This window comes from Oncorhynchus kisutch, linkage group LG22 (assembly GCF_002021735.2).
Source record: "Oncorhynchus kisutch isolate 150728-3 linkage group LG22, Okis_V2, whole genome shotgun sequence".
NCBI lineage: Eukaryota > Metazoa > Chordata > Actinopteri > Salmoniformes > Salmonidae > Oncorhynchus > Oncorhynchus kisutch.
Window position 1 is genome coordinate 41575454 of NC_034195.2, and position 144179 is coordinate 41719632.

General features: G+C 43.1%; 5 protein-coding genes across 14 annotated transcripts in view; 2 read left to right on the plus strand and 3 right to left on the minus strand.

Moving 5' to 3' along the window:
- Positions 1–6278: 6278 nt before the first annotated feature.
- LOC109866841 (BTB/POZ domain-containing protein 10-like) lies at positions 6279–18877 on the plus strand. 2 transcript variants are annotated; one of them, XM_020455703.2, is made up of 8 exons: positions 6279–6359; positions 14103–14314; positions 14714–15029; positions 15115–15217; positions 16411–16531; positions 16933–17130; positions 17497–17607; positions 18074–18877. In XM_020455703.2, the coding sequence occupies exons 2-8, from the start codon at positions 14155–14157 to the stop codon at positions 18376–18378; spliced, it is 1314 nt and encodes a 437-aa protein (XP_020311292.1). In that variant the 5' UTR covers positions 6279–6359; positions 14103–14154; the 3' UTR covers positions 18379–18877. The 2 variants fall into 2 exon arrangements, with proteins under 2 accessions (XP_020311292.1, XP_020311291.1); XM_020455702.2 differs by lacking the exon at positions 6279–6359 and adding an exon at positions 11528–11848.
- An 887-nt stretch (positions 18878–19764) lies between these two features.
- Positions 19765–43356, minus strand: LOC109866840 (aryl hydrocarbon receptor nuclear translocator-like protein 1). 6 transcript variants are annotated; one of them, XM_031801351.1, is made up of 21 exons: positions 43210–43356; positions 42740–42924; positions 35251–35339; positions 27174–27225; positions 26887–27034; positions 26552–26572; positions 26349–26384; positions 25288–25326; positions 24850–25007; positions 24665–24744; positions 24491–24583; positions 24259–24376; positions 23681–23830; positions 22758–23004; positions 22215–22321; positions 21953–22103; positions 21685–21770; positions 21315–21423; positions 20935–21022; positions 20644–20740; positions 19765–20470 (listed from the first exon to the last, which is right to left on the minus strand). In XM_031801351.1, the coding sequence occupies exons 4-21, from the start codon at positions 27208–27210 to the stop codon at positions 20313–20315; spliced, it is 1923 nt and encodes a 640-aa protein (XP_031657211.1). In that variant the 5' UTR covers positions 27211–27225; positions 35251–35339; positions 42740–42924; positions 43210–43356; the 3' UTR covers positions 19765–20312. The 6 variants fall into 6 exon arrangements, with proteins under 6 accessions (XP_031657211.1, XP_031657210.1, XP_020311288.1 ...); XM_031801350.1 differs by having other exon boundaries at positions 42740–42946; XM_020455699.2 differs by lacking the exon at positions 42740–42924.
- Positions 43357–48562: 5206 nt separating this feature from the next.
- si:ch211-266k8.4 (carabin) lies at positions 48563–98634 on the plus strand. Of its 3 annotated transcripts, XM_031801967.1 has the most exons (15): positions 48563–48872; positions 55438–55525; positions 55782–55889; positions 56061–56253; positions 56365–56490; positions 56940–57063; positions 57175–57244; positions 58115–58229; positions 60334–60451; positions 63743–63852; positions 77124–77228; positions 78095–78273; positions 79184–79296; positions 82080–82274; positions 98053–98634. In XM_031801967.1, the coding sequence occupies exons 1-15, from the start codon at positions 48742–48744 to the stop codon at positions 98129–98131; spliced, it is 1854 nt and encodes a 617-aa protein (XP_031657827.1). In that variant the 5' UTR covers positions 48563–48741; the 3' UTR covers positions 98132–98634. The 3 variants fall into 3 exon arrangements, with proteins under 3 accessions (XP_031657827.1, XP_031657829.1, XP_031657828.1); XM_031801968.1 differs by lacking the exon at positions 77124–77228 and having other exon boundaries at positions 48617–48872; XM_031801969.1 differs by lacking the exons at positions 60334–60451; positions 63743–63852 and having other exon boundaries at positions 48616–48872.
- Positions 98635–113580: 14946 nt separating this feature from the next.
- Positions 113581–115773, minus strand: rassf10a (Ras association domain family member 10a). Its single transcript, XM_020456687.2, has one exon. It carries the CDS (start codon positions 115558–115560, stop codon positions 114070–114072), a length of 1491 nt encoding a protein of 496 aa, XP_020312276.1. The 5' UTR covers positions 115561–115773; the 3' UTR covers positions 113581–114069.
- Positions 115774–120241: 4468 nt separating this feature from the next.
- Positions 120242–144179, minus strand: part of tead1a (TEA domain family member 1a) — a 100387-nt gene continuing 76449 nt past the window's right edge. For both annotated transcript variants that reach the window (XM_031801990.1, XM_031801989.1), the window contains 8 exons: positions 143883–144008; positions 143742–143788; positions 143148–143209; positions 138964–139079; positions 133012–133185; positions 122136–122276; positions 120846–120998; positions 120242–120761 (listed from right to left, as the gene is read on the minus strand). In XM_031801990.1, coding sequence (XP_031657850.1) covers positions 120648–120761; positions 120846–120998; positions 122136–122276; positions 133012–133185; positions 138964–139079; positions 143148–143209; positions 143742–143788; positions 143883–144008 — 933 coding nt within the window. In that variant the 3' untranslated portion in view covers positions 120242–120647. The remainder of the gene's footprint in view (positions 120762–120845; positions 120999–122135; positions 122277–133011; positions 133186–138963; positions 139080–143147; positions 143210–143741; positions 143789–143882; positions 144009–144179) is intronic.

Sequence of the window (144179 nt, forward strand, 5' to 3'; positions counted from 1 at the left end):
TCCAGGAAAGCTCGAGCCTTCCGCTCCTGCAACTCCCTGAGCTGCGCCTTTAGGGTAGCGGATCTCTCCCAGTCAAACGACCCGCCGAGGTTGCCTGCCTCATACTCGAGTTCAATTAACCTTTGGATACGATCCACCTCCCTCCTCTCCTCCCTTTTTTTCCTCTTGCAATACCCTATTATAAAAGCCCTAATCCTCACCTTAACTAATTCCCACCACTCTAACACCCCCTCGCACATGGACCGGAGGCCTTCAAGCCTCCAAAAGAAATCATAAAACCTGTCAACAAAAGCCTGCTCCTCCAGCACATCCCGATCTAACTTCCAGTACCCCCTACCAAAGAGGCAGACTGGAGACCCCACCTGCAGGAGCACCCCGTCGTGATCCGAAAAGAAAACAGGCAACAGCCGCCCAGACAACTTACCCAAAGACCTGGGTACAAAAATATAGTCGAGCCTCCGCTCAACCCCCCTGGAGTTGCGCCATGTAGGACCGGCCATTTTCGGAGTAGTGTGCAGACCACCATCAACCAGACCATGGCAAGCCATTAGCCTGGTAATGGCGCCTGCACTGCTATCCCCCCCTATTCCTAAATCTGTATTAAAATCCCCCCCTATCACTAATTTCCTATTTGTGACACACAGGGGCGTCAGACAGTCCACCATCTCCCTCCTGTCTGCCACCACCTGTGGCCCATACACCACCACTAATCTAAATTTACAATCCCTTATCGTGACATCCACCCCTATAACCCTCCCCTGCATTACCACAAAAGAATCCTCCACTTTTACCTCACTGTGCCCACACAAAATCCCTACCCCCGATGAGTGCACCCCCCCAATACCCCAAACCGACTCCCCCTTGTCCCACTCCCTCTTAAACCTACTAACATCCCCTCTATCCCTCAGGTGAACCTCCTGTAAAAAACAAAAATCAAACCCCACACCCTCCAAATAACTAAAAACCGCCCTCCTCTTAACAAAATCCCTTAAACCCCTTACATTTAAAGTAACAAAAGTAAAATTAGACCCCATGAAAGAATCAAATAAAAACATGTAATACACTCAAATTCTAAACCCAGACAGAAAAAAACAAAAACAGGAGACTCACCCGATGCTCCCCTGCTCCATATCTACCGGTGAAAACACCATCCGTACTCCCGACATCCCCCCCACTTCCTCCATCTCACCAACCCAGGATGCAGGAATAGTGTTTGGCTCCGGGGTGCCCTGCACCATGGGTCTACCCTCACACTCCTCCCCCTCCCCAGTGCTGCAGCTGGTTTGGAAAAAAATCGGGGAGGCTGAGTCCCCAAACAAAAAACTCCCCACCTCCTCCTGTACCCAGTCCTGAGTCTTGTTAGGTGTGTCCCCACCCAACAGAAGTTGAGGGCCTGGGGAAACCAGCAGCAACCCAGAGGTTTCTCCCACCCCCATCACTCTCTTGGCCATCCCCTCCCTCTCACTGTCGGCCAATCGCACCCTCCTCTTCATTCTCTTCTTTGGTGATGGCGGTAGTGGAGAGATACCACCCTCCCCCCCCACCAGCTCCTCCACCATACCCCTCATCTCTTCCACCAGGGCACTTTCCCCCCAGTCCACTTGCTCTTCCACCGTCTCCTTCTCCAACACTCCTCCCTCGCTTTCTTCTCTCTCATGCTCCTCCACTCGGTTGCCTTCTTCCGCCGCTTTTCCTGGTTCTCCTACTCCCGTGCCTTCCGTTTCCTTCTCTCTTCCATCCGCCGCTTCTTGCTCCTCCTCCTTCCTTGCGGCCTTCCCCTCTGGACCTGTACTCTGGTCATGAGGCTTGCTTCCTTCCCCCCCTCTTCTTCCCCCATCCCCCGCTCCTGCTCCCCCCCCAGCCGCAGACGCATATGACCTCTGACGAGCCGGGCACCCCCGCCACAGGTGTGCTGACGAGCCACACCCGTGGCACGCCTTAGGCTTGTCACAATCCTTCGCCTCGTGTTCCTCAGATCCACAAAATCTGCATTTTCTTGTGCTGCACGAGGCGAATATGTGGCCGTAGGCCATACAGCGCCTGCAAAATGGGGGCTGACGTGTATAAAACAACGTCCCCCTGTCAGCCCCTAGGGAGAACATAGCAGGAGGATGGAGGTAGCCACCATGTCCCTTTGGGTCCTCTCTGAGGAGGGCCTGGAAGCCTCTCCTCCCATTCCAAAACCCAAGGGAGTCTTTGAGGTGCCTTGCTGAGGAGACGTTATCCATGTATCTCCCCAGAAAGGCCCTCACCTCTTCATCCTTAACGTATGGGTTGTAAATGTTGACCGTTACAACCCTAAAGTTATTCTTCGCCAGGCTTGTTATTTCATAGTGGCTCATCGGCCTCTCGCCTCCCACTGCTCTTGCCCTTCTCAGGATATCATCGTGTTTCTCCTCTGTATATAGTGCCACGTCGTATGCTCCCTCCAACGAGTTGCCTTGGAAACAAAACACGTCCTTCACCGTCAGCTTTAGAATCCCCATCAATATTATCCTTCCAAAAGTTTCCCGTCCTAAAGGCTCCAACTCCTTTTCCTTCCAAGCAAACCGAATCGTGTTGGCCAGCCCAATCCCAGGGACCGACCGTGTTGATGGATTTAGCACCATCTCCGCAAGGAGAATGGCGCTCGTTCTCTTCTCTTCCAAAACAATGAAAAAAGAAAAACCAAAGTGACTGAGCCTATTCTGGTGACAACTAACACAGAGACAGGAACAATCACCCACGAAACACTCAAAGAATATGGCTGCCTAAATATGGTTCCCAATCAGAGACAACGATAATCACCTGCCTCTGATTGAGAACCAATTCAGGCAACCATAGACTATACTAGATAACCCTACTAAGCCACAATCCCAATAACTACTAAAACCCCAAGACAAAACACACCACATAATAAACCCATGTCACACCCTGGCCTGACAAAAATAATAAAGAAAACACAAAATACTAAGACCAGGGCGTGACACATATGACAGGCAGTTACGGCAATTCCAAGGTAATGGAATTATGCTGAGACTCAGATTTTTCACTTTAAAATGTAGCCTATGCCAAACAAAAAACATTGATTTCAAAGTTTAACAAACCATAGAACTATATGCACAATAACTACTTTTAATAATTTCCACTGACAATTATACAATACACATTTACAGGAAAAACTGTGCTGATGCAGTCTGGTAACAGAATTACTGTAAAATCTCCCTTAGTTTTATTCTAATTCTGTTACCAAACTGCATCTGCACAGTTTGAAGAAAATGTTTGTTTTTATTTACTGTGTAAATTGTTCAAAGTAGACATTGTGCGTAGAGTTGCATGGTTTGTTAAACTTTGAAATCAAAAGGTTTTAGTTTGGCATACATTTAAAAGTGAAAAATTGGAGTCTCTGCATAATTCCGTTGCCGTGGAATTGCCCTGACCTAGAAATGTAACAATGTGTTTGTTTCTTTGTTCAAGATTGACAACAAACGGTTGAATCATTTGTGCTGGTTCAATTCCATGTTTTTGCCCGAGTTTAGGCCTAAAGGTTGATGATTGGTTGAGAGAGATCCATGACTCACATATCGTGTGCCAATAGCTTAGGGCCTCATTTTCAAAAGGTGTTTGGACTTTCTCCTGCATTGTGTGTTCTTATAAAACCAGGCATAAAGAAAGGATGGGTGTGCACACAGGTTTGACATTTGCAGCGGATATATTTTCTGCACTGGAGAACAGTATTTTCAATACAATGGCAATTACAGTTGTAGAACAATATTGTGGAGTATGGTATGAGTGATTTATTTGACAAAATCATACAAGATGCGTACCTGTAGACTTTCAGTCATTACGCTAACGCTTATTAGTATTGGCTCATGAAATAACTGCTAACTTCTTTCATACTGTATTAGGAGACATAAAAATGATTTCCACAACTTTTTCTCACTCTGGGTAAGTTGCTAGAATCTCGCAGTATCCCTTTTAAGTGGAAGGTGTGATAACTGAGGTGTGTGTGGGGCACTGGGCAGAGACCGGAAGGTGAGACCCAGACACAGGAGGCAGATGATTAGAGTCCAAGATGTTTATTAACAATCCGAAAGGGATAGGCAAGAGAATGGTCGTGGACAGGCAAAAGGTCAAAACCAGTTCAGAGTTCCAGAGGTACAGAATGGTCAGGCAGGCTCAAGGTCAGGCAGGTGGGAATGGAGTCCAGAAAAACAGGCACAGGTCAAAACCGTGTGGACTAGTAACAGAGAATAGAAAACAGGCGCACCGGAAAAACTCGCTGGTTGACTTGAACATACAAGACGAACTGGCACAGAGAGACAGGAAACACAGGGATGAAAACACTAGGGAAAATAAGAGACACCCGGAGTCGGTGGAGACAATCACAAGGACATGTAGAACAGATCAGGGCATGACAGAATTAGCCTATCATTGAATCTGTTGACTTGCTCTTTCAACTACTGTGTTACGTGTGTGTGCTTGATGAATAGTGTTGCACATCTCACAGAAAGCAATGCATGTTATTGGATTGTCCTTTGGATATCCGGAGACCTCTGATTTAGCCTTTTGGCCTACAAAAAAACAAACATTTGTTATACTTTTTTTGAGGTTCATGGTTATTTTCCATAATTGTTGATTTTATAGGATTTATTGTGCCAGCCCTAGACGATGACAACAACAACCTAAAAATGTGTCTACGGCAGGCGTCGGCAACCGGCACCTGTGGGCCAAAACCGTCCCCGGAATCAGTTTTTGAGCCCCCAATTTTTTTGTGAAGAAATATGATTTTAGTTTTTGATTAAAAAAAATACACAAATCACCCGGAATTGAGCAAAAAATGGGTTACAAAGTGGGATTGAAATAGATTGAAATAGATTTTTTTAGTCATTGATCTACACAATAAAATGAAATATTATTTTTTTATACATTGAATTTGTAAGATATAGTCATTGCTTAAGTATTCTCCGCCTTTGTTTAGGCAAGCCTAATTTATACTGAACAAAAATATAAACGCAACATGCAACAATTTCAAATATTTTACTGAATTAGAGTTCATAGAAGGAAATCAGTCAATTGATCACAGGCCCTAATCTATGGATTTCACATGACTGGGCAGGGGCGTAGTCATGGCTGGGTCTGTGAGGGCATAGGCCTACCCACTGGGAAGCCAGGCCCAGCCAGTCAGAATGAGTTTTTTCCCCACAAATGGGCTTTATTACAGAAATAAATACTACTCAATAAGCTTTTTGTGCGTATTTCTGGGATCTTTTATTTCAGCTCATGAAAAAATGGGACTGACTCTTTAAAGGTTGCGTTCATATTTTTGTTCTGTATAGTTCAGAAGTAAGATTTGGCTTAGCTAAACATTTTTGTTACAGTGCATTCGGAAAGTATTCAGACCCCTTAACTTTTTCCACATTTTTATTATTCTAAAATGGATTACAATTCTAAATTGATTAGATTGATTATATTAAATGTTTTCCTCAAATCTACACACACACCCCATACAAACAAAAACAGGTTTTTAGAAATGTTTGCTGGCCTGAATGCCAAGCGTCACATCTGGAGGAAACCAGCATCTTGCCGTGGGGATGTTTTTCAGCCGCAGGGACTGGGAGACTAGTCTGAATTGAGGAAGAAATGAATGGCAAAAAGTATAGATAGATCTTGATTAAATCCAGAGCGCTCAGGATCTCCAACTGGGGCAAAGGTTCACAAAGGAGTGACTTCGGGACAAGTCTCAATGTCCTTGAGTGGCCCAGCCAGAGCCTGGACTTGAACCCGGTCGAACATCTCTGGAGAGACTTGAAAACAGCTGTGCAGGGCCTCCTGGGTGGCGCAGTGGTTAAGGGCACTGTACTGCAGTGCCAGCTGCGCCACCAGACACAGGGTTCGCGCCCAGGCTCTGTCGCAACCGGCCGAGAAGAATGGGAGACACTCCCCAAATACAGGTGTACCAAGCTTGCAGCACATACCCAAGGACACTTAAGGCTGTAATTGCTGCGAAAGGTGCTTCAACAAAGTACTGAGTAAAGGGTCTGAATATTTATGTAAATGTGATTTAATATTTTTTTTGCATTGTCATTATGGAGTATTTTGTGTAGTTTGAGGGGGGGAAACAATAAACGATATTAGAATAAGGGGTTCCTTGTATGGATCTGAAGACAAGTGGGTACTCCACCTCTACCACCAGTCCAATTAGCCAACGTGCAAATCATTGGTTAATAAAATGGATGAGCTCCAATCGAGACTATCCTACCAACGGGACATTAACTGTAATATCTTATTTTTCACAGAGTCGTGGCTGAACGACGACATGGATAACATACAGCTGGCTGGGTTTTCGGTGCATCGGCAAGATAGAACAGCTATCTCCGGTAAGACAAGGGGTGGTGGTCTGTGTATTTGTAAATATCTGCTGGTGCACAAAATCTAATATTAAGGAAGTCTCTAGGTTTTGCTCGCCTGAGGTAGAGTATATCATGATAAGCTGTAGACCACACTATTTACCAAGAGTTTTCATCTATATTTTTCGTAGCTGTCTATTTACCACCACAAAACGATGCTGGCACTAAGACCGCACTCAATGAGCTGTATAAGGCCATAAGCAAAAAAGAAAATGCTCATCCAGAGAAACTTAAATCCGTTTTCCTAATTTCTACCAGCATGTTACATGTGCAACCAGAGGGGAAAAAACTCTAGACCGCCTTTAATCCACACACAGAGATGTGTACAAAGCTCTCCCTCGCCCTCCATTTGGCAAATATGACCATAATTCCATCCTCCTGATTCCTGCAAAAACTAAAGCAGGAAGTACCAGTGACTCTCTCAATACGGAAGTGGTCAGGTGACGCAGATGCAAAGCTACAGGACTGTTTTGCTAGCACAGACTGGAATATGTTCCAGGATTCTTCCGATGGCATTGAGGAGTACACCACATCAGTCACTGGCTTCATCAATAAGTGCATCGATGACATTGTCCCCACAGTGACCGTACGTACATACCCCAACCAGAAGCCATGGATTACAGGCAACATCCGCACTGAGCTAAAGGGTAGAGCTGCCGATTTCAAGGAGCCGGACTTTAACCCGGACGCTTACAAGAAATCCCGCTATGCCCTCCAACGAATCATCAAACAGGCAAGGCGTCAATACAGGACTAAGATTGAATCGTACGACCCCGGCTCTGACGCTCGTCGGATGTAGCAGGGCTTGCAAACTATTACGGACTACAAAGGGAAGCATAGCCGCGAGCTGACCAGTGACACAAGCCTACCGGATGAGCTAAATGACTTCTATGCTCACTTCGAGGCAAGCGACACTGAAGCATGCATGAGAGCATCAGCTGTTCCGGACGACTGTGTGATCACGCTCTCCGTAGCCAATGTGAGTAAGATCTTTAAAAAGGTCAACATTCACAAGGCTGCAGGGCCAACAGATTACCAGGACGTGTACTCCGACAATGCACTGACCAACTGGCAAGTGTCTTCACTGACATTTTCAACCTGTCCCTGACCAAGTTTATAATACCAACATGTTTCAAGCAGACCACCATAGTCCCTGTGCCCAAGAACATCAAGGTAACCTGCCTAAATGACTACTGACCTGTAGCACTCATGTCTGTAACCATGAGCTACTTTGAAAGGCAGGTCATGGCTCACATCAACACCATTATCCCAGAAACCCTAGACCCACGCCAATTTGCATACCACCCCAACAGACAAACAGATGATGCAATCGCTTGCACTCAACACTGCCCTTTCCCACCTGGACAAAAGAAACACCTATGTGAGAATGCTGTTCATTGACTACTCATCACTAAGCTAAGTACTCTGGGACTGAATCCTGGACTTCCTGACGGGCCGCCCCTAGGTGGTAAGGATAGGTAACAATACATCTGCCATGCTATACCCTCAACATGGGGGCCTCTCAGGTGTACCCGCTCAGTTCAAATCCAATTGTATTTGTCACATACACATGGTTAGCAGATGTTAATGCGAGTGTAGCGAAATGCTTGTGCTTCTAGTTCCGACAATGCAGTAATAACCAACGAGTAATCTAACCTAACAATTCCACAACTACTACCTTATACACAAAACTGTAAAGGGATAAAGAATATGTACTGTTTAACAGTCTGATGGCCTTGAGATAGAAGCTGTTTTTCAGTCTCTCGGTGCCTGCTTTGATGCACCTGTACTGACCTCGCCTTCTGGATGATAGCGGGGTGAACAGGCAGTGGCTCGGGTGGTTGTTGTCCTTCCTGTGACATCGGGTGGTGTGGGTGTCCTGGAGGGCAGGTAGTTTGCCCCCAGTGGTGCGTTGTGCAGACCTCACTACCCTCTGGAGGGCCTTACGGTTGTGGGCGGAGCAGTTGCCGTACCAGGCGGTGATACAGCCCGACAGGATGCTCTCGATTGTGCATCTGTAGAAGTTTGTGAGTGCTTTTGGTGACAAGCCAAATTTCTTCAACCTCCTGAGGTTGAAGAGGGCCTGCTGCGCCTTCTTCACAACGCTGTCTGTGTGGGTGGACCAATTCAGTTTGTCCGTGATGTGTACGCAAGAGGAACTTAAAACGTACTACAATCTCCACTACTGTCCCGTCGATGTGGATAGGGGGGTGCTCCCTCTGCTGTTTCCTGAAGTCCACAATCTTCTCCTTTGTTTTGTTGACGTTGAGTGTGAGGTTATTTTCCTGACACCACACTCCGAGGGCCCTCACCTCCTCCCTGTAGGCCTTCTCGTCGTTGTTGGTAATCAAGCCTACCACTGTAGTGTCGTCCACAAACTTGATGATTGAGTTGGAGGCGGTCATGACCACGCAGTCGTGGGTGAACAGGGAGTACAGGAGAGGGCTCAGAGCTAACCCTTGTGGGGCCCCGGTGTTGAGGATCAGCGGTGTGGAGATGTTGTTACCTACCCTCACCACCTGGGGGTGGCCCGTCAGGAAGTCCAGCACCCAGTTGCACAGGGCGGGGTCGAGACCTAGGGTGCTATGGTGTTAAATGAGCTGTTAGTTGTAGTCGATGAACAGCATTCTCACATACAGTGGGGCAAAAAAGAATTTAGTCAGCCACCAATTGTGCAAGTTCTCCCACTTAAAAAGATGAGAGAGGCCTGTAATTTTCATCATAGGTACACTTCAACTATGACAGACAAAATGAGAAAAAGAAATCCAGAAAATCACATTGTAGGATTTGTAATGAATTTATTTGCAAATTATGGTGGATATACCATGGCTGTCAGCCAATCAGCATTCAGGGCTTGACCCACCAAGTTTATAACAGTGTTTATTTCATACACATGGGCTCCCGAGTGGTGCAGCGGTCTAAGGCACTGCATCTCAGTGCAAGAGTCGTCATTACAGTCCCTGGTTTGATTCCAGACTGTACCACATCCGGCCGTGATTGGGAGTCCCATAGGGCGGTACACAATTGGCCCAGCGTCGTCTGAGTTTGGCCCCCCGACCAGCCACCAGCCATTTTCGTTGTCTACCCCTGGTGTACGGCTATGGCTCATGTGGAAGAGATGCACAAAGGTCCACCAGTTAAGCCCAATGACGACAACCATATTGATATGTTTCTTCTTCCACCTAAACACTCACTGAAAATCTAGCTTACACTTTGCATTGCAAATTGCAATCATTGTAAACATGTACAGATTTAATCAATATTATATAATATTATTTTTTCTCTGTATATATCAATGATGTCGCTCTTGCTGCGGGCGATTCCCTGATCCACCTCTACGCCGACGACACCATTCTATATACTTCCGGCCCGTCCTTGGACACTGTGCTATCTAACCTCCAAACGAGCTTCAATGCCATACAACACTCCTTCCGTGGCCTCCAACTGCTCTTAAACACTAGTAAAAACCAAATGCATGCTTTTCAACCGTTCGCTGCCTGCACCCGCACGCCCGACTAGCATCACCACCCTGGATGGTTCCGACCTTGAATATGTGGACATCTATAAGTACCTAGGTGTCTGGCTAGACTGTAAACTCTCCTTCCAGACTCATATCAAACATCTCCAATCGAAAATCAAATCTAGAGTCGGCTTTCTATTCCGCAACAAAGCCTCCTTCACTCACGCCGCCAAACTTACCCTAGTAAAACTGACTTTCCTACCGATCCTCGACTTCGGCGATGTCATCTACAAAATAGCTTCCAACACTCTACTCAGCAAACTGGATGCAGTTTATCACAGTGCCATCCGTTTTGTCACTAAAGCACCTTATACCACCCACCACTGCGACCTGTATGCTCTAGTCGGCTGGCCCTCGCTACATATTCGTCGCCAGACCCACTGGCTCCAGGCCATCTACAAGTCCATGCTAGGTAAAGCTCCGCCTTATCTCAGTTCACTGGTCACGATGGCAACACCCACCTGTAGCACGCGCTCCAGCAGGTGTATCTCACTGATCATCCCTAAAGCCAACACCTCATTTGGCCGCCTTTTGTTCCAGTTCTCTGCTGCCTGTGACTGAAACGTATTGCAAAAATCTGCTGTCTGAGCAGCTAACAGATCGCTGCAGCTGTACATAGTCTATCGGTAAATGGCCCACCCAATTTTACCTACCTCATCCCCATACTGTTTTTATTTATTTACTTTTCTGCTCTTCTGCACACCAATATCTCTACCTGTACATGACCATCTGACCATTTATCACTCCAGTGTTAATCTGCAAAATTGTAATTATTCGCCTACCTCCTCATGCCTTTTGCACACAATGTATATAGACTCTCTTTTTTTTCTACTGTTATTGACTTGTTTATTGTTTACTCCATGTGTAACTCTGTGTTGTCTGTTCACACTGCGATGCTTTATCTTGGCCAGGTCGCAGTTGCAAATGAGAACTTGTTCTCAACTAGCCTACCTGGTTAAATAAAGGTGAAATAAAAATAAATAAAAAATAAAAATAATTTGACATCTGCATGCATTAACAGGCATTTTTTTTATAATGGAATAAGAAGCTGCTAAGTATATTTCGATACATTATTTTAATTCAGACAATGAAAAGTAGCCGATAGATTAAATACAAATATCAAAATAGTGTTATGAAGTGTTTATTAAGCAAGAGAATGACATGATTAACAGTCTACAATATACACCATGTGTCAAAGTGTTGGGTATAATTTGATACATCTATGGTTGTAGTGCTACCTCTCTGGATGGACTACTCAAAAAATCCCCACACACCTCTGTTAATCATAGCCCTTATCTGGGGAGTCAATCATTATAAGAAAATATCTAGCTCAAATTACATAATTTAACATCAACTAACAGAACACATTTTAAGCACATATTGGCATATTCGTTGACAGCCAAGTCAAGTCCAGAGGTGAAATGGTGCTCTGTCATGTCCTTCATCCTCAAGCCAGCTATTTTATTTAATCAGCCAAGCCATGCTGCTTGATGCTGCTATGGAGAATCGTGTCAACAAGGGCAGTATCAGGACCACTGAGGTATGATCAGGAGAGTAGACTGGGAGGTCGGGCTACGCCTACGTCAGGAGGTTTGCTCTGTGTGTGTCTGACTCGATTTCGTGGAGAAAAAAAGCGCACAGCCATTCATATCTACGGGTCTCCCTGTCTGAATTGAATGACTGGCCCTCCTGTCTCAATTTTTTTTTGTGTCATTGGTGCGATCGAGTCTTTTTGAAAGATAATTTTCAGCCTGTGCTCTCACAGCTAGAAAGTTGAATCAGAGTCTACGAAATAATGCTGAAGTTCGAAAGTAATGCCCAACTATGCTAAACCGGCTGGCAAGCCTGCATTGTTCGGAGGAGCCCAAGTCCTTTGTGCTTTCATCCCTCAGCTCATCCCGTGCTGCTTTGTCTTTCATTTGCCGTGCGATACAGACGGGTAGGTATGCTCATCATCCTATTCATTCTGTTTCTTATGGCATGTGTTGATTTCCTATATTTTGTAAATATTAATTCGATGTGTTTTTTTTATGCGGCTTTTCCACGCATTTTAATGAATAGCAATGTGGAAAGGGGAAAATAAAGCAAGACTGCGTGTGTCTTTAAAAGGGAAGTGTCTAATTTCTTGGTTTGCCGATCAGCACGCATAGGGTTTATTTATATACATCTTTGTAAAGGGTTAAACCCTCGACACTAGTGCGCATTCTTCTCTGTTTAACATCAAAGTAGCAGTGTCAGCACTCAGCGCTCTAAATTATTGATGGGACCTTTTTCGGGACTCAATGCTGCAGACGCCTATAACACAAGTGCATCTGTGGATTTTTCTTCTTCTTATCACAGTCATATAATATTCAACCATGCAATTTGCATCCCAAGTTATTTCGTGGAAAAAAATGATATTTTCAAGATTCTATGTGAGGTAATCGCGGGAGCCATTAATATGTGGATGGATATAGCTTTGCATTGCTGCATGAAAGATGAGATGAACGCTATCGCTCTCACTGATCCATTGTTTGCAGATCGTGCTAGACTTGCCTGCTTCTTGCACTGGAATAAGATTTGTTTTATACATTAAACAATCTGGTCATAAATCCTTCCTGTTGGACATTCTACCCTATATTAAACATTCCAATTATGCCAAACTATTCTAGATAATAGGTCGAGTAGATAGCCTAAAGGGGTTGATGCTGCTGTGTTTGCTGACCTGAATTGCTGCTGAGTGCAATAGGGGCACCCTTCCATAACCAGCCTATGCTGTTCCTACATTCACTGGCATCTCCAATGCTGTCCAATGCTTTTAATCACATTCCCCAACCTAATGATGAAAAAAATATATTATTCAGATTTCTCAAAAAGATAAAGTCCACACACCATCTGGGGATAGTCTACTCATTGTTTTTTTGGTTCAGTTTTTGTTTACATGGCAGTATTCTATACTGGTGCAGTAATGAGGACAAGCTGCTCAAAGAGCAGGGGACTCGCATACTGTAGAGCAGGCCTGCCTGGCTCTGACCTGCATACTGCATGATGAGAGCTAGCATCCTGGACCACTGTTTAGCATCCATTCAGCCGCTGCCAAAATATAGATAGCAATTATTTGGACACAAAATTGAATAACATGACATTCTGCCTTATTTTGCCGCATGAAGTAAGTTGGTTGTTCTCCACGTGTAGTGAAATGACTGATTTCTGCTGCTCTGAGTCAGCCAGTCAGTCCCCCAGGTCTGTGATTTTTCTCATTCTCTGGGACTCCATCAGTGGAGGAGGCAGTGGACTCAGATGTCAGACCCTGGTACGGTTGACTGGACACAGTTTTCTATGGGGAACTAGAAGGTGGACGGACGTCATCCATTGGAGGGACTATAAAGCAGTTTCTTTAAAGCTCTCCTGTCTTTGAGAGTTCCTCAATGTGCTGCTCTCTCTAGTCCATTCTCTCCAAGGGCATTCACTTCAGCCTCATCATATTTCATAATCACGTCCCTGGGGCGGGAGCCGCTCTTTATTAGGGAGACCTGCTGTATGGCACGCTGGCCAGACTAGACAAACCAGACGGTGTGAGAGCGGTTTCAGAGGTAAAGAGGCTGCTGCAGATAACAGAACAATGCTTCCTGCTTCTGTCTCTGCTTGTCTCAATGGGATGACCAGTTTCTAAATTTCCCTGTAGAAAGGCTCTTCTGCAACAGACAGTAGAGTTTTACGTTTAAATGCTTCAATGGGAAATGAATATTATTTTTGAAGGTGTTTGATTTTTAAAATATTTTTAAAAACTAGGCAAGTCAGTTAAGAACAAATTATTATTGGTACTTCAGGCATTGTGTGTAGTCTGCTCTATCAGTGTAATATTTCAGATTTTACAAAGGCCACTCCAAGAGGAGTAATAGTCCAATGTATGTGTTGTCCCCACTTAACTGTGGGGTTCAATGGGATTGTTTCACATGGATTCAATGCCTATTGTGTTTCTCAGAGTATAGGGCTCTAGCTGCAGGCAGCAAGCAGTAGTGTTGTATTGGCAATCTTTCTGCAGCGGTCAGCACTCCCCCAAAAAATCTGCTTCTCGCACAGAGGATTCACATGAGTTTATTGCAGGCTTTTACCCACTTTTCTCTGCAGAGAAGCATGCAAAATGTTCACTTTTCCCTCAGCGCTCATGTGTGTATCTCTGACTGGGTGTGTGTGATCTTCTCCTCTCTCAGTGCCCAGCCCCGCCTCCCAGCAGTCCCACAACTGGAGGCCGACCTAGTCAACATGAACCTGCATGGCGCCAGCGGAGGCCTCGACCGCTGCAGGGACAGTGACCGCCGGCGCTCCAGCGACCGCTCCCGAGACTCCTCCCATGAGAGGGGTGAGGGTCAGCTGACCCCTTGCATCAGAAACATCACCTCGCCCACCCGACAGCACAACAGTGGTGAGTAGCTTCCCAGTCTCAGATGCCGGACATGAGGCATCTCTGATGCCGTCTCAGATGCCTCAGGTCCAGCTGTTAAATTGAGGCCCTTTCTAACTACACAAAATCACTGTCTGAAGTGGTTTTATCACATAGAAATCTCCTTAAAGCCTCACCCAGAGGCGGAGCCATGGTAGTCATACGACTGCTACTCAGTCTGGACCCACTCTGGGAATTAAGCCAATGGCCGAACTGAATGATGTTTAAATTGCTACAGTAACAGTTGAATATTCAAGCCTTGAAAGGCTCTTGCGAAAGCTTTCAATGCCTTTTTTCATCCTTATGGCAACCAGCAACAGTGTGATCAGACCGCAGTGTTAGCGCCTTACCTACGGTACTCTGTCTGTTTGTCTCTTCCAGATCGTGAGCGGGGCGAGGGTGGTTCTTCCTCCAGGTCATCAAGCCCTCGGCCGCCCAGGGCCATGATGTCGGTGGGGCCCAGTTGCATCGCAGTGAGCAGCAGCAGAAGCAGCCTGTTCAGCAAAGAGGCCCACTGTAAGGGCCTGGGCCACGGACACGTCCACAGCCCCTGTGACCTCATCTACGTCTATGAGAACACCAAGGAGGGGGCGCGCACTTTGCGGACGGCCGAGAGGGTCACTCTGATCGTGGACAACACCCGCTTTGTGGTGGACCCGGCTATCTTCACTGCTCAGCCCAACACCATGCTGGGAAGGTACAGCTAAATATTTTATCAAAGGGATATTACAGAAAATTAAAGGGATAGTTCATTTCAAACCAAATGTTTTCCTCTCTCGTAGAATGTTTGGATCCGGGAGGGAATACAATTTTACCAGGCCCAATGACAAAGGGGAATTTGAGGTGGCAGATGGAATCAGCTCAACTGTTTTCAGAGCCATCCTGGTAAGATTCATTCTGGTTTGATAATGTCATACAGTTTCACCTAATGTCCCCAGAGATGGGTTGGTATCGATGAAGTGAAGGATTACGCTGCTGTGTCATTCATGACTGGAATGGAACATACGTTCTCTCACAGATCCTTCTATCCATCCCCTATATATTTTATTAAGAAGAAGAATAGGCAGGTCAGAACACTGAATATCTAAAACAAGCACCTTTATTATTCAATTACCAGAGATTGGGATGTGGCCGAATGTATAGGGGTCAATACATATTTTATTTGCATATGGTTGCAGCATAATTTCCATATTATTCAAGGGCTTATAGTGCATTTGTATGCAATTACTTTCTAGTAATACCTTGACAAATAAGATTGTTCACAAACAATCTCTGAGGTTGTCCGTCTGATATATTGTGCATTTTTGCGGAAGTGTGGAAATGTAGGGCAAATAATCAGTGTTACATAAGGCACATTGACCGGGATCAGAGATACTAATGCTGTACAGCATGCTAGTGCTTTCATTTTTGTGTTTGTTCGCCCCGCTGTTCCACTTAACTCTCCAGAGACACAGGGGAGGAGAACAACCAGGTAATGGCATCTGTTTGTGTATGTATCATAGGGTTTCTGGATGTTATTTCAGGCTCAAGAGCAGCTTTCTGTGTGACTCACAGGCTGTACGTTGTTCTTGCATGTCAACGTAGCAATTTCGCATCTCTATGCCTATTTGTATGGGGGAGAGATGCTAATGTGGATAGTCGGGACTCAAGAACATGCTAAATGCACTTCTTTGTTTGATTTCAAGGCTTATCTTGGATTGTCAGTATTAACAGTCTCGTTGTACAGATCTGTGCTCGGCATGTGAAGAGCTCTACCGCCAAAGTCGACCCGACTAAAACAGCAGGGAGAGAGGAAAAATATGGCTGGCAGCATTAGCATTCAGGGAACAGAGAAAGCTAACAGCCGTTTCAGGCACTATCTTGTGAATAGTTCCTGCAGCCTCCATCCATTTTCTTTTCAGTGTTATACTTGAACGATCTCCGTGTTTCTCTGGCTGTAAACGGGTCTGTGGGGGTGGTAGGAAGACAGTGACGTCACTGCCATTTGCTGTTGTCTGAAGGCTCTGTTCTGTGTGTGCGCAGAGCAGCCTCCATGATGGCTGCCTGTTGGTTTTTCCTGTGTGACTTTTAAATGGCAGGATTACTACAAATCTGGGATAATCCGCTGTCCTGATGGTATCTCCATTCCCGAGCTGAGAGAAGCATGTGACTACCTCTGCATCTCCTTCGACTACAGCACCATCAAGTGTAGAGACCTCAGTGAGTGTATATAGCTATGTGCCATCAGGCCCTCTTTTTCTCATTATAATGACATGATAATAGACATGTAATATTTCATTCCATATCATTGTTCTGTATTAGATGCTAGGTTTATTTAGCCTGCTGTGTGTTTGGTGTTGTGGAGGTGTTGACATGTTGTTGGTGAGTAGGTGTCACAGCTCTGAAACTAAGTCAGTATTAGCTTACAGGTTTGATCCATGTCAGATGATTGCAGAGTTTGCACAATGTGGGCTATTGATTGACATTGTTTTAAATGTGGATGTGTCTAGTTTTCCTCACGTGTGTGTGTGTGTGCGCACGCGTGCATGCTTGAGTGTAGTTCTCACCCTGAAATATAAACAAAGTTTGGTTGTCTCAATCCACCTGCTCCTATTTTCCAGGTGCACTCATGCACGAGCTGTCCAACGATGGGGCGAGGCGTCAGTTTGACTTTTACTTAGAGGAGATGGTGCTGCCTCTGATGGTGGCCAGCGCCCAGAATGGAGAGAGGGAGTGTCACGTAGTGGTCCTGACAGACGACGACGTGGTGGACTGGGACGAGGAGTACCCTCCGCAGATGGGAGAGGAGTATTCTCAGAGTGAGTCAGGTCATTCACCTCACTGGCTCTGCTGATATAGTAGTTTACAAGCAAGCCATTTCATCAAGTCACCTATGAGTGGTTTGTATCGCTGTGAAAATAATTGCCCCAGATTATAATTGACTGGGATGACATGTTAAAGGCCCAGTGCATTAGTTCTGGGTAACAAGTTACTTACTGTAATAGTTTTGCATTAAAGTGGTAAAAAAAATAAACAAGTGTTACATCAGCTGTTGTAGAAGTATGATACAAAACACAGGAAATAGACTGCTATATCTGTATTGCTGAATGTCTGTGTTATTTTACTTAGAATATGTATGACATTTAATTATATAAACAATAATACTTTTTCATTTTTCTTTACAGTTATATACAGCACAAAACTGTACAGATTCTTCAAGTACATAGAGAATCGTGATGTTGCCAAATCAGTATTAAAAGAAAGAGGACTTAAGAAAATCAGACTAGGAATTGAAGGTATGGTGGATCATCACTAAACTGCCTTGTTCCACATAATGTCAATCAAGAAGTTTTACTTTCATGTCTATACAATTTCTGATAACACTTAAGAGTAACACTAGTTACTCTTAAGCCTGCTTTGTAATCATGTAATTACCAGAATCACTCATCCATTATTAGTATGTAATACTAACAGGCCCTATTACTATGTTACAGCATGTGACAATGTTGTTACTAGTAGAGTAATAAACGTGATATTGCAGGTATAAGAGCAACTCAATATAGCCTAAAGGGTTACCCCAACCGGATAAAAAGTATTGAAGACCACACTTTTTGTATAAATATACTTCAAATACAACATCATGTATTTAATACAATTGTTTTATTAACCAATCAACATTTTTTTATAAGATGAGAAGTATTTGAACATAAAACGTAAATGTCACTAACTCCCAAACCAAAATGTCTGTTTTTATCCTCCCAGGTTACCCCACCTACAAGGAGAAGGTGAAGAAGCGTCCCGGCAGCCGGCCAGAGGTAATCTATAACTACGTCCAGAGGCCCTTCATCCGCATGTCCTGGGAGAAGGAGGAGGGCAAGAGTCGCCATGTTGACTTCCAGTGTGTGAAGAGCAAGTCCATCACCAACCTGGCAGCCGCCGCTGCAGACATTCCCCAGGACCAGCTGGTCAACATGCACCCTGGTCCTCAGGTGGACGAACTGGACATCCAGCCTCAGCCAAGCTACCACTACGAGCCAGACCCAGACGCCCCCTCACCGGCTGTCTGAGACTGGGCCCCCGTCCCCCTCCACTCCCCCCTCTTCTCCCTCCACAGAGCACTGTAGTGACAAGCAAGTTGGGCAGCAGAAACCACATTGCCTTTACAAGCCTCAAAAGATAACTGGTATATACTGTCAATAGCCAAGGAAGGAGAAGCAAAGCACACAGTAAACGATTGCCTCATTGCACTGTCTGCACTGTTTTTTTAAACTAACCAAAGGAGATTTATTTTTATCAAGAATATTTGACATATTCTTTTCATTTTGAAGGGGGGAAAAAAGCAGATTGTATCACAATAAACTTGTCTGTGGGTCCCCATGTGATGAGTTGTGTGTGTGGTGCTGCTGTGTAGTTACAGTACTGTAGTTTGTAAAGAGTTTGGTTTTCTCCACTTCCCCTGCGGTATGGCGGTGCGGATTTAGAATCTTACCATAGGTAGTCCACCACCAGATAAGCCTCGCTGTGATGCTTTGGTCTCAGAATAAATACTTTTGTATTGATCTCACATTCATCATTCATTCATGATGCCATCAGTTTGAGAATCGTATCCCAATTTGTCAATGCGTATATTATTTAATTGACCATTTGTTTTATCACATTGCTATATATTTGCAATGTCTGCTTGTGCTGTAGAGGACCCAAGCTAAAGCTGACATGTTCATTAGCCACTCCTACTTAGTCAATGGAGTGTAAAGATCCAATATGGTCCAACACTTGAAACTGGAGAGCAAGCCTAACATAGTGGCACCTGATCAGCTGGCTCAGTCATCAATAGCTTGTATACTGAACTTAAAAGATCCAATGTAGCTGTTTTTATCTCAATATCAAATTATTTGTGGATAACTAAGTACCTTATTGTGATTGCTTGAGAAATCAAGGTATCTAGCAGTGGGGACCGACCGGTATTGCTTACACGTTGCATGAGCATCAAGCAAAACATACCTTTACTGAATGCAAGGTTCTCTAATAATTCTCAATGTAGGAAAATGTGTCCTGTCCTCAAAAGCCAGATTCCTTCATTTTAAGGCTGTAACATATTCCTCATTGATTTAAAACCAGTAACGGTTATATTGCTCTTTTAATATTCACATTTTCAAACATGACCTAAAATCCTTGTGTGCGGATGTTATTAACTGGCTTCCATTAGCTCAGTTTGTTTCTCCTCACCACCACAGTAGCAATGCAGTCCTGTTATCTCTGACTGACTGAATTTCTGCCACTGGATGGCAACATGATAAAAATATCCCAGCGTTGCACCAATAGGCTCAATGGAGGATATCTGTGAATTAAATTAATTGAATTGCTTCTGTTACATGCAATTCCCTGAATGATTCACTCACCCACCCTTGGATTCATGTTCAGAATGCTTCTGGTAGTATGAGAGTGACATTTGAACATTGTAAATATGGATACAATTTATTCATTAGTGTCAATAACATACTGCATCAAATTCTGTTTATAGCTCAAAGTCTTATGGAAAGAGATACAAAACAAACTTTTAATAAAAAATATTTCACTGCGGATACAATACACACACCATGTATTTTGCATAAAGTATTTTTTACACTATACTATTTAAAGATGTGATAACATTTTCAAATGGGGTTATCCAACAAGGAAAACTAATGTGTACTGTAGTGTAAAAACATCCAAACACAAACAGGTTTTTAATAGAAATCCCTCGTAGGATAATGCAGGAGAATAGCCATTGAAAAATGCTAAATTATCCTGTGGTGAAGAATGTCCAGCAGCAAGCTAGGGAGGGCACATACAGGTATACTTTGAAATGACCTGTCTCAGTCCCAAAATGGAGGTCTCGGCTCCAATAAGTCCCACAGTGCCATGGTTCCTGATCATCAATTCAGGGTTTTGACATAGTTCTGTGGGACTTAGCCCAAGAGTTCCAACAGTCCTGCTATGCCTCGTTCCTCTTGGGCCGTCATCACAAGGGCCAGGGTAAGTCACTAAAGTCCACGGGGCCCCCAAGGCCTGCGTCAGCCTCCAGGAGACTCATGATCACAGCCATGGCTGCCTCATCGTTACTGGGGCTGCTGGAGCCTGGCTCGTCCATGATGTCAATGCTGAGATGAGAGTTGTCACCTACAGGGGTGGTGAGGGAAAACACTGTAGTCAGTTACATGACTGGTTTTTGATACTGTACAGTTTAGATTTTCCCTGCACAAATACTACACATCACTTGAATGGAGGGGATTCCGTGTTTGTAATATTAGTGTTTGGAACATTTGTTGAAAATTGTGGGCATGGTTACTTACTCATAATGGACTGATTGGAGTATGGGTATCCAATGGAGTCAGGTCCTCCTGGTAGTGTTCCTGCCGACGGAAGGTCTGGTGTCCCACCATTTTGAATCTGCAAGAACAAATAGGTCAGTGCTGGTCTAGATGTAAGACCAGCTTTCAGCCACAGGACAGATGCCTGACTTCAAGTACCCAACAGACAAGTGGATCAGCACAATATCCAATCAGCGAGGCGAGCAATGTATCAATTTCTTGTGCCAGACAGTTCTATTGGAGGTTCTTATTGTGAGTCTCCCTTAGACTCACCCTCTTGCTCCCTGGAGAGCAGTCTGGAGGGGGGGTGCTGATGTTCAGGGGGCTGGAGCCACAGCTAGAGGGTGTTGAGCCTCTGGTCCTGTTAGAGAGAAGAACAGACAATACCGTTACACCAGGGTTCTGTGAGATAATCATCTAAAACACCTTCAGCTCCAGGTAATTCATCACAGCTGACGTAGCCTAACTGAACAGATTAATTTGCAAGCCTGCACATTTTTGATGAAGGGTGTATCGATACCTGAGAGCAGGGGGACGAGTAGAGAAAATGTATAACCGAACGAGAGGCTTTATGGTCTCTGTGTGGTTTTAAAATGGTTCTGCAACTATTAAGGCGTCATCCATTTTCTGCCTAAACTCTCTCCATTTCTCACCTCTGAATCTCCATCACCTCCTCTGCGATCATACGGCCGATCTTGCCGGCACCTGCCCGTGTTCCGCCAGGGATGCCTGGCACCGTCTGAATAGCTGGTCTCCCTCCACCTGCAATCACACATATGACAATCACATTGCCTGCTCCTGGACTGACTGAGAACATTGCATTTTCACATTTGGTCCAATGCTTCAATACCGAGTCTTGTTGTGAGATCTCAACGGATGCTTTAGAATTTTGAAACACAGATACACTATATTATCAAAAAGAAAGCTATTCATTATAGTTGTATGTTGGTGTACAGAGAGAATCAGTTGACATCTCCTTCATATGTAGAAAAGCATGCTTTCTTTTACAACATTCAATGTCACCTTCTGACGTCAGCACACTGTCCATAGAGGCTGTGGGGGAAGCAGCAGACTGAGGATAGGGGTCTGCACCGTCTAGCATACTGCATCTAGAGAAGCATTCAGACAGCAACATCAGGACCAGTGTTTCAAGTACTAAAACAGTACATCCACTGAATAAACACTACCAGTTAGCTCTACAACAATCAATGACGCACCACTTCAAATATGTACAGTATTCCTTCCCATGTAAACTTCATAGCTAGGAGAGAGAGAGAGAATGGCCACTTACGAGACCACTGTGTTTGTGGAGACAATGTACTCCACCTCTTTGGTCCAGGGATTCATGAAACTAAACCAGCAGCTTCTCAGCGTGATGAAGGAGCCATCTTTAATCTTGAACTTGTAACAGTTTGTGTTGATCTTTTCTCTCATTTGTAGCACTGTGAAACAAGATACCCTGGATGTAAGTTCAGAAAACAAAATGTGGTGACTAAATATAGTAAGATGTAAATCACAAAGAAATGTGTCGTGCCGGACAGTTGATCCCATACCTTGTCTGTGACATTCTGCCAGGTGGCCAATATCATCCTGATGAAAATACTCGTAGAAGGAGGTGCCTAGAAGCTCCTGGGGTAAGTATGCAAGAATGGCTGTGGCCCTGAATAGAGAAGATAGATAAGAAACTCTGTGCTTTTCTAATTGTTTTTGACAAGTCTTTAAAAATGTCACCGGAGCGTTTTCTATGAACATGAATCAGTTCACTGACATTTTTATGAAAGTTTGATTACCCTTCATCATGAGTAATAATGGCCTGTGAGGTGTCAAGCTGTTAGCAGGAGATTAATTCATCAAATAGTGAGGCTGAACCTCCCTTGACAAGCCCATGTCGGTAGGCTGGTGTAGATGGGCTATTTTGGGTGAACGGTGGTTGAAGATGAGAATTTAAATATGATTTGTTGCCTCTTCAAGTATTAGTTTAAACCATACTTCTAAAATGTGTGTTTCATTGGCCAACTTGATGAATGACTAGCACACATATAATCATAAACCAAAAATGTCATAGAAAAATTAAGGCATACGCTTTATCATCGTACCTCTGGTCAACAAAGACGAACTTCCCGTCGATGGCGTGGCGGGAGACGTATTCGGTGGGTTTGACGCGGATGTCCTCATGGGAGGGCTGGGGGATGATGTGGGGGTGCAGCCGGCCGATAGCCACCAGGCAGCTGAGGTTACAGCCCTCGTTGTCGGGCTCGTTGTCATCGTCCAAACCCATCTTGTTGGGCGGCCAGCTCTTCAGGTAGCCAGTACTGTGGATCGTGCAGAAGCTCTTGCGGTCGGCTGAAGGTAAAAAATAACCATTATAAAAAGATTTCCTCCCACACAATGGTAAGTTATCCATCGGTTTACATCGGTGGGCCATGACTTAAGGTCAAATGTTAAATGACTGATTTAATGAAAAAAAACCACAAGTTAAGCAAACAAGTAATACTAGCCTGTATCTGAATCAACGGTCAATCAAGGAGAGAACGTTTTCCTAGATAAAATATTAATTAGTACTAGAATATTCAGCGAGAGCTCAACTGGAGATTTGCATTCTGTTTTGCATGACCTATGCAGCTTTTCTTACTCAATGGTTTTAAATTGCAGCACATTAATATTTCTTGCCTGCACTACGGCCTTTTTCCCTTTCCTATTGTGTTATTGACTATGTTTCTTTATTCCATGTGTAACTCAGTGTTGTTGTTTGTGTCGCACTGCTTTGTTTTATCTTAGCCAGGTCGCAGTGGTAAATGAGAACTTGTTCTCAACTAGCCTACCTGGTTAAATAAAAAGGTAAAATAAAATAATATTAAGTTCAACAATAAGCATATTGTTTAGCCATTTGGTACACAGTAGCATACATCCTGTGCTCTCATTGTAATGCTAGCATGATGCTAATGAATGGTGATGCCAGGTTTCTGAGTAAACAAAATAAAGACAGCAGGGAAGGAGGCCTAGATCTTGAGATAGGAACCTTTCTTTTTTGAGCAGGTGGAGGGGAAGTCCTTGTCCTCCGTTTTGACGTAGGGCCGGTTACATTTCATCCGGCAGAAGAAAGAACGTCTGGCTCCGGAGCACAGTCTAGACGGCCCAGGGGTAATGTCAGTCTTCACTGGCAGGCCAGCTGAGGGAGAACAATCAAATCGTATTAGACCACTGTTGAACATTGTGGGCTAATCATCCACAATAGCTTTAGAAATAACTTGCATACAATGTTAAAAGCATTCTACTCTTATAAGGTACTCGAACATGGTCTATACATTTACGGTGCAACATAATTCATGCTGTTTACACACATAATATAGCAGGTAAACTGCCAGTATTTTGGCAACTGGCATCAAATCACATTGTATTGGTCATATACACATATTTAGAAGATGTTATTGCAGGTGTAGCGAAATGCTTGTGTTCCCAGCGCTAACAGTGCAGTAGTATCTAAAAACAATTCACAATATTATTTACATAAGGCACAAAGCAGTATTTACATTCAGTATCTACTAAGACATGAAGCATTAATAATGTCTTTAAGACCCCCCCCAGGAGGGAGTTTACTTTTGGCGTCGATGAGTCGCTCCCGGGGTGCTGTATCTGATGACGACAGTTGCTCCTTGACTTTGGCGATGTCTTTAGGATGCAGGTAATCAAACAGACTCTGGCCAATTAGGTCGTTCTGGGAGAGAGGGATTGACTGGAAATTAACATTTGTGAGCTCAGATATGGTCTGACATAGTACAACGGCAAATATAGTATAACAGTAGGACATTGGACGGGAATGTAGACGTACCTGGCTATAGTTGAGGATCTTGTAAACAGACTCAGAGACGAAGAGGATCTTCCCACGATCGCATCCGACGACAAATAGAAAGCCATCAGCAGCCTAAAATAATGAGGTTTTTGTCATCAGGCTTACCCAGAGAGCAACTTAGCAGAGAGGAGTTAGAGGAGGGCTTGAACATACCCTCAATATTAAGTGCTTCAATTCATCATCGGACAGGAAAGACGGCTTGTAGTTCGCCTCTGTGTATGGGTTCGCTGCGCCTGTACAGAAACAGAAAAAAGTTGTATTTTAATTATTTCATGATCAAGTTACAACCTCTTTGACGTCCAATGATAATTTGCCTGCAGTCTCTGTCTGCATCTCACCTCGTAATGTCTTCATATGCTGAACAGCCATGCGTAGAACTGTGAGTTTGTCCAGCTTGCGAGACATAGCGTTGCAAGTAGGCACTAGCGCCGCCAGCTCATCTATAAAGCTGTTCATCTTGTCTCTGCGCCTCTTCTCAATCTGACTGTGTGCCTCCCTATTGGCAGAGTAGCAGAAAGCAAACTGTTAGAACAACTCCCAGTCCTTCTGTTACACAGTGCAATCTATAGACTATATAAAGTGCCCATTCATCGATGGGACACGAGGCTTTCTCTGTCTAATTAAAAATGAGCATTTAATTCACCCTGGAAAGAGAGATTAAAATATATTTTATCCTGGAGTTTAACCACGTGCCAGGTCAGTGGAAACACTATGCATATTCGTTGCCGACAGAGACTTAAGTGAAACATTAGGAATTCGGGAATGAGTCTGGGTACCTGGCATTTTTGATCCGCCCCTGATGATCACCACAATCCCTGGAAGAAGCAAAAAAGGAGAGACGTTTTAGTAGGAAACGTATCCCTTCGCCATTGTTCCACACAGGATATGTAATGGTACATACACTCCACTCAGTGTACAAAACATTAGGAACACCTGGTTTTTCCATGACATAATGACCAGTTGAAAGCTATGATCCCTTATTGATGTCACTTGTTAAATCCACTTCAAAATCAGTGGAGGAAGGGGAGGAGACAGGTTAAAGAAGGATTTTTAAGCCTTGAGACAATTGACACATTGATTGTGTCTGTGTGCCATTCAGAAGGGGAATGGGCCAGACAAAATATTTAAGTGCCTTTGAACAGGGTACAGTATGCACCAGTTTGAGTGTGTCAAGAACTACAAAGCTGCTGGGGTTTTCCATGCTCAACAGTTTCCTGTGTGTATCAAGAATGGTCCACCACCCAAAGGTGGTCCAGCCAAAGACAACTGTGGGAAGCATTGGAGTCAACATGGGCCAGCATCCCTGTGGAACGCTTGACACCTCTCCCGAGTTGCGCAGCTGTCTAAGGCACTGCATCTCAGTGCTAGAGGCTTCACAACAGACCCTGGTTCGATCCCAGGCCGTGATCGGGCGTCCCATAGGGTGGCGCACAATTGGCCCAGCATCGTCTGGGTTAGGGGAGGGTTTGACCGGGGTAAAATAAGAATTTGTTCTTAACTGACTTGCCTAGTTAAATAAATACAAATAAATTTAAAAAACCTTGTAGAGTCCATGACCCGGCAAACTGAGGCTGTCCTGAGAGTAAAAGGAGGTGCAACTCAATATTAGGAAGGTGTTTCTAATGTTTTGTACACAGTGTATATAACCCTCCACAATGTTACCATTCTCTCACCATGCAAATCCTATGAAAATAGATGAACACCTACTCAATTTTGCAGTGAAACCACTATCTTAACCCAACATCTGTCTCCCCTGTACAATTTATAACCAATAACATGGCAAAACTAAGCTTTTCTTTATACTGTAATTCATGCTTTTTGCTGCCAAAACTCTTACCTAAGCTTATCCTTGTCTGTCTCCATACTGCTCTCGCTGTGGAAGATAATCAGATGCCATTAGTTTTACTGAACCACGTTAGATTAAGAAATGTTTAACAGTTTCCTACTATCCATTTGCACTACACTATTCAGTGTCCACCCTCAACAAAAATAAGGTAAGCCTAACAGACAAAAAGGTTAAAAAAAACGTTTCTTACTTACTCAAAAGAAAATCCATCAATTCTGTAAAGAAAAAAAGAACGCATGAATCATTCTGTTGTCAGATGACTGTGGATCAGTAACAGATGGCAGGAAAATTACTATACTTACAAATGAGTCAATATAGCACAATACCATTTTTTTTAAAGGGTTTTGCAGGATGTGCAAATTTCCCCATAACTATGGCTAGCAAAGTCGGAGCGTTAATTACTACATCTTAACTGGAAAACTCAGTGAACCCATCATCTTCAGCACCGACTGGTGGGAGGCTGGGGGGAGACTAAGGTGACTGAGTGCAAGGCCACAATGACTTGACGATGGTTACAGTAGGTGCTTACTGGTAGTCGGAGGTGCTGCCCTTCCTCTTGCGGGTGTAGTCCATGCCTTGGGTGTTGATGGAGCTGCTGATCAGCTCGGTGGAGCTGGGGGACATGAACTCATTCATCGTAGAGGTAATGTCCATTCTTTGGTCTGCCATTAGATAATCTGAAACAGAAACATGAATTAGAGCTAGACTGTAAATCTCAAGCTATACAGTTTACTTTGACCTATTTGGAGAAAGGATCATTCAAATGTATTCAGGAAAATTCCTGAGAAAGCAAGGCACAAAATGAGTCTCGCTCACCACAAATGTTCATTACAGCTCTGGAATTTCCTTCCATCCATTTGCAATTGCTCTGGAGGGGAAAATGTACTACGTTCATTCAAAATCACAACACTGAATCTTTGGACATTTAATTTCTTCACAAAAACACAATTAAGTCACGTTTGTTCTCTTTGTGAGAATAAAGACAGAGTGGGAATTTCATACTGTGCACTTGCCCCACCCACATGAGTGTCAGGTCTGCTACAGACTAGAGACTGGTTGCCAGGATACCTCAGGAAAACATGCCATTTAGGACATGTCTGGATTACTAATTAATCTTGCAGGAATAGGAATAGACAGGAAGGACAATTCACACTGCATCAAAAAAATGCAGTGTCGCCTCATTATCAAACAGGGGCCTTAAAAATGGGTCATACTGCATCAAATGCACATTATACCATACCTTGCCCAACTGGCATTTTTACAATACATCAGTGGCACTTACGCAACTCTACCATAAAAGTGCTGAATCAGTAAAGAGCAGACAGAAGCCCAGCCACAAGCCAGGGTTATAGATGTTTTTGCTGACAACGTCACAAACATTATGCGCACGCATCAATGGGGCAGAAGTCTATGAGTTGTGATTCTGGATCGCCAGGTAGCTACCAACAATGACAAGAAACCTGTATGTGGGGTACTGCAAGTGACCCGATTCAGCTAATTTCATATTGTTCTTGATACCATGTCTTGTTTTGAGGTGTTTTGACTGATTTCATGTCAATGCTAATACGGCAAAAGATTCACTAGCTAGCTAACAAACTACCAATGACATTTGAGAGACAACAAATGCTCATTATGCAAATGTATATGTTTTCATTCAACATTGGATATTAAATATCGTTTACATGTTGTAAAAAATCTAAGCCAACCCTGTCTGTTTTGCCACAGCTGCTAAAACAACCAACCCATCTATTAGCCTACCTACATTCATACTAGGCTGCCTCATGTAAAGTTCAAATATATCTTAAGGACAGTGTGCTTGTGTGTAATCTTCATCCCTGTCAGTCAGGTTATCTAAGTAAGAATGAGTCTGGTTGGGCAGTGAGTTCCAAGCCTCTCTTATATTGAGTAGGGTGTCCAATCAAAAAACACATCTTTTAACCAATTGGTAAAATAGTGTTAAATGTGTAGATAGCTAATCCTCAAAGAAAACCAATGGTCCAAACTTCATGTCTATCATAATCCTTTCAAAAGTAACTGGAATTTTTACCCTTGTAGGATGGCCAAAATTAGGGTGACTAAATCAATGGAGTCCAGAGGAAAAGAGTGGTAAAACATAAGAAAAAATGCACAGCATTGTGTTAGCTAGGCTGGATGCTGTGAGAGAATGAAGGCTATCCGACAGGCTCATTTCCATTTGAACTAGTCTACTTTCTTTTCGAATCCCCAGGACATTAAACAATAGAGTTAAGATAGCTTTCAATTGAGACGTAGTATTTTTATATTTTAGTATACACTTTTCATTAGGGATGTGCATCTTTCCCTTGCAAGCAAATTCAATGCGCATCTGGGCTCCAATACGTTTTAGTTTGAAACGACTCATAAATTCGGTTTGATTAGAGAACGAATTGATGCAAAACGTTTTGTTGCATAAACATTTGCTGCATAAACACTAGGGCTGAGTCGTCTGTTCTTTCCACCAATCAACTTGTTAATGCAAACTGCTGTGCAACCACTAGGGTCAAGAAATCCTGTGGGCGTGCCACAGGGTTGGCTAATAGGACCTTTGTTATTCCTAATCTATATCAATGGCCTTGCTGCTGTCTTCCCATTCTCTTTGCTGATGATAACAATTAGATTTTAATCACACAATAATTTTGATTCACTAATTAATGAAGCCATCTCAGGCATGGACACATTTTCTGAATGGTTCCAGATATCTTTAAAATGTAAAAAAAAATATATATATATCCTACTTTATTGTATTCACAAAAAAAAAAGTCAATTGGTTGGAATGAGACGGAACAAGTCACACACTAGATTCCTCATAGTTCTAATTGATGAAAAGTTATCCTGAATTGTTTTTCTTCTCAATTTGTCTGCAGCAAAGTGAGATTAAATCGGGTTGGTATTATCAGAAAGATTAGTGGTTTGGTTCATCAGGCTTACTTCCCAACTCTATACTATAGCTTAATTTACCCAAAATACTCAATATACAAAAGACATTTGCAAGACTAGCCAACTCCTCATATTACCTATCTCCATCTGCACCTTTGTTTAAGAAACTCAATATCTTGTCTATTTCCGACCTTAACGTACACCAATTATACACTTTGATCTACAAATACATCCCAGACAGTTTACCTAAACCCTTCAATGGATTCTTCCAGATTAATTCTGAAATCTATTTATATAAAACACAATACACTGCAATAACCTCACCCTCCCCACTGCCGCACCTCAAATAGAGAATTCTCTATCAGATACAGAGGTCCCATACTCTGGAATTCTTATCTTCACATTGCCAAAATCATCATCATCATCCCTCAATAACTTCAAGTGAAAACTGGGGCTCAGCCTGATGAACCAAACTACTCAGTAATCTCCTCCATATATCCTAAATCTCTCACACACCAAGTTTTTTTTAGTGTGATTACTGATAAATTAATTCATACATTTATAATTAGTAGGGAAGGCTTGTGAACTATACTGCTATTGTATCGGAGTGGAGGAGGGACAGTTTAAAACCTATGATGTCATTTTTAGTTTATAACCTGTTGTAAATTGTACCATGATCAGTACTCTCGAGAATAAACGCTATTGAATGATTTTGAGACTGGCCTCTGTCCATTTTATGCAAATAAGTATCTTAAATATTTTTTTTTATTTAAAAAAAAAATCTTTACAGGAAAATGCCACAGGCACTATCTGATGTGTGGAGACAAATCCCTGCAGCTACTATAGAAGGAAAAGCTGTGTACATTTGCAAATACTGTGCCAAATAATATGTGAAGAATGCAACAAAGATGCAGAATTACCTGGACAAGTGCATAACGTTCCCTCAGCGCTCACAACAAGCAACCTCTGACAAAAGTTCCTCTACTTCTACTCAAGGTGAAAATGATGAGCCTGTCGGTGCTCAGACCATACACTGCATCAAATTGGTCTGCATGGCTGTCATCCCAGAAGGAAGCCTCTTATAAAGATGATGCACAAGAAAGCCTGCACACAGTTTGCTGAAGACAAGCAGACTAAGGACATGGATTACTGGAACCATGTCCTGTGGTCTGATGAGACCAAGATAAACTTATTTGGTTCAGGTGGTGTCAAGCGTGTTTGGCGGCAACCAGGTGAGGAGTACAAAGACAAGTGTGTCTTGCCTACAGTCAAGCATGGTGGTGGGAGTGTCATGGTCTGGGGCTGAATGAGTGCTGCCGGCACTGGGGAGCTACAGTTCATTGAGGGAACCATGAATGCCAACATGTACTGTGACATACTGAAGCAGAGCATGATCCCCTCCCTTCGGCGACTGGGCTGCAGGGCAGTATTCCAACATGATAACGACCCCAAACACACCTCCAAGACGACCACTGCCTTGCTAAAGAGGCTGAGGGTAAAGGTGATGGACTGGCCAAGCATGTCTCCAGACCTAAACCCTATTGAGCATCTGTGGGGCATCCTCAAACGGAAGGTGGAGGAGTGCAAGGTCTCTAACATCCACCAGCTCTATGATGTTGTCATGGAGGTGTGGAAGAGGACTCCAGTGGCAACCTGTGAAGCTCTGGTGAACTCCATGCCCAAGAGGGTTAAGGCAGCGGTGGAAAATGGTGGCCACACAAAATATTGACTCTTTGGGCCCAATTTGGACGTACTCACTTTTGTTGCCAGCGGTTTAGACATTAATGGCTGTGTGTTGAGTTATTTTGAAGGGACAGCAAATTTACACTCATACAAGCTGTACACTCACTACCTTACATTGTAGCAAAGTGTAATTTCTTCAGTTGTCACATGAAAAGACACTCAAATATTTACAAAAATGTGAGGGGTGTACTCACTTTGTGATATACTGTATGTCTACTTATGATATGGTATAAGGTTTGTTTCTGTCTTCATATAATATTGTAAACATATCCAATGCAAAAACATCTTAACCTTTCTAGTGCAGGCGTTCAACGAGCGGAACCCCTCGACAACATTCCGCTGAAAAAGGCAGTGCGCGAAATTCAAAACATTTTTTTTTAGAAATATGTAACTTTCACACATTAACAAGTCCAATACAGCAAAAGAAAGAAACATCTTGATAATCTACCCATTGTGTCCGATTTCAAAAATGCTTTACAGCGAAAACACAACATGATTATGTTAAGTCATAGCAAAGTTTTTTTTTAAACTGCAATTTTTCCAGCCAAAGATAGAAAAAAAAAGCAGGAATATAGATAAAATATATCTAACCTTTGATGATCTTCATCAGATGACACTCCTAGGACATCATGTTACATAATACATGTATGTTTTGTTCTATAATGTGCATATTTATATCCAAAAATGTCAGTTTACATTGGAGCGTTACGTGCAGTAATGTTTTGATTCCAAAACATCTGGTGATTTTGCAGAAATACTCAAAATAAACATTGATAAAAGATACAACTGTTATTCACAGAATTAAAAATAGAAAAGCACTGGAACAAGAGCTAACTCTGTCGGTAGCGTGCATCATGAGCCTGAGATACTCTGTCAGACCACTGACTCAAACAGGTCTCCTCAAACCAGTTTCTAAAGACGGTTGACCTCTAGTGGAAGCCGGAGTGGAAGCCGGAGGAAGTGCAACTAGACTCCATAAACACTGTATTCGGTAGGCCAAGCTTTGAAAAACTACAACCGTCAGATACCCCACTTCCTGGTTGGATTTTTCTCAGGTTTTCAGCTGCCATATGAGTTCTGTTATACTCACAGACATCATTCAAACAGTTTTAGAAACTTCAGAGTTTTCTATCCAATACTAATAATAATATGCACATATTAGCATCTGGGACAAAGTAGGAGGCAGTTCACTCTGGGCACGCTATTCATCCAAAAGTGAAAATGCTGCCCCCTATCCCAAAAAGGTTAAATGGTATTAATATTACATTTGCATATATTTCAGATAAATCCCATATATTCCCACAGAAAGTTTCCACTTATGAATATTCCCCAAAATGTGCAACCCTAGTTGCACCATTGTTCTTACACAATATAATCATATACAATTTCAGTAGCATGTCTTAAACTGATTGACATCCCCACAGCCTCCACAATGGATCAGTCCACTCAGCGCGAATCAGACAGGTGTATTGTACTTTTGTTTTGCTACTCGACCAACCACCTATCAACCAAACAATCAACTAAATAGGGTCAGCCCCAGTAAACACATTCATTTTCCATTTTAAATTAAAAATCTGCTGCTGACGGAGCTCATGAGCTGGATCGGTCTGAACTGACTTCTGTGTGTGTGTGTCCAATGCATTGAAGGTCCAAGAACACAGTGGCCTCCATCATATCATGCTTAAATGGAAGAAGTTTGGAACCACCAAGACCCTTCCTAGAGCTGGCCGCCAAACTGAGCAATCGGGGAAGAAGGGCCTTGGTCAGGGGAGGTGACCAATAAGCCGATGGTCACTCAGAGCTCTAGCATTCCTCTGTGGAGATGGGAGAAGCTTCCAGAAGGACAACCATCTCTAAAGCACTCTACCATGAAGGCCTCATTGGTGCAGTGGCCAGACAGAAGCCAATCCTCAGTAAAAGGCCCAGGGTAGGCCACTTGGAGTTTGCCAAAAGGCACCTAATGACTCTCAGACCAGGGAAAACAAGATTCGCTGGTCTGATGAAGATTGAACTCTTTGGCCTGAATGCAAAGTGTCACGTCTGGAGGAAACCTGGCACCATCCCTATGGTGAAGCATGGTGGTGGCAGCAACATGCTGTGGAGATGTTTTTCAGCAGCAGAGACTAGTCAGGATCGAGGCAAAGATGAACAGAGAAAAGTACAGAGATTCTTGATGAAAACCTGCTCTAGAGCGCTCAGGACCTAGGGGGCGAAGGTTCACCTTCCAACAGGACAACGACCCTAAGCACACAGCCAAGACAACGCATGAGTGACTTCAGGACAATGTCTCAGAATGTCCTTGAGTGGCCCAGCCAAAGCCCGGACTTGTACCCGATCAAACATCTCTGGAGAGACCTGAAAATAGCTGGTGCAGCAATGCTCCCCAGTCAACCTGAGAGCTTGAAAGGATCTGCAGAGAAGAATGGGAGAAACTCCCCAAATACAGGTGTGTCAAGCATGTAGAGTCATACCCAAGAAGACTCGAGGCTGTAATTACTCCCAAAGGTGCTTCAACAAAAGTACTAAGTAAAGGGTCTGAATACTGATGTAAATGTGATATTTCAGTTTTATTTTTAATGAAATTGTTAGACTCCTACTTTTCATATTAATGCAAAATTGTATTGTATCAGCTTTTGTCATGCGAATTTTGCGAACCTCGGAAACAACTTTGAAGACGACCACCACAACAAACCCTAAAAGGTTGTGGCGAGAAATCTGCACCGCTCTGTCAACGGGCCTCTATGCTTATTATCAGACGTATTAGGTTACAAAAATCTGGATATAATGTACTGTTAATGAAATGTTAGAGACAGCACTGAATGATTCAGAACATGAATAATCATATTTGTCTTGGTCCTCCAGGACACCTACAGCTCCCGATGTCACAGGAAGGCCAAAAAGATCATCAAGGAAAACAACCACCCGAGCACCTCCCTGTTCACCCCGCTATCATCCAAAAGGAGAGGTCAGTAAAGGTGCATCAAAGCTGGGACCCAGAGACTGAAAAATAGCTTCTACCTCAAGGCCATCAGACTGATAAAACAGTCATCACTAACAGAGTGGCTGCTGCTAACATACAGACTCAAATCTCTGGCCACTTTAATAATGTCTGTAATATGTACAGTCATGGCCAAAAATTGAGAACGACACAAATGTTCATTTTGAAAGTCTGCTGCCTCAGTTTGTATGATGGCAATTTGCATATACTCCAGAATGTTATGAAGAGTGATCAGATGAATTGCAATTAATTGCAAAGTCCCTCTTTGCCATGCAAATGAAATGAATCCCCCAAAAACATTTCCACTGCATTTCAGCCATGCAAGAAATGGACCAGCTGATATCATGTCAGTGATTCTCTCGTTAACACAGGTGTGAGTGTTGACGTGGACAAGGCTGGAGATCAATCTGATCATGCTTTTTGAGTTCGAACAACAGACTGGAAGCTTCAAAAGGAGGGTGGTGCTTAGAATCATTGTTCTTCCTCTGTCAACCATGGTTAGCTGCAAGGAAACATTTGCTGTCGTCATTGCTTTGCACAAAAAGGGCTTCACAGGCAGGCTTATTGCTGCTAGTAAGATTGCACCTAAATCAACCATTTATCGGATCATCAAGAACGTCAAGGAGAGCGGTTCAATTGTTGTGAAAAAGGCTTCAGGACGCCCAAGAAAGTCCAGCAAGCGCCAGGACCATCTCCTAAAGTTGATTCAGCTGCGGGATCAGGGCACAACCAGTACAGAGCTTGCTCAGGAATGGCAGCAGGCAGGTGTGAATGCATCTGCACGCACAGTGAGGCAAAGACTTTTGGAGGATGGCATGGTGTCAAGAAGGGCAGTAAAAGAAGCCACTTCTCTCCAGGAAAAATATCATGGATAGACTGATATTCCGCAAAAGGTACAGGAATTGGACTGCTGAGAACTGGGGTAAAGTAATTTTCTCTGATGAATCCCCTTTCTGATTGTCGGGGCATCCGGAAAAAGGCTTGTCCAGAGAAGACAAGGTGAGCATTACCACCAGTCCTGTGTCATGCCAACAGTAAAGCATCCTGAGACCATTCATGTTCATGTCATATTACTGCAATGTTGGAACTAGAAGCATTTTGCTACACTCGCATTAACATCTGCTAACCATGTGACCAATCAAATTTGATTTGAAAATGTATTTTATAAACACAAGGAAGTGAAATTTCATCACCAAAGTGCATTTTCACCCACTCTGGGCAGAGTTGGTAGACACCCCATAGTGAGTGATACCATACCTTGGTTTGAGATGAAGAGAGAGAAACACCTCCTGGTTGGTTGGCCTGGCTGCTATTCCTCCTCTTGGACACTGGGATAGGTGCTCTACCTGTACAGAGAAGAGGACTGTCAGATGTGTTCTGACTATGGCACAAATCCTAACATTCTAGACCTAGTTTACACATCACAGAAACTCAAGCAATAGGCTACTATGTTGGAAGGTCAAGGATCAGTGTTTTTCACTAGTACCAGCTATACTGCCGGTTACACACTTATTTTCAGCCGGGTACTTTTTCCAAGTTAGAGAGAAAGTTTTTTTTTTTTTTTTTTACAATTAGCAAGTCAGAAGAAAAGTCAGCCCAGCCCTCTCCCACTAGAATGAACAATAAGAATTAGGCTTGGGTAAATACCTGCAGTCAACTTGTGCAATACGTTAGAAGCTAAAGATCATGTTCATTTCAAGCTTACCTGTAGTCCCCAGCCACGTGGGGTTTATTTACAAGCAGACAATGACGAGAGAACAGAGTCTTGTGAGTCACTAACTGTACTGCAGCAAGTGCCAGGTGACCTAGTTACAGTATGGAATGTGCTAAAAGTTCTACAGTTGTGCATTTGGTTTGCTAATTTAGTAGCTAGTTAGCTATCTAGCTAAGTGGTTAGCTTCTTTCAAAATCAAGCATTGTTTTGTAATGGCAGAGAATCCCCTCATATCAATAGCCTTGCCGTCTAATATTGGTTTTGTGAGTGCAGCAAACGGAGTAGAATTTTTTGTTAATTCTATAACTTTGAGCTGGGATGTCTGTCCTGAAAATGGTTTAGGTCAGAGACTATATGCAATGTACTCGTTAGCATTTATTATTCTAAATGGGATTTTACATGTATTTGTTAGCATTGCTAAGATTCAGATTACAGCGACTCAGTGGGGTTAGAAAACAGCGGCCCTTGTGTTCAGCAATGTGTGTTGTGTACACTATGGTTGCAGTCAAATCTCTTTACACAGAAGGAGAAAGCATGATGCTCCTTTAACTTCTTGGATATAGGGGGCGCTCTTTTAATTTATGGATAAAAAAACATGCCCGTTTTAAGCGCAAAATTTTGTCACGAAAAGATGCTCGACTATGCATATAATTGGCAGCTTTGGAAAGAAAACACTAAGGTTTCCAAAACTGCAAAGATATTATCTGTGACTGCCAAAGAACTCATTCTACAGGCGAAACCAAGATAAAACTTCAACCAGGAAATGGGCAGAATTTTTGAAGCTCTGTTTTCCATTGTCTCCTTATATGGCTGTGAATGCGCCGGGAATGAGCCTGCCCTTCCTATCGTTTCTCCAAGGTGTCTGCAGCATTGTGACGTATTTGTAGGCATATCATTGGAAGATTGGCCATAAGAGACTACATTTACCAGGGGTCCGCCCGGTGTCCTTTGTCTAAATTGGTGCGTAATCTACAAGCTGCACGCAGTCATCCAGTGATTGAGAGGAGACTTTCAACGAACGATATATCATGAAGAGATATGTGAAAAACACCTTGAGGATTGATTCTAAACAACGTTTACCATGTTTCAGTCGATATTATGGAGTTAATTTGGAAAAAAGTTATGCGTTTTGAAGACTGAATTATTATTATTTTTTGGTAGCCTGAGAGTCTGAGAGTCTCCTCATTGAAAACATGTGAAGTTCTTCAAAGGTAATGATTTTATTTGAATGATTTTCTGGTTTTTGTGAAAATGTTGCCAGCTAATGCTAACGCTAAATGCTACTCTAGGTGTGCTAGCTGTTACACAAATGCTTGTTTTGCTATGGTTGAGAAGCATATTTTGAAAATCTAAGATGACAGTGTTAACAAAAGGCTAAGCTTGAGAGCTAGCATATTAATTTCATTTCATTTGCGATTTTCATGAATAGTTAACATTGCGTTATGGTAATGAGCTTGAGGCTGTATTCACGATCCCGGATCCGGGATGGCTCGACGCAAGAAGTTAACGTCTATGCGGGTCAATTTGCACGTCCCATATAATGTGGTAACGATGAGTTGAAATCCACTTAGCCTATTATTTTCTGGCACAATCATTTCTTTCACGATTCATATGCAGCCAAAGTGCTAGTGCATAGGCTTACTCTGATTTTATTGATGAAAAGCAAGCTTGACTAGTTTATAAATGGTGTCGAACTGACTGAATTAAGTCGATCTCATATCCTTGTCCTTCATAAATCATAGTTATGTCCATGGTACTGCCTAAAGAACAAGTAAACTAAAGATCTCGTTTGTATTTTTTCGATATGAAGTCCATTAGGACTTGCCAGATGCAAATCGCATCAGTAAGAGAGCAGTTCATTTTGCTCCCTAATTTGCATACTGGTAGGCTTTTTGGTGAATATTTGCAGATAAATTATGAAAACCAAAGAATCTTCCTCACTGCAGGAACAATAGGTAGGCTAGAGGAGTGAGCCTCACTCTGGTCCAAAATATAAAAGAAAACAGAATTCATTGTTTTAAAAGCTAATTATACTTACACTGTATTTTCAAATACAATGGAGTAGTCAACTGCTGCTTTCTGTGTAGCAAAGCCCATGATTAACACCTGCTTCATTCTTCAATCATACCTGTATTGCAGATAGCTGAGAAAATGCCTCTTAAAAAGGAAGCTTGACGTCTGACAAAGTCTGCAGACTCTTACAAGATTCTTTAAGACATCTGAGTGAGTTGTTTGTGTTTTTTTAAACGTATTAATGACATACTGCAATTCACAAAGAGTTGCAAACAATTGTTGAAATTCTTTCACTAATTTAACTGATGTTGTTCGCCCTCTTCTTTTAACAGGTATGGATCCAGAAATTAATTGAGCATCTGTTCTGTTTATTTTACAGAACCATTTTGTCATTTGAAAAAAGTACCCATCACACTTTGTTTGATTAAAAATTACCTTTACATTTTTTATATTTTCTGATGAAATCAAATATATAATTTGAAGAACACACATAATTGTGGCAATTCATATATTGCAGTAAAATACTTGAATCTCAAGTATTGTGTAAACACAATAACACACAAAAACAAATCCAATCTGGGAGGTAAACTCAATAAAGTATTCAATATTTGAATACAGTGTGGCTCAGTTGGTAGAGCATGGTGCTTGCAATGCCAGGGTTCTGGGTTCAATTCTCAAAGGGGACCATTACAGGGGAAAAAAATATTAAAATGCATGTACTTGCATGTAAGTTGCACTGGATAAGAACGTCTACTAAAATGTAAAATAATTTTGCTGTGTATTGCTGTGTATTTTGGTTGTAATCAAGGCATTTGAATATACCAGAGGCCACCAAAAGAGTTTGTTCAGCAAAACAATTCTTAACCTGGAGGTGCAAGCCACCCCAGACCCCCTTGGCCAGGGGGATCCTGGCTGGCTACTCCATGTGCTTGTGGAAAAGACTGAAGGATGTCAGCATAAAAGCAATTTCACATTGAAGTGGTCTTGAACTGACATTAAATAATGGTCACAAAATATACTGTTGGTTATTATTAAATCAGGAGGGTTGATTGAATGGATTATACATGCAAAATACTATTCCATTTATCTTGTTCCATTGAGCCAACCATTAATTCATGGCTATTTTAGGCCTTTCGAGGTCTCTCTCGACAGTAGTTCAAAAAGGCTTGTGAAAGGAATTTCTTCCTGGCCTGAAAAAGAAAAGCACTTCTTGTTAGTGTTTTCTGAGGGAGTGGGACAAAGCACTGGGAAAACCACTGTGTCATGATCAAAACAACGCGAAAACTGGGTCAGCCTCACCGGCTCAATTTCTCTCCTTTATTGCATACAGCTGCCTACTTACAGCATTGGCAATGGATAGCCTAGTTTGATTAAAGCATGGTCTCTGAGGATATAATCACAGAATGGCTCCCAGGCACAGCTGAGGACATAGTGTAGTTCCATTCCATAGAAAGCTTATTCCATGGCCCATGGATTTACAACCAACAGTCATGACAGAAGTCTTAGAAATGATCCATCATGCCAAGAACACGTCAAGGAACTTGTGAGGATATTCAAAATGCAAAAAGGCAGTTTGGAGCATTACATGTGAGTGTAACATGTTACCAAATAAAGCACCGGTATTCGGACACAATGTTGGACCCTGCCAAAGTACAACTCACTGGCAATGAACAGGCTTTACGGAGTCAAAAACCTGCCAGCCAAAGTTGTAACAAAGCAGCATTGTTTGGTTAGGTACAGTACACTAGCTAGCAGTCATAGTCCACATTTATTTATTTATTCACCTTTATTCAACCAGGTAAGCTAGTAGAGAACAAGTTCTCATTTACAACTGCGACCTGGCCAAGATAAAGCAAAACATAAGTATTCAAACCCTTTACTCAGTACTTTGTTGAAGCACCATTGGCAGCGATACATCACATCAGTCATTGGCTTTATCAATAAGTGCATCGAGGACATCGTCCCCACAGTGACTATACGTACATACCACAAGCCATGGATTACAGGCAACATTCGCACTGAGCTAAAGGGTAGAGCTTCCGCTTTCGGGACTCTAACATGGAAGCTTACAAGAAATCCTGCTATGCCCTGCGACGAACCATCAAACAGGCAAAGCGTCAATACAGGGCTAAGATTGAATCATACTACACCAGCTCCAACGTTCGTCTTATGTGGCAGGGCATGAAAACTATTAGACTACAAAGGGAAGCACAGCCGCGAGCTGCCCAGTGACACGAGCCTACCAGACGTTTTTTATTTAAAGTCCGTAGCCATGAAGTGCTTAGAAACGGTTGGTAATGACTCACATCAACACCATTATCCCAGAAACCATAGACCCACTCCAATTTGCATACCGCCCAAACAGATCCACAGATGATGCAATCTCTATTGCACTCCACACTGCCCTTTCCCACCTGGACAAAAGGAACACTTACGTGAGAATGCTATTCATTGACTACAGCTCAGCGTTCAACACCATAGTACCCTGAAAGCTCATCACTAAGCTAAGGATCCTGGGACTAAACACCTTCCTCTGCAACTGGATCCTGGACTTCCTGACGGGCCGCCCCCAGGTGGTGAGGGTAGGTAGCAACACATTTGCCACGCTGATCCTCAACACTGGAGCTCCACAGGGTGCGTGCTCAGTCCCCTCCTGTACTCTCTGTTCACCCACGACTGCATGACCAGGCACGAATCCAACACCATCAATACGTTTGCAAACTCAATAAGTTTCCCCCTCAGGAAACTAAAAAGATTTGCATGGGTCCTGAGATCCTCAAAAGGTTCTACAGCTGTAACATTGAGAGCATTGCAAGGCACTACAGCGGGTAGTGCGTACGGCCCAGTACATCACTGGCGCTAAGCTGCCTGCCTCTACACCCGGCGGTGTCAGAGGAAAGGCCCTAAAAATTGCCAAAGACCCCAGCCACCCCAGTCATAGACTGTTCTCTCTACTACCGCATGGCAAGCGGTATCGGAGTGCCAAGTCTAGGACAAAAAGGCAACATTTTTTCCCTCAAGCCATTAGACTCCTGAACAGGTAATCAAATAGCTACCCGGACTATTTACATTGTGTGCCCCCCCCCCAACCCCGCTTTTTACACTGCTGCGTATATATGTTCATCATATATATCTAGTCACTTCAACCATATCTACATGTACAATCTACCTCAATCAGCCTTACTAACCAGTGTCTGCATGTAGCCTCGCTACTTTTATAGCCTTGCTACTGTATATAGCCTGTTTTTTTACTTCTTTACTTACCTATCGTTCACCTAACACCTTTTTTGCACTATTGGTTAGAGCCTGTAAGTAAGCATTTCACTGTAAGGTCTACCTGTTGTATTCGGCACGCGTGACAAATAAACTTTGATTTGCGAGAGACTGGACTGAGGGCTTGTAGGCCTGTTGTAAGGCAGGTCCTCACCAGACATCACCGGCAACAACATCGCCTATGGGCAAACCCACCGTTGCTAGACCAGACAGGACTGGCAAAAAGTACTCTGCACTGACGAGTTGCGGTTTTGTCTCACCAGGGGCGACGGTCGGTTTTGCGTTTATTGTCAAAGGAATGAGCGTTACACCGATGCCTGTACTCTGGAGCGGGATCGATTTGGAGGTGGAGAGTCTGGAGTGGTGTGTCACAGCATCATCGGACTGAGCTTGTTGTCACTGCTGGCAATCAACGCTGTGCGTTACAGGGAAGACAACATCCTCCCTCATGTGGTACCCTTACTGCGGGCTCATTCTGACATGACCCTCCAGCATGATAATGCCATCAGCCATACTGCTCGTTCTGTGCGTGATTTCCTGCAAGACAGGAATGTCAGTGTTCTGCCATGGCCAGCGAAGGGCCCGGATCTCAATCCCATTGAGCACGTCTGGGACCTGTTGGATCGGTGGGTGAGGGCCAGAGCCATTCCCCCCAGTAATGTCCGGGAACTTGCAGGTGCCTTGGTGGAAGAGTGGGGTAACCTCTCACAGCAAGAAAGGGCCAATCTGGTACAGTCCATGAGGAGGAGATGCACTGAAGTACTTAATGCAGCTGGTGGCCACACCAGATACTGACTGTTACTTTGGACCCTCCCTATGTTCCAGAATACATTATTCAATTTATGTTAGTCACATGTCTGTGGAACTTGTTCAGTTTATGTCTCAGTTGTCAAATCTTGGTATGTGCATACAAATACTTACACATGTTAAGTTTGCTGAAAATAAATGCATTTTGCTGAGTTTAGGTATGCACGTCAGCTTTGACATCGGTTGTTAAACTAGACATCAGCCGATACCGAGGTTGCCATTTTTAGCTAATAATCGTCCGATTCCGATATGTTCACCGATAGATTGTGCATCCCTACTGTTAAGCATTGAAAATGCACTTTTTGGTTGAATTAAACTATACTATTTTCTTTAGTAATCTAGTGGAGGAAAAGTTGTAAAAAATATAAAATCGTAAAAGTACAGATACCCCAAAAAAACTATTTAAATAAAAATACTTTAAAGTACTACTGAAGTATTTTACACCGCTGTTTTGTGTCATTAGAAAATGTAGGCCTATAGTTTCAAATATTTTTATTTAATTTTTTTAAGTTGCAAATAATGCTCTCTTAGCAACCCCATTCCTTGAGCATTTAGTTAGTATGAATGATACAGATATAAAGTCATTATAGATGTCATGGAATGCAATCAGGTTCTATTTGCATCATGAATACATCCCTTGGAATATTGCCCCTTTACTTTTATTATTAGTTACTGGACCACCTCGTGTGTCACTTTCAGACAGCCAAGCTGGATTTCCACTAGCTCACTCAAACTCTTGGGGGCATTCTGCCTTCTCATTACCGTTTTCAGCCATTGGCTTTGCCCACGATTGGCTCATGTGAACTACAATCACGACGCTGTTTTAACGTCTAGAAATATCGATAATGATTGCTTGAGATATGACTTTCTAAACATATGGCCCTCATCTTTCATCAACAACAAATAATCCTTCAAATATGAAAAAAATAATACACTTACTGTTGCAGTTTTGCACAGATCCATACAGCTATGGTTGCCTCCAATGCCCACATGCAGGATTGCCCCGAATTGCAGGAACGCCCACATGGGGGAACGCCACGAATTACGGGCTGCAGTTCCACACCATTATTAACGAGCCCAGCTAGCTCCAACTAATGACGTATCCAACTAACGTGATGATACCCCTGTCCAGCAAAAAAAAAAAAGCTACAGACCCTAACTAACGTTAAAATTACTAGGCTTGAATATTTTAGTCCACAGCTAAAATACACTTTCATCTAAGACACTTATAGCTACAGCGAAACGTTAAGTTTACATTGTCCTAACTTGGCTAGCCCTACATTAATCTTGTTATCTAAGGTAACGTTAGTTAGCTGACGTTAGCCAACTAGAACCGCGATATATAGCTAGCTATGTAACTAGCCATTAGTCATCACGACACATGCTGAACATATTATGTATCTACTTACATGAGATGAACTAGCTAGGACATCTCCATCTAATGGACCCCTCTGTCTAATGTTACGTGAACTGTGATATAAAACGGTAACGTTACTCTGTCTGTGACCTACTTTCTCCCTCCGTCATGACCAGTGCTACACCACTAACCTAGTTTTTCTAAACCAATTGCACAGGAGGACGACACTACGTATTTTATCTCACCAATCAAAAAACGATTGAGAACAGGAAAAGATAACGGACATACTGCCTTCCAATTACAGAGTGCCAATATTTTCCGAGGTGGGACATGGCCGATGGCAATGGGCGGATTCGATTATGCTGAACCGCGGGGAACCGGGCAAAGGGTCGTTACGTCATCGGCGACAGCGGGTAGGGAGAAGCGGCCTGGTCATTTTTTCAAAAGGCAGCATGGTGCATCGTCCAGAAACAATCTTTTCCATAAAATACTGTCCTACATCTCTTTTCCATAAAATACATGTTAGAATTTTCTAACATTTGGGAAGGCAGATAAATCTAAAAAGCAATCACTTTTGCATGTGAAAACACATAATCCTACTCATTTACTTCACGTGCTCCTACGTCACTTTGTTCTCTGTGAACTGTGAATGGGGCACGTGTCTCACACCCGGGAGGTAGCCCGGTTCCAAAACGATTTGGGAAGGCAGATAAATCAAAAAAGCAATCACTTTTGCATGTGAAAACACATAATCCTACTCATTTACTTCACGTGCTCCTACGTCACTTTGTTCTCTGTGAACTGTGAATGGGGCACGTGTCTCACACCCGGGAGGTAGCCCGGTTCCAAAACGAATGCAATTAACTTTCACCCTTGCAAAACACGCCTAAAACGGGCGCCCGGGCGATATTAATCGAACCCCCTCCCTGGAAAGTCTTCACTGGCCTGGGCTGATCCTCGATGGTCTGGAAGGGCTTCCTCCCCTGTATTCTCCTTCTTCCCATCTGCACATAACAGTTTAACCATATACCTGGTAGTAGGCATCATTCACTTAAAAGGCATACTGCCACTTTTCAACCTCAAAGCATCCTTAGCCCATCCAACTACCTTTTCCCCATACTGTATTTATTTATTTATCTTGGTCCTTTTCATCCCAGTATCTCCACTTGCACATTCATCTTCTGCACATCAATCACTCCAGTGTTTAATTGGTATATTGTAATTACTTCGTCACCACTATTTATTGCTTTACCTCCCTTATCTTACCTCATTTGCACACACTCTATCTATACTTTTTCTACTGTATTATTGACCTTATGTTTGTTTATTCCATGTGTAACTCTGTGTTGTTGTATGTGTCGAACTGCTTTGCTTTATTCTTGGCCAGGACGCAGTTGTAATTGAGAACTTGTTCTCAACTAGCCTACCTGGTTAAATAAAGGTGAAATAAATAAATACAAATATTCATTATTTCTGGCACCATCCCAGTGTCTACAGTCGTGGCCAAAAAGTTTTGAGAATGACACAAATATGAATTTTCACAAAGTCTGCTGCCTCAGTTTGTATGATGGCAATTTGCATATACTCCAGAATGTTATGAAGAGTGATCAGATGAATTGCAATTAATTGCAAAGTCCCTCTTTGCCATGCAAATAAACTGAATCCCCCAAAAGCATTTCCACTGGATTTCAGCCCTGCCACAAAAGGACCAGCTGACATCATGTCAGTGATTCTCTCGTTAACACAGGTGTGAGTGTTGACAAGGACAAGGCTGGAGATCACTCTGTCATGCTGATTGAGTTCGAATAACAGACTGGAAGCTTCAAAAGGAGGGTGGTGCTTGGAATCATTGTTCTTCCTCTGTCAAGCATGGTTACCTGCAAGGAAACACGTGCAGTCATCATTGCTTTCCACAAAAAGGGCTTCAAAGGCAAGGAAATTGCTGCCAGTAAGATTGCACCTAAATCAAACATTTATCGGATCATCAAGAGCTTCAAGGAGAGCGGGTCAATTGTTGTGAAGAAGGCTTCAGGGCACCCAAGAAAGTCCAGCAAGCGCCAGGACCGTCTCCTAAAGTTGATTCAGCTGCGGGATCGGGGCACCACCAGTACAGAGCTTGCTCAGGAATGGCAGCATGCAGGTGAGTGCATCTAAATGCACAATGAGGCGAAGACTTTTGGAGGATGCCCTGGTGTCAGGAAAGGCAGCAAAAAAGCCACTTCTCTCCAGGAAAAACATCAGGGACAGACTGATATTCTACAGTCAGGGATTGGACTGCTGGAGACTTGGGTAAAGTCATTTTCTCTGATGAATCCCCTTACAATTGTTTGGGGCATCTGGAAAAAAAGCTTGTCCTGAGAAAACAAAGTGAGCGCTACCATCAGTCCTTTGTCACGCCAACAGTAAAGCATCCTGAGACATTCATGTGTGGGGTTGCTTCTCAGCCAAGGGAGTGGGCTCACTCACAGTTTTGCCTAAGAACATAGCCATGAATAAAGAATGGTACCAACACATCCTCTGAGAGCAACTTCTCCCAACCATCCAGGAACAGTTTGGTGACGAACAATGCCTTTTCCAGCATAATGGAGCACCTTGCCATAAGGCAAACGTGATAACTAATTGGCTCGGGGAACAAAACATTGATATTTTGGGTCCATGGCCAGGAAACTCCCCAGACTTTAATCCCATTGAGAACTTGTGGTCAATTCTCAAGAGGCGGATGGACAAACAAAACCCCACAAATTCTGACAAACTTCAAGCCTTGATTATGCAAGAATGGGCTGCCATCAGGATGTGGCCCAGAAGTTAATTGACAGCATGCCAGGGCGGATTGCAGAGGTCTTGAAAAAGAAGGGTCAACACTGCAATATTGACTCTATGCATCAACGTTATGTAATTGTCAATAAAAGCTTTTGACACTTATGAAATGCTTATAATTATACTTCAGTATTCCATAGTAACATCTGACAAAAATGTCTAAAGACACTGAAGCAGCAAACTTTGTGGAAATTAATATTTGTGTCATTCTCAATTTTTGGCCACGACTGTACATATGTGAAAACGGTGCGTTTCCATGATCTGTGGTTAAAAATATGAAAAAGAAAGGTCCTAAAAAATGCTTCTCTTTGACAACAAAGGGTACATTAAAGCTGCAATATGTTAATTTTTGGGCGACCCAACCAAATTCACATAGAAATGTCAGTTTTAAATCTGTCATTATCTTTGAAAGCAAGTTTAATAAGTGGTAGATCTGCTCTATATGCGCTATTTCTATGCTTCCCATTCTTAAATATGTTTTTTTTGTCTTTTACATTCAGTTTTGTACACCAGCTTCAAGCAACTGAAAATACAATATTATTTTTATTGAAAAGATAATTCACAGTGGTTTAGATGGTACAATATTCTCTACATTGTCTATGCTTGTTTTGTTACATAAACTGAAATTAGGCGAACAATTAGAATTTTAGCAACCAGGGTATGGCGGAGAGATTACTGTATAGTCCACCTTTAAAATAAAAAAATAATGCCACATTCAAAACATTGGGAACTCGGAACTCAGAACTTGGATCTGACTTCAGTGCGATCAAGACAAATGGGAACAAAAAAAAAACTAGGTCCAACTAGAAAAAATAATTTTAAACTGTCATCCAACTAGAGATTCCAATTCGGAAACCTGAGCATCTATCTAGAGCTCTGACTTGAAGATCACTGATGTCATGATTTGACCAAAAGTATGTGGACACCCCTTCAAGTGGATTCGGTTATTTCAGCCACACCGGATGCTAACATGTGTATGTAATCGAGCACACATCCATGCAATCTCCGTAGACACATTGGCAGTAGAATGGCCTGTACTGAAGAGCTCAGTGACTTTCAATGTGACACTGTCATAGGATGGCCACCTTTCCAACAAGTCAGTTTGCTCTGCTAGTTTCCCCGGTCAACTGTAAATGCTGTTATTGTGAAATGGAAACGTCTAGGAGCAAAAACCTAGACATACGGCTCAGCCGTGAAGTGGTAGGCCACACAAGCTCACAGAACGGGACCGCCGAGTGCTGAAGCGCATAGCATGTAAAAATTGTATTTGGTTGCAACACTCACTATCAAGTTCCAAAGTGCTTCTGGAAGCTACGTCAGCGCAATAACTGTTTGTCAGGAGCTTCATGAAATAGGTTTCCATGGCCGCCACACACAAGTCCAAGATTACCATGCATAATGCCAAGCATTGGCTGGAGTGTTGTTAAGTTTGCCGCCATTGGACTCTGGGGCAGTGGAACACGTACGTTTGGTGGAAGAGGGATAATGGTCTAGGGTTGTTTTTCATCGTTCGGGCTGGGCCTCTTGGTTCCAGTGAAAGAAAATCTTTATGCTACAGCATGCAATGACATTCTAGACAATTCTGTGTTTCTAACTTTGTGGCAACAGTTTGGGGAAGGCCCTTTCCTGTTTCAGCATGACAATTCCCCCATGCACAAAGCAAGGTCCATACAGAAATGGTTTGTCGAGTTCAGTGTGGAAGAACTTGACTGGCCTGCACAGAGCCCTGACCTCAACCCCATCGAACAACTTTGGGATGAATTGGAATGGCGACTGCGAGCCAAGTCTAATCGCCCAACAGCAGTGCTCGACCTCACTAACACTCGTGGTTGAATGGAAGCAAGTCCCTGGAGCAATGTTCCAACATCTAGTGGAAAGTGTCTGTTGTAGCAGCAAAGGGGGGACTGACTCCACATTAATGCCCATGCTTTTGGGATGAGATGTTCGACTAGCAGGTGTCCACATAATTTTGTATTTGTACAAAAGTATGTGGACAAAAATATTGTATTGTGCTGGACATAATGAAAATGAGTTTGAAAGGTGGTGGAATTTCCCATTAATCTAGCCTGGGTTTCCAGATGAGTGCATCAAGAGAGGAGATGGAGAGAAATACACTTTTGACAATTGGGATGTAGTAAGGCTATAGCTAAATGGCTAGGTATTGGGCCACAACATGTGTTTGCAATCCGAGTTGCCCAGATGGACAAAAAAAAATATATATTCCACCGCTTTGAGCAGTGCATTACTACACACATGCCAGGAAGGTGGTGATTTGTGATTCCAACTCACATGGCGACTGCGAGCCATGTCTTCCCTAAACGATAGGAAAAGTCTGGCTTTTATACTGCTGGAAATTTTCCCAACCTTGATTCACAACACCTTGGACTGTCTAAGGCCATAAGGAGGCATTCAAGAACTCCGACTTTTACACAAGGGTCATTGCACCGCAAACTGTTTGCTACAAGATACAAAGGCCCAATTTATTTTATAGTACAGATGCAATGTTTTAATTCTAACAAATCATCAAAATTCATGAGGTATTGGCCTAATTCGGAGAAAACATTGCTCAGTAGGCCACACATCAGAACGTTTGAAGCAATTGTGGATCTTGAATACACCCCACTTTCATTTGTCAGTTGTGAATGACGTAAACCGAAATAACGGGCGCGGTGTTTGAACGTTGACAGTGTTCCAGAGAAACAAAGTAGCGAACCGTATAACATTTCTTGCACAGTCTTTGAAACAGTTACAAAGTAACTAATTTAGAATGGGTAGAAGAAGAAGCAGCACATTCTCAATTAAAAGGCGCGCTACTGAGGGTTTGGTGTTTGACGAATTCGGGTTTGCCCAGACTAAAAGAAAGGACCAAAAACTTCAACACCGATGTCACGATTACAGGTAGGCTTATTTACATTCAATTGCATTTCATTAATGACAATCAAGGTTTAGGATTGGAAGCAGGTTTATCAACAATGTTTTTAAGCCAGTTTTTGTTGGACAGGACTAGACTGGATGTGGCACTTGATCACGACCCTTAGTTTCATTACACACATTGTTCAAAGGCGTGTTCTGTAGGGAGAGTTTTCAGATCACCGATGCTCGTTCTGAACATTGACATGCATCACTTGCAGTACGGTTTAGGAAATATAAGAACCTTATCTTTCATATCAGCTAGAATACCAAAAGTTTATATTGATACACACCTTGATAGGGTAAATCAAATCACATTTATTTACGAAGCCCTTTTCACATCAGCCGATGTCACAAAGTCCTATATAGAACCCAGCCTAAAACCACAAACAGCAACCAATGCAGAAGCATGTTGGTTCGAGAAAAACTCTCTTGAAAGGCAGGAACCTAGGAAGAAACCTGAGAGGAACCAGGCTCTGAGGGTGGCCAGTCCTCTTCTGGTTGTGCCGGGTGGAGAATATAACAGTACATGGCCAAGATGTTCATAGATGACCAGCAGGGTCTAATAATAATAATAATCATAATGATCACAGTGGTTGTAGAGGGTGCAACAGATCAGCACCTCAGGAGTAAATGTCAGTTTGCTTTTCATAGCCGAGCATTCAGAGTTCGAGACAGCAGGTGCGAGAGAGTCGAAAACAGCAGTTCCGGGACAAGGTAGCACGGCCGGTGAACAGGTCAGGGTTCCATAGCCGCAGGCAAAACAGTTGCAACTGGAGCAGCAGCACGGCCAGGTGGACTGGGAAGGAGTCGTCAGGCCAGGTAGTCCTGAGGCAAAGTCCCAAGGCTCAGGTTTCTCCGAGAGGGGAGGAGGGAGAGAGAGAGAGGTACAGCGCATTAGAGGGAGCATACTTAAATGCACACAGGACACCGGATAAGACAGGAGAAATACTTCAGATATAACAGACTGAGCCTAGCCCCCCAACCCAAACTATTGCAGCATAAATACTGGAGGCTGAGACGAGGGGTCTGGAGACACTGGCCACGTCCGACTATAACCCTGGACAGGGCCAACCAGGCAGTATATAACCCCACCTACTTTGTCAAAGCACAGCCTCCACACCACTAGAGGGATATCAATAGATCACCAACTTACTACCCTACAAGGCTGAGTATAGCCCACGAAGATCTCCCCCACGGTACGAACCCAAGGGGGTCGCTAACCCAGACAGGAAAATCACGTCAGGGACTCAACCCACTCAAGTGATGCACCCCTCCTAGGGACAGCATGGAAGAGCGCCAGTGACTCAGCCCCCGCAATATGGTTAGAGGCAGAGAATCCCGGTGGAGAGAGGGGAACCGGCCAGGCAGAGACCGCAAGGAAGGTTCGTCGCTCCGGTGCCTTCCCGTTCACCCTCACGCCCCTGGGCCAGACTACACTCAATCATAGGACCTACTGAAGAGATGAGTCTTCAATGAAGACTTAAAGGTCAAGACTGAGTCTGTGTCTCTCACATGGATAGGCAGACCATTCCATAAAAATTGAGCTCTATAGGAGAAAGCCCTGCCTCCAGCTGTTTGCTTAGAAATTCTAGGGACAATTAGGAGGCCTGCGTCTTGTGACCGTAGCGGTACGTGTAGGTATGTACGACAGGACCAAATCAGAGAGATCGGTAGGAACAAGCCCATGTAATGCTTTGTAGGTAAACAGTAAAACCTTGAAATCAGCCCTAGCCTTAACAGGAAGCCAGTGTAGACGCTAGCACTGGAGTAATATAATAAAATCTTGATAACATTTTGATCAAGGTTCTGGTCAAGATTTTAGCAGCCATGTTTAGCACTAACTGAAGTTTATTTAGTGCTTTATCCGGGTAGCGCCGAGGTCCTTCACAGTTTTATTTGAGACGACTGTACAACCATCAAGATTAATTGTCAGATCCAACAGAACAGTGGTTCCCAAACGTTTTATTGTCTCGTACCCCTTTAAACATTCAACCTCCAGCTGTGTACCCCCTCTAGCACCAGGGTCAGCGCACTCTCAATTTTTTTTGTTGCCATCATTGTAAGCCTGCAACACACACTATACGATACATTTATTAAACATAAGAGTGAGTTTTTGTCACAACCCAACTCGTGGGAAGTGACAAAGAGCTCTTATAGGACCAGGGCACAAATAATAATGATCAATCATTTTGCTCTTTATTTAACCATACATATAAAACCTTATTCACAATTTTCAATGAACAAATTACTCACCACAGGTTAATGAGAAGGGTGTGCTTGAAAGGATGCACATAACTCTGCAATGTTGGGTTGTACTGGAGAGAGTCTCAGTCTTAAGTCATTTCCCAGACAGTCTGTGCCTGTGTTTAGTTTTCATGCTAGTGAGGGCCGAGAATCCACTGTCACATAGGTACGTTGTGCAAAGGGCATCAGCGTCTTAACAGCGTGATTTTCACAGAACCGCTTGTTGCAATTTCAATGTGGCTCTCTTGTTCAGATATCGGTAAGTGGACTAGAGGCAGGGCATGAAAGGGATAACGAATCCAGTTTGTGTCATCTGTGTCGAAAGTACCTGCGTAATTGCACACCCAACTCACTCATGTGGTTCGCTATATCACATTTGACATTGTCCGTAAGCTTGAGTTCATTTGCAAACACAAAGTCATACAATGATGGAAAGACTTGTGTGTTGTCCTTGTTAATGCAGACAGAAGAGCTCCAACTTCTTAATTATAGCTTCAATGTTGTCCCTCACATTGAATATAGTTGCGGAGTGTCCCTGTAATCCTAGATCCAGGCAAGGAAAATACATCGCACACAGAGGCCAGTCGTGTGAGAAACCCGTGATCATGCAAGTGGTCAGACAAGTGAAAATGATGGTCAGTAAAGAAAACTTTAAGCTAGTCTCTCAATTAAAAAAACGGTGTAATTACTTTGCCCCTTTAACTTCTGTATGTTCTAAAAGCGTTACATGGTCGCTGCTCATGTCATTGCATAGTGCAGAAAATACACGAGTTCAGGGGCCTTGCTTTAACAAAGTTAACCATTTTCACTGTAGTGTCCCAAAAATTATTTCAAGCTGTCAGGCATTCCTTTGGCAGCAAGAGCCTCTCGGTGGATGCTGCAGTGTACCCAAGTGGCATCGGGAGCAACTGCTTGCAGGCACGTTACCACTCCACTATGTCTCCTTGTAATGGCTTTTGCACCATCAGTACAGATACCAACACATCTTGACCACCAAAGTCCATTTGATGTCACAAGCTGTCCAGTACTTAAAAAATATCCTCTCCTGTTGTCCTGGTTTGCAGAAGAGGATGTCTTCCTTAATTGACCCCCCATAAACGTAAAGGACATATACCAGGAGCTGTGCCAGGCCCGCCACATCTGTTGACTCATCCAGCTGTAATGCATATAATTCACTGGCTTGTATGTGAAGCAGTAATTGTTTCAACACATCTCCTGCCATGTCACGGATGCATTGTGAAACAGTGTTGTTTGATGAAGGCATTGTCTATATAGCTTTTTTGGCCTTTTCCCTTAGCATTGCCCCAGCCATATCCGCGGCAGCAGGAATAATTAAGTCCTCGATAATAGCATGGGGCATGCCTGTCCTAGCCACTCAGTAGATCCCTATATAAAATATGCTTCTTACCCCTTCTTATTAATGGTATCTGTTGCTTTGGCTTCAGATACCATTAAAATCGCATGGCATGCTTTCGCTGTAAAGCCAATCGGACAATGCAGTTAGATAAACAAGACTTTAAGCTTTTAACCGATAAAAGACACGTGTATGTCCATAATTGCGCGGGCCATCCAATTTCACCGGAAGTTGTCAGCCCTTTAAGACACTGATGCCCTTTGCAACCACGTACAGTCAAAGTCGGAAGTTTACATACACCTTAGCCAAATACATTTAAACTCAGTTTTTCACAATTCCTGACATTTAATCCTAGTAAAAATATTCCCTGTCTTAGGTCAGGTAGGATCACCACTTTATTATAAGAATGTGAAATGTCAGAATAATATTAGAGAATTACTTATTTCATCTTTCGTTTCTTTCATCACATTCCCAGTGGGTCAGAAGTTTACATTCACTCAATTAGTATTTGGTAGCATTGCCTTTAAATTGTTTAACTTGGGTCAAACGTTTCGAGTAGCTTCCCACAATAAGTTGGGTGAATTTTGGCTCATTCCTCCTGTCAGAGCTGGTGTAACTGAGTCAGGTTTGTAGGCCTCCTTGCTCGCACACACTTTTTCAGTTCTGCCCACAAATTTTCCATGGGTTTGAGTTCAGGGCTTTTGGGATGGCCACTCCAATACCTTGACATTGTTGTCCTTAAACCATTTTGCCACAACATTGGAAGTATGCTTGGGGTCATTGTCCATTTGGAAGACCCATTTGCGACCAAGCTTTAACTTACTGACTGATGTCTTGAGCTGTTACTTCAAAATATCCACATAATTTTCATCCTCACGATGCCATCTATTTTGTGATGTGCACCAGTCCCTCCTGCAGCAAAGCACCCCATAACATGATGCTACCACCCCAGTGCTTCACGGTTGGGATGGTGTTCTTCGGCTTGCAAGCCTCCCCCTTTTCCCTCCAAGCATAACAATGGTCATTATGGCCAAACAACAGTTCTATATTTGTTTCATCAGACCAGAGGACATTTCTCCAAAAAGTACGATCTTTGTCTCCATGTGCAGTTGCAAACCGTAGTCTGGCTTTTTTATGGCGGTTTTGAAGCAGAGGCTTCTTCCTTGCTGAGCGGCCTTTCAGGTTATTCCTGAGCGGTATGACGGCTGCGTGGTCCCATGGTGTTTATACTTGCGTACTATTGTTTGTAGAGATGAACGCGGTACCTTGAGGCATTTGGAAGTTGCTCCCAAGGATGAACCAGACTTGTGGAGGTCTACAATTTTTTTCTGAGGTCTTGGCTGATTTATTTTGATTTTACCATGGTGTCAAGCAAAGAAGCACTGAGTTTGAAGGTAAACCTTGAAATACATCCACAGGTTCACCGCCAATTGACTCAAATGATGTCAATTAGCCTATCAGAAGCTTCTAAAGCCATGACATGACTTAGTGTATGTAAACATCTGACCCACTGGAACTGTGATACAGTGAAATAATCTGTCAGTGAACAATTGTTGGAAAAATTACTTGTGTCATGCACAAAGTAGATGTCCTAACCTACTTGCCAAAACTACAGTTTGTTAACAAGAAATTTGTTGAGTGGTTGAGAAACGAGTTTTAATGACTCCAACCTAAGTGTATGTAAACTTTCGACTTCAACTGTACTTATGTGAGAGTAGTTTCTCGGCCCTCACTAGCATGAAAACTAAATACAGGCACAGACTGTGTGTAAAATGTTTTTAAGACTGAGACTCTCTCCAATACAACCCAACATTGCAGAGTTATGTGCATCCTTTCAAGCACACCCTTCTCATTAACCTGTGGTGAGGTATTCATAAATATGGTTTTATATGTAAGATGGTTAAATAAAGAGCAAAATTGATTATTATTTGTGCCCTGGTCTCTAAGAACTCTTTGTCACTTCCCACGAGCCGGCTTGTAACTCACACTCATTCGTGTGTGTGTCTGTGTGTGTGTGGCAGGCAATGATGGCAAAAAACAACCTGGTGCTAGAGTGAGTATGCAGCTGGAGGTTAAATGTTTGAAGGGGTACGGGACTATGAGTTTGGGAACCACTGATCTTGGGTATTACGCAAGGTTCAATTTAGTTAGTTGGTTAACTGTTTTTTTTGTACTCTGACGTCCTTGGGTAGGTGGAGGGAGTCTGGAAGGGAATCTGGGAATCTTTGGGTTGTCTGAGAATTTATAGCACAGCTTTTGATCCTTGGTTCGTGCCTAAACAGATTATTTGTTGCGATTGCAAACGTACTAAAATGGTGGTCCAATAGTCCAGGATTATGAGGAAAAACATTAAGATACACAATGTTTATTCCTCTGGACAAAACTAGGTAAATTGAAATTTGCTATCTTAAATGTTAGCAACTCCTCTGCCTTTGCGGGATATCACATCAAAATGGTGATTACTTCATTGACTATAACTGTCTTGGAAGTGAGGGATCTAACATTAAGTAGCCCTATTTTGAGATGAGATATTACAATCTCTTTCAGCAATGATAGGAATGGGGGTCTTTATTCCAGTGAGATTGAGAGGTCCTGTATCAACAAACTCACTTCCTTGACAACTTCCTTCACGACAGCTCTGCGCTGCTGGCGCAAGAAATATAAATCCCTGACTTCTACAGAGGTCATGTCAGAATGACCATGTAAAGCCTTTAGGTGTATTTTAATTCACGGGCCATATGCTTCGAAAGATGCATTTTCGTGTCTTTTTATTGACATTTCTAAAAGTTAAAATACAGCATCTGGATTGTATTTTGTGGTCGAAGTTAATGGCTGAGAACTGTAGGGAGAAGGCAGACTCCACCTAGAATTTTCAATAGCTAGACTGGATTGGACATGCGCATTCAAAGAAGAGAAGAATTGTTTCTTTTGAACTGACTGTTTCTCCCCCAGTTACCCCCAACTCAACGCCCGTAGGGTGAAGGAATTGTGTGAGCTTCTTAGTTACTGGAATGGATCCAGTTTCATCTGCAGAAGCCAGGTATTTTGTCCTACTGAATGTATTATAGAACACCATTTGCAACATATTAAATGAATAGGCTATGTTTAGATTAGACCTTCCTTAGGCAGTTGTTTGCCAAACAGCCTATGCATTATTGACTTGTTTTAAATGGTGCACCTTCAAGTGGTCACATGACACAGTGAAAGTTTCTTACAACAGATCTGGAACATTTCAGTTATCACACTATTTTTAAACATATTTTGTAGGACATTGGCCACATTCTTTCCCTTTTCAGATCGAACGGTTTATGAGAATGGGAATCCCTCCAGCTTTAAGAGGGCGAGTGTGGAAGTGCCTTCTCAACATTGACAAACTAAGAGAATCCAGTGCTTTTAACTATCAGGTGCAGTCCCATAACCACTGTACATATCATTTTCAAAAGTACACTCTAGACTGGCACTTGCATTATTGAAAAGCAAAACAATTTTCCTCCTCCATAGCCTACTTCTACAGTGACACATTTAAGAGACATAGGCCAATTGTTTTATTTAGTTGTGTATTCACTCAATGTCAGAAATGTTTGGATGAGATCCGAGGGCCCCTGGTTGACCTGGGAGTTAGTGAATACGGCATCATCTCAGCCATAGCTACTTTGAATGACACAGAGAATGACCTGGGGTCCAACCAACTTCCCTCCCGCTGTCCCCCGGACTTGGCCTACTCCAGTGCAGATGTCACCATCTTTCGTCAGATCGCTCTGGATCTGCGTGAGTTATGGGATATTCTGTAGACCCCCTTTTCTCTGTACTGACAGTACGTTTTCTCTGCACATCTGGGATATGAATGGCTGATTGCATTTGACTCTTATCTTTGTACAGAAAGATCCTTCCCAACCCATCGCACCCTGATGGGCGAGAGTCCTGAGGCAATAGAAGGCCAAGCCAAGCTCTTCCGAGTCCTCATCGCCTACGCAAAGTACAACCCTAAGATTGGGTATAGCCAAGGTACAGTAAGGGGAACTGACTGTTGGCAATCATGTAGCCGTATGCACGCAAGCACCAATTTGGAACGATGCTGTTTAAATAATGCTGGGGCTGTTTGATGGAGGCACAGATGCATGTATGCAATAACTGTAGTTTTGTCATTAAACAAATCCTTTTGAATTACAATATTCCTTGTTAATGTACTTTCATGACATCCAAAAACAATTCACCTACCATGAAGTTGGTAGTAACATTTTAAGTTCCATACTTCAGCCACTTGGGGGCAGAAGAGTCTAAGTAGACGTTGAGCTGGTACGGCACCATGCTGCCAAGCTAATCACACAAACATTTCCAATAATACATCATGTGTTAAAAAATTACCTGCATGGTTGACATTGGTGTGTGTGTGTGTTCCCATATTTTATCCATATTAGTAGTGCCTTATTATTGACTGTTCATATCTTTATCAGGAATGTCATACATCGCTGCAGTGCTTCTTATGCACCTAAGTGAAGAGGAGGCCTTCTGGGCCTTGGGAGTTCTTCTAGAGAAGCCTAAATATCTGTCAGAGCTGTTTGACCTCTCCGGGGAGAAGTGAGAATGTCCTTTCAAAGCGTATCACATTATGAATATTTGTATTAATGACATGAAGCAGCATACTTGCTGAAGTACTATATTTGACTGGTCTTTGCTTTCTAATGTTAGGATCCAGCATCAAGCGATGGTGTTTCACCAGTTCTTCAAACACAGGAAACCTCAGCTCTTCAAGCACATAGTAAGTGTGAGGACCCAGCTCTCTGCGTACAACTTGTAGTAGCTCTTAGGCACAAATCTCATATTGAGAGGATTTTAAAAAAGATATGTTATCCAGGGATATCTGGAGGGGAATCTGCTTGGTGACTGAACATGCCTCAAATGTAGGGCTCTTCTCATCACTCTTCCACTGTGCATTCCTCTCTAAAATCCCATGGCTTTCCTACAAAGACCATCATCATCACTGCAGCACATTGTCCTCAGGGACTGGGTTTTACTACTAGATTCACAGCTGCTTCCCAGTAACAGTCTGAGCTCATGTACGGAAAGAGGTTTGGCCATGTTGGTGTCACACAGCTTTATCCTGGAAATGGCAGCAGTAAAAGCTATTTGCTTACAGATGCCTCCTGCTTTATGTCAGAAGTGGGAAGCTGTGTGTCTATGATGTCTCTGAAAGCAGCTACCCCTCAGCACAGTTTTAGCTAAGTAATGAAATCTTGGTCTGTGAGTGAAATATGGAAGTTCCTTCACCAGCTCGGACCATCCCATTGCTCTCAGCTCTCGAGTCCCACTACCCTCTCTTTACCTGCAGCCTTAGGCCCCTTTAAATGAGAGACTAAACCTCTCTGCTGCTTGACTCTCTCTTGAGAGATTTTCTATTTCTCAGTGTTGACTCAGCACGTCTCAGAGAAAAGCTGCCCATTCAGTGCCGGCGGCCTGCACACCACAGCGGCTTAAATGCACTCGAGTGAATGTTTCTAATGCCTTATTTGAAGTACCAAGACCAGCATTTTACCACTGACTCTTGATAGAGCTCTGCTTAAAAGTTTATTTTATTAGTTTTCAACTTGCAACTTTCTGTTCCTAAATTCTCTTCTTTCTTTTCTTTAAGGAGGATGTAAGGGTTTCGTCCATCCATTTTGTTATGCCTTGGTTCCTAACCCTGTTCACCTCCCTGCCCTGCTGGGACTCTGTGCTGGCCATATGGGACCTCATCATGTTGCATGGTAATACTAACAGGGAGGTACAGACTTTGGGATTCTGTAACCACTTTGTCATTATGTACATTATAGTTATCATTTTTCACCCTACCTTTTAGCCTCTGCCTCACACTTCAGAATCAGGAGATGGCTCCTGCCCTATTAGCTGTTCTGGCTCGCACAAGCTTAGCAAGGCCACCCACCTACATAATATAATATCTTATACAGTGCAAATTACAATACAACATATGTAAAAATGGATGTGTCTCTTCACAGTCCCTGTTGTGCTGTAAGGTGTTCTTTTTATCTGGTTTTATTACTAGCTTGAGTTACCTGGGGAGGCAGAGTTCCATGTAGTCATGGCTCTATTTAATACTGTGCGTTTCTGGTCTGGACCTGGGGACTGTGAACAGACCTCTGTTCGAATGTCCTGTGTTGTACCGATGAGTATCTGAACTGAATGCCAACTGCTTGAACAGACCGTTCGGTACCATCAACACATCGCACAAAGACCAACAGCAATCAATCTTTCGTCAACTTTGAGCCAGGAGAGATTGACATGAATGTTACTGACATTTGCCCTCCGTGTACATCTAAGTGCCATAAGTGCTGCTCTATTCTAGGGGTATTGCAGTTGGTCCATGTCCCCCTTTATCGCACATGACCTACACAACTGGGCTATAGTCCAGGTGTGACAACTAGGAGCTGTCTGGTCGACTGAGCTGTCAAGAAAGCAGAGCGACGCCTTATCATGAACATACCTTTTCCATTTGAGCAACCATTAAGTGTATATGTTTTGTCCATGACAGCTTGCTATCTAGGGTTACACCCAGCAGTTTAGTCTCCTCAAATTGCTCAATTGCCACATTATTCAATAATAGATTTAAATGCGATTTTTGTGTTGAGGGCATGATTTGTCCCGATAACGATGCTATTCGTTTTTGATTATTTAGCACCAGCTTATTGCTTGTTACCATTCTAAAACTGATTGGAGCTCTGTTAGTGTCATTTATTTGACATTCATTGCCGACGTGTATACTGTTGAGTCGTCAGCATACATAGACACACAGGCTTTAGTCAAGATCAATAGAAGGTCATTAGTAAAAACAGAACAACAATGGCCCAAGCCGGCTGGCCTGCGGTACACCACACTCAACCGAATTTGCATTTGAGGCATCCATTAAAGAAAACCCTCTGTGTTCTATTAGATTGGTAACTCTCAATCCTTAAGGCAGAGGATGTAAATCCATAACGCCTAACTTTTCAGCAACATGTTATGATCAATGACATCAAAAGCTGCACTGAAGTCTAACAAAACAGCTCCCACAATCTTCTTACTATCAATTTCTTTCAGCAAATCATCAGTATCAGTGCCAAGCATGTTCAGTCCCCTTCCCTATAAGCATGCTGAAGGTCTGTTAATGGTCTGTTAATTTGTTTTCTGTAAAATAACTTTTATTTGGTAAAGTTTGCTGAGCACTGGTAACAGGCTGTTTGAACCTTATTAACCTTATTAAAAAATGTTTTTTTGCCCCTTTTCCCCCCCAATTTCGTAGTACCAACTATTAGTAGTCGCTATCTTGTCTCATCGCTACAACTCCCGTACGGGCTCGGGAGAGACGAAGGTCGAAAGTCATGCGTCCTCCGAAACACAACCTAGCGCTGCGATGCAGTGCCCTAGACCACTGCGCAACCTGGGAGGCTGAACCTTTTTTAAAGGGTTCTCTGCTTTTCTTGGGCAGCAGAATTACCTTTGCCTTGCTCCAAGCCTGAGGGCACACACCGTCTTCTAGGCTTAAATTGAAGATGTGGCAAACCAGATTCGCAATGTATTCCACTACCGTCTTCAGCAATTTACCATCCAGGTTGTCGGTACAAGGTGGCTTGTCCAAAAATGTTTTCAACTCTTCCACATTCCCTTTGCGGAACTCAAAACTACAGCGACTCTCATTATTTTGTCTGTTATACATTCATATGAAGGCTCAATGTTTGTTTTTTGCTAATCTTGTCAACAAAAAGTTTGATTTGTTTGCTTTCTAGAGTTTTCATTATACTGACGGTCATTGACTAAATGGCCCCAGATCTGTTTGTGCTGTTTTGCCAGCTGTATTTCTAGTTCCTTTGTGTACAGGCCTCTCTGCTGTGTTCCGTACTGGTCTCACCATCATTCAGCTGCTGGAGTCTCGTCTAATGAACCTGACTGACGAGGCTGCCGTGCTACCCCTGCTGCTAAGGGTACCTGTGGATGTGTGAGTGTTACGTCATCCTTATTCAAAAACACAGACTTGGGCCCACACAGTAGTTTTAAATCATCATAGGCAACATTATATACATTTGCTTTTAGTGGACAGCCATTTTAGTTCTGGTTTTCAATACAAGCGTCTCTTAAATAGACTTGTCTTGCGCAAATCAGTCAATATAGTGTCAGTAGTTAAACATATTTTGTTGACGTCTAGCGTTCCCTATGGAAACATGGCAAGGGCACTGGGTTTGTGTACATAACAGTGGCTGGCCAGTTCATGATGTGAAGCAGTTATCATATTTGTTTTAATATCTTAACCAAATCCTTTTAATCATTCTCTTGCCTGCCTCTCTTTTGAAGAAATATTTCTCTACAATGTTTACTTTGGCCAAAGAACTGTGGATTAGCCTCTTGTTACTGTGGGATGAACAGCATTGAGTCCCATGAGCATGTTAATCAATGGAGTTTAAGAGCTCTTTGATTTCCAGGCTTTGTTTTATTGGATTTGGGGAGTCGTTATAGCAACGGTGCCTTGCTAATGTTTTGTTGGTGTCCTTGTAGGATTTAGATGGCATATTAGGGACCTACTGGATGTTTATTGATTTTGCCCAACTTGGGATTGTTGTAGGTCTCGACTAGTATATTTAACTTGCTTTTCTATTAGAAGCATTACTTTACAAAGCAATATACAATTTAGATTGGTTATGAAATAACTTCAGTTTCTTTGAGGATGTTTTCTGCAAAACAAGTCATTAATTTGTGTTGTTCACATTTGAATATTTTGCCTTTGTGACAGTTGTCAGCAGGCACCGAGCCACATGCCACATTGAAGGGCTCTTGTTTCTAGCTTGGCATCTGTGTGCCAGCCCAGTGAGGTCATGGCTAAGTGGTTTCTCTGTCTCAGACCAGGATCCTCTTACGAAAGGAAGAAACAAGCTACCTGAAACCACAGCCTGTCTCGTCCAGTAGGAGTGGGGGGAGGGGAAGCAGAAAGTATATGGTCAGAGAGTCATCTATACAGAGGGATTAGGCTATGAGCAGTCAGCCGGTTAGATTACAGCATAAAAACATCCTCTCTCACCCCATTGAGAATGTCATATTTTCAGGAGACCTGATTTAACCCTGGCTTTAACTCAAAATCCTTGGCCGTGGTCAGGCTCTCCTATCTGCTTTAATACAGAGTGGAGAAGGTGGACAAGTGAAATGCCACTAGACAATCATCTGATTAACGAAGGACTTTCTTTCATCCATTTAATCTATTGGTTTCTGTCCATCACTGCCCACCCCTTCCCCCTTATCTCCATTCAGGCCTATTGACACGTCCCTCTGCCTGAGGAGTTGACAGCTCATTTGTTTGCTACCTTTCACTGACAAGCCCACATCAATGCAACCACTTTTTCACGGTGCTTTATGTAAGAGCCAGCATGATGTGAGGCATAGGGACAAGCTCTGTCCCAGCTCAAAGGGCTTTTTAACAGGATGCTTTTGTAACCATGATATACAGTGCATTCGGAAAGTATTCAGACCCTTTCCCTTTTTCCACATTTTGTTATGTTACAGCCTTTTTCTAAAATTGATTAAATGTTTTTTCTGAACAATCTACCCACAATTCCCCATAATGACAAAGCAAAAACAGATGTTTGCAAATTTACTAAAAATAAGAAACGGATACCTTATATACATGCGTAAGTGTTCAGACCCTTTGCTATGAGACTCGAAATTGAGCTCAGGTGCATCCTGTTTCCATTGATCATCCTTAAGATGTTTCTACAACTTGATTGGAGTCCACCTGTGGTAAATTCAATTGATTGGACAAGATTTGGAAAGGAACACACCTGTCTATATAAGGTCCCACAGTTGACAGTGCATGTCAGGGCAAAAACAAAGTCATGAGATCGAAGGAATTGTCCGTAGAGCTCCAAGACAGGATTGTGTCGAGGCACAGATCTGGGGAAGGGTACCAAAAAATGTCTGCAGCATTGAAGGTCCCCAAGAACACAATGGCCTCCATCATTCTTAACTGAAGAAGTTTAGAACCACCAAGACTCTTCCTAGAGCTGGCCGCCTGGCCAAACTCAGCAATCGGGAGAGAAGGATCTTGGTCAGGGAGGTGACCATGACCCCGATGGTCACTGTGACAGAGCGCTAGAGTTCCTCTGTGGAGATGGGATAACCTTCCAGAAGGACAACCATCTCTGCAGCACTCCACCAATCAGGCCTATATGGTAGAGTGGCCAGACAGAAACCACTCCTCAGTAAAAGGCACATGACAACCCGCTTGGAGTTTGCCAAAAGGTACATGAAGGACTCTGACCATGAGAAACAAAATTCTCTGGTCTAAAGAAATCAAAATTGAACTCTTTGGCCTGAATGCCAAGTGTCACGTCTGGAGGAAACCTGGCACCATCACTACTGTGGAGCATGGTGGTGGCAGCATCATGCTGTGGGGATGTTTTTCAGTGGAAAGGAATGGTACACTAGTCAGGTTCGAGGGAAAGATGTACAGAGAGATCCTTGATGAAAACCTGCTCCAGAGCACTCAAGACCTCAGACTGGGGTGAAGGTTCACCGGACAACGACCCAACGGGACAATGACAGGACTAAGCACACAGCCAAGACACGCAGCAGTGGCTTTGGGACAACGACCCAACAGGACAATGACAGGACTAAGCACACAGCCAAGACACGCAGGAGTGGCTTTGGGACAAGTCTCTGAATGTCCTTGAGTTGCCCAGCCAGAGCCTGCACTTGACCCCGATCGAACATCTTTGGAGAGACCTGAAAATAGTTGTGCAGTGACGCTCCCCATCCAAACTGACAGAGCTTGAGGATCTGCAGAGAAGAATGGGAGAAGTTCCCCAAATACAGGTGTGCCTAGCTTGTGTCATACCCAAGAAGACTCGTGACTGTAATCACTGTCAAAAGTACTGAGTAAATGGTCTGAATACTTTATAAAATAATTTTGAAAACATTTCTAAAATGTTGTTTTTGCTTTGTCATTATGGGGTATTGTGTGTAGATTGTTGAGAAAAAAACTATCAATTTTAGAGTAAGGCTGTAACATAAAATGTGAGTGAAATCAATACTTTCAGAATGCGCTGTATCAAAGGTTTGACTATTGCCATTGAGTCTTGAGGGCAATTCAATTTAGCATGTTTTTCTTCTTCTCCCACCTATAAAGCCAACTGCCATGTATTGCTTCAAACTGATGTGATGGCTGATCAAAGTTGAATGAGGAGGAGATGATTTTAGGAAGCTTTTCGGTACTAATGTAAGGCCCCTTTTTGTCCCCAACCAGCTCTCAGCACTGTGTCCTGCTCCCAGCCCTGTGGAGCACAGAGGTACAGGAGTGGGAGATCAAGTGCATGAACAGCCTGGTGTTGGAAGAGACCGAGGGACACCACTTAGGTAACACACACACGCACATAAATCAAATGACATTTATTTGTCACATGCGCCGAATACAACAGGTGTAGAAATGATCACAAGCCCTTAACCGACACACATTGTTGTAGTGGTACAATTAAATTACTCTACCGGACTTCCTCCTGCGTTCTGTGTTTGACCAATGACAGGCCCTGATGCTGCAATGGGAAAAGTGGGTGGGAAACTAAAGGATAAGTGGGAAGGTCTGACAGAGTAACCTGAGATGGTCTTTCACTCTGCACAGTCCTCAGTGTCCAGGCCTTATCTGGTGGTCCATGATAGTCATGGATTTGGTTGGGTGAGTTTGTAAGACATTTGTTCATCCTGACTAAATGTCAGAGCTGTTTTACTTGGACCCTGGGGATGATTCACAAACCTCAATGTAATGTATGCGCTTTGTGTCGCCAATTTTGTCAAGATCGATGACAAAAAGTGAAATGGACGATTCTCTGTCGTTCTCCTCTTTTCTTTCTACCCTCTCTTTTTGTCCTTTTCGCTTTGTAGAAAATTGGTTGATACACCATTTAGATCATGTGCTCACTCTTTGGAGTTCATAGTTTTTGTTTTCAGTGATGACTTGAAGCGTTTTTACAGGAACTTTGACATGACGACTCACTGCCTTGCCGCTCAGCCCTGTGGGTGGTGCTTTAACCCATGTTACTAATGGATGACAGTGATTTTAGCATTCAGAGATGAACTGGGTTAGGCCAGACCCTTTGTATGTGTGAGAGATCATCATTCCCTCCCCTTCAGCTGCGGTGACTAGCCATCATCCTGGCATAGTCTCAGGCACAGTAAGTATGATAATTTCTCTGAGAGTGAAATGGCTCCTTGATTAGCTGCTATGCGCTCTGTGCTGATCTGATCCCAGGTCTTACATTACCGCTGTCGCCAGCATGAGCAACACTTTAAATCCCCTTAGATTTCAGTCGCGTCGCCGTGTTTGTGTCCACTCTCTTGGCAGACAAAATATTTTGAGTTATTCAGTACCTGGCTCGACATGCCCCCTCCCTATTGTAATTTTATCTTCACACCAGACATGCTGGAATGCCATCTGACACGTGAGCACTGTCAGCTCTGAGTCACAGCCTGGCTCTGACTGGGAGAGACTCCTGGAGGCCCTGTCAGTGAGTCACATTATGGCTGCAAAATGGCTGCCGCAGACCCTGTTGTCAGTGAGGATCAGTCTGGACCAGGGGCCCCACTGTAAAGCTAATTGAAAGGCTCAGCACAGCAGCAGATTTTACTATGTGAATCTCTCATCAGGCTGTTGTGTGTGTGTGAGTCAGGATGAGTCATCCACACTACCTGCTTTTTAGCTAGCTGCCTCTCTTGCTCCAGGTGGAAAGGAGCTAAATCAAAAGCCCCTCAGTAACCAGGCCTTCAGAGCCAGCATCCTCCAGTCTGCAGTCCTTTTTGACAACCTGCACTATAGATACTATGACAGACTGAGGAATTCCAAAAAAGGATGGAACTGTTTTGGGTACACAAGAGTCTAGATTTTTCAGAACCAGTTACATTTGTTTTTTTTTACTGGAAGTGTTAATTAAGGTTTGTTTTAATGATTAACAGCACTTGACAGGCCTGTCCATTCTAGAGTATGAGTATAGATGGTTGGTGTTTCTCTGACGTGAGTTTTCAGCTGATGACGAGTATAGCGCTCTTGCTTTCTGTCCTCAATGAAGCAGTCATCTCTCTACCGCTATGAATTAATTACAACATTCACTTTGTCTCCTATCCTCACCAACTGTGCCAACACCTTTATCGCCACTGATATCGTACAGACATGAGATTCTACTCTAAAATAGCTTGTTTTGAAATGTGCATTAAATGGCAGACATCAATATAGACTTAAAGATAAATAATTTAGGTAGTAGTGTGTTTTGGAGCTATGAGTTCTAGCTGCTACCTCCTGTGTTGAAGCAGGATTGTATTCTGCTTGTGTGAGCTAGCTTGCTTGCTGCTCTGGCCCTCTGGTCTGGTGCTAGACCTTTAGTCAGCACAACAGTGATAGCAGGTATTTCTCTTTTTCTCGTCCTCTCCCTCTCAGCATGTTGTTCCTCTGCTCGTTCAATGACTCAGCTGCTTTCTGAGGCTTTAAAAAAAGTGCTGCTAGGGCCACTTTCACCTGTAGGACTGATCTGGACTTTGTTCTGTATAAGCAAAGAACAGCTTTCCTGGGTTACAATATTTGAGTCTGCATCATTGAGGCGTATTTGGTAACCACAATGAACATATTTAGCTGCAGAATTGTGATAGTTTTATATAAGACTTCAAGAGGTCAGAATGCGTTTTCCCTGTGTTACCTGTGTTACCTGTGCATATATAAAGTTTAGGCTTTTTTTGTAAGGTCATATCCATTTAGGGTTGTACAGGTGAATGAATGACCTCTGAGAAGATTTCAGAGATTCTGCATGACTGCGCTGAATGTTTGTCACCTTGGATAAAGTGAGATGAGGGATATTTTTTATATGGTGAGGTTTGCACTATACATGAAAAATGAGCTGGTTACAAAAAGCTCTGTTTGCATTGTATTGTTCTGTCCCTGGTCTAGCAGAGGTATGTTTCTCTGTAACCGAGGAGGCTTGCTGCTTTCTGATCACAGGCCCTGACTCAAGTCAATGCAGTTATTTATAGTAATTTTGGAGAAATGTTCCATCTCACCTGCCCACTCAGCTTATCCATTGCCCCCTCCTCCCATAGTCCTGCCCTGGCCCAGCATGGTTGTGATTCACCCCTGTACAGCTGTGTCCTCATCAAAGTGGTGAGAAGTTGACCTGATGAGCAGTGGCTCAGTGAGGGAGCTTTAGGCTGAAGCTCAATCAGGTTAGAAAGGTGACGTTCCTTCCTGCCTCCAGACAATGCAAGAGTGTTTCATGCTTTCCTACAGCCACATTAAAGCCACTAATGACCCATAGGTTTAATTGCCTGAACACTCCTGATGGTCCAAGGATTGATGAAAATTACTCAAATGTTCTCTGGCTTTATTGTTTTACGTACAACCTCTATCTCAATTGTGGTCTGTCTGAAGGGACAGAACAGTGATCTGTGTCCCCATGGCTGGCTCATCTGCTTCATCTCAAACTCGAAGTGTCCTGGGAGTCACTGTCCTTTGTGTACTGTAGCCTTGCATTAGAACATCCTGAGCAGAGTACAGTTTTCTGAAGTCAAATTGGCACAATGGTGCAATCTTTTAGTCCCCCCTCCCCAAGTACTCCTACTTACAGTACCTTGCAGAAATAAATATTCACCCCCTTGGTGTTTTTCCAATTTTGTTGCATTACAACCTGTAATTTAAATGGATTTTATGTAATGGACAAATACAAAATAGTCCAAATTGGTGAAGTGAAATAAAAAAATGACTTGTTTAAAAAAAAAAAAAAGTCTTAACTGAGAAGCGGTGGGTGCATATCTATTCAACCCTTTGCGATGAATCCCTTAAATAAGATCTGGTGCAACCAATTAATTTCAGAAGTCACATAATTAGTTAGATTGCACACAGATGGATTTTATTTAAGAGTCACATGATCTCAGTGTGTGTATATATCTGTTCTGAAAGGCCCCAGAGTCTGCAACACCACTAAGCAAGGGGCACCATGAAGACCAAGGAACTCTCCAAACAGGACCGGGACAAAGTTGTGGAGAAGTACAGATCAGTTTTGGGTTATAAAGAAATATCCAAAACTTTGAACATCCCATGGTGCACCATTTAAATCCATTATTCAAAAATGGAAAGAATATGGCACCACAACAAACCTGCCAAAACGGGGCCGCCCACCAAAACTCACGGACCAGGCAAGGAGGGCATTAATCATAGAGTCAAAGAAGAGACCAAAGATAACCCTGAAGGAGCTGCAAAGCTCCACAGTGGATATCGGAGTATTTGTCCATAGGACCACTTTAAGCCGTACACTCCACAGAGATGGGCTTTACGGAAGAGTGCCCAGAAAAAAGCCATTGCTTAAAGAAAAAAATAAGCAAACACGTTTGGTGTTCACCAAAAGTCATGTGGGAGACTGCCCAAACATATGGAAGAAGGTACTCTGGTCAGATGAGACTAAAATTGAGCATTTTGGCCATCAAGGAAAACACTATGTCTGGCGCAAACCCAATACCTCTCATCATCCCGAGAATACCAGCATCATGCTGTGGGGATGTTTTTCATCGGTCGGGACTGGGAAACTGGTCAGAATTGAAGGAATTATGTATTGCGCTAAATACAGGGAAATCCTTGAGGAAAACCTGTTTCAGTTTTCCAGAGATTTGAGACTGGGACAGAGGTTCACCTTCCAGCAGGACAATGACCCCAAGCATACTGCTAAGCAACACTCAAGTGGTTTAAGAGGAAACATTTAAATGTCTTGGAATGGCGTAGTCAAAGCCCAGACCTCAATCCAATTGATTATCTGTGATACGACTTATAGATTGCTGTACACCAGTGGCTCGATGTGCCAAGCTTATAGAGACATACCCCAAGAGACTTGCAGCTGTAATTGCTGAGAAAGGTGACTCTACAAAGTATTGACTTTGGGTGGGGGGGGGGGGGACATTTTCTGTTTTTGTCTTATTTCTTGTTTGTTTCACAATAAAAAATAGTTTGCATCTTCAAAGTGGTAGGCATGTTATGTAAATCAAATGATACAACCCCCCCCCAAATTACATTTTATTTGCAGGTTGTAAGGCAAAAAAATAGGAAAAATTCCAAGGGGGGTGAATACTTTCACAAGCTGCTGTACATGTACAAATTACCTCAACTTTTTATTTTATTTTAACCTGTTCCCCTGCACATTGACTCGGTATTGGTTCCCCTTTGTTAATTTATTGTTCTTTTTGAAAATGTATTTAATTAATATTTTCTTAACTACATTTTCTTAAAACGGCATTGTTGGTTAATGATCTGACCCCTTTCTTTTTAAATTTTCGCCTAAAATTATATACCCAAATCAAACTGCCTGTAGCTCAGGACCTTAAGCAAGGATATGCATATTCTTGATACTATTTGAAAGGAAACACTTTTGTGGAAATGTTAAATTAATGTAGGAGAATAAGTACAGATCTGGTAAAATATTTTTTTTTTTTGAAATGCGAGAGAAAGGCCATAATGTACTATTCCAGGTTAGGCGCAATTGATATTGTGGCCACTAGTTGGCAGCAGTGTATGGGCAAAGTGATCCAATGAATCATTGTATTTCTGTTCAAAATGTTATCAAGACTGCCCAAATGTGCCTAATTGCTTTATTAATACATTTTCAAGTTCATAACTGTGCACTCTCCTCAAACAATAGCATGGTATTCTTTCACTGTAATAGCTACTCTAATTTGGGCAGTGCAGTTAGATTATCAAGAATTTAAGCTTTCTGCCCATATCAGATATGTCTGTTCTGAGAAATGTTCTTGTTGCTTACAACCTCACCCTAATCACATTAGCCTACGCTAGCTCAACTGTCCCGTGAGGGGACACCGATCCCATAGAGCAGATATTCCCAAACAGGGGTACGCGCAATGCTGTCTCTAAATAAAAATGTGATTAACATGTAAAAAAATATATAAAATCTTCATATTTTCTGTCAGTCCATTTATATTTTCAAACGGGGCCATACATTTGGGTGAGTTTTTTTTCCCCCGCCTCAGTAGCCTCGTTTCACTGCCTAAAATGAAACCATCTAAGTGTTCAGAAAAATAACAACACACTGTCAAATACAGGTAGCCTAGTCATAATTAACATCCAATCACATTAACTGTTACGCTCTCGTGGGAAAACTTCACTCTTTTGTGCAGCCATTTAGAAATGAACCATGACAATTTGAAAAATAAGACACAGGAGGTTTTGGAGTGAGAATAAAGATTACTTTTGAGTAGTAAGACATGTATAAAAGCAACAGATAGCATTTAATAAGAAGGGACTACTAGCATCTTATATGGTGAGCTACCGAGTGGCTAGGACAGGCAAGCCCCATACTATTGTGGAGGACTTTATTCTTCCTGCTGCTGCGGATATGGCTGAGACAATGCAGTTAATGCCTTCATCACAACAACACTGTTTCACGATGCATCCGTGACAAGGCAAGAGATATTTTGAAGCAATTCCTACTTTGCATACAAGCCAGTGAATTATATGCATTACTGCTGAATGAGTCAACAGATGTGGCGGGCCTGGCACAACTCCTGGTGGTATGTCCATTACGTTTATGGGGGGTCAATTAAGCCATCCTCTTCTGGATACCAGGACAACGGTTGAGGATATTTTTAAAGTACCGGACAGCTTGTGACATCAAATGGACTTTGGTGGTCAAGATGTGTTGGTATCTATACTGATGGTGCAAAAGCCATGACAAATAGACATAGTGGAGTGGTAACGTCTGTGCAAGCTGTAGCTCCCGTCGCTACTTGGGCACACTGCAGCATCCACCGAGAGGGAATGCCTGACAAGGGAATGCCTGACGGCTTGAAAGACGTTTTGGACACTACAGTGAAAATGGTTGACTTTGTCAGGTGCCTGAACTCTGGTGTATTTTCTGCACTATGCAATGATATGGGCATCGACCATGTAACGCTTTTACAACATACAGAAATGTACTGGTTATCAAGGGGAAAGTATTGACTTTTTTTAAATTGAGAAACGAGCTTAAGTTTTCTTTACTGACCATAAATTTTCACCTGTCTGACCGCTTGCATGATGACGAGTTTCTCACACGACTGCCTATCTGGGGGATGTTTTTCCCTCACCTGACTGATCTGAATCCAGGATTACAGGGACTCTCCGCAACTATATTCAATATGCAGGACAAAGTTGAGGCTATGATTAAGAAGTTGGAGATCTTTTCTGTCTGTGTTAAAAAGGACAACACACAGGTCTTTCCAGCATTGTATGATTTTTATTTTTTTGTGTGCAATTGAACTCCAGCTTACGGACAATGTCAAATGTGATATAGCAAAGCACCGGCGTGAACAAGGGAGCCTCATCAAAATTGCAACAAGCGGTTCTGTGAAAATTTAATCAGAAGCCACTGGCAGATTTCTGGATAGGCCTACGCTCAGAGTTTGTTACCTTGGCAAATCGCGCTGTTAAAAGACTGATGCCCTTTGCAACCACGTACCTGTGTGAGCGTGGATTCTCAGGCCCTCACTAGCATGAAAATAAATACAGGCACAGACTGGAAAATGATTTAAGACTGAGACTCTCTCCAATACAACCCAAAATTGCTGAGTTGTGTATCCTTTCAAGCACACACTTCTCATTAACCTGTGAGTTATTCACACTTTTTGAACAAATAAGGGTTTATATGTAAGATGGCTAAATAAAAGAGCAAAATTATAGATTATTTTATTTGTGCCCTGGTCCTATAAGAGCTCTTTGTCACAACCCAGCTCGTGGGAAGTAACAAACTCACACTAATTTTTATGTTTAATAAATGTATCGTTTAGTGTGTGTCTGGGTCAGGCTTTCAAATGTTGTTTTTTGCCATCATTGTGAGTGTGCTGACCCTGGTGCCAGAGGGCAGCTGCAGGTTGAATGACTAAAAAGTTTGGGACCTGCTGCCGTAGAGCGGTTAAGGGCTTGTAAGTAAGCATTTCACGGTAAGGTCTACAGCTGTTTTATTCGGTGCATGTAACAAATCAAATCAAATTTTATCTCCAGTCACACATGTGGTTACCCTGAGGAGGACTGTCACAACAGGTTTACCAGAATGAGAGGTCTTCTGAATTGGTGCACATGCAGGGGAACCAGCCCCAGCAGGAGGCCTCGATTATTAATATTTCCCTGATAATGTTTACTTATTGAGGGGTTAAGATGTGCTTACAGTCCACGGAGACTGCTTCTGTCTGTGTTGCCATCTTAAATTAAAAAGCTGGTAAAGAGGTTGAGTTATTGTCCGGGTCCTTTTTAAAATGGCTTTTTAGAATGGATGTAAAGCAGCTCCCCCTCCTTGGTCTCCACTAACACTTCTTGGCCCCCCCCAGTCTGACCCTTGATTTTGCAGCAGACTTGGAGTCATATTAAAACAGAGGGCAATGTTGGTTTATACTTGCGTGTTCTTATTTCTGTTTGGAGGAATGCACATTGGGAGTTTTTTAGCATCCTGCGAAGTGGGCAGTTCTGGTAGCTTACATCTGACATCCGCTCGTGCCACTTTAATATTTGCTCAACAAACAGGCTGCCAGGAACATTATTAATGTGCAGAAAACAAATTCATGATGGGGAATCTACCCTTGGATAATGACTTCTTTGCCTCATAATAAACGTCAGTCTATTATATGAAAGATATCATAGGTTTTGTGTTTAGATACTGTAACATCGTGAAACGGTAGCAGCTCCCCTCAGACACTTTTGAGATCTTGGTGTAACAAGTATCAACAATAATTGATTATGTAAGAATGCAATTTAAGGCCCTAGGTGTTTGTTAGGGCTCCAGACAGTTGACAATAAATCTGAGGAATGAGTGAATACATCGAGACTCTATTTGTCCCCCTCACTCTTTTAGAAGAGTCTCTAACAAGGTGATAGGCATCTAATAGACTACCTTCCCGATACTGGCTCGTGTGGTGTGTTCACAGGTTTCTGTTGTAACGTATTGAAAAGCAGGGGGATCATCATCCAATGCAATTTAGGACCATTATTTTGCAATTGCCAGTTTATGCCTGGGTACAGGGACTGTAATAATTTATTTGAGTTTAGTCTAAAATTAGTGTTCACACAGGTTCTCACGGAGTGTGTGACATATCTGTGAAATGGCAGCCTTATGTGGGCTTACACAGAACTGCATTGGTGGGTCATCTCCTATGCTATAACAGCATATCAGTTGTAGTAGTGCAAATATCGTTGAATTGTCAAATCTCACAATGTGCAACCTGACTAACATTCCTGAGAATATTTGGAAAAGGATTCATATGAAAAGCTTACAGTCCTGCTGTCCTAAAGGAGGAAGCAGCCTGTTTGTATGCATTGCAGTTATAACACTGTTTAGGTCTTGGCATGTGGGAAATTCAAATCCCTTTTGGGTTTTATGGAATTGATCCAGAAAGGCTATTCTACAGATGGAAGGATGAGTTGACTATTCAATCCCTCATTTCTTAATCCGTCACTGAAGCAGTTGAGATCTCTGTCTAAGTGGATTGCGTTACGAAAATGAATAAGAGAAATTTGAGCATGCTGTAAGATGTTGACATAACTGACACCTTTTCTATTGTAGGCCTACTATAACTTGGGAGTAACTGGGTTGCAAAGCAGTACAGCGAAACGGAGCTAGATAATCTTCATATAATCACTATACACCTCACTTATTCTGTGATGTCTTTTCAGTGGTTAAAAACGGACCATGCATTGATACTAATGTTGCCTGGTCTTGTGTGTGTGTGTGTGTGTGTGTGTGTGTGTTTTTTATATATATTATTTACGTAAGTTGACTTTTTCTTACGCAGGTAACTACTTATTTAGTATTGTTCTCCTGTGTTCCTTGGCTCCGTCCCTGGCTGTTTTGTAGCCGTTGTCCTGTTTGAGCTCCCTTTTATCAGGTTTCCTGCTGCTTTGGACCTCTGCCCTCTCTTCCACACCGCCACTTCACCTATTCCGCTAGGACATTTCAACAGCCTGTTTGTCTGTTTGACCTTTTAAAGTGATTGAAGTTTCCCTAAGCTCTGCAAGGTGTTAACATCTCATGTTTTGGTCAACTTAAGTGGTGTGCACTTTTCTAAACAACCTGATAACCGGATATTTAATTTTTTGTTTTATTTTACTGGCTCACCTCTATCTATTTTCCTGCCAGCTGTCAGGCAACCTGTAGAAATGATTGAATAATATGACATGAACAAGCTGTTGTATCTGTTCATTCAGGGGGTTTAGACTTGAATGTGGGCTTATTCTCCTCAAATATCTCCCTGACTCCGTTTCCCCACAGGCCAAAGCCTGTGAAGGTGGGCAGGTTCTTTTGAATGAGGAATCTTTGATGTTAAGGAGATGAGCTAGACTGATAAGATGTCTGCAAGTCCACACAGCTCCTGTAAGTTTGTCGTTAACCATGACTGTGACCCAGGGCATAAATACAGGCTGTGTTCCCTCGTAATTCCACATCCTCAACTAGACGCCCATCTTTAATGTTTCGCTTGTGGTCTTTGGTCTTTCTAGTGGTCATTTGGAATATGATTGACTGAAATTGCTCTAGGAAATTAGTTCTCTGGTTCGTTCAGCCACTCCTATGGGGCTTTGGGATAATTGTCGAAAATAAGGTCCGAGGTTAACACCGGTTTAGATGTTATACATTTTGTTCTATGAGATATCAGTCAGTTAACATGGCCTTTTATGAATTATGAAGCCTTTATGTGCTTGATTTGATTACATAAATGCTTCAAAATTCAGAAAAGTGAAGTTAGCTGATTCTCATAGAACAAAGCATATACAATCTCCTAAGCCTGTTTACTACAGACCTTATTTTCTGTCATTTATCAAAAAAATATGAATTTCATCTAGGCTTTCACCAACGAGCCATGACCGAATCTCTTGCCTACAAAAATATGCCATTACTATTACTCTCTATATGGAATATAATGAATCCAAATCTCTTCTCTTACCTGTGGCTACAAATGTCTGTCTTTTCATGCAGTGGGCACTCTGTGGAAAGCAATTCATATTTGTCTTTCCGTTTTGTGGCATGTGAAGCTGAGGAAGGATATCCTGCCTGTCAAATGTGGTGCTACATGGATATCGTGGGATCGTATGTATTGGTTTGTGTTGATGAATGTTAGCTCTACCCCTTAGGCTGCACTATATTGGTGATGTAAAGACCGACGACACCAGCAAGTTCAGTTCAGTGAACTGTTTTGGCCTTAGGGCACTCCAGTTTTAGACAACACAACAATGCCATGCTAATCATAGAACTAGAACACTAGGCTGTCTTGATGCTAATGCTGCAGCATGTGCCCTATTGGCTTCACTTTTACAGTACATTATTTAGCATAATGTCAATGCACAATGTTGGTTAGGGCTACACCAGGCTTTGCTATGACTGTACAATGGCATGTTTCCTAATCCACACCAATGTTGTAGTTAATCATGAGGTGTAAAGGCCCTTAAAGGTTCGGATGGCGACAGACCTTAAGTAGCTACTTCGAGTAGTCGACTGTTAGTGCTGACCTAGTGTATGTGGCGTTGCTGGACATGCATCAGCACAGACTGGTTTAATCTGTCCGTAGGTGCCGTGGCAACAGGTTGCAGGGCCAACATTATGTTTATCGGTGCATCAGAGAGGAAGTGGTTGCTATCAGTTTCAGGGCAGAAATGTGTTTTCACTGCTTATCTGTGGTGATGACCAAGCAGCTTTCGCATGAATTACTTTTGTCAGCCATTGTTATTATAGAACTAACTCTAGTTTCCTTGTAGTATCTCAGGAATGTAGGCCTATAGGTTTGATGCTTCGACATGTCTATTGGCTCTGATCTGTGATATACCTGGGATGCACAGACACACTATCGGGAATCCTACAGAGGTTCTAAATCTTTTTCCCTGTGGATTACCCTTTTATAATAATCCACCAACAACATTCTGCCCTAAGATACATACACTGATACAGTCATGTATTGTATGAAGGCATTAAAGCCACCATTAGGCCAGTGACCACACACACTGTACAGTACTTATAGATGAATTGGGATCATTAGGTTTGGGGATGAAAGTAGTCCTGTGTGCCTTGGAAGGCTGGAGTCCTGTAATGTCTTGGCACAAGTTCAGTTCAACACTGCTCTCCCAGAATGATGACGGAGTTTTATCAATGTGTTCCTAATGATAAATGCACACATTTTAGTCTGTTTATAGTTGGTGTTTTGAAGTTGATCAGCAGGAAAAAGTCCCTTTGAGCAATATCAGACGAATCTGATGAGGACTGCTGATTGTCTACTATGATCCTGAGGGCAGCACTTATGAAAAGAAAAACACAACCTTGGAAACAGTATGTCATCGCTAATTCCAGGGCAATTACGAATCGGCTTACTCACAGAGGATGACATTTGAAACTGAAAGCAGTCATTCTTATAGCTTCTTATTAGGTCCAGAGTCAGACTCTGCTTGTCAGTCATTGGGGGTGAGCTCATTGACTGTGTGTGTGATTACTGCCTTGAGTCAGCAAAGATCCTGAGGGCAGATGAGGTCACTCTTAAAATCACAGGGTTAAGCCAAACAACCTTACATTATCCAGGCTCTGCCCCAGCTCCCTCCTCTGTGAAACTGCAAACATGGACTACATGTCCAGCAGACAAAGCCAAGCTGTACTAGGACATACACCTACATCTGGGAAACAAGCATAACATACTGTACCATTATTTATAGCACACACTCTTCTTCCCCACAGTTCAAACACTCTAGTCCACTCTAAAGAGACCAGGTGTCCAGGGTCAGTAGGAAGTGACAATCTTAGGCTGGAACTTCCTGGTCTTGTGAACTGAGCAGTCACTCTGGCTCCCACTCTTCCTGTGGAGAGTGGTGGAAGAAAGCCTTTCTCTGAAATGGCACAGAAAATCTTTAGTGGATTACCCATCCTGCCTCTGTCATTATAGCATTAGTCTGCAGGGCTAAACCTTTATTTTACATCATCTGCTAATCTGTTTGGCTCCTGCTCTTTGAAGCGGATGTCATCTTTGTGTGGTGTTCTGCTCTATTAACATCAACCGCTCTCCAAATACTGTATATGGACTTCCCTCAGCCTGACTGATCAGCTCCTAGAGGAAATCCACAGCATTTTACTTGGACCGCAAAGTCAACAATGGGAAATGGGCCGAAAGATTTCTTTTGGAGTCCTGGCTTCCTTTTTTTAATGTTCCAGAGGATGTGAACATGCATGTCAATTCTTATTGTTTTAATATCACTGCAGAAGATAACTTATAATCCACCTCTGGCATTGATTTATGTATTGAGGGCCAAAATCTATGGATGTAAGGGTTGGTCAGGGGTAATAGAGATTTAAAATCAGATGACTCAATGGAAGGCCAAAACATCAAATATGGCTTTATACAGTAGACCTACAGTACATGTTATCACATAGCTGAGGTCTGACTTGATGACATGTACAGTACCTTCTTGCTCTTAGTAAATCAATCAAAGATGTCTTGTTGGTCAGCTGCAGATGGCTAGCCTGTTTCATGCCTTGCTGGTTAGAGCCCCATCAATATAAAACGACACAAAATATTTTGTGCCAATGTTACCAAGCACAACCATTTAAAAAAAAAGAAATTTTCTTCATATTAAGTGTGTATTCCTCTCGTTGCAGGAAAAATTGAGAAACCTGTTCCACCACCACTGCCCACTAAGGTGAAGGAGCAGGAGAAGAGTGTGGATGGACCTAAATTGAAAGCCAAGAACTCAGTAAGGAAGGGTGAGGCAGTTCATTATACCAGGGTGCTTATGGACCAGCTATAACCAGGCTAAATCCCAGGTACTATCCAGTACAACGGGTGAAGACTCCCTAGTCTTTCTACATTACTGGCACAGGGCACACACCTTTTTTATATGGCCTCATAAAAGTGAGATGGATGTACTGTCAGAACTAATTCCCACATAAACCCTAGGCCACATTAAATCAAATATGCAAGTTGGTATTGTCAAGATGTGCTAAGACTGCAAGTCGGCAGAAAACATTAATGAGTTTTAGATTAATACAGCAAGTGATGTGATTAACCTGTTTGTGTTCTGTCAAAAAGCTGAGAAATGACAGTTCCCAATGCTAAGCCTGTCAAGTTGTAGTGTATATAACGCAGTTAGAAATATTGTTTAATGAACAATACTTTGACGAGCAGTGAAATGGAAATCTCCCCAACGTGGCAGCTGTGTAAATTCGACTATCTGTGAAAGGCGCTCACAACCCCATAAGCTCTTGTCCTGTTGTTGAGATAGCCTATAGATTATCAGACTCTGCCATCTAGATTCCAGGTGTTCATACGTGTGGTTGGCATAGGGACTTCTCCCCTGTGTGTTTGCCTAACTCACAGCAGATAGACTATACCACCGGAGTCAATGCGACAGGCTGCTGATAACATTAATTTGTGCAGTACATGGGGGGACCACATACAAACACACTGTAGGGGTATGACCATGAAAAATGCATGTTCATTTTGTAGTTCAAAGACACATTTTTGTGTCCAGTACTGTGTATGTTTGAGATTGTTATAACACATAAAACATACTTACACCATGTCATAGACTTTTCCTCATGTCCTGAATTAACCCATTGTGTCCCAATAGATTCATCGGTGTCCGGTGTTAAGAACGTGTTCACCCGGCTAGTGAGGATGGCCCAGTGCTACCTGCTGGATAAAGATTGTCAGAGTGGGGACAGTAAGCCTTCCCCATCCCATGGCAGCTCTGCCAGGCGCCGCTCCTCCAAGGCCAGCAGGACAACTTCCTCAATCACACAGTCACAGGTCGGCTAGCCAGGGTCAAACACAGGCTACGCCAACTCTCATTCACCTGTAGAGAAAGTACTGAAATGTGGGGAAGATCTCAATTGCAGATGCCTCGTGTCCTCTCTGTCTCTTTCTCAAAACTCGTTGGATGAGAGCGAGGTCCCTCCCCTCTGACCTACTCCTCCAATGGGTTTTGAGAAGGCGACGAGGACCCGAGGAGTCTGCAATTGAGATCTTCCCAGGCTCTCACCCTTTTTCTAGCGAAATCCATCACCTCTTCCTCCTCTCCTTATGTGTGTTTGTGGTTATTCTGCACAGTACTTTGTAAAAATCAAGCTATTCTGCAGGGACCCTCAGTATTCATCATCTGCAGATTTTCAGCATATTACTTTTCAACAGTGTTGAGTTTTCGTTAGCCCTTTGTTACAGTCTATAATTGCTATGTGTTTACACAGCCTCAAGACACATTTGGACTCAGTCAGTGTGCCTTCCCAGAGGAACACAAAGCATGATGCCTGAAACTGCTGAATGAGACTGGTCTGTGGCAGTTCTCCCAGGGCCTACAGTATTATTTGGATCTTAGGCTTTAGTTTGACCTCTTGCGTTTCACACATGCATGCAGTTGCCATTCTCCGTTTAGAAAAAATGTCACAATACACAAGAGAAGGGATTTGACCCATTTACCTCTGAGAATTTGTAGAGGAAGCAGATTTTCCTGACTTTCATGAAGGGGCACAGTCCGGATTAGAACTGGAACCTTCTCTTAAAACCAGATACTCGGAGGCCATTTTACGACTCACATAGTAAAAGTATTTTCATAGGACAATGTTTTTTCTTCCTCTCAATTTTATATTGGGTCTTTACTGTCTGAATTAGCTGAGACGTTCAGTAGTGTTCGGTTATTGTTATGGTCTCCATCTCCCTCCAGATCAGAGCCAAGAGGAGTCAAAAGGGCATGTCCCAGCAGGGAAGTGTGAGTCAGACCAGAGGAGGGACCCTTCCCGGTTCTACCCCAGACTCAGATGGGTTGGTCAAAGACAGGTTGGTCAGAAATCCCGTTAGACACAGAGCAACATCTTCTCCATACTGCAATTCACAGCTTCTATTACTCATTAATGATAGACCTTTTTTATTTGGAATGTTATCTGATTTGAGGTTACTTCATGTAGATGTTTTCACTAAGCAATACCATTATGGCTCTGTCAATTTCTCTGAGAGGGCCCAAGAGAATTGACTACTTTTATACGTTTATCGGTCAGCCAGAGGAGTTGGCTCCCAGCCAGCAGAATGACTTTCCCACAGACTGCTGTTACATATGGGAACCTTTATGATCTACATGCATGTTACTCATAGGGGCAAAGAACCTCAACAGGAAATTCAAGGTCGTAAAAGTTGCCACTTATCTAACTTTCATACCGTTTTTCCATTCATAGCACTAATTATGTGGTAGTCATGCATACAACACTGGTGGGTGGAGGTAGGCAATCCCACAGCCATGAGCTTCCTGTTGTTGCTTAAAATACTTCAAAACAAAAACAATTTTATGCGCTGTTAAATGTCATCGCAATTAGAACTTGAAGCACAGACTCTTGGAGGGTGGAAAAGATTGACATTAATTATATTTGGGTATAATGGGTATAGGTTGGGTATAGGTTGAGGTTCCCGCCCCTCTACATCAACTTCGTAAATCAATATTTTTGTGTTCTAATGCCAAGCAGTTCCATGTCGTGTCTCCCTGGCAGGCAGGCTGGCCTCAGCCTCATTCTCATAACAAAAGCATATCACACATCTTTGAGCCGGTGCCAGAAGTCTGTGTGCATACCTGTCATTCCTCACAGGTCCCGTATTAGTGTCAAATCGCTGAAATGAAGAGCGGGTCGCCCAGGGTCAAGGAAGGGATTACGCTAATTTGACACAACATTACAGAGAGGGCAGGGAGTGGATTTGACTCCTCTCAGCGAGTCGCTGAAAAGGCATGTCAGCTTTTCAACACTGACGGGGCCAGGCACCAAGGACCTAAGGGCCAGTAGAGGCCAGGGGTATTACAGCTGCTGTTGACTATAGCGCACTCTGGCTCATGTACAGAGTAAAGTGTCTGACTCTGAGCTCTGATCTAAGAGTAGAGGATGTAGTCACAGCACACTGGAACTCCCACCAGTAGATTTCAGTCACTCATCAGCAGGAGATTGTAATATCGCTGTGTATTTAATCTATATTCAAAGAATGTTGATTTCAGATTGTGTAATGTGAACTCTTTCCCCCTCCATAAGTTTAATTGTACTCATTTTTAGGATAGTCAATAGATCACATTTTTATTTTGAACTACTGAAGAAATGTGGTGGTTATACTGTGTTGTTCCATAGAGTTTATGGGTTGGACCCCTGGCTGAGGTTGACCTGTATAGGTGTAGGTCAGGCACAGGTCATTCCACTAAATACAATGGTTACATGACACATTTACCAATTTCACCCAAGAATTTGGGCAATCAGGAGTCTGAAAATGCTGAGCAAAAAGTTTGCGGTCGTTCCCCTTCCTCTGGGATTGTTGTGGGTTTTTAGAGATCATATGTAGAATAATTTAACAGGCGTAACATTATTATTTCATAGTTCTCAGGTATCTCAACCCAAATAGAAGATTTTGACATTTTTGTTCTATTCCTGTCTATACAGTACTAGGTTAGGGTGCAGTTTGCTCCCATCTAAATCCATCTAGACTCTATTGTCAGACTCCAGTCACCCAAGTCATAGACTGTTCTTTCTGCTACCCCATGGCAAGCGGTACTGGAGTGCTAAGTCTAGGTCCAAAAGCCCCCCCCCCCCCTCCAAGCCATGAGACTACTGAACAATTAATCAAATGGTCACCTGGTCACTTTACCCCTACCTACATGTACAAATAACCTCGACTAACCTGTAACCCCGCAATGACTCAGTACCGGTACCCCCTGTATATAGCCTCATTATTGTTATTTTATTTTGTAATTTAAAAAAAAACTTCCGTTAATTAGTCAATATTTTCTTAAATGCATTGTTGGTTAAGGGCTTGTAAGTAAACATTTCACGGTAAAGTTGTATTCGGCGCATGTGACAAATACAATTTAAATTTGATTTTTTGGTAGCTATGTTTGTAGTTACAGTATGTTCTGTGTCAGTAACTAAGCCCTACATCCACACTTTATAGGTGTTAATCACATGTTTGTAGGTGTAATGTGCAGAGGAAGCTTGTTTGAAGGGTGAGGAAATTAATGAAAAATGGCAGGTGTATGGTGGGTGGCTGGCTGGCTGCCACCCTTACACCCAACCCCGGTGCTGTTTTGTAAATGGTGTATGGCACAGGGAGGATATCTCTCACTCCTCCCAGCCCTGCAGGTGCTTCCTCTGTTAATGCCCTGCACCTGTGGATAAATCAAACCACTGACATTTATGACACATCTATGAGCCAGAGAGAGGGAAGATGGGGGAGCGAGAGTGTCTACATACAGTACGTGTTTTTGTGTAGCCCCTGTGTCAGTCGAGTTTCACACCAAGGTGTCACTGTAGAATGGTTATCAGACTTCTTGGCTATTGACCTGTGGCTCATGATGTCAGACTGAACAGAGTACTTTTACTCCCCTTTCATTTTTGGAGCCTTTTCTATTATATGATGTAGCTAGTCTAAATCAAAAGTTGTTCATGTGCATTCTGTGTAGTAATCTATAATGATCATGTCAACATTGGACTACATGAAACATTTTTAAAGTGGAGTTGAATGAAACACTTGTGCATCACAGATTGGGGATAGCTGTGACATGAAAGTGAGTAAACATTATTATGCTCCTGTTTCTCCAGCAGGCCAGAGCCAGCAGCATTTAGGAGAATGGGTTCTGGTCCCGTGGGCAGGGTGGCGCGTAGACGCAGCAGTCTGCCCCCCAGAGTTGAGTCCCTCCGCCTGCTCCGGACCAGGACCCCCCAGTCCCCATCGCCCTCTCCCTCCAGCCCAGCACAAACACTGGCCCATCAGAGACGGAAAACAGCCCTATCCAGGTAAGCTGGAACCTATTGTCTACATTGTGTTATAGAAGACTGGATCAGGGTTGAATTCATTAGTGGGATTCCATTGCAAAATATTTTGTAATGCTTACACTAGGAACCAAATGGAAATAAGCGGAGGAAACGGGAAGGGCCTAAGTGAATTTGTCCAATAGAAACATTTGTTTTTGTTGCAAAACATTTTCTGTTTGGAGTAAACAGTTCCATAACAAAATGTTATACAACATACAAAACGTTTTGCAATGGAATCTGACTAATGAATACACCCTAGGAATTTAACTGAATTTAGCAGACCATGTACTATAAAATAGACTGGATCTGTTTTCTAGCTTGGGGTTTAGAGTCCCAGTAACTCATTCCAAAGTGTCTTCCTGACTTGAGTTTATCTGAAGGAGGTGAAATCAGATCCGTCCTCTATTTGCGTTGGGCTTGACAGATGTGATACCCGCTGACAGAAGTGTGGTTGTAGTGTTCTTTTTAATTAAAGGGATCACCACTCATTGCGTAATCATGTTATAATGCCATATTGTTTCTCCTGGAATATGAGGTATAGTAAAGTGTAACTATATAGTAATAATAATCACCCTACATCAGAGATGTACCATGTAACATGGAACAGTAATCTCCTCGTTGTGCAATCAGCTGTAACAACACATCCTGAACTGAGGACCCTCACAGCCCCAACCCACCATTGAATGTGTTGTTCGCAGTAAATTATTTATTGCCTTTTTTAAATGGTTTTGCACTCCAAGCAGCCAGTCCCCTGCTGTATCTCATAATATACTCCTGTCCGGCCCACCTATGTACTGAGAAACATTACGTCAGTGTTCTGTTTCCCTGTTGCGTAGGCAGGGCTGGGCCACAATGGTACCAAAATAAACCAGAGAGCTGCCTGCCTACTGCGTACTCTGTCCCTGGAAGTTCATTCAGTGTCTGCAGGCATCCTGGGAAAGCCAGAAGCTCTTAGGAGGAGTGGTGGAAAATGACAGTCGGAGTGCCTCTTTATCTACATGCAGGCCAGACCAGTGCAGTGTCAGCTCCCTCCCTCCATAAACTCTGATCAGCACTACAGAGCAGATGTATTTATAATCGGGCACCTCTCTGGCAGCCCCCCAGAGCTCTCCCCTCTTATACACCAACCAACCTCACTCCCATTGGAAAGAACAGCCATGGTCAGAGACTGGAGCGGATGAGTCACACTGCAACTAGGAAAACGCTTGATTAGCCTTTTGGTTCAATCCCAAAAAAACTGTAGTAGTGAACAGATTGGAACTGCTCTATTTTGGTCTGGTATAGTGTTTATATTATAATGTCTACTCTCTGGACATGTGGCCCTAAACACTGTGACTGACTATAGAAATCCACATTGTGTTGTTGTAACCTGATGGTGAATGCTGCTCTGTTGGATGATCTGAATAATTGGTGCTGTGATGCCTTGTTAGTCTTCATGTACTGTCCATGTGATCTAACTTGACAGACAAATGTGTCGTAATTCCATCATTCCATCTGACATCTTGCCAGGGACAACCTAACTGCTAGTGAAGTAGAAAACTAGTGTTTTTCTCACCTGTACTTTGCCTACTGAGCAGACCGAAATAGAGTGGGGTGAGTTGGTGTAAAGCTCGACTCAATTTTGTCTGAAAACTAATTTCAGCGTTCTGTGTAATAGCTATTTATGTGACTGTTGGTTGTTTTCACTGAGCTTATGTGGGAAAGTGTTTTATGCCAGACTGCGTGTGTTACAGAGTTCACAACCATGTGTTTCATGACTGAACAAGTTGTGCTTCCGGTTCATTCACATTGTTTTGTGGTTTTGTGACTCAACGGGTGTATGTAAATAAGACAAGTAAACCATCCCTCTCCAACAAAAGCAATTGAATTACGTAAATACAGTTGACATATTTAAGACTAACTTTATTCATGAAATGGCAAGCAAAATATGTGCGACAGCTATAACTGTCTGTTTAAATTAAGACACAAGTGCCATAGACTGGCACACTTGTTTGCCTCACTGACTAGTTAGTCAGCCCCACCCACATCACTGTATGTACAGTTGAAGGCAGAAGTTTACATACACCTTAGCCAAATACATTTAATCTCAGTTTTTCACAATTCCTGACATTTAATCTACAGTCTTAGGTCAGTTACCACTTTATTTTAAGAATGTGAAATGTCAGAATAATAGTAGTGATTTTTCAGCTTTTATTTCTTTCATCACATTCCCAGTGGGTCAGAAGTTTACAGACACTCTAAATTAGTATTTAGTAGCTTTTCCTTTAAATTGTTTAACTTGGGTCAAATGTTTCAGGTAGCCTTCTACAAGCGTCCCACAATAAGTTGGGTCAATTTTGGCCCATTCCTCCTGACAGAGCTGGTGTAAGTGAGTCAGGTTTGTAGGCCTCCTTGCTCGCACATGCTTTTTCAGTTCTGCCCGACAAATTTTCTATTGGGTTGAGTTCAGAGCTTTGTGATGGCCACTCTAATACCTTGACTTTGTTGTCCTTAAGCCATTTTGCCACAACTTTGGAAGTATGCTTGGGGTCATTGTCTATTTGGAAAACCCATTTGCGACCAAGCTTTAACTTTCTGACTGATGTCTTGAGATGTTGCTTCAATATGTCCACACAATTGTCCTCCCTCATGATGCCATCTATTTTGTGCAACAGTCCCTCCTGCAGCAAAGCACCCCCACAACATGATGCTGCCATCCCCGTGCTTCACGGTTGGGATGGTGTTCTTTGGCTTGCAAGCCTCCCCCTTTTTCCTCCAAACATAACGATGGTCATTATGGCAAAACAGTTCTATTTTTGTTTCATCAGACCAGAGGACATTTCTCCAAAAAGTACGATCTTTGTCCCCATGTGCAGTTGCAAACCGTAGTCTGGCTTTTTTATGATGGTTTTGGAGTGGTGGCTTCTCCTTGCTGAGCGGCCTTTCAGGTTATGTCGATATAGGACTCGTTTGAATGTGGATATAGATACTTTTGTACCTGTTTCCTCCAGCATCTTCACAAGGTCCTTTGCTGTTGTTCAGGGATTGGTTTGCACATTTCGCACCAAAGTATGTTCATCTCTAGGAGACAGAACGTGTCTCCTTCCAGAGCGGTATGACGGCGGTGTGGTCCCATGGTGTTTATACTTGCATACTATTGTTTGTAGAGATGACCGTGGTACCTTCAGGCATTTGGAAATTGCTCCCAAGGATGAACCAGACTTGTGGAGGTCTATTTAAAAGTTTTAATAACTCCAACCTAAGTGTAGGTAAACTTCCGACTTCAACTGTATGTTTGTGTGGGACTTGGAGGGGGATTATGAAACGTACTGTAGGATATCCCTTTAGAGAGGCACAGTGTTGATGCATGGGAAGAGCAGTGTATGTGTGTCATGATATGGCCAGTGGTGATTTTAGCATGTAAATCTTGGTGGGGCAAAATTTAAAACGTGAGATGCATGCCAACAAAGCCACTACACAACACTAAACAATACATGAATTGCACTATAACGGTGACAAATGGTGCCCACAAAATTATTGCCTTTAAAAAAACATAGCTGAAAAGGCTGACTTGCTTAAACAAATGTGTTTTATACTGACAATTCAGATGGTTAAACTATGGCATAAGAGGACGACAAGCAGATAAGCGTAATTTCGATTAAGACATTAATGAGCGAGCAATGACAATTTACAGCAACAGAATTCAGAACATGCACAGTTTTTTACGGTGTTCTCCCTGTACACCAAGTCAGAACTGTAGGATAAATAAAGGGGCAAAATTGATATATATATATATATATTTTTTTTATCCCTTTATTTAACTAGGCAAGTCAGTTAACAAATTCTTATCTTCAATGATGGACTAGGAACAGTGGGTTAACTGTTGTTTAGGGGCAGAACGAAAGATTTTTACCTTGTCAGCTCAGGGATTCGATCTCGCAAACTTTCGGTTACGAGTCCAACGCTCTAACCACTAGGCTACCTGCCGCCTCATATAAGCAGACAATGAAAGCTTGATGATTACATTTCAAAAAAAATAAACAGTTTTATAGGCTACAATTGCACCACCAAGTCAGAACATGAGGTGAAAATAGACCAAATTATTAGGGTGAGGCACACTTAGTAATACTTTCTTAGCTACAGAATACATATTTACCTGGCATATTACATAATTTATGCAACAGCATACAAGACATTTTTGGACTCACCTTGTTCTCACGTGAACATGAAGGTGGCGTGGCGGTCCCTCGTGGACAAATTTTGTCATCAAACTTTCATAAAAATCTGCCATTCTCTGGATTTATGGCACTTTCAAGACAACTGGGAACTCAACTTTTTAAAGATTTTTTATATGTATTAAAAAAAGTTGAATCATGATGACATCAGTGATCTTCAGGTCGTAGCTCAAGAACAATGGTTCCCAAACTTTTTATAGTCCCGTACACCTTCAAACATTCAACCTGCAGCTGCATACCCCCTCTAGCACCCCTCTGTTACTTCACACATCCCGGCTCATGGGAAGTGACAGCTCTTATAGGACCAGGGCACAAATAATAATATAATCAAATAATTTTGCTCTTTAACTATCTTGCATATAAAACCTAATTTGTTAATCGGAAATTGTGAATTACTCACCACTGGTTAATGAGAAGGGTGTGCTTGAAAAGATGCACATAACTCTGCAATGTTGGGTTGTATTGGAGAGGGTCTGTCTTAAATTATTTTCCACTCACGGTCTGTGCCTGTATTTAGTTGTCATACTAGTGAGGGACGAGAATCCACTCTCACATAGCTACGTGGTTGCAAAGGGCATCAGTGTCAGGATACTCTGAGCGCCTATCCAGAAATTCAATTTTCACAGAAACGCATGTTGCAATTTCAATGAGTCTCTCTTGTTCAGATATCGGTAAGTGAAATGGAGGCAGGGCATGAAAGGGATAATGAATCCAGTTGTTTGTGTCATCCATTTTGGGAAAGTACCTGCATAATTGCACACCCAACGCACTACGGTGCTTCGCTATATCACATTTGACATTGTCTGTAAGCTTATTCATTTGGGGCGGCAGGTAGCCTAGTGGTTAGAGCATTGATCCTAGGCCATCATTGAAAATAAGAATTTGTTCTTAACTGACTTGCCTAATTAAATTTAAGAAATTGCACACAAAACATCATATAATGATGGAAAGACCTGTGTGTTGTCCTTGTTAATGCAGACAGAGAAGAGCTCCAACATCTTACAATCAGAGCCTCAATTTTGTCCCACACATTGAATATAGTTGTGGAGAGTCCCTGTAATCCTGGATTCAGATCAGTCAGGTGAGGAAAAAACATCCCCCAGATAGGCAGTCGTGTGAGAAACTCGTCATCATGCAAGCGGTCAGACAGGTGAAAATTATGGTCAGGGAAACTTTTAAATCTCTCAATTAAAAAAAAAGCTTGTCAATACTTTGCTCCTTGATAACCAAGCATTACATGGTCGCTGCCCATATCATTGCATAGTGCAGAAAATACACCAGAGTTCAGGCACCTTGCTTTAACAAAGTCAACCATTTTCACTGTAGTGTCCAAAACGTCTTTCAAGCTGTCAGGCATTCCCTTGGCAGCAAGAGCCTCTCGGTGGATGCTGCAGTGTACCCAAGTGGCATCGGGAGCAACTGCTTGCAGGCACGTTACCACTCCACTATGTCTCCTTGTCATGGCTTTTGCACCATCAGTACAGATACCAACACATCTTGACCACCAAAGTCCATTTGATGTCACAAGCTGTACAGTACTTTAAAAATATCCTCTCCTGTTGTCCTGGTTTCCAGAAGGCGATGTCTGTCTTCCTTAATTAACCCCCCATAAACATAACGGACATATAGCAGGAGTTGTGCCAGGCCCGCCACGTCTGTTGACTCATTCAGCTGTAAGGCATAGAATTTACTGGCTTCAAAATATCTCCTGCCATGTAACTGGTGTGTTGTGGAACAGTGTTGTTTGATGAAGGCATTGTCTGTCTAGTCTTTGGGGCCTTTTCCCCCAGCATTGTTCCAGCCATATCTGCAGCACGAGAAAGAATTAGGTCCTACACAATAGTACGGGGCATGCCTGTCCTAGCCACTCGGTAGCTCCCTATATAGAAAATGCTTCTAGCCCCTTCTTATTAATAGTATATGTTGCCCTCCATACTTGTCTTACTACTCGAAAGTTGTCTTAATTCTCACTCAAACTCCTGTGGCTTATTTTCCAAATGTCTGCGCAAGAGTGACGGTTTCATCGAGTTGTGAGATTTAATACTTTTGCACATGTAACACACTGGCTGAGGAAACTCAACCCCAAATCAATGTAGTCATCATAAACTGGGAAAAAAGACACACCCCCTTTTCAGGACACTGTATTTGAAAGATAATTCGTAAAAATCCAAATAATTTCCCAGATCTTCATTGTAAAGGGTTTAAACACCGTTTCCCATGCTTGTTCAATGAACCATAAACAATTAATGAACATGCACATGTGGAACGGTCGTTAGGCAATTAAGGTCACAGTTATGAAAACTTAGGACACTAAAGAGGCCTTTCTACTGAAAAACAGCAAAAGAAAGTTGTCCAGGGTCCCTGCTCATCTGCGTGAAAGTGCCTTAGGCTTGCTGCAAGGAGGCATGAGGACTGCAGATGTGGCCTGAGCAATAAATTGCAATGTCCATACTGAGACGTCTAAGACGGCGCTACAGGGCTGACAGCTGATCGCCCTCGCAGTGGCGGACCACGTGTAACAACACCTGCACAGGATCGGTACATCCGAACATCACACCTGTGGGACAGGATGGCAACAACAACTGCCCGAGTTACACCAGGAACACACAATCACTCCATCAGTGCTCAGACTGTCTGCAATAGGCTGAGCGAGGCTGGACTGAGGGCTTGTAGGCCTATTGTAGTCAGGCAGGTCCTCACCAGACATCACCAGCAACAACGTCGCCTATGGGCACAAACCCACCATCGCTGGACCAGACAGGACTGGCAAAAAGTGCTCTTCACTGACGAGTCATGGTTTTGTCTCACCGGGGGTGATGGTCAGATTCGCCTTTATCGTCGAAGGAATGTCTCACGGACACTTGGCTCACTCGGGATACGTTACCAGAGTCGGTACAGCCACCTGGTTTCTTCATGCATCGCACCAACAGAAACAAACATCTCTCTGGTAAGAGGAAGGGCGGAGGTGTATGCCTTATAATTAACGAGTTGTGGTGTGATCATAACAACATACAGGAACTCAAGTCCTTTTGTTCACCTGACCTATAATTCCTTACAATCAAATGCCGACCGCATTATCTACCAAGAGAATTCTCTTCAATTATAATTAGTCGTGTGCATCCCCCCCCCCTCCAAGCAGAGACCTCGATGGCCCTGAAGTATCTTCATTGGACTCCTATGTCAACTGGAAACCACATATCCCGAGGCTGTATTTATTGTAGCTCGGGATTTTAACAAGGCTAATCTGAAAACAAGGCTCCCTAAATTTTATCAGCATATCGAATGCGTGACCCGGGCTGGGAAATTCTGGATCATTGTTACTCTAACTTTCGCGACACATACAAAGCCATCCCTCGCCCTCCTTTCTGCAAATCTGACCACAACTCAATTTTGTTGCTCCCAGCCTATAGACAGAAACTAAAACAGGAAACGCCTGTGCTCAGGTCTGTTCAACGCTGGTCCAAGCAATCTGATTCCACGCTTCAAGATTGCTTCGATCACGTGGACTGGGATATGTTCTGGATAGCGTTGAACAACAACATTGATGTATACGCTAATTAGGTGAGTGAGTTTATTAGCAAGTGCTTCGGTGATGTTGTACCAACAGCGACTATTAAAACCTTCCCCAATGCAGTAACCATGGATTGATGGCAGCATTCGCGCAAAACTGAAAGCGCAAACCACTGATTTTAATCAGGGCAAGGCCACTGGAAACATGACCGAATACAAACAGTGTAGCTATTCCCTCCGCATGGCAATCAAACAAGCTAAGCATCAGTATAGAGACAAAGTACAGTCGCAATTCAATGGCTCAGAAATGAGAGGAATGTGGCTGGGTCTACAGTGAATCATGTACTACAAAAGGAAAACCAGCCAAATCGCGCACCCCGATGTCTTGCTCCCAGACAAACTAAACAACTTATTCGCTCGCTTAGAGGACAATACAGTGCCACCGACACGGCCCGCTACCAAAACCTGCAGACTCTCCTTCACTGCAGCCAACGCAAGTTAAACATTTAAATGTGTTAACCCTTGCAAGGCTGATTACGATTGCGTCGTCTGTGGACCTATTGGGGCGGTAAACAAATTGGAGTGGGTCTAGGGTGTCAGGTAGGGTGGAGGTGATATGATCCTTGACTAGTCTCTCAAAGCACTTCGATAATCGTTTAGCTCAGTTACGTTAGCTTTCTTGGGAACAGGAACAATGGTGGCCCTCTTGAAGCATGTGGGAACAGCAGACTGGGATAGGGATTGATTGAATATGTCCATAAATACACCAGCCAGCTGGTCAGACGTCATCCCTAGCTGCGTTCTCAGAGCATGCTCAGACCAGCTGGCTGGTGTATTTATGGACATATTCAATCAATCCCTATCCCAGTCTGCTGTTCCCACATGCTTCAAGAGGGCCACCATTGTTCCTGTTCCCAAGAAAGCTAACGTAACTGAGCTAAACGATTATCGAAGTGCTTTGAGAGACTAGTCAAGGATCATATCACCTCCACCCTACCTGACACCCTAGACCCACTCCAATTTGTTTACCGCCCCAATAGGTCCACAGACGACGCAATCGTAATCACTCTGCGCATTACCCTAACCCATCTGGACAAGAGGAATACCTATGTAAGAATGCTGTTCATTGACTACAGCTCAGCATTTAACACCATAGTGTCCTCCAAACTCGTCATTAAGCTCGAGACCCTGGATCTCGACCCCACCCTGTACAACTGGGTCCTGGACTTTCTGACGGGCCGCCCCCAGGTGGTGAGGGTAAGAAACATCACCACCACAAGGGTGTATTCTCAGCCCTCTCCTGTACTCCCTGTTCACCCATGATTGCGAGGCCATGCACGCCTCCAACTCAATCATCAAGTTTGCAGACGACACTACAATGATAGGCTTGATTACCAACAACAGCAAGATTGCCTACAGGGAGGAGGTGAGGGCCCTCTGAGTGTGGTGCCAGGATGACAACCTCACACAACATCAACAAAACAAAGGAGATGATCGTGGACATCAGGGAAACAGCAGAGGGAGCAGCCCCCTATCCACATCGACGGGAGAGTGGTGGAGAATATGGAAAGTTTAAGTTCCTTGGCATACACATCACGGACAAACTGAATTGGTCCACCCACACAAACAGCGTGGTGAAGAAGTTGCAACAGCGCCTCTTCAACCTCAGGAGGCTGACGAAATTTGTCACCAAAAACACACAAACTTTTACAGATGCACAATCGAGAGCATCCGGTCGGGCTGTATAGTACGGCAACTGCTCCCCCCACAACCGCAAGGCTCTCCAGAGGGTAGTGAGGTCTGCAAAACACATCACCACGGGCAAACTACCTGCCCTCCAAGACACCTACACCACCCGATGTCACAGGAAGACCAAAAAGATAATCAAGGACAACAACTACTCGAGCCACTGCCTGTTCACCCTGCTGTCATCCAGAAGGCAAGGTCAGTACAGGTTCATCAAAGCTGGGACCGAAAGACTGAAAAACAGCTTCTTTCTCAAGGCCATCAGACTGTTAAACAGCCATCACTAACATTGAGTGGCTGCTGCCAACATACTGACTCAAATCTCTAGCCACTTTAATAATTTAAAATTGGATGTAATAAATGTATCACTAGTCACTTTAATCAATGCCACTTTATATAATGTTTACATACCCTACATTACTTCTCATATGTATATACTGTACTCTATACCATCTACTGCATCCTGCCTATGCCGTTCGGCCATCGCTCATCCATATATGTACATATTCTTATTCATTCCTTTACGTGTGTGTGCGTGTAATAAGGGAGATGTTGTGAAATCGCATTAACATCTGCTAACCATGTGTATGTGACCAATAAGATCCTGTACTCAGGAGTGGGATCGATTTGGAGGTGGAGGGTCCGTCATGGTCTGGGGCGGTGTGTCACAGCATCATCGGACTGAGCTTGTTGTCATTGCAGGCAATCTCAGCGTTGTGCGTTACAGGGAAGACATCCTCCTCCCTTATGTGGTACCCTTCCTGCAGGCTCATCCTGACATGACCCTCCAGCATGACAATGCCACCAGCCATACTGCAGCTATACTGCTAATGACATTTCAAAATGTATTTGTTTTCCCCCCCCCCGAGTTCCCAGTTGTCTTGAACTCACTCAGATTTGCATTTCTGAGTTAGCAGTTGTTTTGAGCGTGGCACAAATCATGCTTCATTGACAGCATGGCCAGCAAACTAGGAAAAGAGACCCTTAATCTTAGACTTCATGATAATTGCTAGCTATGACTTTGAAAGTATGATGTTGACATTATCAGTCCAATCAAAGCTACTGTAGAAATGTGATTTGATGTAATCTGTGGCCAATGACCTTGAGCCTTCTTGGGTGGGCACCTCTAATGTAACTATATGGCAGCACCCAAGGGGCTTGCATTTTCTTGCTCTACCCTTCGACTTGGCGGTGACGTAATATCCTCATAAGTGACTGAACACTGAGCCAATCATGGAGCAATGCTCTGTATTTTCTGCTGGGTTGCACCACCACCACAGAAAGCACTGAGCTAGGCTGAAACACCTGCATTTTGGAGCTGCCTTACTCAAGAAAACAACAGAGGGACCATGTTTGTATGCGGCTTTATTAACTCAATTATATATCTCTTTTACATTGTTTGCAAACTGATATGTGACACATTAATGCCAAAATGATTGATGCAAAACAGGAAAGCCTGTATTTATTTATCTTTTGCAAAAAATGTGGGGCTCAAAACCTTCATGAATGACGGGTCGCAACTGGATACGGCCATATGCTGCTGTTCAGAGAGGTGGGTGTCCCAGTACAGGTCTACTGGGACCAGATTAGGACATGGCTGGCAGGGTGACTCCGTAGTGATATGCTGCTGTTCAGAGAGGTGGGTGCCCCTCCCCTCTGAGCACTGAGGGAGGAGAGACCGTACAGGTCTACTGGGACCAGATTAGGACATGGCTGGCAGGGTGACTCCATAGTGATATGCTGCTATTCAGAGAGGTGGGTGTCCCAGTACAGGTCTACTGGGACCAGATTAGGACATGGCTGGCAGGGTGACTCCGTAGTGATATGCTGCTGTTCAGAGAGGTGGGTGCCCCTCCCCTCTGAGCACTGAGGGAGGAGAGACCGTACAGGTCTACTGGGACCAGATTAGGACATGGCTGGCAGGGTGACTCGGTAGTGATATGCTGCTGAACATGCTTTAACTCTGAACCTGATCACTCACTGTGTGTGTGGTTCAGTAGTTTATTTGTTCAGGTGTAAGGCTTATGTAACCAACAACAAAGGGAAATGGGGCATGGGATCTATGACCAGAGCGCCAGCTATTTTACATATATTTCAGTGGAGCTCAATGGGAATATTTGTTTTGAGACGATGCAAACTGCCCAGGACTACCAGAGCTGTTTGTCAAGAATAAACGCAATAATTAAACAAACTAAAAGCATTTTATGGACATGTATACTCTTAGCCTCCACCGCTATGCTCCCGTAACACTGTATACAACAGTTGCCTTTAATTTTTCATGACATCACTCCTGATTTCCCAGCATTGGTTTGCTGTTCAGACTGGCTAGTGTTTCCGTGGAGACTAGGAACAGAGAAATCCAGACAGTGCACATGCTTGGGAAACATGATTCCATGTGAAGCTTTGCAATGTGGATGTCACAGATGGATAAGTAATCCAATAAGTTGTCTACTGTAGGTTTAGATTCCTAGTTTAACAGACAAGAAGAGAAGAAACATTTATTGAATTGACTCTTTAATAACTTCTTACCGATACTCTGTAAGACTACAATGGAAGAGCATGTTGAATATCACGCCCACTTGTCTGTCTAGAACCCTCAATCCAACTCTCGACCTCAAAGCCAGTTTTAAAGGTTTTTTTCTTCCATTGGTAGGTGCAATTAATTATCAGGTAGAACAGAAAACCATCATGCTCTGGACCTTGTAGGATAAGAGTTAAATATCACTTCAAGAACATGATCAAAGTGTCAATGGCCTGCAGGTTAGTCAGAGCAGCAGTTAAGGTAGAGACCCTCTTAAAGGTCCTCGACCTACCAATACCTTTGTCCCAGGCAGCACACCTGTATTCTCAGCAGACACTCTTATCCAGAGCGACTTAGTGAGTGCATTATTTATTTTTATAGACCAACCTCTGTCCATAGGTGTCTTACTTGCTGTATCATGAGAACGCATTCCAACCGAACAGACCACCCCCCCCCCCCCTCCCCCTCCAAAGGGACAAGAATGATCAAATATGTGTGTTTGTGTATATATGCCTTTATTTAGCTATTGTGGGAAAGTCCTACTGCGGAGTCATTCATTGACCAGGAAAATATTTTGTGAAAGTCCCCTCCCTTTTGTGGTTTCTGCTGCAGTGAAATTGAATTTAAATTATGTATGCTGGGTGTCTACTTGAGCAGAAAGACAAAAATTGCCCCCTTTGTCCAAAGTGGTGACGCTCTCCTCGTGGCTGTAGGAGAACTGTAGAAACCACCATTCTGCTACTACATGACAGCTAGCCTAAATGCTTCAGTAGAGCAAGTAGCCACAGTTAGCCATTGTTAATGGAGTTTGAATGTCAATCACATTATATGGATTTAAAATTATTTTCTTGGCAAAGGAATTTCTTGGCGTTGTAGCTAACCCAGATCCTGTTGTAATGTTGATCTCAGTATATCAACTTAGCACACTAATCTAGAGTAGTAGACTTTCACATGCAGCATAGATTCTGCTCTGATAATCCTTCATAGAGGTCCCAGGAGCTGAAAGTTAATATGGGAGTGAAGGATTGCATCTGATCGCCACAGGTCTGTTTCACCTGTAGCCCTGCCATCAGCACCTGTGATCGCGCTACTGCACTCTCACCCAGCCATTCACAGGCTTTCACGTCCAGGTCCCACACGGCCAGTGTTGCGCTAGAAAAGGCTTCTCGGTATCACTGACAAAGGTGGCTTTGTTCACAGCAAGATGCAATATTTGCTCCTCATTGTGGCAGACTCTTTCGAGGCCTCTGGTTCTTTTGACGCATATAAGACTTTGTGTGTGCCGTAGCAACCTCTGACATTACAAGGTTATGCTGAACTCCGATAAGATATCTTCTGGAGTTATATTTTATTATCACTGGGGGAAAAAGTATTTAGTCAGCCACCAATTGTGCAAGTTCTCCCACTTAAAAAGATGAGGCCTGTAATTTTCATCATAGGTACACTTCAACTATGAGACAAAATGAGAAAAAAATCACATTGTAGAATTTTTTATGAATTTATTTGCAAATGATGGTGGAAAATAAGTATTTGGTCAATAACAAACGTTTATCTCAATACTTTGTTATATACCCTTTGTTGGCAATGACAGAGGTCAAACGTTTTCTGTAAGTCTTCATAAGGTTTTCACACACTGTTGCTGGTATTTTGGCCCATTCCTCCATGCAGGACACGCTAGATAAACTAGTAATATCATCAACCATGTGTAGTTAACTAGTGATTGATTGTTTTTTTATAAGATAAGTTTAATGCTAGCTAGCAACTTACCTTGGCTTCTTACTGCATTCGCGTAACAGGCAGGCTCCTCGTGGAGTGCAATGAGAGGCAGGTGGTTGGAATGTTGGACTAGTTAACTGTAAGGTTGCAAGATTGGATCCCCTGAGGTGACAAGGTAAAAAATCTGTTGTTCTACCCTTGAACAAGGCAGTTAACCCACTGTTCCTAGGCCGTCATTGAAAATAAGAATGTGTTCTTACCTGACTTGCCTAGTTAAATAAAGGTGTAAAAGAAAATCAGCCAAATCGGTGTCCAAAAAAAACTATTTCTGATGGTTATGAACTTGAAATCGGGACCTAAGTTCGGGACCTAAACATTTCTATGGAAACTAAAATCCACACGGGATCCAAGCTGTCAAATCAAACCCTGGTGTTATTTCTGAAGACTAAATTCAGTGAATATGTCCAGAAAATGGGCTTATGTCATGAAATGGAAAAATAAGATAGAATTTTTGTATTGCGATGGGCAGCAGCTGTTCAGCACACTGCAGGCCACATAAAAACACCAGACTTTTTATCACCTCAAATTAAGATGTATTTACTACATGGGTGGGGGCTAGAGCTCAATAATGGGGTGACAATATTTGAAAAGGGCATTGTAACATTAAAGATTTTAATCCCGACGTGTATGGCGCTTGGTGCATGTGCTGTTATGCATGTCTCCATCACCACTCTGGGGATGTTTAGCTGTATGTATGAGTGTGTGTGTGTCCTTAATTCTTTCAGATTAGCTCTAAATATAGCATGATCAAGGCCATATCAGACTATGCTTTTCATGAAGTGATTTTAAACGAGGCTACAGTATAATACAGTTGTCTATGTTCATTAATGTGGAGGACTAGAGTACTCCTCTGAGGCAGAGTTGTAGTAGTACTTCGGGCCCTGTGATGTTCTGTAATCCAGCTCCCACAGCATGGTTTCCTAGGAGACCTGTTGCGAGCAGCTCAAGGCTCCATCACCGAGCCTCATCTGCAGTCCCCCTCCGGACCCCCACATGAAACCCAAACCCCAACAGTGTCACAGGCTCTAGCGCCACAGCTTTTTCACCAATGCCCCCAATGCAGCAGTATTAAACCGTCATGATAATTAACGTCGCACAGGCATTGTGTTCATCTTTTAGAGGAGTCTGGGGGACATTGTGTTGCTGTCTGAAATGTCTCATTCCCCCTCCGCTCTCTGACTGTTTGTGCCCCTCAGTGTTTTGACATCTGGGCATTGAAGGTTCCATACAGAAGCCTGGTGTGGAGTCTTTTGCGTGAGAAATGAGAAGTGCTCTTAGAGCCCGAGGAGGGAGAGTGCTCCAGCAGCAGGCAGCTCCATGCTTTTAGTGCTCTCTTCCTGTTTTGTTTTTTTCTCTTCTTTCCCTGTGGAGGAATTTGAAAAGCCCTTTCAAAAAATAACTCATTCCTTTGACCTTTACCGGGGCAATTTATTTTAACATTGGGCTACAGAAATAGCCGCAACACTTTAAGTGCAAATCTTTTCAGTCGGTTTTGTTTCAGGATGTCAACGTGTGTTTTGTCCACGTCTACATTTATACTATATTCATTTTCAGAATGACTTAGAAAAATGTTTTGTGGCTAGCTTCAGTTGAATGCCGTTTGAAAGAGCAGGGGTGCAGCGCCACAACCCCCCCCCCCAGTCCTGTCAGCGCCACAACCCCCCCCAGTCCTGTCAGTGCCACAACCCCCCCCCCCCCCCCCAGTCCTGTCAGTGCCACAACCCCCCCCCCCCAGTCCTGTCAGCGCCACAACCTCCCCCAGTCCTGTCAGCGCCACAACCCCCCCCCAGTCCTGTCAGCGCCACAACCCCCCCCCCCCCCCCCCAGTCCTGTCAGCCCCACAACCCCCCCCCCCCCCAGTCCTGTCAGCGCCACAACCCCCCCAGTCCTGTCAGCCCCCCCCCCCCCAGTCCTGTCAGCCCCATCCTTAATCTTCTTTCACTGATTGATAATGTATTTTTTTTACTGATCACTCACTCTCCACTTGTCATAGGGAACTGCCATCAAGATGTCACTGCCTGAATAAGACTACCAACCCCTTAAGGAACACTCAGGAGTCCCAACTCATCTGAGGAAAGGAGGACCTGCACTTGATGGTACTCTTTATCACAATGCCCTCAAAACCCAACACGGAGGACTACAGAGTACTGTCCCCATGGAAACTTTTTAAACATCACATGCAAGATCCAACCTTCCTGGATGTCTTAGATGAATCACTGCTCAAAGTTGTGAATATCATTGTCCTAGGAAGGGCCTTCTGATATGGGGCATTGCTCCATATCACCCTTCCAATGTTTGTCCTACCACTGCTACCCAGTGATTTAGCACTCGCTGGGTAGTAAGAACAGTGACTTTTCACTCAGCCCTCTGGTGCGACGACTAGGCTAAAGGTGGGATTTTCTGTGTCATCATATTTTAGCACTTCATGTGGGAGTGTGTATATTTCGTTGTGAATTCTACCTGAATTTCTGTGACGTCACTCTAGTGGAGTTGTTGTTTTAATATATCTTGTACTCGTAGAGACGTCAATGTTTTGATTGTATAGCTGTTTTGAAATAATAAAATATTAACCCTTCTAATGGTCAGTCATTTATTCACTAAAATGTTTCTGAGGGTGGTCACATGTGGCGTCACTGCCTGCTCTTTGGTTTACATTTTTTATGAGGAAACTCAACTCAATACAACTATACAAGAGATTAGAAATGTAACATCTCTACATAGTGGTAACATTTTGTATTCTATGATGAACAGTGGTGATAGTGCCACTACTGTTGGATTTGACAGATTCTGTAATGAGTTAAATAGTTATGTTGACTAGATAAATGGCAGCCAGTCTGAACTAATGTCTTTAGGCAGCTAGTGCACCATCCATTTACATCTAGACCCTACATGTTTGACCAGAGGCTCTCATCTTGTAATGTTTTTCTCAAACTTTTCACTGCACAAACATTGTGGGTGATCATGTTGTGTGTTTTGGGAGGGTATCTGCCTCTGTCATCAAATGTTGTGAAAATCAGCCCCTGTAATTACCTGAGGTGTATGTAGGCAGCACTAACAACCACACAATTGTTCACTCTAATGGAACAGCTGTGTGACTTATGCAACTGTCAGAAAAGCACTGTAGTGGAGAGACTGGCAGACGAACAATACAGATTTAACCTGGTTTTGTTATTGTGATTTAGTGCTCTTATAAATCTGTCAGCTCACAAGGAAAACTAAGTCAACTGGTAAAGCTGTGGAATGAGGGGAGTGTGCTTTAGGTCTTTTGATCCCACACACCGATACTTGGCTGGCTGAAGAAAGCGCTGTTTTATTTTGATGCCTTTTTGTTTTTTCTCTTTTCCCCTCCAGTAGGTGGATTTAACTAGCGTTGCTCTGTGTTGATGCATGTTCTCATTCTGCTTCTCTCCTGTTTTTTCTCTTTTCCCCTCCAGTAGGTGGATTTAACTAGCGTTGCTCTGTGTTGATGCATGTTCTCATTCTGCTTCTCTCCTGTTTTTTCTCTTTTCCCCTCCAGTAGGTGGATTTAACTAGCGTTGCTCTGTGTTGATGCATGTTCTCATTCTGCTTCTCTCCTGTTTTTTCTCTTTTCCCCTCCAGTAGGTGGATTTAACTAGCGTTGCTCTGTGTTGATGCATGTTCTCATTCTGCTTCTCTCCTGTTTTTTCTCTTTTCCCCTCCAGTAGGTGGATTTAACTAGCGTTGCTCTGTGTTGATGCATGTTCTCATTCTGCTTCTCTCCTGTTTTTTCTCTTTTCCCCTCCAGTAGGTGGATTTAACTAGCGTTGCTCTGTGTTGATGCATGTTCTCATTCTGCTTCTCTCCTGTTTTTTCTCTTTTCCCCCTCCAGTAGGTGGATTTAACTAGCGTTGCTCTGTGTTGATGCATGTTCTCATTCTGCTTCTCTCCTGTTTTTTCTCTTTTCCCCTCCAGTAGGTGGATTTAACTAGCGTTGCTCTGTTGATGCATGTTCTCATTCTGCTTCTCTCCTGTTTTTTCTCTTTTCCCCTCCAGTAGGTGGATTTAACTAGCGTTGCTCTGTGTTGATGCATGTTCTCATTCTGCTTCTCTCCTGTTTTTTCTCTTTTCCCCTCCAGTAGGTGGATTTAACTAGCGTTGCTCTGTGTTGATGCATGTTCTCATTCTGCTTCTCTCCTGTTTTTTCTCTTTTCCCCTCCAGTAGGTGGATTTAACTAGCGTTGCTCTGTGTTGATGCATGTTCTCATTCTGCTTCTCTCCTGTTTTTTCTCTTTTCCCCTCCAGTAGGTGGATTTAACTAGCGTTGCTCTGTGTTGATGCATGTTCTCATTCTGCTTCTCTCCTGTTTTTTCTCTTTTCCCCTCCAGTAGGTGGATTTAACTAGCGTTGCTCTGTGTTGATGCATGTTCTCATTCTGCTTCTCTCCTGTTTTTTCTCTTTTCCCCTCCAGTAGGTGGATTTAACTAGCGTTGCTCTGTGTTGATGCATGTTCTCATTCTGCTTCTCTCCTGTTTTTTCTCTTTTCCCCTCCAGTAGGTGGATTTAACTAGCGTTGCTCTGTGTTGATGCATGTTCTCATTCTGCTTCTCTCCTGTTTTTTCTCTTTTCCCCCTCCAGTAGGTGGATTTAACTAGCGTTGCTCTGTGTTGATGCATGTTCTCATTCTGCTTCTCTCCTGTTTTTTCTCTTTTCCCCTCCAGTAGGTGGATTTAACTAGCGTTGCTCTGTGTTGATGCATGTTCTCATTCTGCTTCTCTCCTGTTTTTTCTCTTTTCCCCTCCAGTAGGTGGATTTAACTAGCGTTGCTCTGTGTTGATGCATGTTCTCATTCTGCTTCTCTCCTGTTTTTTCTCTTTTCCCCTCCAGTAGGTGGATTTAACTAGCGTTGCTCTGTGTTGATGCATGTTCTCATTCTGCTTCTCTCCTGTTTTTTCTCTTTTCCCCCTCCAGTAGGTGGATTTAACTAGCGTTGCTCTGTGTTGATGCATGTTCTCATTCTGCTTCTCTCCTGTTTTTTCTCTTTTCCCCTCCAGTAGGTGGATTTAACTAGCGTTGCTCTGTGTTGATGCATGTTCTCATTCTGCTTCTCTCCTGTTTTTTCTCTTTTCCCCCTCCAGTAGGTGGATTTAACTAGCGTTGCTCTGTGTTGATGCATGTTCTCATTCTGCTTCTCTCCTGTTTTTTCTCTTTTCCCCTCCAGTAGGTGGATTTAACTAGCGTTGCTCTGTGTTGATGCATGTTCTCATTCTGCTTCTCTCCTGTTTTTTCTCTTTTCCCCTCCAGTAGGTGGATTTAACTAGCGTTGCTCTGTGTTGATGCATGTTCTCATTCTGCTTCTCTCCTGTTTTTTCTCTTTTCCCCTCCAGTAGGTGGATTTAACTAGCGTTGCTCTGTGTTGATGCATGTTCTCATTCTGCTTCTCTCCTGTTTTTTCTCTTTTCCCCTCCAGTAGGTGGATTTAACTAGCGTTGCTCTGTGTTGATGCATGTTCTCATTCTGCTTCTCTCCTGTTTTTTCTCTTTTCCCCCTCCAGTAGGTGGATTTAACTAGCGTTGCTCTGTGTTGATGCATGTTCTCATTCTGCTTCTCTCCTGTTTTTTCTCTTTTCCCCCTCCAGTAGGTGGATTTAACTAGCGTTGCTCTGTGTTGATGCATGTTCTCATTCTGCTTCTCTCCTGTTTTTTCTCTTTTCCCCTCCAGTAGGTGGATTTAACTAGCGTTGCTCTGTTGATGCATGTTCTCATTCTGCTTCTCTCCTGTTTTTTCTCTTTTCCCCTCCAGTAGGTGGATTTAACTAGCGTTGCTCTGTGTTGATGCATGTTCTCATTCTGCTTCTCTCCTGTTTTTTCTCTTTTCCCCCTCCAGTAGGTGGATTTAACTAGCGTTGCTCTGTGTTGATGCATGTTCTCATTCTGCTTCTCTCCTGTTTTTTCTCTTTTCCCCCTCCAGTAGGTGGATTTAACTAGCGTTGCTCTGTGTTGATGCATGTTCTCATTCTGCTTCTCTCCTGTTTTTTCTCTTTGCCCCTCCAGTAGGTGGATTTAACTAGCGTTGCTCTGTTGATGCATGTTCTCATTCTGCTTCTCTCCTGTTTTTTCTCTTTTCCCCTCCAGTAGGTGGATTTAACTAGCGTTGCTCTGTGTTGATGCATGTTCTCATTCTGCTTCTCTCCTGTTTTTTCTCTTTTCCCCCTCCAGTAGGTGGATTTAACTAGCGTTGCTCTGTGTTGATGCATGTTCTCATTCTGCTTCTCTCCTGTTTTTTCTCTTTTCCCCTCCAGTAGGTGGATTTAACTAGCGTTGCTCTGTGTTGATGCATGTTCTCATTCTGCTTCTCTCCTGTTTTTTCTCTTTTCCCCCTCCAGTAGGTGGATTTAACTAGCGTTGCTCTGTGTTGATGCATGTTCTCATTCTGCTTCTCTCCTGTTTTTTCTCTTTTCCCCCTCCAGTAGGTGGATTTAACTAGCGTTGCTCTGTGTTGATGCATGTTCTCATTCTGCTTCTCTCCTGTTTTTTCTCTTTTCCCCTCCAGTAGGTGGATTTAACTAGCGTTGCTCTGTGTTGATGCATGTTCTCATTCTGCTTCTCTCCTGTTTTTTCTCTTTTCCCCTCCAGTAGGTGGATTTAACTAGCGTTGCTCTGTGTTGATGCATGTTCTCATTCTGCTTCTCTCCTGTTTTTTCTCTTTTCCCCTCCAGTAGGTGGATTTAACTAGCGTTGCTCTGTGTTGATGCATGTTCTCATTCTGCTTCTCTCCTGTTTTTTCTCTTTTCCCCTCCAGTAGGTGGATTTAACTAGCGTTGCTCTGTGTTGATGCATGTTCTCATTCTGCTTCTCTCCTGTTTTTTCTCTTTTCCCCTCCAGTAGGTGGATTTAACTAGCGTTGCTCTGTGTTGATGCATGTTCTCATTCTGCTTCTCTCCTGTTTTTTCTCTTTTCCCCTCCAGTAGGTGGATTTAACTAGCGTTGCTCTGTGTTGATGCATGTTCTCATTCTGCTTCTCTCCTGTTTTTTCTCTTTTCCCCTCCAGTAGGTGGATTTAACTAGCGTTGCTCTGTGTTGATGCATGTTCTCATTCTGCTTCTCTCCTGTTTTTTCTCTTTTCCCCTCCAGTAGGTGGATTTAACTAGCGTTGCTCTGTGTTGATGCATGTTCTCATTCTGCTTCTCTCCTGTTTTTTCTCTTTTCCCCTCCAGTAGGTGGATTTAACTAGCGTTGCTCTGTGTTGATGCATGTTCTCATTCTGCTTCTCTCCTGTTTTTTCTCTTTTCCCCTCCAGTAGGTGGATTTAACTAGCGTTGCTCTGTGTTGATGCATGTTCTCATTCTGCTTCTCTCCTGTTTTTTCTCTTTTCCCCTCCAGTAGGTGGATTTAACTAGCGTTGCTCTGTGTTGATGCATGTTCTCATTCTGCTTCTCTCCTGTTTTTTCTCTTTTCCCCCTCCAGTAGGTGGATTTAACTAGCGTTGCTCTGTGTTGATGCATGTTCTCATTCTGCTTCTCTCCTGTTTTTTTCTCTTTTCCCCTCCAGTAGGTGGATTTAACTAGCGTTGCTCTGTGTTGATGCATGTTCTCATTCTGCTTCTCTCCTGTTTTTTCTCTTTTCCCCTCCAGTAGGTGGATTTAACTAGCGTTGCTCTGTGTTGATGCATGTTCTCATTCTGCTTCTCTCCTGTTTTTTCTCTTTTCCCCTCCAGTAGGTGGATTTAACTAGCGTTGCTCTGTGTTGATGCATGTTCTCATTCTGCTTCTCTCCTGTTTTTTCTCTTTTCCCCTCCAGTAGGTGGATTTAACTAGCGTTGCTCTGTGTTGATGCATGTTCTCATTCTGCTTCTCTCCTGTTTTTTCTCTTTTCCCCTCCAGTAGGTGGATTTAACTAGCGTTGCTCTGTGTTGATGCATGTTCTCATTCTGCTTCTCTCCTGTTTTTTCTCTTTTCCCCTCCAGTAGGTGGATTTAACTAGCGTTGCTCTGTGTTGATGCATGTTCTCATTCTGCTTCTCTCCTGTTTTTTCTCTTTTCCCCTCCAGTAGGTGGATTTAACTAGCGTTGCTCTGTGTTGATGCATGTTCTCATTCTGCTTCTCTCCTGTTTTTTCTCTTTTCCCCTCCAGTAGGTGGATTTAACTAGCGTTGCTCTGTGTTGATGCATGTTCTCATTCTGCTTCTCTCCTGTTTTTTTCTCTTTTCCCCTCCAGTAGGTGGATTTAACTAGCGTTGCTCTGTGTTGATGCATGTTCTCATTCTGCTTCTCTCCTGTTTTTTCTCTTTTCCCCTCCAGTAGGTGGATTTAACTAGCGTTGCTCTGTGTTGATGCATGTTCTCATTCTGCTTCTCTCCTGTTTTTTCTCTTTTCCCCTCCAGTAGGTGGATTTAACTAGCGTTGCTCTGTGTTGATGCATGTTCTCATTCTGCTTCTCTCCTGTTTTTTCTCTTTTCCCCTCCAGTAGGTGGATTTAACTAGCGTTGCTCTGTGTTGATGCATGTTCTCATTCTGCTTCTCTCCTGTTTTTTCTCTTTTCCCCTCCAGTAGGTGGATTTAACTAGCGTTGCTCTGTGTTGATGCATGTTCTCATTCTGCTTCTCTCCTGTTTTTTCTCTTTTCCCCTCCAGTAGGTGGATTTAACTAGCGTTGCTCTGTGTTGATGCATGTTCTCATTCTGCTTCTCTCCTGTTTTTTCTCTTTTCCCCCTCCAGTAGGTGGATTTAACTAGCGTTGCTCTGTGTTGATGCATGTTCTCATTCTGCTTCTCTCCTGTTTTTTTCTCTTTTCCCCTCCAGTAGGTGGATTTAACTAGCGTTGCTCTGTGTTGATGCATGTTCTCATTCTGCTTCTCTCCTGTTTTTTCTCTTTTCCCCTCCAGTAGGTGGATTTAACTAGCGTTGCTCTGTGTTGATGCATGTTCTCATTCTGCTTCTCTCCTGTTTTTTCTCTTTTCCCCTCCAGTAGGTGGATTTAACTAGCGTTGCTCTGTGTTGATGCATGTTCTCATTCTGCTTCTCTCCTGTTTTTTCTCTTTTCCCCTCCAGTAGGTGGATTTAACTAGCGTTGCTCTGTGTTGATGCATGTTCTCATTCTGCTTCTCTCCTGTTTTTTCTCTTTTCCCCCTCCAGTAGGTGGATTTAACTAGCGTTGCTCTGTGTTGATGCATGTTCTCATTCTGCTTCTCTCCTGTTTTTTCTCTTTTCCCCTCCAGTAGGTGGATTTAACTAGCGTTGCTCTGTGTTGATGCATGTTCTCATTCTGCTTCTCTCCTGTTTTTTCTCTTTTCCCCTCCAGTAGGTGGATTTAACTAGCGTTGCTCTGTGTTGATGCATGTTCTCATTCTGCTTCTCTCCTGTTTTTTCTCTTTTCCCCTCCAGTAGGTGGATTTAACTAGCGTTGCTCTGTGTTGATGCATGTTCTCATTCTGCTTCTCTCCTGTTTTTTCTCTTTTCCCCTCCAGTAGGTGGATTTAACTAGCGTTGCTCTGTGTTGATGCATGTTCTCATTCTGCTTCTCTCCTGTTTTTTCTCTTTTCCCCCTCCAGTAGGTGGATTTAACTAGCGTTGCTCTGTGTTGATGCATGTTCTCATTCTGCTTCTCTCCTGTTTTTTCTCTTTTCCCCTCCAGTAGGTGGATTTAACTAGCGTTGCTCTGTGTTGATGCATGTTCTCATTCTGCTTCTCTCCTGTTTTTTCTCTTTTCCCCTCCAGTAGGTGGATTTAACTAGCGTTGCTCTGTGTTGATGCATGTTCTCATTCTGCTTCTCTCCTGTTTTTTCTCTTTTCCCCCTCCAGTAGGTGGATTTAACTAGCGTTGCTCTGTGTTGATGCATGTTCTCATTCTGCTTCTCTCCTGTTTTTTTATCTTTTCCCCTCCAGTAGGTGGATTTAACTAGCGTTGCTCTGTGTTGATGCATGTTCTCATTCTGCTTCTCTCCTGTTTTTTCTCTTTTCCCCTCCAGTAGGTGGATTTAACTAGCGTTGCTCTGTGTTGATGCATGTTCTCATTCTGCTTCTCTCCTGTTTTTTCTCTTTTCCCCTCCAGTAGGTGGATTTAACTAGCGTTGCTCTGTGTTGATGCATGTTCTCATTCTGCTTCTCTCCTGTTTTTTCTCTTTTCCCCTCCAGTAGGTGGATTTAACTAGCGTTGCTCTGTGTTGATGCATGTTCTCATTCTGCTTCTCTCCTGTTTTTTCTCTTTTCCCCTCCAGTAGGTGGATTTAACTAGCGTTGCTCTGTGTTGATGCATGTTCTCATTCTGCTTCTCTCCTGTTTTTTCTCTTTTCCCCTCCAGTAGGTGGATTTAACTAGCGTTGCTCTGTGTTGATGCATGTTCTCATTCTGCTTCTCTCCTGTTTTTTCTCTTTTCCCCTCCAGTAGGTGGATTTAACTAGCGTTGCTCTGTGTTGATGCATGTTCTCATTCTGCTTCTCTCCTGTTTTTTCTCTTTTCCCCTCCAGTAGGTGGATTTAACTAGCGTTGCTCTGTGTTGATGCATGTTCTCATTCTGCTTCTCTCCTGTTTTTTCTCTTTTCCCCCTCCAGTAGGTGGATTTAACTAGCGTTGCTCTGTGTTGATGCATGTTCTCATTCTGCTTCTCTCCTGTTTTTTCTCTTTTCCCCTCCAGTAGGTGGATTTAACTAGCGTTGCTCTGTGTTGATGCATGTTCTCATTCTGCTTCTCTCCTGTTTTTTCTCTTTTCCCCTCCAGTAGGTGGATTTAACTAGCGTTGCTCTGTGTTGATGCATGTTCTCATTCTGCTTCTCTCCTGTTTTTTCTCTTTTCCCCTCCAGTAGGTGGATTTAACTAGCGTTGCTCTGTGTTGATGCATGTTCTCATTCTGCTTCTCTCCTGTTTTTTCTCTTTTCCCCTCCAGTAGGTGGATTTAACTAGCGTTGCTCTGTGTTGATGCATGTTCTCATTCTGCTTCTCTCCTGTTTTTTCTCTTTTCCCCTCCAGTAGGTGGATTTAACTAGCGTTGCTCTGTGTTGATGCATGTTCTCATTCTGCTTCTCTCCTGTTTTTTCTCTTGCTATTTCACTATCGCTCTAAGTTAAGGTAGTGAACTATTAAAAGCTCAGGAATGCTTTGAGTGAACCCTCTGACCTTGTAAGGCTGCGTTTTAGACAGGAAGCCTGATTCTATTTATTTTCCACTAATTGGTCTTTTTACCAATCACACATTTTTCAGAGCTCATCTGATTGGTCAAAAGATCAATTTGTGAAAATAAAATATCAGATTCTGTCTTCCTGTCTAATTCACAGCCTAATGGCTCTGACCCGGTAGTTCAGGGTCAAAGGCAGTCCTCAGAACCTGGCCAGGACAGAGGGGAGGAGGGAGTGATGGGTGGAGAGCTCAGGGGCACAAGTGCTCCCCATACCTGAAGCAAGAGTGGGAGTTTGGCGGTCAGCAAGTTTTGTTTACATCCCCCAATGTCTCCTGTCTCACCTGCTTAAAGTTTTCTCATAAATTAGACCGAAACGCAACAATTGTAGTAAAACATTTACATTCAAACTAGTTATTTTGGTCTCGTTTCCCAGAAGTCTATTACATTCTCCTAATCCAGTCTTGTATGCTGTGTTTTGGTTTCTACTATACTTATATCCTTATGTGTCCACTCAACCTCATGGATAGAGCAGATACCTTTTAGGCAGGTACGTCCACACACAGTTGTTCTGGGAGATAAGCTCTGTCATCTCTTGTTAAAGGTGCATTAACATCTGCATGAGGAGGAGGAGGCACACAGGGTTGAATTATTGACAGCACACTGTTTCTCTCACCTCTAGTCCAGGTTCACTACAATCTTTTTAGGAGTTTCTAAATTCTTTGTGCCTTTGACGTGCCCATGATTCAATCTTTATACATTAATGAAAACATATTTTGATAGTACCTAATCTTACATGGGAGAGCACACAAATGATCTAATTACACAGAGGTGAGAGAGCTTCAGTTTTTACTCATGTCAAAATGTTGCCCACGCACACACACCCCTAACCCTACTGTAATGGGAAGTGAGCAGGAAAGGGAAAGGTGCCGTCTGCTTCCTGGCATTCATCTTTTGGGATGAGTTGGACTAGAATCAAAATGAACATATGCCACTTCTGAACTGAACAGACCTGACATTCAGGTTATACTCATCTAGAAAAACAATTTTTGAAAAAAACGTTCACGTTTATCTCTAAACAAGAACAAGAATTGCGTACAAATCAACTACTAAATGTTCATGTTTTTCAACTAATAATGATGTCACTATATGTGGAAACCCTGACAGATTCAAGATATGCACTTGCCATTAGTCATCTTCCTGCTGTTTCACCCTTCATAGAGAAGCTATACTCTGGTTGATTTCCAATTGAATAATCATTGTCATTAACCTAACCAATAATGAATTAAAAGGACATTATTCCTTCTGACCTGCCCTGTGTGTCCACATAGTAAGGAAGACCTACAGTACTGTAGCTTTCTCATCCATATAACCACTAATGAAAACATTGACTGGACTGCAGTTATTCTAACTTATTGTACTGTGAGGTTTTATATACAGTTATAGGATCTTAATTTATACATCTTGTCACAGCAAAATAATCCTGCTGCAACAGGATTTGAATGTTTAGTCTATAATGTTGCATGATCGATGGTTAGGCTATTTGGCTGAAAGTAGGCTACTTGAGAAGTGCAATACTGTTAATATAACCGTGGGTTTTCAGTAAATGTATGTAAATCACGAAGCTCATCTGCATGTCCTGAAGTGCAGGAAAATTCTCAGCACCAAAAGAGTGATCAAATTAAGATCCTGCACCTGTACCACTAAATTTAAATAATGATGATCGTGAAGTGCAAAATTATAAACAAACAAATCGTCAACTGCTGGTTTTGATAATTAGCTCTTCTGGTCAGGAGCGTTGGTGATTTCATGGTCATGGTGATTTCTTTGCACCATGCCTGTTAGGATCTGTGTTGTTCAGAGGGTAACATTAGAGGGCCCAAATGTATGACTTGCATAATGGATGAGTGTTGTTGCGTAGCACTAACATAACTCCCTGTTCAGCGTAAGTGTCGTGACTGGCTCCTGTGAGAACCTGTTTAAATGCTGTGAAGCTGTTCTTCACTTCACCCTTTCCTACTGACAGACAACATAACATATGCCAGCTCCAACCTGTTCACACCGATAGCTCTGATTGCTGCATGGCAATATTGGAAGTAGTAGGACTCGAGCATATGACTGTTGGTAATATATCATAAAAGCAGGACCTAGCTAATGGCTGGCCCACCAAACATGACCTTGTTTTGCCAATGCATGGTTGTGTTATTGCAATGTAACATGTGTGAATTTTTTCCCTAGTTCAGTGCACAAATATATTATGCCAGGGAAGTGTTGGAAGGGACGTACACACACACACACACACACACACACAGGTATGTAGAGGGACACCGTGTCCTGTGCTGTGTGAGTCATTAATAGGGGTTGACACACACAGGCATGTTTTGTCTTTGACAGGCCTGTGGAGCATGAGATCAAGGAAGCCTGCTGAATGTATTTACTATGGTAAATGTTTAATCTAGCCAGCCTTTCCAACTAGCTGGACGCCTGTTTGCCTGCAGCTCTGTTTCCCAGTCCTACGCAGCCGAAATCACAGCACAGCACCGCCAAGGTTAGGTGACATGGAGATGTTGGAGAATTTGGGTTCACAGACATTACGAGAGGAATGATTGTGGTTGCTTTCTGTGCTGTGCTAAACCATGCAAATCAGTGTCATCTACACTGAGTGTCCTTTGGGTGGTGGACCATTCTTGATACACACGGGAAACTGCTGAGCATGAAAAAAACTGCAGCATTGCAGTTCTTGACACAAACCGATCCACCTGGCACCTACTATCATACCCCGTTCAAAGACACTTAAATCTTTTGTCTTGCCGATTAACCCTCTGAATGGGACACGTACACAATCCATGTCTCAATTGTCTCAAAGCTTAAAAATCCTTCTTTGAACTGTCTCATCCCCTTCATCTAAACAGATTTAACAAGTGACGTCAATACGGGATCATAGCTTTCACCTGTATTCACCTGATCAATCTGTCATGGAAAGAGCAGGTGTTCTTAATGTTTTTTACACTCAGTGTATTCCCATGTTTGTCACCTAACTCTAACATGGCATTAATCGGTCCTATTGGGCCTGCGTGTTAGAACAACAACATTACGCTGCTTTGGTTTCAAAACTAGGAGCAGGAGGAATTAACCCAACCATACCCCTTCCTATAAATCAATATGGCTGAGTGGCTCCTCGGGTTGAGAGTTATGACAAGCACTGTGAGAGGACTGTGTCTGTGAGTTATGTCGGGGCCTGTGAGAGGACTGTGTCTGTGAGTTATGACAAGCACTGTGAGAGGACTGTGTCTGTGTGTTATGACGGGGCCTGTGAGGGGACTGTGTCTGTGTTATGACAAGCACTGTGAGGGGACTGTGTCTGAGTTATGACAAGCACTGTGAGAGGACTGTGTCTGTGAGTTATGACAAGCACTGTGAGGGGACTGTGTCTGTGAGTTATGACGGGCCCTGTGAGGGGACTGTGTCTGTGAGTTATGACGGGCCCTGTGAGGGGACTGTGTCTGTGAGTTATGACGGGGCCTGTGAGGGGACTGTGTCTGTGAGTTATGACAAGCACTGTGAGAGGACTGTGTCTGTGAGTTATGACAAGCACTGTGAGAGGACTGTGTCTGTGAGTTATGACAAGCACTGTGAGGGGACTGTGTCTGAGTAATTACTCTCTCTTACATGGCACCAAACAGCCAGGCTGAGTTGTTGTCATCAATGATTCAGACGAGGCCACACCCTAGTCTTCATGTTCCATGTTCATCCAGCTAGATTGATTGATGAACAGAACAGAGCAGAGCAGACAGGCTCATCAAGTTATTAGGCACTTAGCTACAGTAGGAGCTCTGACAGGACCTCTGTCTCTTTCTATCACTCTTTCAGTGCCACATTCAGTAGGAAAACATTGTTAAATGTTTCAGATAGAAATAACATGAGCAGAGCCAACATGATTCCTTATTCTACATGTTAGAGAGGCATGTTCTGCTAAATATATTTATATCTGATGCTCCTCAATGTTGTGCTCTGCTGAACATGCCCCAGGTTTCAGAATGACTAGAGGGTCAGCCCCTCCATCTGACATGCCCCTTGTGGAACAATTAGCTCCAGTGTAGAATAATCCCATACTAGCCTCTGGTCCATGTATCCTCCTCCAATGGTCTGGATGGGGGTGAGAGTGGTTGTCAGTTGGCACCTTGGGGTGTGTTATGTTAAGTTCTGACTCACTCCTGGTTTGGTTTTATTGCTCATCCAGATTGTTTCAATGTCAGTAGTATTTCCTAAAGACAGCCACCAGATGAAGAGAGGGTTTATTAGATCCCATATGGATATTAACTGCTGGGCTCATTCCAGCAAACACATAATGAGCCTGCATCATCTCATGCGAGTGGTATTGTACTATGCATATGTAGCATGTATTTCAATATCACTAAAGTCTCTTAAATTTGATTATATATACATATTGATGAACTCTTTGGGGTGAATCATAACCGACTGGCCAGATGTGCAGTAGATTTTCACTTAGTTATTCAGCGATGTCAATGGGATATTAAATTTAAATTCTACTTAAGTGGAAGTTAAAATTGGCCCCTTTAATGTTTTAGAGGGCCGGTCTTAATTCAGCTGGCGTAAGAATGATTCCGGTCTTACAGGTTGCTGCTCTGTAACTATTTATAGATTTGCTGTCTCCTGCCGATACAGTTCATTACCTGGGTTTATGAATGATGAGGTTGATGACCCATGAGAACATCGCCAGGGCAGGGTCTCATTTATTACTAAGGGAGCATTGCATGAGTGGAATGGTGGGGGTTGAAGGGTACAGGAGGTCTCTCTGAAAGGTCAGTCTTTTAACCTTACAGTATGTCTGCATTATGCAACTCCATTATGATAACACCAGCCTGATAGCGTTATCATACAAACGCAACAGAAATGGTACAGGAAATCCCTGGAACAGATGGTTACGCCTACGTTTTATTTTTAAAGTTTATAGTTAAATCATGCTATTTATGGTAAGGGTGTGGCCAGGTTGTTTTTAAAGTGAAGTGGGTATGGTACAGTGTATGGATACGTTTGAGGTAAAATGGCTGTTTGAGGACAATGCAACAAGGTTATGTTTCAGCGTTATCTGTGACTGTTACCAGAGTGCCTAAACAGTTAAATCGCCTTATCTACCCAACACAGCTACAAAGCCTACACAGCATAAACACAGTTTCAGAGAGAAGAAGTAGCTGTGCCATCCAAGACAGCAGCTGCCTGTGACTGTCTGGTGTTTCTCTCTGTTGGCTTCTCCTCTACACACACACACCACACACACACCGCTGACCAGATGTTCCTCTCTGGTGTCCAATCCAAACACACTGCCACTCTATTTCATGTACACAGGAATTTATGCTCTTGTTTGTTTGTCTGTTTGAAACATTTTCAATGTTCAATTTTCAATCTTGCTTAATGAAGCGTTATCTACCCCCATCCTCCCTCTCTGTCATCTGGTGGGATCAGAGCAGGTGCTGGTGTTAGAGAAAGACTGGGCACGACCTCGCTACTGTACCACTGATCTGTCTGTCTGTGTCTGTCTGGCCACATACTGTACACCTCTGTGTGATCAATTTCAAACATAAGGCCAAAATAATCTCAGCTGTATAGAAAACTAACACAGCGTTAGTGTGGCACTGAGCTGTTGGACTTGAATCCTCCAGATCTGAAACACACACATCCCTTCTCAAACAGTCCCAGTCCATCCCACACTAGCACATGAAGCCTGACCCAGCCTTCCTCCCTGACTTATGTAAAGCCACTGTTTTCAGCAGAGGGAGCAGGGCTAGGCAGCTGCTCTCTGGCCCTGCCGCCCCGTGCCAAACACAGCACAGTGAGCGCACAGTGGACACAACAACAACAGCACTACGCCCAGACACAGAAGGAGATGGGGTTGTATAAACAGAAACTGATTCTGCATGTCATGTTTCTCTCTGCTCCTCAATTTGTAGAACCACAGTCTGAGTAGGGCAGTGCATAACCACTGCATTGACTTTGGGATGTCTCAGCTTTCCCATGATCCATATACACTATTACTTGTCCTGATAAACTGATTAGAGCTCTCAAATGGTTGTCCTGACATAAACCATGGTGAGAACAACCGATCCATGAGGTTGATTGGCACAGCAAATTGTACTGTAACTGAATAGGGCATTGCCCCCAATAGGGCATGACCATCATGTTGCCAAGAAACCGGAGAGAAAGTGAGGATCGACTACATGGATGAATTAAACAATCACTGGATCAGGTGACAGCTAGTCTGAATTTGCATCAGCAGACTGGCTTTAATCTTGTATTCTCTCAACTTGAACTGTTATTAATGCATCAACAACATTCTCAAGAGAGAGGTCTTGTTCATTGATAATGTCCTTTGATATTTCTAGAAGTTACCATCTGGGAAATGCTACATCTTGGCAGTACTAAATCAAACCGATCATAATATGTTGTAATACTTTATTTCCACAGTAACCTGTGTTTATAGTTGAATGGTCATAGTCATGTGCGTCTTTGCAGTTCAATGCAGTTGTTGTTTTCCCTATTTCTAATACTTGTGACACACAGAAACAGCAGAGCAAGCTATATCAATTTTTCATAACTTTTGTTAGGATTTCAGCACAATTGACATATGATATATTGCTTGTTTTATACTATTTACATTTTAGTCATTTAGCAGACGCTGTTATCCAGAGTAACTTACAAGTGCCTTGCTCAAGGGCACATAGACATATTTTTCACCTAGTCAGGTCAGGGATTCGAACCAGCGACCTTTAGGTCAGATGCTCTTAACTGCTAGGCTACCTGATGCCTTATAGATTTTAAGTGTCCATGCTTATGTCTTTTGGAGGAAAAGGAGAAACATGTTGTTTAGTGTGGAGAATGTCACTGTCCCTGAGTTGGCATTGCATATTTTCAACAGATCAATAAAGAGTTACACTAGTGATTCACAAACAGGTGTATTGTCAGAGTCCTGGCTATGCATGGAGCTCAGCCCCGTGTCGGAGTCCTCATCGTTCGTGTTGCTGGTCTTGGAGAGACCTCTGGCCTGCTCCACCCACCCACTGCTCTTCTCCAAGGAAGGCAACATTTCAGTCTCAGTGACACCAGAGGGTTCTTTGTAATCATCGGGTAACTTCTCGTTATTTAAATCCATAGACTCCATTTTTGCGAGCAAATCCGTTAATTCTTTTTCTTTTGCGTCCCACAGCTCCTGGCTTAAGTCCAAATCACCCTTAATAGTCTCTAAATCCGTGTTCAAACGAAGACCAATATATAAACTAGTATCCAGCTGTATTTTGATTCTCTCCTCCTCTAAAACCAAGTCATTCTCTGATAAACTGTCCACAGTTGTCTCTTGAGCAGCGACGCCTGCCTTTGGAGCCATTGCAGACACGGGGATGTCGACAGACTCCCCAATACTATCGGTATCTTTGCCCGACAGCTCATCTTGCCGTCTTTTCATCCACCTTTGGTTCAGCTCCTCCTGAATCTCAACTGTGATGATGTCCATGAGAGCTTCGCGTTCTGTCAACTCCTCCTGAAGTCGCAGGACCACCTCGCAACAGAGCGCGTACTCCTCAAACTGTGCGATAGCCTCCGCTGAACATGGCACGCTCTCTGTTGGATCAGCCTTCGCGCTTGACTCCACCATGTATGTGTCCTGCACATAATTGATACCATGTTTCTTAATTCTGTCAAAATGCACTTTTGCCTCATACCTCTCTATATCCCTATCTAATTCTTTGATCCGTTTGATCTGCTGGCGGATGGTGTGATCTTGCGATATAACCAAGTGCACCAACGTTTCCACTTTCTCCACTGAGGATGTATCCTTAGGAACAGTCTCCTCTTTCTTTTTGTTCATTTTGTCCAACTTTCTAAAAGCTTTTCTAACAATCCTCCGCTGCTTTTCTTGTGAAAAAGCCAGTGTGGTCTTGGCTGCTCCCTTGAACACGCACGGACTGTCTTTGCTCTGAACAACCCGCGCCTCGGCACTCCTGGGTCCGTTGTTCGGTAACGATGCCTCATTCTTCACCAACACAAACCTCACATTTTCCTGCTCATCTCCCCAGGCACTCCAGAGACGCAGGATTTTGGTTTTATTGGGTAAAATCCTCTCAAAGCCTCTCCATTTCTCCGCTATGCAGTAAGACTGGGGGGTCCCAGATAGCATCACCGCTGACGCACCTTGCTTCAAGTTTTGGTCCTCCAGTAGAACTTTGACAACATCGGAGCAGGTGGTGCGCTTGGACAGCCCGGAGACCAGTTTCTCCTCCCGGCAGACCCATACTGATACCTTGCATTCTTCCTGCTCCATACTAGAAAAACCTTTAACCCAATTGCTGATTAAAGTTTCTGCTCTCCTTTCGACTCCTCGGTTCCACTTTTCAGTTGTAGAGAGAAAAGTGACACACACCTTCATTTGGAGCTGTCCTTATTCTCATGTAAGCATGTCCTCATCATGAAGTAATAAGCGCAGTACTTTCCTCCAGTAGGACTATTCCGGTGGCAGACTGAGTGAGTCACGCTGTGAAGTTGTTCTGCTGGGGATCACATTATCAGACTTCCTTTTGGAACACTGTGCGTAGAGGAGGAACGGGCATCCTTCCTTTCGGTTGGTATGCACTGCTGTGGGTACATTTCTATGCAAACACTAAAGTATACGCCCTCCGCTCCCAATGGGACTCTCTCCACTCTTAGGTGATCAGAAGTTTTTGAATGTAACATTACCCACCCACTTAGTGCGAATTTTACGCACCAGTTTGCCTACTGTACTTTTTATTAGTTTATTAGTTAGTTAGTTTATGTTGATGCACATAAAGACGAGTTAGTCAGGTTCCCCCTTGTTTCACTCCATTATTTCACATCTTGAAGACTTCTGATCTGGTCCTCTGCAGAAACAACAAAGCAGGCAAAATAAATGTAAAAAAGATATGAATGGAGCTGCTCAGAAGATAATTTATCTCTGCCCTCTATAGCACCCCAACCAAACCACTTCCCGCAAAGACATATGAAGGAAAAACATATTTTCATAAAACAAGGATTTGTCTGTGGTTATTGCAGAGGTCTTTAGTTGTCTGGGTGTGTATATGTTAATTCCCTACAGCCCTGGCCAGAATCACAGCTCGTCATTGGTCCCGGTCGGTTTATCCTCCTGTGATCCTGACAGCTGATGACAGGCCAAGTTTGTTGATGAAACACTACATAAAACCCCAGGCTGGAGGTTATAATCATGTCAGGCAGGGTATTCTCCAACATCAACACAGCCAGGAGCTAGCTGTATTGAAAGAGGATTGCCATTTCGAAGATCAAGAAAAAAAAGTGGAGTTACTATTTATTCTCATGTGTGTGAATAGGTCAACATTATCACAGGTTGCCAAGCCCGATTCTTTTGCATAGAGCTCCCCCTGTTGTGCATTAGGAGCATTGTATGTTCCAGCAAAATAAGTAATACTAAAATAATTTCAGAGACGTTAATTGACGTTTGTGAGAAATTATCATTCATTATCATTCAGAAACAGAATTGAATATTTATTTTAATTTGATATAATATGCATACATTTCTAGAAAGCTATAAAATATCTAACATTTTAGCAATGAAGAAAAACTTACAAAGCAAAGACCAGTCCCAGTACAGTAAAAACACAGTCTTTTTCCATATTCTTGTCTCTTTATACAAATAACCTTTAACAATTCTCTGCACACAATGTTCTGAGGTTGCCATCCAAACTTGAGAAAAATTAAAGCCTGTTTTGAAAAAAAAAAAGACAAAAAGGTACCAGTACCTACAGACAAATAACACACAACCCAAATCTCAGCTGCTGACGTTTGTGTAAAAAAAGACTCCATTTTAAAATAACTATATTTTCCAAAAACATATCTTTTGGTTGACAGGACTGACATACTGGGAGCCCAACAGTGAAACCAACAGGCTTGACTCTGGTTAAACTGGAGTCATCACGAAAGCATTGTTAGTATAGCCTATATAGAACACATTCAAACAGAAACTACTGTGTTTCTCACACCATAATCTAGTCCCAATTATTAATAAATTAGAACACAGGTCAAAGGTCTTCTAAACATGACATGAACCCTGCCTGATCCATTGTCTTCAGCAACACTAACATACAAGTATACTGCATTATGTTTTATGGACTGTGATGTTAGTGTGCATATGGTATGATAACAGTTGATTTACTGTGACAGTGATATCAAATGAACCTTCGCAGAGGGATCTTTTGACCCATAACTATTGAAAAGACTGAACATGCATCTAAGGGTACTATCTTTTCCCAAATAGTATAATTGTTGTGGTAATGAATACAGTTCTACAGAGAAAGATTTTGATAAAGGCATTCTGGTGATCTCGTCCGCCATTTCTTTAACTTTTTGGTTTTGCTTCTTTTAAACCTTTTCTAAGATGTAAAGTCATGACCAAAGGCACTTTATAATAGTGCAGGCGACAAATGCACACCTGACATGTCTCCAGATTTTTGGTTTTTGATAGACAAGGCAAAGTTATTACTGCTATTACACATGAAACTTGTTTATTGTAATAATCAATGTATAACTTAGCATCATTATTTTGTAAAACAAGTTGAAATGTGTACATGTAAAACTGACAGTTGTGTATCTATAATAACCAACATGAAACATCACTAATGTTATGCATTTCCATCCAAGCAAACCAGATGCCATTGGGGAAAAGTTACTAAGGCACTGTACATGCAACACTGGGATGTATGAGAATAACAGGGCTGTCCTCCAGCTTAGGAAAGAGCTCACATTTCGTGGTAGTTACAGTATCTGTAAGGATGCCATTCCCTACCGCCAAGGTTAAAGATGCAATCCGCAGTAGGGGAAACAGCGCCACTGTCCACCCCACGGACGTTATTGTTTTTGTTTTGCTGACAAAGTGGAGGTGAGGAAAGTCACACATCCTGCAAAACATTTCTTTACAGTACATATTCTGCTGTTCTATCGCGTGTGCAATGATGATGTGGTGGTGGGGGGGCATAGTTGTTTGCAGTACCTTCTCTGTTGTTGTTATATTGCAAACAGACGTGGCAGTTCCATTAATAACAAGTCCAGCTTTTAGTGTAGGCCACAGATTGACGGGCAAAATAAGGCTGAATAGCATCCAGAACCAAGAACACCCAAAGATTAATGTGTGGGAGTGTTTTAACTACTGTGTTCCTCAGTCACTGAGAAGTAAAGTTTGACTCTACCCCACATAACCATACAGAGGAACTAAGTGCTTTGGGATGGGGAACTATGGTAGTACAGTGCTTTCATTTTCAATATGTGAATTCTTTGCTTCATTGTCATACGGGGTAAAACTGTAGCAGCTTAGAAAAAAGATAATTTAGGAGGAATCTCTGGTCTCTGCCATGCATTGTCTTGCTTTAGTGTCATCAGTGCTTTTTCTCTTTAGTTGGGCACAGGGGATATGATGCAAAGTGGTACCTGAATCTTATTTATACTCTCAATGTCCCTGGAATTGTAACTGTAACCTGTCTTCATCATACAGTAGTTTAGCATTTGCTATGTTATCCAAAATGTGAAACCTTTTTACTTTGGAAAATATTTGTGTGATAGTGATGTTCATTCGGAAAGTATTCAGACCCCTTGACTTTTTCCAGATTTTTGTTACATTTAAGCCTTATTCTAAAATGGATTAAATGAAAACATTTCCTCAGCAATCTACACAAAATACCTGATAATGAATAGGCAAAAAATAGGTTTGACATTTTAGCAAATTTATTAAAAACAGAAATACCTTATTTACAAAAGTATTCAGACCCTTTGCTATGAGCCTCGAAATTGAGCTCAGATGCATCCTGTTTCCATTGATTATCCTTGATGATTTTTCAGTCCACCTGTGGTAAATTCAATTGATTGGACATGATTTGGAAAGGTACACACCTGTCTATATACGATCCCACAGTTGACAGTGCATGTCAGAGCAAAAACCAAGCCATGAGGTCGAAGGTATTGTCCGTAGAGCTCTGAGACAGGATTGTGTCGATGCACAGATCTGGGAAAGGGTACTAAAAAAATGTCTGCAGCATTGAAGATGTCCACGAACACAGTGGCCTCCATCATTCTTAAATGGAAGACTTTTGGAACTACCAAGACTCTTCCTAGAGCTGGCCGCCCAGCCAAACTGAGCAATCGGGGGAGAAGGACCTTGGTCAGGGAGGTGACCAAGACCCTGATGGTCACTCTGACAGAGCTACTCTGTAGAGATGGGAGAACCTTCCAGAAGGACAAACATCTCTGTATCATTCCACCAATCAGGCCTTTATGGTAGAGTGGCCAGATGGAAGCCACTCCTCAGTAAAAGGCACATGACAGCCCGCTTGGAGTTTGCCAAAAGGCACCTAAAGACTCTCAGACCATGAGAAACAAGATTGTCTGGACTGATGAAACCAAGGTGGAACTCTTTGGCCTGAATGCCAAGCGTCACGTCTGGAGGAAACCTGGCGGTGAAGCATGGTGGTGGCAGCGTCATGCTGTGGGAATGTTTTTCAGCGGCAGGAACTGGGAGACTAGTCAGGTTCGAGGGAAAGATGAACAGAGCAAAGTATAGAGAGATCCTTGATGAAAACCAGCTCCAGAGTGCTCAAGACCTCAGACTGGGGTGAAGGTTCAGCTTCCAACAGGACAATGACCCTAAGCACACCGCCAAGACAACACAGGAGTGGCTTCGGGACAAGTCTCTGAATGTCCTTGAGTGGCCCAGCCAGAGCACGGACTTGAACCTGATCGAACATCTCTGGAGACCTAAAAATATTTTTAGAAATTAGCAACAATTTCTAAAAACCTGTTTTTGCTTTGTCATTATGGTGTATTGTGTGTAGATTGATGAGAATAAACACTTTACAGCCTTATTCTAAAATTGATTAAAGTAACAAAATGAGGAAAAAGTCAACAGGTCTGAATACTTTCCGAAGGCACTGCATGTAGTAACTGTATAATGTTTTATATTTATCCAATTAAGAAAGGCTTAGATCTGTATTGGTTCATAATTGTGATGACTACAGAATAAAATGCAGAAAACAGATAGCTTCCAAATGTAATCCACAGTACATCTTCCTATGTTACACAATGCCCCTTCATATGTACACCACAGATATGACCAAGTCTGGAAAAATGACACCACACAACTGTACCACAAATTGACAGCTGCACTCATACAAATATACATACGAAATACAAATATAATGATATTATCCATTAGAAACTTCACCCCAATGTAACCCAAGGACATTGTGGGTGGGATTTGTGTAGAGGCACAGCCACTTTCCATAAGGTTGTCTTTCTGAAGGTGTGTTTCACTGGGCGATTGCCTCAAGTCACTCTCACAACCAACCAATCACAACAGCGATTTATCTCTGTCAATTACTAAGAATTCGTCCTTCAATGTCTTCCCTCCATTCTTCAGAAGCTGTCCTTCAGGTAGATTGGTGATAGTTTGTCCCAGCACGTTTCTACTGAATCAGTCTCTTATTCCTTGACTAGCCGGTAGATGTGATGTTGAGCTCCGTGGTCGCTGTTCGACACCTCAAACACACACGCCATGCACAGCATCGTCTCCTGTGTTTCTCTGTTAGTCACCACCTGAAGCACAAGAGAAATGCAGTGTGAGACACACAGACACAAACACTAGTATACAAGCATGCCCACTGAACAGGCTATCCTTACCAATAGGATAGTGAAGTTCTCTAGGACACTGTTCATCATGTACTTCTCAGGCAGGTGTTTCAGTTTGTGGATAAAGTTGATCATGTATTCACACATGGGGGAGCGGCTTATCCTGTAGACAAATCGTCCATTCTCGAAGCAGGCATATTCCGTCTGAGGGGGGAGAGAGAGAGAGATCACAGAGTACAGCTCTTCACAAGAATAATAAGTGGAGGGAACAATGTCCACCATGATCAAATAGGAGGTACAACACAGCAATTGTGAGAAACACAAACATCAAAGTAGGTTAGGATTATGAGTCGTGTAGTTTTTAATAGTTGCTTCTCCACCAAGCACACAGTGGTGTGTGTGCGTGTAGGACTAAGAGCTGGATTCACTTCGTATCACAGAAGATACGCGTTCAAATTGAAAGGTAATTTACAATTGAGCCGACATATGCAGCGTTTACCCGCAAACGTGGAACATACCCTTTAAATTTCAATCACGCTATAACGTGGAACATACCCTTTAAATTTCAATCACGCTATAACGTGGAACATACCCTTTAAATTTCAATCAAGCTATAACGTGGAACATACCTTTTAATTTCAATCAAGCTATAACGTGGAACATACCCTTTAAATTTCAATCAAGCTATAACGTGGAACATACCCTTTAAATTTCAATCAAGCTATAACGTGGAACATACCCTTTAAATTTCAATCAAGCTATAACGTGGAACATACCCTTTAAATTTCAATCAAGCTATAACGTGGAACATACCCTTTAAATTTCAATCAAGCTATAACGTGGAACATACCCTTTAAATTTCAATCAAGCTATAACGTGGAACATACCCTTTAAATTTCAATCAAGCTATAATGTGGAACATACCCTTTAAATTTCAATCAAGCTATAACGTGGAACATACCCTTTAAATTTCAATCAAGCTATAACGTGGAACATACCCTTTAAATTTCAATCAAGCTATAACGTGGAACATACCCTTTAAATTTCAATCAAGCTATAACGTGGAACATACCCTTTAAATTTCAATCAAGCTATAACGTGGAACATACCCTTTAAATTTCAATCAAGCTATAACGTGGAACATACCCTTTAAATTTCAATCAAGCTATAACGTGGATCTTCAGCGTTATTGATATGTAAAGGCAATGTTCCCACTTTAGTGGAGACTTTATTCAGGGTAAACGCTGCATATGTCATCTCAATCAGAAGTTACCTTTACATTTCTATCATGTAAACTGTAATGCTTCAGCTTTACAGACTGAATAGAGCCCTAGGACTCACCTCGACCTTCTCGACCACCTGCTTGCCGAAGGAGCACACCTTGGTAGAGCACGTGATGGTCATGTTCTCAGAGCTCTCATACTGGCTGCTTACACCGTAGAAGGCCCCAGAGTCATCCTGGATGTTACAGTTCAGGTCAGCCTGCATCAGGACAACACAACATGTATTTGAAAAATGATTTTACCTTTATTTTATTTAACTAGGCAAGTCATATAGAGGATAAACTACATAGTCAAACAAATGTTGACTAACACCAGCAAAGCAATGAGTTAAATGTTTACAACAAAACACATACAAATGTTTAAATGAAAATAGATTTTCTTTCAGTCTCAAGAGGACTAATATAACTTGGCTGTACAGCTGGGTTATCCAACTGGCGGCCCGCTGGTGATTTCATTTGCCCCTCCCAAGTTTTCTGTGCAAAAAAAATACATTTAAAATCATAAGACTGTAAAAACAAATCTGTTCCAAAGTATTCCCACACATAGATAGTGCATGGTATGAGCATCGATGCCAGGCACGCTGGTTCTAGTATCTCAGAAACGTCCGGCCTCCTGGGCTTTTCACGCATAACAGTGCCTAGGGTTTACCGAGAATGGTGCGACAAATAAAAACATCCAGTCAGCGGCAGTCCTGAGGTCAAAAACTCGATGAGAGGTCGAAGGAGAATGGCAAGAATCCAAGCTAACAGGCGGCCCATAAATAGGCAAATAACAGTGCAGTACAACAGTGGTGTGCAGTACGGCATCACGGTGCACACAACTCGTTGGTCGTTGTCACAGATGGGCTATTGAAGCGACCACACCGGGTTCCACTCCTATCAGCTAAAAACAAGAAGAAGTGGCTCCAGTGGGCACGCCATCACCAACACTGGACAATTGAGGAGTGGACAAACATCGCCTGGTCCGACAAATCCCGGTTCCTCTTGCGTCATGCTGATGGCAGAGTCAGGATTTGGCGTAAGCAACATGAGTCCATGGCCCCATCCTGCCTGGTGTCAACGGTACAGGCAGGTGGTGGTGCTGTAATGGTGTGGGGAATGTTTTCCTGGCACACTTCAGGTCCTTTGATATCAGTGGCGGTCGGTAACGTTTAAGATGAGGGAGGACAATAATTTATTATGAGCATTGACTTATTTCTATTAAAGCATATTGGATGACGGTCATTCATATTCCATTCACTTAGCTTAATGTAACATCAATAGGTTTTAGATAATACATGATACTCACATTTTCCCTATACACATCATGAGGTTGCCACAACCTAGTTTATGAATGAAAGTTTACAACGTGAGAGAAATATTAGACTAATCAAGGTGACAGACAGTGACACATTCAATACCAGCTTGCACACTCTTGCCTGCATCTAGCTAATCTAGGGTGTAATCATTAGTCCAACAGTTGCAAACAAGAGTTTCTATTGGACAAATTCAGGTATGTTTATCCCACCGATTGTGTTGATGGCTACTCCACTCATTTGCAAACGAAACGGGAATGAATACGCCCTCGATCACAGGCAAACACAGTTCACTTTCAGAGCAGCCACATACAAACAGCATGATCCTTTTGCTCGTTAAATAATTCCTTCTCGCATCTACATGCTATCTTCCTCTCACCTTTTCCCTTCACTTATAGACTTCAGTGCACAACACATCAGATGTCTGTGACCATAACCTAGCTGTAGATTATGCTTTCATTCTCTGATCCTTTGATTGGGTGGACACCATGTCAGTTCATGCTACAAGAGCTCTGATAGGTTGGAGGACTTCCTCTGGAAGTTGTAATAATTACTGTGTAAGTCTATGGAAGGGACTGAGAACCATACGCCTCCTAGGTTTTGTATTGAAGTCCATGTACCCAAAGGAGGATGGAAACTAACTGGCCTCTGGCTACACCAGGGTGCTACCTAGAGTGCTGTTGCGGCTACTGTAGATCTTCATTGCAAAACAGTGTTTTAATCATTTATTTGGTGACGTGAATATATTTAGGATAGTTTTACCTAAAAAGGAGAACTTTTTTAATGTTTCACTATTTTATATATTTTTTTAATTCACTGAGGATGGTCCTCCCTGTCCTCCTCTAAGGAGCCTCCACTGCTTGATATCAATTGAGAAACATTTCCATGTCCCAAAAAATTCTGTGTGTTCTGGAGGCAAAGGGGGGTCCGACCCAGTACTAAATTGTTTCAAACCTTGCTTACATGTATACAATCACATATACTAAATGACCTGTTTATTAGGTACAGTCATCATGTTTTAGTAAAATATTATATCTGTTTGGGCTTCTTGCGGTCAATTTGCAGTCTACTTGAGTGGACAGCCCCCTGACCATCCACTCAGGAAAAAGAAATCGGCCTGTGGCTGAATTTAGTTGATGATCCATGATGTAAAGATACTAAGGCAGCGAGGCCCTCTAGTGACTCATGGCAATACTTGCAACCATATTATTTGGCATGTGTGTATCCTGAGAATGAGTGGAGTAGCCATCTACCAGTAAGCACTGCTGTCCAATAATCTTTTGAGACCAAAGGAGGCTTTAGGAATATCGAATGGCACAGGATGTACTGTATCTTTAGAAATAGCCTGATAAGAGTCTATGTAATAAGAGTCCTCTGAAGAGGAAGGCCTGTCAAGAAAAGAGAGAACCATAATTTGTACAAAGAAATACATAGCTCCTTCATTAAGTCAGAGTGTTATTAAGGCCTGTAATGATGAGAGGAGGGCTATTGTTTAGAGTGTGGGTGTCCATGTTTGAAATTCAGATGCAGTGGCTCTTCACTAATGTCTGAAGAGAGACTCATCCTCTTGTTTGCGTTTTCCATTTGAATTGTATTAATGTGCACGTCAATTAATATGGTCCCGTTTGAAAACAGTTGACTGTAGATTATGAAAATATGTTCGAGTTGAACAAAATAAAGGGATTTTATTGTGTATCTTAAATAGAGAACCAGCATGCATGTAACAAACAGAAGGAAACAGAGGTAAGGATTCAATTCTTTGTAGTTCTAACATGTTAATGTTGCTTCTGAAACCAAATATTTTGGCCAATAAACTCTATAGGATGTAATAGTAAGTAAAGCTGTGGAAAATGGCACCAGTTGATATTTGCGCTTAGAGAGAGAGAGAGAGACTCCATTGGTAGGGAGCTGCTGCAATCTCCTTAGTTTGCCCCAATCTCTCACACCTGTCAGGAGGTAGGCAGGTGTTCAAACAAAGCCTCAATGCTACCACATCAGCCCCTAGGGATGTATTGTTGGGAAGGGCCCGTAAGTAAGCATTTCACTGTTAGTCTACACCTGTTGTTTACGAAGCATGTGACAAATAAAATTTGATTTGATATGACACGCATACATACGCACACACATTCAAACACAAACCCATATGCTTGGTTTCACTCATGATGCATATACGTACCTTCAGAAATGATTCATACCCCTTGACTTATTTCACATTTTATTGTGCTACAGCTTGAATACAAGCTAACCTTTAGCTCGGAAAGCTCTCGCCAGTTCGAACAACGCGACTCTAACCAGAGCATAACGGACCTATTATTTTTTTTATCCCCGGATTCCCACCGCAAACTGAACATTTTCAGCTGGATCTTCACAGCTAGCTAACTAACTAACCACAACCTACTTCTGTCTAGCGTTTCCACCCACTTAGCTTGAAGCTAGCCCGGCCAGAGCTCCTGTGCTACCACCGAAGCATACTCCTGGGCTACAATATCCGGACCCACGACTGGTCTATCGATGTCACCGCATGAAGAGGCATAAACAGACTCACCCCATCGCGACGTCCCCCAAAGGCTAACTTTCTAACCCTTGCTATCTCCTTGCTTGCTAATTCGGCCTGCTAACTGCTAGCTTGTTTAGCCCCGGTCCGCTAACTGCTACCTTGTTTAGCCCCGGCCTACTAACTGTTAGCTTGTTAGCACAGGCCTGCTAACCGTCTGAATCGCCGCGTCCCAACCACTCACTGGACCCATATTTACTTTCAATCTCTTTTCGATTTTTAATTAGTTTATACCTTCCGGTAGCCTGCCTCACCCAATGTGATACGGAATCGCTACTATTTTTTATTTTTAGAACACACTCAAGAACCTCCAGAAGCTAACTAGCTACAAGCTATTTAGTCATTGTTAGCCACTGCTAGCGGCTTTTACCTTTTACCTTCTGCACAGCCAGCCAGTTTTTTAACCTGGATAATACTCGCCAGTCTAGCTTCCCTGCCCCATCCACCGCTGCCCCCTGGACACTGATCACTTGGCTACATAGCTGATGCATGCTGGACTGTCCATTAATCACGGTACTCCATTCTGCTTGTTTATGTTTTATCTGTCGGCCCCAGCCGCACTCAGGCTCTGTGTGTAGTTAATCCGACCCTCTGTGCCTAGTCAACGCCATTTTACCTGCTGTTGTTGTGCTAGCTGATTAGCTGTTGTTGTCTCAACTACTGTTTTAGCTACTGTTTTAGCTAGCTCTCCCAATTCAACACCTGTGATTACTGTATGCCTCGCTGTATGTCTCTCTCAAATGTCAATATGCCTTGTATACTGTTGTTCAGGTTAGTTATCATTGTTTTAGTTTACAATGGAGCCCCTAGTTCCACTCTTCATACCCCTGATACCTCCTTTGTCCCACCTCCCACACATGCGGTGACCTCACCCATTACAACCAGCATGTCCAGTGATACAACCTCTCTCATCATCACCCAGTGCCTGGGCTTACCTCCGCTGTACCCGCACCCCACCATACCCCTGTCTGCGCATTATGCCCTGAATATATTCTACCATGCCCAGAAATCTGCTCCTTTTATTCTCTGTCCCCAACGCTCTAGGCGACCAGTTTTGATAGCCTTTAGTCGCACCCTCATTCTACTCCTCCTCTGTTCCGCGGGTGATGTGGAGGTAAACCCAGGCCCTGCATGTCCCCAGGCACCCTCATTTGTTGACTTCTGTGATCGAAAAAGCCTTTGTTTCATGCATGTCAACATCAGAAGCCTCCTCCCTAAGTTTGTTTTACTCACTGCTTTAGCACACTCTGCTAACCCTGATGTCCTTGCCGTGTCTGAATCCTGGCTCAGGAAGGCCACCAAAAATTCTGAGATTTCCATACCCAACTATAACATTTTCCATCAAGATAGAACTGCCAAAGGGGGAGGAGTTGCAGTCTACTGCAGAGATAGCCTGCAAAGTAATGTCATACTTTCCAGGTCCATAACCAAACAGTTCGAACTACTAATTTTGAAAATTACTCTCTCCAGAAATAAGTCTCTCACTGTTGCCGCCTGCTACCGACCCCCCTCAGCTCCCAGCTGTGCCCTGGACACCATTTGTGAATTGATCGCCCCCCATCTAGCTTCAGAGTTTGTTCTGTTAGGTGACCTAAACTGGGATATGCTTAACACCCCGGCAGTCCTACAATCTAAGCTAGATGCCCTCAATCTCACACAAATCATCAAGGAACCCACCAGGTACAACCCTAAATCTGTAAACAAGGGAACCCTCATAGACGTCATCCTGACCAACTGGCCCTCCAAATACACCTCCGCTGTCTTCAACCAGGATCTCAGCGATCACTGCCTCATTGCCTGTATCCGCTACGGAGCCGCAGTCAAACGATCACCCCTCATCACTGTCAAACGCTCCCTAAAACACTTCTGTGAGCAGGCCTTTCTAATCGACCTGGCTCGGGTATCCTGGAAGGACATTGACCTCATCCCGTCAGTTGAGGATGCCTGGTCATTCTTTAAAAGTAACTTCCTCACCATTTTAGATAAGCATGCTCCGTTCAAAAAATGCAGAACTAAGAACAGATATAGCCCTTGGTTCACTCCAGACCTGACTGCCCTCGACCAGCACAAAAACATCCTGTGGCGGACTGCAATAGCATCGAATAGTCCCCGCGATATGCAACTGTTCAGGGAAGTCAGGAACCAATACACGCAGTCAGTCAAGAATGCTAAGGCCAGCTTCTTCAGGCAGAAGTTTGCATCCTGTAGCTCCAACTCCAAAAAGTTCTGGGACACTGTGAAGTCCATGGAGAACAAGAGCACCTCCTCCCAGCTGCCCACTGCACTGAGGCTAGGTAACACGGTCGCCACCGATAAATCCATGATTATCGAAAACTTCAACAAGCATTTCTCAACGGCTGGCCATGCCTTCCGCCTGGCTACTCCAACGACAGCCAACAGCTCCGCCCCCCCCGCAGCTACTCGCCCAAGCCTCTCCAGGTTCTCCTTTACCCAAATCCAGATAGCAGATGTTCTGAAAGTGCTGCAAAACCTGGACCCGTACAAATCAGCTGGGCTTGACAATCTGGACCCTCTATTTCTGAAACTATCCGCCGCCATTGTCACAACCCCTATTATCAGCCTGTTCAACCTCTCTTTCATATCGTCTGAGATCCCCAAGGATTGGAAAGCTGCTGCAAAGGTGGAGACACCCTGGACCCAAACTGTTACAGACCTATATCCATCCTGCCCTGCCTATCTAAGGTCTTCGAAAACCAAGTCAACAAACAGGTCACTGGCCATCTCGAATCCCACCGTACCTTCTCCGCTGTGTAATCTGGTATCCGAGCCGGTCACGGGTGCACCTCAGCCACGCTCAAGGTACTAAACGATATCATAACCGCCATCGATAAAAGACAGTACTGTGCAGCCGTCTTCATCGACCTTGCCAAGGCTTTCGACTCTGTCAATCACCATATTCTTATCGGCAGACTCAGTAGCCTCGGTTTTTCGGATGACTGCCTTGCCTGGTTCACCAACTACTTTGCAGACAGAGATCAGTGTGTCAAATCGGAGGGCATGCTGTCCGGTCCTCTGGCAGTCTCTATGGGGGTGCCACAGGGTTCAATCCTCGGGCCGACTCTTTTCTCTGTATATATCAATGATGTTGCTCTTGCTGCGGGCGATTCCCTGATCCACCTCTACGCAGATGACACCATTCTATATACATCCGGCACGTCCTTGGACACTGTGCTATCTAACCTCCAAACGAGCTTCAATGCCATACAACACTCCTTCCGTGGCCTCCAACTGCTCTTAAACGCTAGTAAAATCAAATGCATGCTTTTCAACCGTTCCCTGCCTGCACCCGCACGCCTGACCAGCATCACCACCCTGGATGGTTCCAACCTTGAATATGTGGACATCTATAAGTACCTAGGTGTCTGGCTAGACTCTAAACTCTCCTTCCAGACTCATATCAAACATTTCCAATCGAAAATCAAATCTAAAGTCGGCTTTCTATTCCGCAACAAAGCCTCCTTCACTCACGCCGCCAAACTTACCCTAGTAAAACTGACTATCCTACCGATCCTCGACTTCGGCGATGTCATCTACAAAATTGCCTCCAACACTCTACTCAGCAAACTGGATGCAGTTTATCACAGTGCCATCTGTTTTGTCACTAAAGCACCTTATACCACCCACCACTGCGACCTGTATGCTCTAGTCGGCTGGCCCTCGCTACACATTCGTCGCCAGTCCCACTGGCTCCAGGTCATCTACAAGTCCATGCAAGGTAAAGCTCCGCCTTATCTCAGTTCACTGGTCACGATGGCAACACCCATCCGTAGCACGCGCTCCAGCAGGTGTATCTCACTGATCATCCCTAAAGCCAACACCTCATTTGGCCGCCTTTCATTCCAGTTCTCTGCTGCCTGTGACTGGAACGAATTGCAAAAATCACTGAAGTTGGAGACTTATATCTCCCCCGCTAACTTTAAGCATCAGCTATCTGAGCAGCTTACCGATAACTGCAGCTGTACATACAGTGCCTTGCGAAAGTATTCGGCCCCCTTGAACTTTGCGACCTTTTGCCACATTTCAGGCTTCAAACATAAAGATATAAAACTGTATTTTTTTTGTGAAGAATCAACAACAAGTGGGACACAATCATGAAGTGGAACGACATTATTGGATATTTCAAACTTTTTTAACAAATCAAAAACTGAAAAATTGGGCGTGCAAAATTATTCAGCCCCTTTACTTTCAGTGCAGCAAACTCTCTCCAGAAGTTCAGTGAGGATCTCTGAATGATCCAATGTTGACCTAAATGACTAATGATGATAAATACAATCCACCTGTGTGTAATCAAGTCTCCGTATAAATGCACCTGCACTGTGATAGTCTCAGAGGTCCGTTAAAAGCGCAGAGAGCATCATGAAGAACAAGGAACACACCAGGCAGGTCCGAGATACTGTTGTGAAGAAGTTTAAAGCCGGATTTCGATACAAAAAGATTTCCCAAGCTTTAAACATCCCAAGGAGCACTGTGCAAGCGATAATATTGAAATGGAAGGAGTATCAGACCACTGCAAATCTACCAAGACCTGGCCGTCCCTCTAAACTTTCAGCTCATACAAGGAGAAGACTGATCAGAGATGCAGCCAAGAGGCCCATGATCACTCTGGATGAACTGCAGAGATCTACAGCGGAGGTGGGAGACTCTGTCCATAGGACAACAATCAGTCGTATATTGCACAAATCTGGCCTTTATGGAAGAGTGGCAAGAAGAAAGCCATTTCTTAAAGATATCCATAAAAAGTGTCGTTTAAAGTTTGCCACAAGCCACCTGGGAGACATGTGGAAGAAGGTGCTCTGGTCAGATGAAACCAAAATTGAACTTTTTGGCAACAATGCAAAACGTTATGTTTGGCGTAAAAGCAACACAGCTCATCACCCTGAACACACCATCCCCACTGTCAAACATGGTGGTGGCAGCATCATGGTTTGGGCCTGCTTTTCTTCAGCAGGGACAGGGAAGATGGTTAAAATTGATGGGAAGATGGATGGAGCCAAATACAGGACCATTCTGGAAGAAAACCTGATGGAGTCTGCAAAAGAGCTGAGACTGGGACGGAGATTTGTCTTCCAACAAGACAATGATCCAAAACATAAAGCAAAATCTACAATGGAATGGTTCAAAAATAAACATATCCAGGTGTTAGAATGGCCAAGTCAAAGTCCAGACCTGAATCCAATCGAGAATCTGTGGAAAGAACTGAAAACTGCTGTTCACAAATGCTCTCCATCCAACCTCACTGAGCTCGAGCTGTTTTGCAAGGAGGAATGGGAAAGAATGTCAGTCTCTTGATGTGCAAAACTGATAGAGACATACCCCAAGCGACTTACAGCTGTAATCGCAGCAAAAGGTGGCGCTACAAAGTATTAACTTAAGGGGGCTGAATAATTTTGCACGCCCAATTTTTCAGTTTTGGATTTGTTAAAAAAGTTTGAAATATCCAATAAATGTCGTTCCACTTCATGAAGGTGTCCCACGTGTTGTTGATTCTTCACAAAAAATACAGTTTTATATCTTTATGTTTGAAGCCTGAAATGTGGCAAAAGGTCGCAAAGTTCAAGGGGGCCGAATACTTTCGCAAGGCACTGTAGTCTATCGGTAAATAGCCCACCCATTTTTACCTACCTCATCCCCATACTGTTTTTATTTATTTACTTTTCTGCTCTTTTGCACACCAATATCTCTACCTGTACATGACCATCTGATCATTTATCATTCCAGTGTTAATCTGCAAAATTGTAATTATTCGCCTACCTCCTCATGCCTTTTCCACACAATATATATACACAGTATATAGACTCCCCTTTTTTTTCCTACTGTGTTATTGACTTGTTAATTGTTTACTCCATGTGTAGCTCTGTGTTGTCTGTTCACACTGCTATGCTTTATCTTGGCCAGGTCGCAGTTGCAAATGAGAACTTGTTCTCAACTAGCCTACCTGGTTAAATAAAGGTTAAATAAAAAATAAAAAAATAAAAATTAACGTTTATCGTCGAAGGAATGAGTGTTACACGAGGCCTGTACTCTGGAGCGGGATCGATTTGGAGGTGGAGGGTCCGTCATGGTTTGGTGCGGTGTGTCACAGCATCATCGTACGGAGCTTGTTGTCATTGCAGGCAATCTCATCACTGTGCGTTACAGGGAAGACATCCTCCTCCCTCATGTGGTACCCTTCCTGCAGGCTCATCCTGACATGACCCTCCAGCATGACAATGCCACCAGCCATACTGCTTGTTCTGTGTGTGATTTCCTGCAAGGCCGGAATGTCAGTGTTCTGCCATGGCCAGCGAAGAGCCCGGATCTCAATCCCATTGAGCACGTCTGGGACCTGTTGGATCGGAGGGTGATGGCTAGGGCCCTTCCCCACAGAAATGTCCGGAAACTTGTAGGTGCCTTGGTGGAAGAGTGGGGTAACATCTCACAGCAAGAACTGGCACATCTGGTGCAGTCCATGAGGAGGAGATGCACTGCAGTCCTTTTCCTTTTTAAATTGAACCTTTATTTAACTTGGCAAGGCAGTTTAGAACAAATTCTTATTTACAATGACGGACTAGGAACAGTGGGTTAACTGCCTTGTTCAGGGGCAGAACGACAGATTTTTACCTTATCAGCTCGGAGATTCGATCTAGATTCGATCTACTCTAACCACTAGGCTACCAACCACTAGGCTACCTGCAGCTGGTGGCCACAACAGATACTGACTGTTACTTTTGATTTTGACGCCCCCTTTGTTCAGGGACACATTATTCCATTTCTGTTAGTCACATGTCTGTGGAACTTGTTCAGTTCATGTCTCAGTTGTTGAATCTTGTTATGTTCATATAAATATTTACACGTTAGGTTTGCTGAAAATAAACGCAGTTGACAGTGAGAGGACGTTTCTTTTTTTCTGAGTTTATGTATCATTAATGTTGTTTGTTTAGATGTCAATCATGTGTGTATTGTGAAGCCAAATTGTGTGGACAATAACGGCCTGGATTTTATTCAAGACACGTTATAGAGCAGCAAATTAGACAATGCACCTTTTACAATCATTCACAGTTAATGACCTTGTGCCAAGAAACTCACCCAGAATTTGACCAGGAAGAAGGAGTTGTGAGGGCCCTTTCCAAAGAGCTCCTTCAGTCCTCCCTTCTTCTCTGGGAACTTGTCGTAGATCTGACGGATGTCCACAGCCTCCAGTAGGGCATCGCTGTACGAGTAATTGGTCTGTCCAATGCTCACAAACAGGTGTTTGTTGTACTGATGAGAGAGAGAGAAAACAGCCGGTTTAGAAAGAGTACTTATATTAGCATTATTTTAGTACTTCTCCATTACCCTAAGAGTTGGTTCCCCAGACACAGATTAAGCCTGGTCCTGGACTAAAAATAGTTTTCACTAGATGATCTCCATTGAGAATGATTTTTAGTCCAGGACTAGAGTTAATCTACATCTGGGAAGCCGGCTCTAAAAAATCTTAACCTCTTGACAAGGTCACTAGTATTGTGTTGTCATAACAAATGTATTAATATATATCTTTGATGTCACATAGCTTGATACGTTTTAATCATTACTAAACTTTAGACATTCGTCCACACCCAGTCTCAGGGATGGCTAACCCTGGTAATTCCTTTGGTTCGCATTGCCTATTACCGACTTTTGGTCGACCAAAAGTTGTCTGTTCTTTTGACAAATCGATTGCTCCATTTTTAAATGTGTATTTTTCCATATATAGACACACCCAATGTGTTTTAATGAAATCAACTATGTGCATTGATGCTTCAAGCTTATGGTTTGATGCCTCAAGCGGGTGCCAGAGATCTAGATAACCAGAAGAAAAAACCTGACCCAATTATTCTCCTTCTGCTCCTACTGGCTTTTGTAGATTCTGCCATTACTCTCCTGAAGTTGCCGGTAATAGGCTATACGAGGAGTCAGCAACCTTTCTCATGTGGAATGCCAATTTATCTTACCATTTCTAACGATCTGCGTGCCAGTTTCGTAAAACAGTTTCTCAAAATCATTGTCATGTGGTTAATCAAAATTCTATCCAAATCTTGCACTTCACGGAGCAGTGCATAGCTGTTGTCAAGGAAGTGAGTTTGTGTTTATACAAGATGTACCGCCCCCAACTACATCAACCAATCATGTTAATACGGAGCTATACAGACTCCTCCGCATTGTTACAACATTTGGGAGGTGCATGGCTATGTGGTACAGAGCTCAAAATTTGGGCTCTGCATGACCTCTCAATTGCATCACACCCTCCATATGGAGCATCCGACCAGCTTTTACTCTAGGCCTCCGCAAAGGATTAGTTCACTGAGATGGGCGCAAATATATAGAGTGGGGCAAAAAAAGTATTTTGTCAGCCACCAATTGTGCAAGTTCTCCCACTTAAAAATATGAGAGAGGCCTGTAATTTTCATCATAGGTACACTTCAACTATGACAGACAAAATGAGAAGAATAAAATCCAGAAAATCACAATGTAGGATTTTTTATTAATTTATTTGCAAATTATGGTGGAAAATAAGTATTTAGTCACCTACAAACAAGCAAGATTTCTGGCTCTCACAGACCTGTAAACTTCTTTAAGAGGCTCCTCTGACCTCCACTTGTTACCTGTATTAATGGCACCTGTTTGAACTTGTTATCAGTATAAAAGACACCTGTCCACAACCTCAAACAGTCACACTCCACTATGGCCAAGACCAAAGAGCTGTCAAAGGACACCAGAAACAAAATTGTAGACCTGCACCAGGCTGGGAAGACTGAATCTGCAATAGGTAAGAAGCTTGGTTTGAAGAAATCAACTGTGGGAGCAATTATTAGGAAATGGAAGACATACAAGACCACTGATAATCTCCCTCGATCTGGGGCTCCACGCAAGATCTCACCCGTGGGGTCAAAATGATCACAAGAACGGTGAGCAAAACTCCCAGAACCATACGGGGGGACCTAGTGAATGACCTGCAGAGAGTTGGGACCAAAGTAACAAAGCCTACCATCAGTAACACACTACGCCGCCAGGGACTCAAATCCTGCAGTGCCAGATGTGTCCCCCTGCTTAAGCCAGTACATGTCCAGGCCCGTCTGAAGTTTGCTGGAGAGCATTTGGATGATCCAAAAGAAGATTGGGAGAATGTTATATGGTCAGATGAAACCAAAATATAACTTTTTGGTAAAAACTCAACTCGTCATGTTTGGAGGACAAAGAATGCTGAGTTGCATCCAAAGAACACCATACCTACTGTGAAGCATGGGGGTGGAAACATCAAGCTTTGGGGCTGTTTCTCTGCAAAGGGACCAGGACGACTGATCCGTGTAAAGGAAAGAATGAATGGGGCCATGTATCGTGAGATTTTGAGTGAAAACCTCCTTCCATCAGCAAGGGCATTGAATAGGAAACGTGGCTGGGTCTTTCAGCATGACAATGATCCCAAACACACCGTCCGGGCAATGAAGGAGTGGCTTTGTAAGAAGCATTTCAAGGTCCTGGAGTGGCCTAGCCAGTCTCCAGATCTCAACCCCACAGAAAATCTTTGGAGGGAGTTGAAAGTCTGTGTTGCCCAGCAACAGCCCCAAAACATCACTGCTCTAGAGGAGATCTGCATGGAGGAATGGGCCAAAATACCAGCAACAGTGTGTGAAAACCTTGTGAAGACTGACAGAAAACGTTTGACCTCTGTCATTGCCAACAAAGGGTATATAACAAAGTATTGAGATAAACTTTTGTTATTGACCAAATACTTATTTTCCACCATAATTTCCAAATAAATTCATGAAAAATCCTACAATGTAATTTTCTGGATTTATTTTCTCGTCTTGTCTGTCATAGTTGAAGTGTACCTATGATGAAAATTACAGGCCTCTCTCATCTTTTTAAGTGGGAGAACTTGCACAATTGGTGGCTGACTAAATAATTATTTGCCCCACTGTAAGTATTCAGATCCTTTACTCAGTACTTTGTTGAAGCACCTTCGGGCAGCAAGAACAGAACTGGATATGACTTTACACTTGTATTTGGGGTGTTTCTCTCATTCTTCTCTGCAGATCCTCTCTAGCTCTGTCAGGTTGGATGGGGTGCGTCTTTGCACAGCTATTGTCAGGTCTCTCCAGAGATGTTCGATCGTGTTCAAGTCCGTGCTCTGGCTGGGCCACTCAAGGATATTCAGAGACTTATCCTGAAGCCACTCCTGTGTTGTCTTGGTTGTGTGCTTAGGGTCATTGTCCTGTTGGAAGCTGAACCTTCACCCCAGTCTGAGGTCTGGAGCAGGTCTTCATCAAGGAACTCTGTACTTTTCTCCATTCATCTTTCTCTCGAACCTGACTAATCTCCCAGCCCCTGCCACTGAAAAACATCCCCACAGCATGATGCTGCCACCACCATGCTTCACCGTAGGGATTGTGACAGGTTTCTTCCAGACATGACGCTTGGAATTCAGGCCAAAGAGTTCAATCTTGGATTCATCAGACCAGAGAATCTTGTTTCTCATAGTCTGAGAGTCTTTAGGTGCCTTCTGGCAAACTCCATACGGGCTGTCATATGCCTTTTACTGAGGAGTTGCTTCCATCTGGCCACTCTACCATAAAGGCCTGATTGGTGGAGTGCTGCAGAGATGGTTGTCTTTCTGGAAGGTTCTCCCATCTCCACAGAGTAGCTCTGTCAGAGTGACCATCGGGTTCTTGGTTACCTCCCTGACCAAGATCCTTCTCCTCCGATTGCTCAGTTTGGCTGGGCGGCCGGCTCTAGGAAGAGTCTTGGTGGTTCCAAACTTCTTCCATTTAAGAATGATGGAGGCCACTGTGTTCTTGGGGATCTTCAATGCTGCAGAAATGTTTTGGTACCCTTCCCCAGATCTGTGCCTCGACACAATCCTGTCTCTGAGCTCTACGGACAATTCCTTCAACCTCATGGCTTGTTTTTGCTCTGACATGCACTGTCTACTGTGGGACCTTATATAGACAGGTGTGTGTCTTTCCAAATCATGTCCAATCAATTGAATTTACCACAGGTGGACTCCAATTAAGTTATAGAAACATCAAGGATGATCAATGGAAACAGGATGCACCTGAGCTCAATTTCGAGCCTCAATACAAAGGGTCTGAACACTTATGTAAATAAGGTATTTCTATTTTTTATTTTAAATAAATGTTGTTTTCGCTTCATCGTAAATAGGGTATTGTTTACAGATTGCTCAGGATTTAAAATGTTTAAAAAAATAATAATTTTAGAATAAGGCTGTAACGTAAAAAATTTGGAAAAGGTCAAGGGGTCTGAATACTTTCCGAAGGCACTGTAGCAGTATAAACACTGGTCTAGGATAGCTCACTAACCCAAGATAAATGTCAACACAAGTAAAAATGCAACAGCTAACAAATAGTGACAAAATGACAAACTGGATATACAGTTAACTGCCAAAATAAAGAAAACACTTGAGTAAATGAGCGATACAAAGTATATTGTAAGCAGCTGCTTCCATACAGGTATGGTTCCTGAGTTAATTAAGCATTTAACATCCTATCATGCTTAGGTTAGGGTCCTGTATAAAAATACACAGTTGCCCATTATTTTGGCTACCATGGCTAGAAGAGATCTGTTATTTTGGCTACCATGGCTAGAAGAGATCTGTTATTTTGGCTACCATGGCTAGAAGAGATCTGTTATTTTGAAAGAGGGGTCTCAAAGGAGCATAGGGGGTTTAAAAGGTGTGTGTGAACACTTATGGGAGATTCTGGTGCGGCGCCTGAGACAACGTTTTCCACCACCATCAATGATGGAAATTCTTGTGGAAGAATGGTGTCGCATCCCTCCAAAAGTGTTTCAGACACTTGTAGACTCTATGCCAAGGCACAGTGAAGCTTTCTGGCTCGTGGCCCAACGCCCTATTAAGATACTTTATGTTGGTGTTTCCTTTATTTTGGCACTTACCTGTATGTTCCAGAGTCACTTTGGTATTTGGAGAGATTCTGCTTTGCTTGTTTTACCTTTTTTGTCTGAGAGAGTGTGTGAAGACATACACCAGTGTTACGTTCCCCAGATTTTGTGTTGTAGTTTGTGTCTTTACATGTGTTTATTTCAGGAAATGGCTTCCTGAAATCCCTCAAGCAGCTGATTGGTCGACTCCATGGCTAATTGGAGAGCTGACCCCGCCCCCTCGTCAAGACGCAGCTGTCTCCAATTACACATTCCTTCTGAAGCTATATAAAAGCCAGTGTTCTTTTCAGGGGAGAGATCTTTTTGCAGACATTTTGTTAGAGCTTTTTGCTAGAGAGATTTTGCTAGAGAGATTTTGCTAGAGAGATTTTGCTAGAGAGATTTTGCTAGAGAGATTTTGCTAGAGAGATTTTGCTAGAGAGATTTTGCTAGAAGTACATTGCTGGAAAGTGGTATGTTCTGTGAGTTTGTTGCTCAGATAGAGCTTATTTGACATCCTTTGTTTCTTAGTTTGTTTGAAATTGTTTTATATTCTGTTTCATTTGTTCCCAGGGGGAAAGGGGAAGGCACCTTGGGAGTGTTTAGGCAAGAGGCCCGCGGGCATACATATACCCGTAGCATATTCGCTGTCTAGGCACACTAGGTAAGACCTGGGCGGACCACCCCTTGTATTTTGGTTAGGGCACCAGGTGGTGCTAAATTAGGTAAGTAGTGGGTAGGCAGGTAAGATAGGAGAGGGGGGGGGCTTTGAGATTTACTTTCTTTGCTTTGGTTCCGTCCATCCCCTTTTCCCCATATTACCGTGTAAAGGAATAAAGTCCTTGTAAACGGTACCACATTTTGCCTGTTGTCATCCTTACTCGCACCTACAGTCCATACCTTTTTCGCTTCACGGAGTGTTTAGTTGTAGCAGGGTGTTGCGTTCCCTCTTCATAGAGGCGTGCGTAACAACCAGTTTGAGGAAGTATGGTTGACCTCAGGAAACGGCACAAGTTTGGTCTGCTTTGGTCTGGTTTGGGATGCTGTCTGAGAAACAAGTACGGGTTTACCCAGGTGTGTTTTTCTGTGTGTGGGAAGGAAGACAGTAGGGCATGTACTCACAGTGTCAGGGTCTCTCTGCTGCTCCAGGAAGGCAGAGAACTCCACCAGTCTGAGTTTGGTGGTCCCGATGGAGCGTCCCTGCCAGGCCGGGGCTGTAGCCGTGGGGGGCTCGTACGCTGGGGGATTACACACAACACTGTCACCTCACTATCCACCGTTTACTGGCACTAGGCAATCCAAGATGGCGTAGCAGTGCAGACGTGTTTTGTCATTGTCCCGTGTAAAAAAACAAACATTTTTTTGTGTAAATATTTCAATACATTTATTTTTCAATTTTTAAATTAAATATAGCTTCCGGCAACCCGCCTCACCCAATGTGATACGGATCTGCTATTTTTAGACCTTATAGCTAGAACCTCCATCAGAAGCTAGCCATCAGATGCTAACTAGCTAATTATCTACTAGCTATTTAGTCATTGTTAGCCACTGCTAGCGGCCTTTACCTTTAGCTGAGACACTAGCCGCTTTTAGCCTGGATAATACCCACCAGGCTGCACAGCGCGATATCAACCCTGAGCATATCGGACTACTTTTCTCCACTACATCACCAGATTCCTGCTGTAAGCTCTGGACCATTACTTCAGATCATCGCAGATAGCAAGCTGCTACTGAGTGGCCCAACCCCGAAGCTGCCATAGTAATTTTGTCCGATGTGCCCTCAACCGACCTTAGTCGGACGTCGGTGAAGACGCTTCTGCTAGCCCCGGCCTGCTAACTTTATGAACGCCATGTCCCCTGCTTGCTAGCGTAGTAACGACTACCTAACGGCTTCCCTGTTTCTATTGCTGTTTACTGGACCCTATGATCACCTGGCTACATAAGTGATGCCTGCTGGACTGTTCATTAATCACAGTACTCCATTTTTGTTTATTTTGTTTATCTGTCGGCCCCAGCCTCGAACTCAGGCCGTGTGTGTAGTTAACTGACCCTCTCTGCCCATTCATTGCCATTTTACCTGTTGTCTTAGCTGATTAGCTGCTCCCAGCGGTGCCCTGGACACCATATGTGAATTGATTACCTCCCATCTATCTTCAGAGTTCGTTCTGTTAGGTGACCTAAACTGGGATATGCTTAACACCCCGGCCGTCCTACAATCTAAGCTAGATGCCCTCAATCTCTCACAAATTTTCAAGGAACCCACCAGGTACAACCCTAAAATCCATAAATATGGGCACCCTCATAGATATTATCCTGACCAACTTAACCTCCAAATACATCTCTGCTGTTTTCAATCAGGATCTCTGCAATCACTGCCTCATTGCCTGCATCTGTTATGGGTCCACGGTCAAACGACCACCTTTTCACTGTCAAACGCTCCCTAAAAACACTTATGCAAGCAGGCCTTTCTAAACGACCTGGCACAGGTATCCTGGAAGGATATTGACCTCATCCCGTCAGTAAAAGATGCCGGGTTGTTCTTTAAAAGTAATTTCCTCAACATCTTAAATAAGCATGCCCCTTTCAAGAAATGTAGAACTAAGAACAGATATAGCCCTTGGTTCACTCCAGACCTGACTGCCCTCGACTAGCACAAAAACATCCTGTGCCATACTGCACTAGCATCGAATAGTCCCCGCGATATGAAATTTTTCAGAAAAGTCAGAAACCAATACACACAGTCAGTTAGGAAAGCAAAGGCAAATTTTTTCAAACATAAATTTGCATCCTGTAGCTCTAACTCCCAAAAGTTCTGGGACACTGTCAAGTCCATGGAGAATAAGTGCACCTCCTCCCAGCTGCCCACTGCACTGAGGCTAGGAAACACTGTCACCACCGATAAATCCACGATAATCGAGAATTTCAATAAGCATTTCTCTATGGCTGGCCATGCTTTCCTCCTGGCTACCCCAGGAGGAAAGGGGCGGCAGCGTAGCCTAGTGGTTAGAGCATTGGACTAGTAACCGGAAGGTTGCGAGTTCAAACCCCCGAGCCGACAAGGTACAAATCTGTCGTTCTGCCCCTGAACAGGCAGTTAACCCACTGTTCCCAGGCCGTCATTGAAAATAAGAATGTGTTCTTAACTGACTTGCCTGGTTAAATAAAGGTAAAAATAAAAATAAAAATAAATATTTTTTTTAAACCCCGGCCAGCGGCGCCGCGCACCCCGCAGCTACTTGTCCAAGCCTCCCCAGCTGCTCCTTCACCCAAATCCAGACAGCAGACAGCAAAACCTGTGCCCCTATAAATCAGCTGGGCTAGATAATCTGGACCCTCTCTTTCTAAAATTGTCCTCAGCCATTGTTGCAACCCCTATTACTAGTCTGTTCAACTTCTCTTTCGTATCATCCGAGATTCCTAAAGATTGGAAAGCTGCTGCAGTCATCCCCCTCTTCAAAGGGGGAGACACTCTGGACCAAAATTTTACAGACCTATATCCATCCTGCCCTGCCTTTCTAAAGTCTTCAAAGGCCAAGTAAATAATAGATCACTGACCATTTTTAATCCCACCGTACCTTCTCCGCTGTGCAACCCGGTTTCCGAGCTTGTCACGGGTGCAACTCAGCCACGCTGAAGGTACTAAACGATATCATAACCGCCATCGATAAAAGACAGTACTGTTCATCGACCTGGCCAAGGCTTTCGACTCTGTCATTCACTACATCCTCATCGGCAGACTCGATAGCCTTGGTTTCTCAAATGATTGCCTCACCTGGTTCACCAACTACTTCTCAGATAGAGTTCAGTGTGTCAAATCGGAGGGCCTGTTGTCCAGACCTCTGGCAGTCTCTATGGGGGTACTACAGGGTTCAATTCTCAGTCCGACTCTTTTCTCTGTATATATCAATCATGTCGCTCTTGCTGCTGGTGATTATATGATCCACCTCTACGCAGATGACACCATTCTGTATACATCTGGCCCTTCTTTGGCCACTGTGTTAACAAACCTCCAAACGATGACATACAACACTCCTTCCGTTGCCTCCAACTGCTCTTAAAAACGCTAGTAAAACTAAATGCATGCTCTTCAACCGATGGCTGCCCGCACCCACCCGCCCAACTAGCATCACTACTCTGGACGGTTCTGACTTATACTACAAATACCTAGGTGTCTGGCTAGACTGTAAACTCTCCTTCCAGACTCATATTACGCATTTCCAATTCAAAATTAAATATGGAATCAGCTTCCCATTTCGCAACAAAGCCTCACTCACGCTGCCAAACATACCCTCGTAAAACTGACCATCCTACCGATCCTCGACTTTGGCGATGTCATTTACAAAATAGCCTCTAACACTCTACTCAGCAAACTGGATGCAGTCTATCATAGTGCCATCCGTTTTGTCACCAAAGCCCCATATACCACCACTGCGACCTGTTTGCTCTCGTCAGCTGGCCCTCGCTACATATTCATCACCAGACCCACTGGCTCCAGGTCATCTAGAAGTCTTTGCTAGGTAAAGCTCCGCCTTATCTCAGCTCACTGGTCACCATAACAACACCTACCCGTAGCACGTGCTCCAGCAGGTATATCTCACTGGTCATCCCCAAAGCCAACACCTCTTTGGCTGCGTTTCCTTCCAGTTCTCTGCTGCCAATGACTGGAACGAATTGCAAAAATCGCTGAAGTTGGAGACTTATATCTCCCTCACTAACTTTAAGCATCAGCTATCTGAGCAGCTTACCGATCGCTGCAGCTGTACACAGCCCATCTATAAATAGCCCATCCAATCTACCTACCTCATCCCCATATTGTTTTTATTTTTGCTCTTTTGCACACCAGTATTTCTATTTGCACATCATCATCTGCACATCTATCACTCCAGTTTTAATTTGCTAAATTGTAATTACTTCGCTACTATTGGCCTATGTATTGCCTTACCTCCTTACTCCATTTGCACACACTGTATATAGATTTTTTCTATTGTGTTATTGACTGTACGTTTGTTTATCCCATGTGTAACTCTGTGTTGTTGTTTTTAGTCGCACTGCTTTGCTTTATCTTGGCCAGGTCACAGTTGTAAATGAGAACTTGTTCTCAACTGGCCTACCTGGATAAATACACTCACTAACATGATACCCATTAGCTATATCACTAGTAGCATTAGCCATGTAACAGTATTAATGCCCTGGTAATAGATGCCATTGGAGGTGCCAATAGGTGCCATTTTGTTTGAGCGTTGGCCTCAGATAAAGTGAAATGAGCTGATAGAAATCAGGTGGATTGGGTAAAAGGGCACCCTCACCTGAGATGGTGGTCGTTACAGCTGTCTGGCTGGGGTAGGTCTGCTGGGAAAATGGCTTAATGCTGAAGATAAAAAGACACAATTAGGAAGTTGACCTGGTTATTGTAATAATACAAAAAATTAACTAGGTAGATAAGTTATAAAATCGAGCTAACAAATTAGTTAGTTAGTTACTTCATCATCGTATATTATCAATAACAAGACAGACACTTTATTTTATTTACTTTCCTGCTCTTTTGCACACCAGTATCTCTACTTGCACATCATCATCTGCTCATTTATCACTCCAGTGTTAATCTACTAAATTGTAACTATTTGCTCCTATGGCCTATTATTGTCTACCTCCTCATGCCTTTTGCACACACTGTATATATACTTTCTTTTTTCTACTGTGTCATTGATTTGTTTATTGTGTTATTGGCTTGTTTATTGTTTACTCCATGTATAACTCTGTGTTGTTGTCTGTGTCACACTGCTTTGCTTTATCTTGGCCAGGTTGCAGTTGCAAATGAGAACTTGTTCTCAACTAGCCTACCTGGTTAAATAAAGGTGAAATAAAATACATTTAAAAAAAGACACATTAGGACGACTTACTCTTGTGATGATCCAGGCTGGCCAGTGGATATCATACCCTGCCAAAACTAGGGAAGAGTAAATTAATGGACAATCAGGACAGCACAATGCACATTAAGTCAATTGTTACGAAATATGTGGGTTTAGTGAGGGGTGTCTTACTCCTGTCGCCCCAGGGAAGGTGGGTCTTGGGAGGCCCAGCTTGTTGTGGATGGCAGTGGCAGAGACGATCTGAGCCGAGGACATGGAGGCCATACTCTGCAGTGCCTTGTCTTTCACACTCTGGTCCTTCAGCAGAACACAACACAATGACTCAGAGTGGTGGGACAAAGAAGAAGTAACAACAGCCAAACAGTCACACACACCCACACACATATAGACAACCTCACACACACAAGGCCGTCTATTTGCCTGAAAAATATGTGCTTTTAAGAGTACAGAATTCTATTGCTCTTCATT

Excerpts from the sequence above, each read along its gene's own strand:
- rassf10a (XM_020456687.2), bottom strand. The coding sequence starts at position 115,560 with ATGAAGGTGTGTGTCACTTTTCTCTCTACAACTGAAAAGTGGAACCGA.
- LOC109866841 (XM_020455702.2), top strand. The coding sequence starts at position 11,724 with ATGCCCAACTATGCTAAACCGGCTGGCAAGCCTGCATTGTTCGGAGGA. Across the intron at positions 14,315-14,713 it reads CACCCGACAGCACAACAGTG|ATCGTGAGCGGGGCGAGGGT; the intron begins GTGAGTAGCTTC and ends TGTCTCTTCCAG. Across the intron at positions 15,218-16,410 it reads CTGTTTTCAGAGCCATCCTG|GATTACTACAAATCTGGGAT; the intron begins GTAAGATTCATT and ends TTTAAATGGCAG.
- si:ch211-266k8.4 (XM_031801967.1), top strand. The coding sequence starts at position 48,742 with ATGGGTAGAAGAAGAAGCAGCACATTCTCAATTAAAAGGCGCGCTACT. Across the intron at positions 56,254-56,364 it reads TCAGATCGCTCTGGATCTGC|AAAGATCCTTCCCAACCCAT; the intron begins GTGAGTTATGGG and ends ATCTTTGTACAG. Across the intron at positions 82,275-98,052 it reads CGGAAAACAGCCCTATCCAG|GGAACTGCCATCAAGATGTC; the intron begins GTAAGCTGGAAC and ends CACTTGTCATAG.
- LOC109866840 (XM_020455699.2), bottom strand. The coding sequence starts at position 27,210 with ATGGAAGGAAATTCCAGAGCTGTAATGAACATTTGTG. Across the intron at positions 21,424-21,684 it reads CAGTGTGCTGACGTCAGAAG|GTGGAGGGAGACCAGCTATT; the intron begins GTGACATTGAAT and ends GTGTGATTGCAG. Across the intron at positions 20,741-20,934 it reads GCTCTCCAGGGAGCAAGAGG|ATTCAAAATGGTGGGACACC; the intron begins GTGAGTCTAAGG and ends TTGTTCTTGCAG.